General features: G+C 43.9%; 1 protein-coding gene across 5 annotated transcripts; it reads right to left on the bottom strand.

The window, feature by feature from the left end:
- Positions 1–5,958: 5,958 nt before the first annotated feature.
- On the bottom strand, positions 5,959–68,937 carry LSM14A (LSM14A mRNA processing body assembly factor). 5 transcript variants are annotated; one of them, XM_055145760.1, is made up of 11 exons: positions 68,633–68,937; positions 41,319–41,482; positions 39,714–39,810; positions 29,465–29,590; positions 25,448–25,489; positions 24,204–24,380; positions 23,797–23,862; positions 19,920–20,102; positions 19,654–19,825; positions 16,945–17,176; positions 5,959–7,865 (listed from the first exon to the last, which is right to left on the bottom strand). In XM_055145760.1, the coding sequence occupies exons 1-11, from the start codon at positions 68,751–68,753 to the stop codon at positions 7,842–7,844; spliced, it is 1,404 nt and encodes a 467-aa protein (XP_055001735.1). In that variant the 5' UTR covers positions 68,754–68,937; the 3' UTR covers positions 5,959–7,841. The 5 variants fall into 5 exon arrangements, with proteins under 5 accessions (XP_055001735.1, XP_055001734.1, XP_055001737.1 ...); XM_055145759.1 differs by having other exon boundaries at positions 39,714–39,843; positions 68,633–68,935; XM_055145762.1 differs by lacking the exon at positions 25,448–25,489 and having other exon boundaries at positions 68,633–68,934.
- Positions 68,938–121,896: the final 52,959 nt, after the last annotated feature.

The following is a 121,896-nucleotide window of genomic DNA, read 5'->3' as shown; positions in this document are numbered from 1 at the left end:
CTGAAGTTGGCACTCCTACCTACAAACTTTTTTCCTTTGGCTTTTTTTTTTTTTTTGCCAGCACCCAGGATGCTCAGGAGTTACTCCTAGCTCTGCATTCAGATATTAGTCCTGGTGGGCTCAGGGGCCCAAATGGGATGCCCAGAATCGAATCTCAGTTGGGTGTATGCAAGGCAAATGCCGTACTTCACCCCATTGCCTGCAAACTCTGTGCTCCAGATCTTTTGAGTATCAATTTTATGTGTGGTCAAACTCAGATCCTCCACATGCTGCGTTTATTATTTGTTCCTCTACATACATCCCTGTCTACATCTACAGTATGTAGTACATAGAGCAGGAGGCAAATGGCCTTAAGTAGCACTTGAGTGGCCTTAAGAAGTAATACTTCTTTATTTTTGATTTTATTTTTGCTTTTTGGGTCACACCTGGCGATGCACAGGGGTTACTTCTGGCTCATGCACTCAGGAATTACTCCTGGAGGTGCTCAGGGGACCATATGGGATGCTGGGACTCGAACCCGGGTCAGCTGCGTGCAAGGCAAACGCTCTACCCGCTGTGCTATTGCTCCAGCCCCACAACACTTAAAAAAAAAAAAACAAACACTAAACTCCAGAAGCTGGAGTGATAGCACAGCGGGTAGGGTGTTTGTCATGCACACGGCCGACCTGGGTTCGATTCCCAGCATCCCATATGGTCCCTTGAGCACCGCCAGAAGTAATTCCTGAGTGCATGAGCCAGGAGTAACTCCTATGCTTCGCCAGGTGTGACCTGAAAAGCAAAAAAAATAAACAAACACCCCCCCCCCCCAACAAAACTCTAAACCTTCAAGAGGTAGACCACCCTGCTCCTTCTACCCACCCTAGCTCTGGTTTATCTTGCAGAAGGAATGCCAACATTCTTTTAACTGCCCAAATGGGGCCCTGGTCAGGGATCTAATTCAGTGGCAGGGCACTTGCCTTTAACTGTGTGAGATGCTATCTTCGTGTGAAATCTCTGCCACTGCAAAACACAAAACAAAAACAACCAAATTTGGCAACGTTAGACTGGATAATTTGTGGCACACAAGTGGGAGACCATGCTACAGTGAAAACACAGAGCCCACAGTCAAATGCAGTATGGACAAATGCCACAAACACAATGCTGACTGAAGGGCATATAGGTTGCCATTCCACTCAACAATGGAGCTTCTACTGGTACTATGACATTTCGACTGCCAATCTGGATGCTGGTTGCATTGGCAGTTATGAGATGCATACTTTTCTGTGTAGCGCTGTACCTCAAAACAGTGCTACTCAGCATGTTAACTGAACAAAGCAAGTTTCACAATACTGTATCTACTAGGAGAAGCACATACAGAGTATCGGGCCGAATAGATACTGAGGAAGTGTTAACAAAAGCTGTGTGGCTGGACTGTAGATACTCAGGCCTTACTCATGGCTCTGTGCTCAGGGATCCCATTTTGGTGGTCCCGGGGACACGTGTGGTGCGTGGGAGGTGGTCTGTGTGAGGCAAGTGCTTCACCCACTGTGCTCTCTCTGACCCCATCTCTGTGTGTGTGCCGATAATCAAGGGTCCTCAGGCATCACACATGGAAGGCAGATGTTCTAGCTATACTCCTGGGCTCTCCTATATTGAATTTTTGCTTTCGGCGACACTGAACCCAGAGAACCAGGCCTGGGGCTCAAACCTGGGCTCCTAGCATGCAAACCACATGCCCAGTCCACTGAGCTCTTTCCCAGCCCTCTCTAGTTTTCAAAACCATTTTCCGTATCACTCATATTCTTTTCATAATTACTTTGTTTTTGGCCACACCCAGTGATGCTCAGGAACTTCCCCCAGATTGGTGCTGTTGGGTACTGGCGCTGCTGGGGACTGAAGGGCAAATCCTTCTGCTCACTAAGCGTCCATGCCAGCCTGCAAAGCAAGTTTGAGGTCCCCCAGTTTCATTTTTTTTTTCCCTTTTTGGGCCATACCTGGCTCTGCACTCAGGAATTACTCCTGGCGGTGCTCAGGAGACCATATGGGATGCTGGGAACCGAACCTGGATCAGCCGCGTGCAAGGCAAACGCCCTACCCGCTGTGCTATTTCTCCAGCCCCTAGTTTCATTACTTTTAAAAAAGCAAAAATACCACCCCCCCAACTAATTTTATTTTGGTATCATTTTCTTTTTTGACGTGCTGGAGACTAAACCTGGGGCCCTAAACAAGTGAGATTCATACCCCTAGTCCTCCAAGTATCTTAAAAAAATTTTAAAACTATAATCTGAAAGACTTCTTTCTAGCCATACTTGCCAGTGCTCTGGGCTTACTCCTGGCTCTGCATTTAGGGATCACTCCCTGAGGGGCTGGAGGCACTGTATGGGATACTGGATTCATGCATCCCACTGCATGCAAGGCAAGCACCCTACTGGCTATACTATCCCTCCCCCCTGCCCCTCTAGTTGTTTTCTTAAAGGCACCCTGTTGGGATGTCTGGGGTCTTGGTGGCCTAAGCGCTGTGTGTACCCATGAGTGAGTCTCTGGAGCCCGTGCAGAGGTTCCACAGGTAACGAGGCTACTCGTATGATTCTCATCAACTGAATAGTTCTGTGCTGTTCAGGGAAGGACGTTCTTCTGACCAACGGACACCCGTGGCCCAGTTGAATCCCCCGTGGCTGACGGATGTCACAGTCAGACTGCTCTCCCAGCCCCCTTTCCCCTTTGTAAAGGGCAAAGCGGCAAGGCTCCATTTTGGAACAAAGAAAATGCTATTAACACCAGGGTCACGTGAAACAAAGGACTATCACCAGCGAGTAACTCATCAGGAAAAAACAAACGAGTCCCGCACAAAGCCACAGTTTGCCACGATGGCATCTGTGCTCTCGGCAACAGCCCCTTTGGAGGGTGGGCCTGGAGGATTCGGGGGATTAGGAGAGGGCAGGATTCCAGGGCCCCCAGGATCTGGGGCACTTGCCCTGGAATTTCCTCCCAGCTTCACCTGGGCCCAGCCTCCTCACCTCCCCCAGCCTGGCAGACCTGCGTGCTCCTCTCCCTCCCCCAGTGCTCAAGTCTAGAGGCAAAGGCAATATTTTCTGGCCATGAGCTCCTGCTGGCTGCTCAGCAGTTTCTCTGCACCCAAGCGATGAGTCACACTCGCAGGCCTTATTACAGCACTGAAATATTCTCTCGTCTCACAGAGCTGCTTTGTCTCTTTATAATCCACAACACGGACTCCAGCGCATTTCAAGGCATTTCCTGAAACTCAACATTCAGTGCGAGCTGGAAACAGATTCAGATCTATTTTGATACATTTATGAGCTAAACCTGGAAACACTTGAATCAGTCAAGTTTGGCTCCTCTCTCTGCCCCATCACCGGGGAGGAGAAACCGAATTAAGATTCAGTCTCGCCATGTGCTCCTGGAACCAGGCTGCAAATGTCTCAAGACCGCAAAATTGCTTTTCCTAACAGACTCTGAAAAACAGGATATGAACCTTAGCATTCTAAGGGCGTTGGGAATACCTCACAAGCGTGGTGCTGGAGCCTGCGGGCCTAGCTTCAGAGCATACCCTCTCACGCTCTCCTCTACCCACCTCGCCCCAACATTCTTTGGGCACAGGAGAGTTCCCCCAAGTTATTCCTGTAAGGCTCCATGCAGCAGCCTGTTTCAGAGGTTAAGGGTGTGACCGCACCTCTCTCTTGATGGATACCCATTGTACCCAAACTTGCCCACGACAAAAAAAAACAAAAAACAGTCGAACAACTAAGCAAACTGGTGATCTCAGTCTCTCTGAGAAACATCACCCTTGGCTACTTTTACTTGAAGATTGTCAGTGTAAACCAGTGTAGAATCTCTCAACAAAGGCTGTCACACAATCTGGGCAAGAATGACCGAGGAGCTTCTTCGAGCAGATAACCCACAGAAGTAGGGGTGACAGTCTTGTAAAAACAGAATGGAAAAAACACATCCATTTCCTGTGTGTGAGGATTGAGAATCCAAGTCTCAGTACCCAGAGCTCAACAGCTAGTACAGGGTAGGGCATCTGCCTTGCATTAAGTCGACCTGGGTTCTATCCCCTGTACCACATACGGTTCCCCAAGCCTGCCAGGAGTAAGCCCTGAGCACGACTGGGTGTGGCCCTCAAAACAAAAGCAAAACAAAAGAATACTACTGCTGTGGTACCCAGGCCCTCAGGACTTCATTGCAAGAACAATCAAGTTCTTCATCTGATTCTGACACAAGACTAAAGTACCGGATGGCATGTGATATTGGATTTCCAAACTGTGGACATGCTACTGTCCCTTTGTAACTTTGTCCTTTTGTTTTGTTTTGTTTTGGAAACACACCTGGTACTGTTCAGGGCTTACTCTCGGCTCTGCACTCAGGAATCGCTTGGAGGACCACATGGGGTGCCAGGGATGGAACCCAGGCTGGCGGTGTGCAAGGCAAGTGCCCTACTCACTGTTTGATTGCTCAGCCTTTATATATTATCCTTTTATATCCTTTTAAAAATCATTATTCAGTAAATATTTTAAAGACCAACTCCCCACTCAGTCTCTTCTCATGAAGGGACTTTAGCCAGCGTTTCTTCAAGGCGCCATTGCTGCGCTGTGGGCAGAACCAGGTGGTACTGTCCAGCGAGCACAGGAAAGCAACCATTCCTGGACCTTGCTCACATGCCAGTAGTGGCCTCAGACACTGACACCTCCTCTAGGGGCTTAAGAGATAGTCCAGCCAGCAGGGAGCTTGCAGTGCACATGGCAAACGCAGGTTGGATCCCTGACACCACATATGGTCCCCGGAACCCTCCAGGAGTGATCCCTGAGCACAAAGACAGGAGTCTCTGAGCACCACTGGGTGTGGTCCCCAAACCAAACCAAACCAAACCAAAGAAACACAGAAACACACCACACACTCTTTGACTCCTAAATGCTTCTGGGAGGCCAGTTCAAGTCCTGATTAAATTGTTGAGGTGGATTCACATTCCTGACCTTTTCTCCTTTCCACTCATACTGTCTTTTTTTAGAGAGAAAAATGGTCTATCCTAAAATGATTAAAAAACAAACAAAAAAACCCACAAAAAAGCTTTTGGGCCATACTAGTATCACCAATCCTTGGTGATACTCAGGGATTACTCATGGCTCTGCACTCACTAATCACTCCTGATGGGCTCAGTTGACCCTAAGTGGAGCCAGGGACCGGATCTGGGTTGGTAGCATGCATGGCAAGAGCTCTTCTGGCTGTCCCACATCACCCTGGTCCCTCATACTGATTTTTCTGGTCACAGCCTGTCGTGCTCAGATCATGTGATGCCAAGGATTAAACCTGGGTCTCCTGGTTGAGCTACCTCTCCAGCTCCCTTGAAGATGATTTTACAAGCCAGCTTTCCCTTTTTCTTCTTTTGCACATACTTGCTCATGCACAGAATAATGCTAGCCTCAGATTTCCAGCTTGGCTTGATGTCTTATGTCACAAACTCAGAGGTACTATAAATCTAGAAGGGAATGAAGAGCTTTATCTAAACAACTACAACAGCATGAGGACATGGAGAGATGGGGGGATGGGGTGGGGAAGAAGCAGGAGGGGGGAGAGAGAGAGAAAGAGAGAGAGGAGAGAGAGAGAGGAGAGAAAGAGGAGAGGAGAGGGAAAGTGAGAGGAGAGAGAGAGAGAGAGAGAGAGAGAGAGAGAGAGAGAGAGAGAGAGAGAGAGAGAGAGATCTAACCCAGGATATCACATAAGAGGAATGGGCTTAATCTCTGAGCTATATCCCTAGGGTAAATAATAAATCTTTGATAAAAGTTAATTTTTAAAAATTAAATAAGTTTTTTAATAAAAAAAGCAACTGATTTAGGTATTTTAGGTAATATAAACATGACCATAATTCCACACTTACATTTTAAAGATGACTTTCATTATGTTTCTTTCTGTTAAGAAAACAATGCTATTTAAGGAGAAAGAAAAAATATGTTTGACAAACACTTTTTACTGAATAGTTTTATTCTGCCTTAGAACAGAAACCTTGCTTTAGTATTGTAAGGTGCACTGCAGCGTGCCATGCTGCCAGTTACTGGGGCACCAAATGCCCTAGTCAGAGACCAGAAGGCTGGGAAAACGGATGAATTCATACTGTTAGAGCATGTAGAACTGGTATTTACAGTTTTTCTTCTTGAAATAGGCCCGGGACATCCAATGTTCACCACAGCACTTGCTCTGATGTTCAGAATGTCTCAGAAATGTATTTAATATCATGATTTGTGGGTCCTCCAAAAGGTTCTGTTGTTAACATGCAAGCAAACAGTATTAAACAATATTATCTAAACTATGGCTGCCAAGTACTGGACCTTAATAATGAAACCAAATTACAAAACAGTTCCTTGTAGAGCTATACAAAAGATATAAAATTAAAATATCAATCATCTTTAAATATTCCAATTGTCCTACAGTGCAGCTTTCCACATATTTATCACTACTGAATGTTTTAAAGAGAAAGTTAACAAAAATCAAAGTAGATAAAAATATTTAAATCTTTGGATCCCTTTATTCCATGGCCTTCATAAAAACACAAAGTGGCCAGATTTTTTTTTCACTATAGCTCAAAATATCAAAAAGATTTATTAGCAATGAACTTGACACTGAGTTGTTGGTGGGTCACCGGCCCAGGACCAGTGTCATTACAGGTTGTCAAAATATTTCCTAGATTTTGAAGTCTCTTGAAAGATAATGGAATCAGATAGGTGTCACAAACAAAACAAAACTCCAGGCATATCAGGAAGAACAAGTTAGTTAGTTGAAGCCAAGTTTCAATGTCTTAAAATTAAAAAAAAAAAAAAGAGGAAAGAGGGAGGTTACTCATTTGAAAATACAGTGAAGTACATTTTTATCTATAATTATTTACATTTATATACTGAAAGTATCCATTATTTGGACAAATCCTGTGATATGCCATTTGCTATAAAGTGAGGTTCTTACAAGCATGCATAATTTATCCGTTTTAGATAATGGAAGAATTTATCAAATTTTCATGTATGTTCTGAACATTAAAAATGAAATAAAATAAAAATCTTAAGCCTGGAGAGTTATGAAAAAAAAAAAAAAAAGGCCCACCCCCATCTCTGCTTCTCAACACATCAAGTTCTGCAAGGACACAGTATGTTTGCTGACTTTAAAATGTTTATTCTTTAAAAAATTAGTTGCTTTTTATACAGCTATACAAAGTTCTTAATGTTTCTTTGGCAATGGAATATAATGGAATTTTACAACTATATAAAAAAGTTACCTTTGCCTAAGAAACAGTATTTACTGTGTGTACATAGTGGACCGACAAAATTCTCTACCATCCAGCACCCTAATTGACGAAACAAGCTACCTCAAAAGGGATATTACAGGATTTCCAAAAAGAAGGACAGTCACCCGCACACGCCCGCACACAGACACGCACACAACCCTTCTGTGGCTCAAAACACAGTATCACGGCCCGAGCTGCAGGCAAGTTGCAGTAATTGCCAAATACAATTTAGTGATAAGAAAAATCCTTTCAGTAATGAAAAAATACTCAAAAGTCCCACTGAAGTACGGCTTTAGTTTAACTATACATAAGAAATTACTTAACCTTCTGCTATTCCAAATATATTTAATGCTCACTTTTTTTTTTTAAGATGAGCTCCCCCCGCCCCACCCCCAAAAGTAACTGCTTTGTATCTTTGAAATTAAGCAGAAAAACAAACAAACAAAAAACCCAGTGCTGGTGACAAATAGACAGCAATTCACTTCTTCAATTCACTTCTTCCTTCTTCACAAAGACTGAAACCAATTCTCAGGACCATGAAGAGCTATTCACCTATTTTCAAAGACTTGTTTGCAGACTATGCAGCAACTTTGTTGTCTTTCTGAAAAGGGGAAAAAGAAAAGCTTATGTTTAAAACTTTGGCTTATCACTGATTTCTAAGTTGCTTTATTATTCATTAATTACTTCTACATATTTACTTTTACTTTCACATGCAAATCGATTATACCTACTTCCAGGAAACAAATTTGATAAGTTCATTGTCTATCCCTGCCACACCTCCCAGTTACTGTGTAACTACATATATAACTGTCATCCTGTTGCTCATCGATTCGTTCGAGTGGGCACCAGTAACGTCTCTCATTGAGAGATTTATTGTTACTGTTTTTGGCATATCCAATACGCATGGGTAGCTTGCCAGGCTCTGCCGTGCGGGCTCCATACTCTCAGTAGCTTGCCAGGCTCTCCGAGAGGGGCGGAGAAATCGAACAGCCCAACTACTGTGCTCCAGCCCACCTCCCAGTTAGTAGAGACTAAAGTAGTGGTGTCAGGGATCATTCTGGGCAGACTTGGAGACCATAAGGGGTACTGGGAATTGAACCTAGGTCCTTACCAGCCGTACACTCTCTCTGGCTCCACTTTGTTTTGTTTCTGGCCACACCTGGAATTGTTCAGGGCTTAGTTCTGGCTCTGTGCTTGGGGATCACTCCTGGTGATACCAGGGAAACCATATATGATGCCAGGGACTGAGCTAGCGTCAGCCACATGCAAGGCAGTGCGTGAACCCCTGTACCATCTCTCTGGACTATAATGATCTTTTTAAAATATAGGCCACTCCTTGCAATGCTCAGCCTGGCCTTGATATCTTTGTTAAAGATAACATTAAAATACATAGTAAAAATTTCTCCAAAATTTATGCCAGGACAATGCTCTGATTTAGAGATTCAAAACACCAGCTGATCTTCTGCTTGCTGCTCCACCATGTAGGTGAAGCTCGCCTCTGGCTTTTATGAACAGAATGCTGAGCCTCTCCCGACTGGATGGGTTCCAGCAGCCTCCACACCTGAACTGTGCCACAGTAAAGGCCCATACCACAGCTCCTGCCTACTCAACAAATTACATGTGGTTCATGGTTATTCTTCCTGTCATTCTCTGAGGACAGGCATAAGACAGAGAGCAATCTCCAGTAATTGAGAGAGAGAGAGAGAGAGAGAGAGAGAGAGAGAGAGAGAGAGAGAGAGAGAGAGAGAGAGAGAGTGTGTGTTAACTAACTACAAAGACTCAACACCCCCCGCCCCAGTATAGCAAGAACACTAGAAAACCAATGGGGAAAACATGTAGATACCCACCAACTCAACGAGTGAAAAAAGTCGTACCAAAGACATACACACCCACCAGTAAATCCTCAGTATCTCAACCGATACTATGATGAGGATGGTCAATGAGTCAAGGAAACGATGGCAAGGCAGCCAACAAAGCACAAAAAAATATGAGTCAAAAAAATCTACTACAGGGGCTGGAGTGATAGCACAGTGGGTAGGGCGTTTGCCTTGCACGCGGCTGACCCAGATTCGATTCCCAGTATCCCATATGGTTCCCTGAGCACCACCAGGGATGGTTCCTCAGTACAGAGCCAGGAGTGACTCAAAAAGAAAAAAAAATCTACTACAGTTGGAAATGAGAGAAATTAACATGGTAGGTGATATTTTAAAAAAAGTCATTAGAAGGGGCTGGAGCAATAGCACAGTAGGTAGGGCATTTGCCTTGCACACGGCCGACCTGGGTTCAAATCCCAGCATCCCATATGGTCCCCTGAGCACCGCCAGGAATAATTCCTGAGTGCAGAGCCAGGAGTAACCCCTGTGCATCGCCAGGTGTGACCCAAAAAGCAAAAAAACAAAACAAAACAAAAAAACAAAAAAAAAACCCCAAAAACCAAAACCCAAAACAAAACAAAAAGTCAATAGAAGCTCTGAACTACAGAATAACAGAAGCTGAGCAAAAGATCAAAGAGGTCCAAGATGAGAAGGAGGCAACTGCTAGGAAACAGAAGGTAGAAAATGGTCTGAACAGAAATGAACAGCACAACAGAGAACTATAGAATGATTTCAAGAAGATCAGTATTAGAATCATCGAGTCCCTAAATAGCAGGAAGGCAAATGTAATGAAGAAACATTAATTAACCAAATCACTGATAAGAAACTCCCAGAGTTGAGGATTACAGGCACCAAGATCCAAGAGAGCCTGCAGGATCCCAGTGGAAACAGACCCAATTAGGAAAACTCCAATATATGTCACTCAAAATGACAAAATCCAAAGATAGAATACTGAAGGCAGCAAGATCAGAAAAGGAAGATATATACCAAGGAAAGCCTGTAACGTACAGCAGATCAAATGAGACTTTATGAGCCAGAAGAATATGGAAGGATATAGTACAAAAACTCAATGAAATGAACACCTCACCAAGAATACTCTATCCAAGTGGCTATGCATCATCATGTGCAATTCATGATCAGCAATAGAAAACAAATTGTCTAATGTTGCCTTTTCAGCAGATCTGAGTATTGGGGTAAAATTCCCAAATAATAATGGTGGGTTTGGTGTCAAAATATTGAATGTAATCAAAGTAGAGAGAGTATTACGTGAAACTGTCTGCCACACAGGTAGAGGGAGGGTGAGGGATGGAGGTGGGGAGTACTGGGGTTTTTGGTGGTGGAAAATGTGCACTGGTGAAGGGTCGGGTGTTTCATCATTGTATGACCAAGACTTAAACCAAAAACTCTGTAACTGCTCTGATGGTACTTCAATAAAAATTTTAAAAAGAAAAAGAAAAAGAAAAAAAAAAAAGAATACTCTATCCAGCTAGATTATCATTTAGATTTGAAGAACTATAGTTTCACGGACAGCCAACAGCTTAGGGAATTAGTATCTTTGAAACCAGTTTTCCAAGAAGCATTAAATGAGCTCCTTTAAAGAGCAGGAGAAACTTCCCATCATGTGGCATTGAGCATAGCACTCACTAATGGTGCATATGATTGTCCTCTATCAGATGAAGAAAGGTTAAAAGCATATAGAAATTAATCATCATGGATTCCTATTTATTTTCTGGCAATTCTATTTGCCATCCATTCATTTAAGTTTTATTGGACCAAGAAATAGGAAATAAACTTGTTATATGCTGGGCCAAAGAGAAAGTACAGTAGGTGGGGCACTTGCCTTGCACTTGGCTGGCCTGACCCAGGTGTGATCCCTGACACCCCATATGGTCCCAGAGCTTGCCAGGAGTGATTCCTGAGGGCAGAGTCTGGAGTAACCCCCAGCAATGCCGAGTAAGGCTCCCTCCCAACAAACAAGTATTCCTGCAAAATGGGAGCAGGCTGTAGGGAGGGGCGGAGGGAACCTGGGGATAATGGTGGTGGGATTGGTGTTGGAATGTTGCATGCCTGAAACAATCATTATGAATAACTTTATAAATTTTGATGTCTCAATAAACATAGGGGTTGGGGGGGGTGTCGGAGTAAGTTCCTAACAGGTTTTTTTTTTTAAAGAAAAAGTTAACTTAAAAAGCCAAACCCAATGAACCACAGAGGCCACTCCTGGCACCAATGCAGGCGTGTCAGCTCCCGCCCAGCTCTACAGTTTGGTGTCTGGGGCCCTGGGGCACACCCAGAGGGGTTTGTGAGACCTTGTGTGCTGCAGAGAGAACTCGGGGCCTCTCACGTACAAAACATGTGATTTACCATTTGAGCTATTTTCCCGAATTTAAGAGGATATATTTTTTTTTTTTTGGAGGGGGCACACTGTGGCTAAGGGTCATCCTCGAGAGGTGCCGGGGGATAGGTGGCACTGGGAACTGCACCCAGGTCTCCCACAACACAAACCACATGTTCTTCACTTCTGAAGTCCCAGTTCCAAGGATAACCTTCAGGCTGGAAATGCTCTGAACATCAGAGAGCTGGCTAGGAAGTTTGAAACAAGTAAACAGGGAGGCTTGGCTTGAAGCACTCAGACGTAACAGTGTAGCCAAAACAAAAAACCACAAAGGAAGCCGAGAGAAAGCAGGGGTAAGGGATGGCTTCCCAGCCCAAGCCCTGCCCCAGGCAAAGATCAGCCAGGTGCTTTGATTTCCCTCAGGAAATCACTCTCTTGCACACTTCCTCACTGACATTCACCCAAATTGTCAGAAGCACAAGCATTTCCTCTGTTGTAAATAGTTGTGTACACAAAAACCAAACAATTGATACAATGCTATTAAATCATATAAATAAAATATGGCTGTACATACCATAAAATATGTACAGCCATATACATATTTTGTAATGCATAATGTAAGCTGGTGCAGAAAGGATCTGAAGATGATCCTGGCCTCCACTGAAGTCAATCTTCATATATCCCCAATGTACTTTATAACCGCTCATGTAAGAGCAGTTCAAATCTTTGTGTATGTGTGTGTGTGTGTGTGCGCGCGTGCCAGGCACAAAGATTATGAGACAAATATTCTAACTCTGATAGAGATAGAGACAATCTATCTCTCTCCTGGTGGCTCTACCTCATCAGATGCAGCAGATGTAAAAAAAAAAAAAAAATCAGCCACCCAGTCCATCTACACTTGCCAAGAAAGTGGTCAAGGACAAACTCAACAAAAGTGTAAGAAAACCTCTCACTCACATCCTTAGTGACCGGGAGGAAAGGGTTTAATGAGTGCATTCTTTTTTTCTTTTTGGCTTTTGGATAACACCTGGCTGCACTCAGGGTAACTTCTAGCGGGGCTTGGGGGACCAGGCATGTTCTACAGAAACACCAGGTTGAATGCATATTGTCTTAAAAGGCACAAGCTCATCTTCTCTCATAGTTGAGCAGTAGCCCATGAAGTGCTCACATGTGTGTATACACAACTTTATTTTTAGGTTATGTCTATAAAACCATGTGATACAGGCATGTAGCTTTACCACACTGAGCCCACTGCCTCGATATTCACCCATAAACCATCTCTGAGTCATTCCTTCTGTATGCCTGGATACATGCTGTGAGTGCAAATTGGTTTTAACTATGTTGCACTGTTGGGTCCTTCTGAGCCCTTCAAGCAACACTCCCATCACATGGACTATGAAATAAAGACCTCCTGCAATGGGGCTGGAGCTGATAGCACAGCGGGTAGGGCGTCTGCCTCACACATGGCTGACCTGGGTATGCATCACCAGGTGTGACTTAAAAAGGAAAAAAAAAAAAAAAAAAGAAAAGACCACCTGCGAGCCTTTATCTGTCCCTGCAACACTGCCTGCTACCTCTCCCTAACACCACTAGATGTAGTCCTGGTGGTCCCAGCACTGCACTGCTAGGGATGCACACTACTGGGTGCGGTCCCTATTACAAAACAAAACATACTTTCTTTCTTTTTCAAACTAAGCTGACCCCCATGCTAGGCTGCATCACCGGGGCTCCCTTGGAGAAGGGCGGGTTGAGTTTCCCTCCCCACCCCAAGCAGAGCCCCAGCAATGCTCAAGGCCACTCTCCACAAGCTCATAGGAACCTCACCCATGAAGGAACCGACAGAGGAACCCTGGTATGCGGGACCCGTGGCTGAGATCTCCAAGCCTGTTCGGATTGGGACTGGGCCTCCTCCACCAGGATTCCCAGTTTACCAGTAGCTTGGCAGTCACACACACAAACCGCCCCCAGCGCCATGTAATCTCATCAAGGGTCAAGATCCAGAGACTATAAAACAAAGCTCCTTGAACCTGGAAGAGAGCAATGCAATTTTTCCTGGAGCCCGTAAGGACCTGTAAGGACAATCAGAGGCCACCCTAAAAGCCTCCGTCTCTCTCAGAGAGCCTGGCAAGCTACCTGTGACATATTTGACATGCCAAGAAACAGTAACAGTAACAACAACGTGCTCTTCATGTTCCTGGAGCAAGCAGACACCATTGGGCTACACTAGCATGCGGGCACCCACTCGAGCAATCGATGAACAACGGGAAAGTGACAGTGATACAGTAATACAGTGAAGCTGACCCAATGTAGTCTTCAACAAGGTACTATCAGAGGTTCTTGGACACAGGCTGTACTGCTGACAACATCTCAAGAGAGGCAGAGATTGAGGGTGTGTGGAGACAAATCAGTGGGTCATCAAAAAGGCTGGCAGGGCCATCTCAAGGAAATGCATGTGATGTGGAAATGGGCCACTGTCTGGGCAATGTTTTAGAAAGAGTAAAAATAGCCTATTTGAATGCTGGGAAGATGCCAGAGACAAGCAAGATGATGATAATGAGGTCACTGTGAGGAAGGTAAATGTAAATAGAACACAGGACACAGAGCAAGTGGAAACAAAAGAATGAAGCTGAAAGCATACATGTTCTAAGCAGAAAAACTGAGTAGAAGCTATATACTGAGGGACTTACTAGCTTGCAAAGGGTCTGGGGGAGAGAAAAAGGATATGGATGAGGAGGGGTAGAGCCAGCCAGCAACTCTAGAGAGAAACCTGAGCACAAATGTCTGCAAGAAGTTACAAACTTCACATGCCAAGCAGAAGGATCAGTAGAAATGTCCTGAGACAGGGCTAGGTCTGGAGCTAAACAAGGGCAAAAAGACCCATAAATCAGCAGAGTAAACACAGAAAAGGGCAGTCCCACTGGGAAAAGAGCCAGAGCCAGGATTAGACTTTTGACCTGGGGAAGCAGACAGACCATAAAGTGCTGTATGGAGAAAAATGTGTTGTCTTAAACAAATGAGGGAAGAGAAGAGGGGAGAAGAGGGGAGGTGAGGGGAGGTAAGGGGAGAGGAGAGGAGGGGGGAGAGAGAGAGGGAGGGAGGGAGAGAGGAGGGCACTCAACCAGCAAAGCGTACACTTTGCATGTAGGTCTGGTTCAATCCCCTGTATGAGATGGTCCCTGAATACTGCCAGGAGTGAGCCCCCTCCATGTACCCTCCCACCCCCCAAAACAAACTCAAGGGGGCCAGAGAGTTAGTACAGTGTATAGTGAGTTTGCCTTGCACAGGGCTGACCTGTGCTGGATTCCTGAGCACTGTTGGGTGTGGCCCTCCAAAACACAAAGACACACACACATACACACAAATTAACAACTAATCAAGAAAAAGATCCTGGGGCTGGAGCGATAGCACAGCGGGTAAGGCTTGCGTGCGGCTGACCCAGGTTTGATTCCCAGCATCCCATATGGTCCCCCCAGCACCGCCAGGAGTGACTCCTGAGTGCAGAGTCAGGAATAACCTGAGCATCGCCGTGTGACCCAAAAAGCAAACAAACAAACAAGCAGAAAAAAAAAAAAGGAAAAAAGATCCTAAGTTGAGTCATTAGTGTTAAATAATGCAGGAGTTAAGGGTGAATATTTTGTAAAAGGTTTACAATTACTGTAAGCAAAAAAATATGGGGGAAACTCAAGAGCAGTAACAGTGAAAAGCAATGAAGTATTCTGAAGTTTCTCGCACACCTTTTTCCACCAGAACGCATTCTCGCAAGTCAGAAGTCCTGAAGCTGCCTGAGAGTCGGCTATGGCTGAAGGGCCTGGGCTGATAACAGGAGGCTAATATTTTCCTTTTCTGGCCTGTTTCTGGGTTACTAGGCATTTCCTCAGAAACAGTGCAGGTGCTTCCACATGTAAAGCATGCACTGCAGACCTACCTCCTAGCCCACTCAAGGCTAAACTGTTGGGGGGTCGGGGGAGATAAGGGGAGGGGAAGAACAGGGCCATGTCCAGTGGTGCTCAAGGACAACGTGTGATGGGAGGAGACTGAGGCAGGAATCAAAGCTGGATCAGAGTGTGTGATGCTGAACTATCGCTTACCGAGGCTAAATTATGTTTTAGTGATCTTGACGGTGACAACACAATACCAAAGGTATGAAAATGAATGGGCCCCTGACCCAAAAGCCTCTAATTTTGACTCTTTAGAGGGATCTCAAGCCAACTTTACACATTAATTTATAAGGTGGAGGTACTATTAGTTCACAACACGGTACAGATTTAAGATGTATGGATGATCTCTCACCCCAGCAGAGGTAACAATGGGAAACTTTAAATACTGGGCAATGCTGTTTCTGCCAGCAGGTGTTTCTGGCACTGCTGGATGTGGTCCAAAAGCCAAAATAAAACAAAAACCCAGAAACAAACCAGACTGAACAATTGTACAACTCTAAAATTTCCTAGTAGCTTCCAAATTTCAAGATGATGTAAAATTAAGAACACAAGGGAAAAGCACTAACTTAGGAACAAACTAAGTTCAAGACTGCGCATTATTGCTAACTAGCTGTGCGACTCTGGACAAGTTATTCGATGTTTTTATACTTATTTCCTAACTTAAAAAATGAGAATAAGAATCTGTTTAGAGTTACTGTGAGGTTTAAGTGAGTAAGCATGTGAAAAATATATAGAAAATGTTGACTGTACCAAAATATATATAAATATTAGTTGCTACTTAAAGCATAAGCTTATGTTCCATTCTGGATTTTGGCCTTTCTAGAATCTCTTGGTACTAAAGCGTACCTTGTAATATGAAAATAAAAATGCTAACAACCCTTTAATTTTTAAATTAAAAAAAATTTGGAGGGGCCACACCTGGCAGTATTCAGGGCTTACTCCTGGATCTGTGCTAAGGGAACTTTATAGGGTGCCTAGGATCTAACCCAGGTTGGCCACATTCAAGTGCCATACCTGCTGTACTATAGCTCCAGCCCCATATATAGTCATTTAAGACATAAACTGTCTTTAGGGGATGGAGTGATAAAGTGCTTGCCTTACTATACACAGCTGACCCTGGTTCAGTCCCTGGAACCAGGAGTTAGCCCTGAGCAACAGTCAAGTGTGGTACCCTTCTACTCCACCTTTACAAAGAAGCAGTGTTTAGTGATGCCCTATGCCTCCAACAAAAAAAATCAAGTGATTTTTTTTTTTAAAGAATAGACAATCCCAGAATAATTCTCAGTGAGTCTCTTAAGTTCATAAAATCTAAAACCATATCACTGGGTCTGAAAGATATAAGCCTTGAGCACAGCTGGGTGTGGCCCAACTCTCCAAAAGGGGTAAATATTGGGAGGAATAGGCAGGATATGGCTCTGTAGTAAAGCACACGATTTTCTTGCATGAGATCTGGGCCTGACTCTGACACCAAGCCTCCTGCCCCAATGTCTTAAAACTAACTGTATGCCAAGACCAAAGCACTATCATACTTACCCGATATTCAAAATCTGCAAACTCCCTGCCGCCACGACCTCCTCTGAATCCCCCACGATACCCCCGAGGGGTGGTGAAGGTACCGCCTCTGCCACCACCACGTCCTCGACCACCACGGAAACCAAGACCTCCTCTGCCTCTGTAACCTCCACGGCCACGGTTCGGACGAAGTGGGATTCCGAATGTTTCTGCATTCAATCTTCTTTCTTCAGCCCAGGTTGGTCTTCTTTCTCTATTTTAAGGACAAATAGTATTTTGCAGATGAAGCTTTAAGGAACACAAGGACTAATTCTCCTGGCTAAGAAATTCTTCTTTTTCTCATATTTTTTATTTTATTTTATAAAGTAGTTCACAGTATTTCATTACATTTATTATTCAAACACCAATTCCACCACCATTACACCTTCCCACCACCATATTTTGGATGTTTCCATCCCAAACCCCAATCTCTGCCCCAAAGCAGAACCAAAATAATGTATTTTTTGTATTGTTTGTTATGAAAAACCGCTGAAAATGCTACAAAAGAGTATCCTTAGAGGAAAAAGGGTGAGGATTGTTGTATTCCACCCAGGGGCCATTAAGCCCTTCTATAAGAGATCACTAACATGTTGTTAAAAGTTGAGCCTTGTGTATATATATATATATGGACACACACACACACACACACACACACACACACACACACACACACACACACATCCAGGCTAAGCAATTCTTAAGACTCAACCAAGCATCTTTTCTAAGTGATCACAATCTGTTCACAACAATGTATTGTAAAAGAGGCCTGGAGAGATACCGCCAAGGGCTGGAGCACACACTCTGTATGCTGGAGCCCACCTGGGCTCATTCCTGCCACTGCATCATTCCCACGACCACCAGGCTGGGAAAAGCCCCAGCGCTGCTGGGTACAGCAACTCCCACATTAAAACTGTTAGAAGTTCAATGTGACTGGGGCTGACGCGAGTGGGGAGTTTGCTTTGCACTCGGCCGACCCGGGTTCGATTCCCAGCATCCCACAGGGTCCCCTAACCACTGCCAGGAGTTAATTCCTGAGTGCATGAGCCAGGAGTAACCCCAGTGCATAGCCAGGTGTGACCCCCCCAATCCCCGCAAGTTTAATGTGACAATATGACTGGTATTAGTTTCTTATAAACATTGTTGATAAATAAAGGAAACGTGATCACAGCCTCAATACTGTGGGGAGTTCAGATGTAACAGAACTGGCGTTTTACTACTCTCTCCACTCAGCTTCCATGGAAGAGAAGGCTTCCACTGAAGTGGAAAGGAAACTGCTCCAGGAAGCCAGAAATGGAGAGTGTGTCTCTGATTTCTCACTAGACCAGATGCCTGAAGCTAGTGTTTGAACTGCTGTCCTAAAACAGAGATGCCCGCAGGGCTCACATCCACTCTCAGTCCTGTTTGTTCGCGTCTTTATTTTGAGCCTCCCAAGCACTGCTGAGGAGTGAGGCTGGGGCCTCTGCCTGTGAAACATCTGCTCCTGCCCTCCGAGCTATCTCCTGTGCCCCTCATTCATGTCTTTGCAGGAGGGCTGGGTCTGATCCCATAGCAGGATGTGCCTTAAACCTGACAGTGCCCCCAAACCAAACCAACCCACAGTAGTAATAATGTATCAGTGCCACCAGGTGGCACCAAACTAAGGTCAGGCAATTGGTCAGCAAAAACTGAAGGTTGCCTTCAAGTACTTTTTTCCACCACCAGATGACCCCAGTATCTCTCCCACCCCCCAATCCCACTCCCCCCTACCCCACCCCATCTCTGTGGCAGGGCATTCCCTTTTGCTCTCTCCTTTTGGGTGTTGTGGTTAGCAATAGAAGTATCGAGTGGCCATCGTGTTCAATCTATAGTCTACTTTCAGCATGCATCTCCCATACCAAGCGGGTCCTCCAACCACACTTTACTTGGTGAGTAACCTTAGTACTTTTGATCTATGGTTCACGTGAACTTGATTGTTCAGGGATAAATGGTCTTATTTAAATGTTAGTGCTTTTAAGCAGTTTATTGAAAAAAAAAAAATACTGTCCTCTTGGGGGCTGAAGAGATATAGTAGTATACGGTGCTTGTCTTGCACCCTGAGTACTCTTAAGTCTGACCTCCCAAACAAAGTCCAAAACCCCCCACCAAAAGAACTTCTGATTGTTTTATATCTGTGTTGTTCTCCCCCTACCCGATTCTTCCTTAGAACTAACTTCCTCTTGAACTCTCCAATTTTCTAAGCTACTTTAGGCCATTTTCCTTGGCTCTTTATTTCTCTACAGTTTTTGATTTTTCCAAGTGCCTTAAACTCCATTATTATCTCACTGGCCCAGAAATACTTGTTTTAGTCTCTCCCCACCCCTTCCTTTCTTTTTGGTAACACCTGGCTCTATACTCAGGAATTACTCCTGGCAGTGCTTGGGGGACCATATGGGATGCCAGGAAACTCGGGTCGGCCACATGCAAGGCAAACGCTCTACCCGCTGTACTATTGCTCTGGCCCCGAGTCACTTTCAAATGAGACTGGATCCTTAAAAGTATACACCTATTTTATTTTCAAGAAGTTAATAGGGTAAAAATAATTTTTTAAAAAAACAAACAAAAAAACAACACACCAAAAATTGTAGTAAACTTGTTTGTTAGTATTCATTAATCTTCGTAAATGTATACAGTATTTTCATGCTTCAATATCCCAAGCAGCTTCAATGACTGTACCTGTTGTCATCACAGGAAATATTATCGAAGAAGGATTTAGTTTTGTCGTAATAGCAGTTGGGTCCAAGCGGATCCTCTTCGTCAGCATTGCCTTCACTGTTCTGGGTATCAACTCCTGAATCTCCTTTATCCTCACCATTTACAGGCTTCTCTTGCTTCTCAAGTTTATCTTCTAATAAAAATAAGCCATACAAGTCAAGACTTGGACTGAACAGTGGCATTTCCCAAGTCAAGGTTATTTCTTGAGTAGGAAAATGAAAACTCACCTTTCAATTTCAGCTTATTATGAAACTCTCTGTCGATTTCTTCCTTGTTAAACTGCGCATTAGCACTTTCAAAGTCAAAGTCTTTCTCAAATTTCATTGGACCATCTCGTCGAATACCAAACCTTCCCCTGCCACCTCGATGACCCCCACGTCCTCTTCTTGGTGCTGAAGGAGCACCCGGAACTACATTTATTAAAAAAAAAAAAAAGAACTGGTTTAAGACATAAGTTATTACTTTTCTCCTTTTAAATAGCCAACAAGAAGAATTTAGTACTATATTTATTTATTCACTAATTCAGTGCCAGATACTAAACCCAGAATCTTATATATGCAAACCATAGACTCCACCCTGAGCGACATCCTCTGCCCCTGTATTTTGTTGGCCATACCCATTTCTGAGCTTGGGGTGTCCCCCAGCAGTGCAGGGGGGACCATGCTGTGGCAGGGATTGAACCTGGAACCTCTACATTCGAAGCATGCCAACACCCCCCATCCGCCCGCCCCCAGTCCTGCTACCATGGCTTTGCCTCTACATTTTTATTTTTTGATTTCCTTATCCCTGTCCCTATATTTAATTTCTGATATAAGAAAAATGAAAACCAAAAGTTCCAGGGGGCTGGGGTGTGGGCTTTGCCTGAGGAGGCCTAAATGTGGCCCCAAAACTGAAAAGCAAAACCTACGGCAAAAACAAATTTTTACTAACATCTATGAAACAGACGAAGACACACAGGAAATTTACAAAATGGGAATCACTGTATCACTGTCATCCTGTTTGTCATGGACAAAATGGGAATACATACAACTTTCTGGGCCAAAATTTAGGAAAACTTTTATGGAAAAGATTACAGAAACCAAGATACATAGGAAGTAAAACTAATAAATGCAAATGACAATGGAGGTATTATTTCCACATCACAGACAATGAAAAAAGACAGTCACCAGATTAACTATTCCAGTCAGTCTCTACTTCCCCTTTATGTCCTAAAAGGCTCATTATCCAAGTTTTGTTTTTATCTATCTCCAATAGATAATCTTCTTATACCTATCTCTAGTAGACATAATAAAACAGATACAACAACAGGATTTATGAGATATGACAAAGTAAAAATACCAAAGGAGCAAAATTGCAAGTGTGAGAACCTAAAGTTCAAGAAGGAAAAAAGGAAAAAAATAAGAATACAAAATAGCATTTAATGTGTGTTAAAAAAAAAAAGGAGAGAATATATATATATATTTTTTGCTTTTTGGGTCACACCCAGCGATGCTCAGGGTTTACTCCTAGCTTTGCACTCAGGAATTACTCCTGGCGGTGCTTGGGGGACCATATGGGATGCCGGGGATCGAACCCGGGTCGGCCACGTGCAAGGCAAACGCTCTACCTGCTGTGCTATCACTCCGGCCCAAAAAGAGAGAATATTAATTTCAACTACTATATGAAAAATTTAATACATAATTGCAATACCCGGGATATTGGTGGTGGGGAATGTGCACTGGTGGAGGGACGGGTGTTTGATCACTGTGAGATTGTAACCCAAACATGAAAGCTTGTAACTATCTCATGGTGATTCAATAAAACTAAAAAAAAAAAAAAAAAAAAAAGTAACTATAGTCAAAGACGGATTTACATTCAATGTTTGGTGAAGTTTGGCAAAACGCAAACTTTGAGAAAATAATCTATGAAATTCAATAGCAGCATATCTTAACATTTAATTTTAGTATAAAAAACATCTTTAGGGGGCTGGGTATAGGATATGCCTGCCAGATGAGACACCCAGAGTTCAATCTCTGGCATTGCAGGCCACCCCAATACCTGGTCTTTACCCTGGTGGTCCCAGTGTACCACCATGTGTGGCCCTTATTAAAGAAAGTTTAAGTGGGGCCGAGCGATAGTACAGTGGGTAAAGTGCTAGCCTTGCACGTGACTGGGGTTTGATCTTCAGCATGCCGTATTGCTGGGTGTGACCCCAGAACAACAACAAACAAGTTTTAAGTATCAAAATTGTATGAAAAACAGTATAAAAGAATACCCACTATTTGTTAACTGCTGGGAGATGAATTTTTTTTTTTGGGGGGGAGATGAATTTTTAAGCACAGCAACAGAATTATTATTGTATGTTTCATTAAAAGATAGTAGTATGTTATTTTTAAAGAGGGGTTCTCTTTTACCAATTTTTTTTGCTTTTTGGGCCACACCCAGCATTGCACAGGGGCTACTCCTGGCTTTGCACTCAGGAATTACTCCTGGCGATGCTCAGGGGACCATCTGAGATGCTGGGAATTGAACCCGGGTCGGCCGAGTGCAAGGCAAACGCCCTACCCACTGTGCTGTCACTCCAGCCCCTCTTTTACCAAATTTTTAAAAAGTTGAACAGTAAATCAAAATAAAATCTTTGTAATCTACGGCATACAGTACATATGTAGAAAGAAAACTCTTATCAAGATTTCTAAAGGAAAAGAATACTTTGCAACCATTATTAAGTGATTAAACACTGTCTTTGCTTTTTTTTTAAATTACTAACTTTTTGGTTTTGGAGCCACACCTGGCGGTGCTTAGGGTTAACCCTGATTTCACTTAACCCTCACCTCAGGGTGGTGCTCCGGGCTCTGCATTCAGGGATCACACCTGGCGGGCTCGGGGGACCATATGGGGTGCAGGAGATTGAACTTGGGTCAGCCGTCTGCAAAGTAAATGCCCTACTCACTGTATAATCACTCCAGCCCCTGTCTCTGTTTTTAAATCTGGAAGACTTCTGAATTATAATTTGTATTTTATAAGTAAATAGAACATTTTAGGGTATATTTTATAGCTGTAAATATATAAAAAACAAAATACGAAATAGGAAATACACAGTATTATTAAGTCAAAATTAAAGTCATCTTAAAATATCTTTTGTTTTTGGGCTGTGGTCAGGGTTTACTCCCGGCTCTGCACTCAGGATCCCTCCTGGCATTGATCTGGGGATCAGAGCCGGGATGGCCGAGCTGTACCCTTTCTCTGGCCCAGAACATCCCGACAATTACTTCAAACTGGGCTGGGGTAAAGAAAAGACTTCGACCCTTGCCTTGCATCCAGGGGCTGTGAGTCTAATCCTGGCACCACGTATGTGGCGCTGGAGTTCTGCACTGGGGGTGATCTGATGTGCCCACCGCCCAGCTTCCCTTCCAGTGCAACACTTTATGTAAGACAGTGCATGGTACCAAAACCTAGAAAGTAACATCGACACAATATTCCAATATAAGGCTATTTGTATTTCATAGTTTATTTTTGGGAATATTTTTGATGTGCGGTTCTTCTGACATTATGCCAATGAAATAGATCTAAATAACCACTATCATCATTAAGCTTGCTGTTTTTAACCACAGTAAAATTCCCCTAGTGCTTAATACTTATTTATTTTTTGAACTTAAGTTTATGTGTATCCTACCACTTGAGTTATCTCTCTAGTTATCTTCAGCCCTGCTTTTTTTTTTTTTCCCTTTGGTCATACCCAGTGATGTTCATACTCCTGCTCTGCACTCAGGAATTACTACTAGCAGTGCTCAGAGGACCCTATGGAATGCCAGGGATTGCACCCGGGTCAGTCATGTGCAAGGCAACACGCTATCTGCTGTACTATTGCTTCAGCTTCTGCCATTTTTGGGGGTGGGGAGGAAGGAAACCGGACCTAGCTGTGTTCAAGGGCTTACTCTTGGGAGGACGTGGGGTGTTGGGTATCAAACCTGGGTTGGACGAGTGCAAGCCAAGCATCTTATCACTGTACTATTTCTCTGACCACCCCCCACCATGCATTAAAAAAAAAAAACTAATTGTGAATCACACATTTACAAAGCTCTACTGAGAAGAACAGGGTATGGCTTTTAGATCCAGAAAACTTACCTATTTGTCTCTTATTATCATTTCTCAGTTGCTCACTTTCTGGTCTTGAAATTTTGTGTACTTCAGCTGTAAAAGATATATAAAGTAACAAATTAACTCAAGACACAGAACCAAAAATTTCTGTAGTTAAAAATGGGGTGAAGAGGAGAGAAACTGACCCCAACAAAATGTAAAACAAAACAAAACAAAACAAAACAAAACAAAACAAAACTATGCCCCCACCACCATCATGGCTTCATCAAACCATCACTATTTTGTCAAATCTGAAAGACTGAACAGTCATTCTCTCAAGAGTTCAGTTTAAACCTTCTAGGATCATTAACATAAGTAAATCTTTTTAATGAAAAAAAGGTGAATGGAAAATGCTGGTAAGTCAATTAAGGAATAGTAAATAGCTAAAGTGCTACCTCGCCTGTGCTCTTGGTTCTCTATTGCTTTCTGGCTGGTAGCTGGTAAAGGCCTGGTTGATACAGGGCTCCTTCTGCCAACAGGTGCTGGAGCAGGTAAGTGGGCCGAGGCGGTCTGCACTGCTTGTTCCATGGTTGGGCTTTTTCTCAAAGGGTCTAACTGAGGGCTTGAACGACCTAAAATGTAACCAGAAGATAAGAAACTACCCTACCCTCGGGGATTTCAAAATAATCAAACCCTAAAAATAGCCTAGAATTTTATTTCTACCAATTCGAATCCTAAGGACAAATCTGAAATTAACCTACATAAAAGAACAGAGTTTATACCTGATCATCTTCAGTGGGCTGTCACTAGATTAGTCAAGATTAAAAAAGAAAAAAATAACAACTAAACAAAAAAGACACAAAACCCTAACAAAACTTTACCTGTATTTTGCTCTGGTCAAATCAGGTTTAAATAGGTTTTCCAAAAATAGGTGCCTGATTAAGATTTCCCAGATAACTCTCAAGACTATACTGTAGGTAGTTACAGACTTTACCCAATACAACCACAGATTATATGAACACTCTAGCTGTTATTTCCAGAGGTTTTAACATTAAAAAAGCTTTTTCCCCCTGAAAAGTTATGCCTGAAGCAATACCTTTGTATTAAATTTATATATAAATTATACATTTATACTATGAAACCATAAATTTATTATAATTAAAGAGATACTTATATAATTTATTTATATATATTTACAGGTATTTTCTCAATTAAATTTCAACTATAAGAAGCCACAGAACCCGATAGATGGAGTTCTTCAGTACCTTAGGGGCTTGGGTGAACATCAGTACTAAAAGGTCAGCAACAAAGAAAACAATTAATTATCTTCAGATAATTACATAGTTGACATAGTCGTTTCTTGCCACTTGAAAGCTCTTTTGACAAGTTTTTGCTTAGCATCTAATTTGTACTTTTCCAAGTATCCCAAACAGACAGCACACGCTAGCTCTGTAAGCATCTGTGCCAAGTGGTGAGCGGCTGAGTGCCGACAATACGGCTGCACACCAGATGCCCTAGGGGGTCACTTACGAGTTTTAAAAGTTCCCCCACTTATTTTTTTTTGGGGGGGGCGCCACACCAGCAGTGCTCAGGGCTTACTCCTGACTCTGCGTTCAGGGATCACTCCCGGTGGGCTTGGGGCTACATGGGGCGCCAGGGACCGAATCTGGGTTGGCCGTGGGCAAGGAAAGTGCCCTACCTGGTGTACTGTCTCTCCAGCCCCGCATCAGACTTAAGGTTCCTGAAAACAGATAACCAGCTATTACACAGACAGCGCTGGTGTAAAAGAATTAAAAACTACTAATCTAAAGGAGGCAAGTATAAATGTGGATCACCCCACCTCCAGCCAAAGTCTACTTGGTCATTAATAGCAACTTGAATCTTCCCACTGATTATATCGGATAATCAAGGTTGGTTATACAAGTTTCGGCTTATTAAAAAAAAAAAAAAGGTTCTGGGGGCTGGAGCAATAGCATAGTGGGTAGGGCGTTTGCCTTACACGCAGCCGACCCAGGTTCGATTCCCAGCATCCCATATGGTCCCCTGAGCACCACCAGGTGTGATTCCTGAGTGTAGAGCCAGGAGTGACCCCTGAGCATCACCAGGTGTGACCCAAAAAGCAAAAAAATAAAAATAAAAAAAAGGTTCTGTAATTAGATATCACTTTGGAAAGTGATTTGTTTATAAGTACTAAGTGGTTTGTTTTCATGGGGGGTGGGGGCGCAGCACAGCCAGTGGTGCTGGGGCTCAGGGGAACACATATGGTGTTGGGGATTGACTTGATGTCTGCTGCCATCAAGCTGCTACAGCAGCTCTCTGGCTGCTAAGTTTTTAGAAAGGTTTAGTGCCTAATTTTATAATACTCATGAACGGATCTTGTAAAACTTACTTCAATTAGTTTATGTTTGTATAAAAAGATCCTGTATCACAAGTATCACAGAACCACAACAGAGCCATCAGAGCAAGTAAGAAGTCATTTGCTTGTGCACTCCAAAGACAGTTTTTAATAAAATTTCTAGTTATGACCATTTTTTCTAGACACACGAAATATAGGAGACATTAGAACAACCCCCAAATTATTGCAGCACAATAAAAACATCTTGAAATAGCTCACATATTTACTACAGCTTAAAGAAAATTCTAGTAGTCTTAGTTTTTTACAATTTAGAAATTAGTAAAACTAATTCAGGGCTTTGTTCATGGAAGGTTCAACAGCTCGGCCAAATCCCCTGCCTTAGTTGATGAAATTCATATTTTAGTTTAGCTTTTTTAAAGTTTGGGGTTACTCCAGACTGTGTGCTTAAAGGTTGCTCCTGGAGGTGCACAGGGAACTGTGCTGTGCCAGGGGTTAAATCATGCACTCCACGTTTTGGTGAAGTTGGTGAAACGTAAATACAGGTTCCTACTCTTCTTTATTGACGGTGGTATTCAAAGGCAATTATATGCCTTAGTTGTGGGGATTGCCACGAGTCACACTTTATTTTTATCTTTAGTTTTCTTTTCTTTTTGACATACCAGGCGCTGATCAGGAGATAAAACCCAGTCAAGTTCAAGGCAAGCACCCTATCTAGGACTATGATAGAAAACAAGGTTTTGCTGTCTCAGGGCTTACCTCCTGGTGGGACACGGCGGACCATATGTGATGCTGTGGACTGGCTGTGTGCAGGGTAAGTGCCCTCGCATGCCTTAACTGCGGTCTTCACCAGAGACTGCACTCTACTGTGGTGCCAGGGATCCCGAACGGCAGAGCTGCCTGGATGCAAGGCAGTGCCAGGGACTGAGCCTGAGGCCTCATGCTCACAAGGCACGTGTGCTCTACCCAGGGTCATCCCCACGGTCCCTTACAAATGTCAAACAGTATTTATTGAAACTTTACATTAGTCCTCTGTAATAAGGAAAGGAATCCTAGCTATTTTTCCAAAATAATTAAGAAATATGTCTATCACAATAGTACTTACTTATCGCAGTCAGGCTTCCTGTGCTAACTTAAAAATAATCTTTATTGGCCAGAGATAGTATAGGGGTAAAAGTACTTGTCTTGCACACAACTGACCTGGGTTCAATCCCCAGAACTGCAGATTTAAGCCCCTAGAGCACTACCAGGAATGAACTGAGCACAGAGCCAGGTTTAAGCCCTGTGAACCCTTGCAAGTGCCCGAAAAACCAAAACCAATACCAAAAACAAATAACAACAACAGCAAACCCAACAAAATACAGTCCCCTTTTATCATACACCACTTATTTATACTTGGACTTTTATTCCATTTACTTCTAAATTTACTTCTGTAGTGTTTTATGTAGACTATTATCAATTAGGCAAACCATATGTCATTACTTTTTCAAATGTCTAGAAGTACATTCATGTTTATATACTATAGTCTTATTTTAGGATTCTCTTAATGATTGTATTTCCACTTAAAAAGATTAATTTTGTTATAATTTAGGTTGTAATCTTACAACAGTGTTAACACTACCAATATACTGTCACTATACCCTACCACGACCTCCGTTTAGATTTATTTAAATAAGATTAACGAGAGGTAGTTTCTCCAATATTCATCTTCGTGTCTAGGAGTATGATAGAGTTCTCCTATCGTAAAAATAAGACTTAAAAATTAGTCATATGGGGGCTGGAGCGATATTACAGCGGGTAGGGCGTTTACTCTGCACGTGGCCGACCCAGGTTAGATTCCCAGCATCCCATATGTCACCTGAGCATCGCCAGAAGTAATTCCTGAATGCAAAGCCATGAGCAACCCCTGAGCATTGCTGGGTGTGACCCAAAAAGCAAAAAAAAAAAAAAAAAAAGTCTTATATGTGACTCATTTCCCCCAACCTCCTTTGCCTATGTGGCTGCTCTTGTGTAAGTGCCTAGGCCCGCACACCTGTCTATGGTGCTTTGCCAAGACTAGCACAGGTGCAGTTTGATTCTCAGCTAAATAAAACTCCAAGGCTCAGGTGCTCTGAGACTAACATGGGCCATATAGATGATTTCTTTTATTTTATTATTTTCTTCAAACACAGAAATTGGTCATCTTCCCTTTTTGTTTCTTGTTTTGGGTCATACCCAGTGGTGCTGGTGGAACCTGAGGTGTTAGGGATTTAACCTGAAGCTCCAGAATTCAATGTATACTGTAGTCCTCTGAGCCACAGCCTCCTGGCCTTAATGCATAATAAGAAATGCACTTATGCTGACTTTCTGATTCTCATTGCTGTCATAACATTGTCTTTTAGCCTCAGTACATAATCCTGGGTTAAGTTTTCTTTTCTTGGGGGTGGGCTGGTGTTTAGGCCACACCTGGATATGCTCAGGGATCATTCCTGGGCAGTGTGTGGGGAACCATACGCTGGTGTGGAATGGAACCTGGTCAGCCATGCGCAAAGCAAGTACCTTACCTCATGTACTCTCTGGATGACTGTAGTGTGTGCGCGCGTGTGCATGTGCGTGTTCGGGGGCGAGAGGGGGTGGTGGGGGACGAGGACGGGACGACACACCACATCAGCCAGGCTTACTCCTGTTCTAAGCTCAGGTACCACTCCTGGTGGTGCTCAGGGGACGATATGTAGTGCCCAGGAAGGAACTGGGGTCTGCCACATGCAACGGGAATCTTCATTATTTCAAGTTTTTTTTTTGGTTTCGGAGCCACACCTGAGCTCAGGGATCACTCCTGGTGGAGCTTGGGGACCATATGTGGTGCAAGATATTGAACCCAGGTTGACTACGTTGACAACTTTGCCCAACCATGTTACTATTGCTTCGTACCCCAGAATCTACATTTGTAAAGCAGCTCTGCAGATCATGTGGTTGTGGTCTAGAACCACTGCTCTACATCCTGTGAAGAGGCTAGGGAAAACTTAATAGTATCATGCAGTTTGTCTTTTCCAGTTGGGATAGAAAACTCATCAAGAATAATTCATTTTCAGTGTTGTGTTGGTTTATGTTAAATACTCTATACAAATCACAGTAATTAAAGTGCTTGCAAAAAATTATAGTGACATATTTAAAATATGTCTAAGAATTGCAAAAAAGTCTAATAAATCAACAGTCATTTAATAATATACTTACTGCATGGTAAATGAGTAATAAAACATCGAAAGAACCAAATAAAAATTACACACATGGTTTACAAGCTGCAAAAGCTTATATACATTTAGAGAAAGAGAATTGACTACAGAAATTCAGAATGAAACAATTTGAAAGTAAAAAGCAACTTACCTTGAGATAACTGTGTTTTTAGTGATCTTGTGTCCTGTGTAAAAGCAGAGGAACCAACTGCACTACTTTGGGAGAGCGTACCGCTGTTGGACGTGTCCGTTCCAAAGGATGTCAGGGAGCTTCCCGCTTTAAGAGATTTTTTAATGACGAAAAGTTAAAACAAGAAACCACTATATAAAGTAATATACTACGTTAATGATATAATAATTATTCCCCTGATACTTGTGTAATTATAATATGCAAATTAGTGAAAATAGTAAAATTGTTTTAGATTTTATCATTAGGAAAAAAAATAACCCAAGCCAATGTATAATCCACCCAGCATCCTTGGGTAGGTGCCAATAATTTGGGTGACACATGTGATACAGTTGGGAAGTTAGCAAAGGTCATGCCAGGGTTCTTGTCTGATAAATAAGAAAAATGGTATGTTCTAGCGCAGGGAATGTGATTCAGTGGTAGAGACATACCTCACATGTGTCTGGTTTCTACCCCCCAGCTCCAAAAAATGATGCATTCGTCACCAATATTAAGGTCAATTTCTTGGGGTTTTTTTTTTTGGTATTTTATTTTAGGGCCACACTCAGTAGTGCTAAGGGCTTACTCCTGACTCTGGCAGTGCTTGGTATGGCATGAACTACCTCTCTGGCTCAAGTCATTGCTTTCATAAACAAGTATCTTTACAAATAGCCAATCAGTAGAGAAATGTATGAGGAAGGTTTTATTCCTGCATTTCAAATGCTTCCCCTCAGAATTATAACTTGGGTTGCTTTCTGCTTAAAGGAACTATAAAATGTTCTGGTAAAACTGAGATAACAAAATCCCTAGGAAAGGCCTGTTCTTTGCTATACAAGGTCATCTCAATCTGCTCTAAATTTCTACAGTATTTATGCACCATTCACTTTTTATACTGTGCTGTTTAACATTTAATTTACATAGGTTTTTTTGTAGGAGGAACAATTTCAGTATTTAGCTCCCTATTCCCAAGCAGCTTTTCACTGTCTGAGAGTCAAAATCTGTTAGACAACTCAAGGATCTAAAACCTCCCATCTCTTGGGGGCTGGAGTGTAGGGCTTTCGCCTTGCATGCAGCTGACCCGGGTTCAATCCCCAGCATCCCATATGGTCCCCCAAGCACCAGGAGTAATTTCTTACTGCAGAGCCAGGAGTAACCCCTGAGTATCCCTGGATGTGACCCAAAAAGCAAACAAACAAACCCCCCCAAAAAACCCAAAAATATACAACCCAAAACCTCCCATATCCCTCATCAGTTTCCTTATTTCCACCTGTCCACTCAGCTCATAGCAGGTGTCTGCTTGTCTTGAAATATGCGAAGATTATGATCATGATTACAAAGGTGTGAGCTTCTCATTTCTAGGCTAATAACTCCACTTTCTCCACCCACTTCTTCCTTCCAAGTGGTCTTTAACCTCACTCCCCTTTTGGCAATGACTTTGACATTAATGCAGTCTAGTTGCTCACAGTCCCGTTAAAACAGGGTCATCAGAATGTAGCACAGTGCCTCAGACATCTCGAATCACTGGGAATTCGGAGGGGGGGGGAAGGGGGACCTCCCGGTGGCGGCAACAGATTCAGTACACAGCTCCAGCCACTTTGGAGAGGCCTAACGATCTCCTACCATCTTCTCCAAAATGTGGGAACCAGCACTCTCTAATTTTGAGGGTCTGATAACATCCCATTACTTGTTTCTGGACAAAGGCCAAAGAGGAAACTACTCTGCTGGACTGTATTCATACAACCCCGCTGCTCTTACCTCACCCGACCCAGGGGCCTGCTCTACCTTCCACCTCGAGTTCCTGGTCATCTCACACTAACCTCCCCCATCCCAATTCTGCTATTTAATAAAAAATAAAGTAAAAAAAAATTGGGGGGTGGGGTGGGGGGCATGGTGTGAAGCAAGGGTCAAGGTTCAATTTTTTGGAGGGAGGGATGGTCCTCTGCAGTGCTAGGACCCACTCCTGCAATATGCAATCGAGGGCTCTGTGGGACGACTTCGAGGGCTGGAAAGCAGTACAGCTTGGGCCCAGCAGAGCGGAGGCTGCCAGAGCTACCTGTGGTGAGCGTGTGTGTGGTGCGGAGGAGGGTTGGCGGTGGGGATTAGGGGCTGGGAATTTAATTTGGGGCCTTGCTCTTATGCAAGGCATGGACACAAAACTGGTCTCAGGGTTAATGTTCTTCTAATAAACATCCAGTTGGTACATTACTCAGATTTTCCTTTCTTCAGTGAACTATGCTTCCATCTTCACTTAAACCCTGTATTTAAGTAGTTCTATTTCTATACTCTACTCCTGATTGGTCTATCAATAATTCACTGTCCTGTGCTACAACTTTATAGTACATCTTGAAAATGGGTAAAAACCTCACATTTGGGGGCTGGAACATTAATAGCACAGCAGGTAGGGCATTTGCCTTGCACGCGGCTAACCCAGGTTCGAATCCCAGCATCCCATATGGTCCCCTGAGCACTGCCAGGAGTAATTCCTAAGTGCAGAGTCAGGAGTAACCCGAGCTTGCTGGGTGTGACCCAAAAAGCAAAAACAAACAAAAATACCCTCAAATTTTACTCAAATCTTTCTTGGCTTTTACTCGGTTTTGTTTACAGAAACAACAGAATCAGCATGTCAATTTCTATTTTTAAAACATTTTGACATTTGCGGCTGGAGTGATAGCACAGTGGGTAGGGTGTTTGCCTTGCACGCAGATGACCCGGGTTCGATTCCCAGCATCCCATATGGTCCCCTGAGCACCGCCAGGGGTGATTCCTGAGTGCAGAGCCAGGAATATCCCCTGTGCATCGCCAGGTGTGACCCAAAAAGTAAAAAACAAAACAAAACGAAACAAAAAAAAAACCATTTTGACATTTAATGTCCACCAGCTGTGACAACCAAGGTCTTCATTATGATGACCTTGGGGGGAAAGAGATAAACTACCCACCCTCTGTTAAGAATGACTATTATAGGAGTTCTAAAATAAAATCTCACTAATTCTACTACATCTGATCTGTATCTGTATGTTTTGGAGGGTATCAAGGACTGAACCCAAGGCGCCGCATATTGGGGGGGCAAATACTGCTGAGTCAAATCACCTTCCCCCATATAGGGATTTTTTTGGTCACACCTAGCTGTGCTCAAGAGACCATAAAAGACAGTGCGGATCAAACCTAGGTCAGCTGGGAGCAAGGCAAGCGCCTTAAAATAAATACTGTTAGGAACTGTTCTTTCTCAGGTCCTAACGGTATCTTCAAGTCTTTCCAGTCTCCTGGCTCTGCTCAGGGATCACTCCTGGAAGGGCTCGAAGGTCCATACGGGTGCTGAGGATAGAACCCAAGCTGGGCCACGTGCATCCAGCCTTCTTTCCAATTTTAAAATTTGAAAATTCCCCACTCCCTCCACCCCAACCCCGGCCTTAGTGAATTGACTAGCACCTCTAGAAAAATAATAAATAAAACAGAAGATAATTTGGCCTTTATTCTTTACCTCAAAAGAAAGCATTACTTCATGATTATGTAAATACACTTTTCCTCTTTTCTCTTACAGTCACACCAGTGCTCAGGGATCATTCTTTGTGTGCAGGGGACCATACAGTGCTGGGGATTAAACTGGGGCTGGCATAAGCAAGGGTGATGCTTGCCCCACCCATTGTACTGTTTCTCCACCCCTATAAAGCCTTTCATTTCAGTGATCAAACTCAGGAAATTCCCTTTTATTCCTTAGTTAATAGGTGTTAATTTTTAAATCAAATGTCTGTTTAGTATCTCCTGGAACTGCAGTTTTCCTCCTTTGTTACTGTGGTAACTTAGCAACACATTTCAAATGTTTAAAAACCATCTTGGCATTCCTGAGATAAATCTTACTCTTTTATTATAAACTACTCCTTTATGAACTGCTGGTTCTCACTATTAATACTATGCTAAGGAATTTGTCATTCATGTTCATAGGAGACAGTAAGCTGTATTTTCCTTGTAATGACCAGGATGCTTAGATTTTGGCACATCATCACCTGGCTATGATGACCACGTTAGTAGAGCTCTTCCTCTATTCTTTCTTTCTTTGGGGACTGTACCTGGTGGTGTTCAGGGCCTACTCCTACCTCAATGCTGGGGGGGCTGGGGGAAGGCTCAGGAGACCTGTGGCTGCCAGGGATTGAATTTAGGCTCCATCATGCAAAGATGTGCTCCAGTCTGCTGAAATCTCTCTCAGGCCCCTTTCCTCTGTTCTTCAAAACTTTGTGTAGGTTGGGGAATTTTTTTTTTCTTCCCTAAATGAAGTAGATTTTATGACTAAAGTTTTTTTGTTGTTGTTGTGGGAAGCGTATATACACTTGTTTTGATTTTTGGCCATTCCTGGCACTGCTCAGGGCTAACTCCTGGTCTTGCACTCAAGGCTCACTTCTGGCAGTGCCTGAAGGGCCTGGCCTATCTGGCGTATAGGGGTAAAAAATGGTTGGCCACACGCAAGGCAAGCACCCTACCCTCGTACTGTATCTGTATTTTCTATTGTGGCAGAGCCACTGAGGCTGCACCCAGCTAGAAACTGGGGCCAGGGACTGGACCGCTTGAGCCTGGCCCCCAGAGATTTAAGAGAATTTTATTTTATTGAACACATTTTAAAATTTGACATATTTTTCTGGTTTGGGGGCCACACCTGGCATTGCTGAGGGTTTACTCCTGGCTCTGTGCTTAGGGATCACTCATGGCAGGACTGGAGGACCATATGGTGTGCCGGGGGACTCTGTGTTGGCCACATGCAAGAGAAGTGCCCCTCTGTGCCTCTGTGGCCATTTATTGACTTAGCACTGGCACACCTCTATAAACGACTAAGTGTCATCATACCCACCACCATGTAGATTTTAATTATGGTTTCAACTTCCATTTTTCACTGGGTGGTGGGTTCCCAAGTAGTGCTCAGGGGATCCAGGGACTATCCCAGCAATATAGGCCAACGAGGCAGTTTGCTTGGACCCAGCAAAGCTGGGCATCACCAGGGCAATCTCAGGGGCACTTCAGATCACACACCGTATGTTATGTTGTGGACAAACCCATGTCACTTGCTGCAAGGCAAGCACCCTGCCGCCTGCTGTACCATTTCATCTGGCCCAGTTTCAACTTATACAGGAAGACTAAAATTTTATTTCCTCTTATGTTGGCTTAGTTAACATAATTCTACGTTGCAAAGAATTTGTCTATTTAAGTGAAGTTGTTGGCATAGAGTTTTTCATGTCTTCAGATGATCTAAGTCTTGATTTCTGTATTTTTGGGCCACAAACTCTCAGTCAGGGCTCATTCCTCTTGGGGTTTGGGGTTCGCTGGGAGGTCACTGCAGTCCTCCCACACCTCTCACTGGGGGCTGAATTTCATGGGAATACCTGCACTTAAAAAGAAAAAGTAGTGGTATTTGTGGGAAGGGTGTGGGGGATGTCACGCGCCTGTTAAGCTGCTTACACATGTGTGGCCACAGCTGTGGAGGGGATATGCCTACAGGAGAGCTGCTAAGACTGTGCTTGGTGCTTGTGGTAGTGCCAGGGATTGAACACGTCACCACATGCTTGCTCGGCAGGCATTCCAAGCTGCTGAGTTGTTTCTCCAGGCCCTTCAACTCTATGTATTTAAAATGATGAATTTTTTGAAGTGCAATCTCATAAGCTCCACTCACAGGTTTTTTATTTGCTACATTTAAAAATAGAGGCCACACCTAGCAGAGTTGGGAGCCCAGAATCTGGCAATACTATTCCCCATGGCTCACGGCTCATGGCTCAGGGGTGGGGGATTCCCACCTCACACAATTCCCTGGGAGACATGTGGTTCCAGGGTCTTTTCTATGCAAGACTCCAACTGTTTCCCTGGCCTGGACATGTTGCATTTTATGATCACCAATTAAACAGTATTTTTACAATTTCCTGCCATTCATTATAACTATATAAATAAATGTGTGCAATTTCAGGTGATTTGGAGATATTTCAGGTTCTCTTCAGTATTCACTCCAATTTATTTTTACTAGGTATCAGACCCAGGGTCTCACATACACAAGGCATGCAGAGTACTGATGATTTACTTCTCTGGTCCTTAATATTTCTGAATTTTATATAACTTATTTTAAGGGACAAATTTGTCTGTTTTACTGAGTGGTTCATGTGTGCTTAAAAAACCAAAACCAGGGGCTGGAGCAATAGCTCAGTGAGTAGAGCATTTGCCTTGCACGCAGCCGACCCGGATTCGATCCCCAGCATCCAATATGGTCCCCCAAGCACTGCCAGGAGCAATTCCTGAGTGCAAAGCCAGGAGTAACCCCTGAGCATCGCTGGGTGTGACCCAAAAAGGAAAAAAAAACCCCAAAAACCTTAACCCTACATAATATTGCTGCTACCACTTATGAGCTGTCTCCTGTGTTATAGGAACAACCCATCTACCTTGATCAATACTGCTCATCTTCAAACTTCTTTGATAAAATAGGTCAACTTAAAATGCACTCATCATCTGACTGCTGAGGTAATGTACTGAAGGTACTCAGACAGCATGGTATGGCTGTCACGCCACTTTATCGGATAACAATTTTCTGTTCATAAATTAAGGACAAGAAAGAGCCTCATCTTTGTATTTCAAAATAATTTGAGGGCCACTGTTACTGTTCAAGGGGCACAGCATACACAATGCATGTATCAGGTCCCGAGTTCAATTCTCAGCACCTCACAGCCTGCCCTGAATGCCCCCAGCACTTACTGGTGGGATCTCTACAATAATGAAATAATAGTAACACAAATAATAGTTTTATTAAATGCTCCAGGATTGAATAAAACGCTCAAAATTTACCTGATGCGTCACTTTTTCAACGAAGAGTATCTCCCCCCGTCCCAACTCCAAGTCTTGCCAAAGCATATACTCAGACTTTTGTTTGCTATACCTTGCAATGCTCACGGACCATGTGATGTCAAGGCCCGCAAAGCATTACACTGCAGCCCTGGGAGAATCTCAAAACTCTCCTGGTCAACACCCTAACTCTCCCCCACCCCAAACTGACAGGGAGAAACACTGTCGTGGTGAATATTTAAATTGCCTATCTGTTGTTCTCTTTTCATTTGGTGCTAGGAATTGAACCCAGGGCCTCAGACATAGAGATGAGGCGGATGCTTTATTTCTATTATCAGCAAGATTTAAACATTTTTCTTTCTTTCTTTTTACTTTTTGGGTCACACCCGGTGATGCACAGGGTTACTCCTGGCTCTGCGTTCAGGAATCATTCCTGGCGGTGCTCGGGGGACCATATGGGATGCTGGGAATTGAACCCAGGTCAGCCGCACGCAAGGCAAACACCCTAGCCACTGTACTATCGCTCCAGTCCCAATTTAGACATTTTTCCACTGGACTGGTAATTTGTAACTTTTTTTCTGAAAGAGCCAAGTCAGTTCCTAATTCACACCTATTTTTCTGTCAGGCTGCAGCTGTTTATTTTTAGAAGCAATATAACTATTAAAACTTTACGATATAAACGTCAAGTAAAATTGCAAAAGTTAGAAAAGGAAGTTTTTCCAATTAACACAGTATAATCCCAATTTACCTAAACTGTCTACAAAGTTTATTTAACTTAAACTTCTGATTGCACTAAACCTGCGTACTACTTTCGGTGGGATATTTTAATAATATTAATTCTTCCAATCCATGACAGGTATTTTTGTTTTAGGGCCATGGCAGTGGTACTCAGGGCTTGCTACTGAAGGGTCCAGGGGACCAAATGGGATGCTGGGATCAAACCTAGGGTTAGCTGTGTCCAAGGACAGCATGTTACCATGGCACTCTCTACTAATGTTTTTTTTTTTTTTCATTTATTATGTCTTCTTCAGTTTCTTTCATGAGTGTATCTAATAATTTTCAATCTACTTCACATTTTGAAGTCTTCACCATTTTAGTTCAATTTATTACTCAGTAACGTATCAGACTTGTTTTGGTGGGGGTGGTTAGGGCCACACCCAGCAGTATTCAGGGCTCACTGCTGGCTCTGTGCTCAGTGGTCATTCCTTGATGGTGCTTGAGGTACCATTATGCATTGCTGGGGATAACCCCTGTATTATCTCTCTGGCCCATCTCTTGTTTTTAACCCAAATGTAAATACATTAATCTCTTATGATAATTATTGTAATATTAAGATGCAACATACTGACTTTGTATACTGCAACTTGACTGAATTCATCAGTTCTGTTTCCTAAAGGAGTTTTAGGGTTTTTCTATACACAATGTCATTTCCAAGTAGTTCCTTTCCAACTCGGAAACCTTTTATTTATTTTTTTTGCTTAAGGGCTCTGACTAGAATTTCCAATACCACTTATGTCTATTCTGTAAGACATACTGAACAGTTTCAAAACTAACAACATGAACATCACTATTAATTATAAACCCAAGTCACGTTTTTCTTACAATTCTATTTATTCTTAGAATACCTCTCACCAGACTAACACCCAAGGATAGTAGAGATAAGGGCCAGGAGGATTGCTTCATGGCGTGGAAGTTGGCCTCACATGCTGGGGAAAAGGAAGTTGGAATAGAAAAGGGACCACAAGCAAATGATGCTTGGAGGGCTCGCTCGGGATGAGAGATGCGTGCTGAAAGTAGACTACAGACAAACATACAGCCACTTAGTAACTGTAATGCAAACCCTAACACCCAAAAGGAGAGAGAGAGAGTGAAAGGGAATGTGCCTGCCACAGAGGCAGGGGGAGGGATACTGGGAACACTGGTGATGGAGAAAGGGAGGAGGGATGAGTACTCGATCAATATATGACTGAAATGTAAGTTTGTAAGTCTGTTAAAAATTAAAAAACAAAAAACAAAACAAAAAACCCCAAAACCAAAAACACCTCCCACCCAAAGTGTTACCCAAAGTGTTTCTGTATGGTTATCAATTTCATATATATACTTAGTACCAGTAGTTTCTTTAATGGGGGGAAAGGGGAACTTTTCTTTTCTTTTTTTTGCTTTTTGGGTCACACCTGGCGATGTTCAGGAGTTACTTCTGGCTTTGCACTCGGGAATCACTCCTGGTGGTGCTCAGGGGACTATATGGGATGCTGAGAGTCGAACCCGGGCCAGCCGCATGCAAGGCAAATGCCCTACTGCTGTGCTATCGTTCTGCTCCAGCCCCTGAAAGGGAACTTTTCTTCTTCTGGTGATCCTCAGGCTACTGGGCTGGCAAGCCCAAGGTTGTGGTGCTGCTTGGGCCCCACAGTTAGCACCAGTAGTTCCAGCTTACAGTCATTCACTTTAAGATCTGCTTTTATTTTTTGCAATTTAAAAAGACTGCATTTTCATAATGCCACAGGTCAGTGCCTTAATTGCAAGTCCTCTCTAGAGTAATCAATACAATCGAGCATAGTACTCAAAACTCTCAGTATTGAGAAAAGACAGTTTTGCACAAATCTGCAAATATTAAGAATCTGCTTTTCCCCCATTTTTTTGTTTTGGGGTCACACCCTGAGGTGCTCAGAACTTTTTTTCTTGGAGGTGGTTGGGGGACCGAATGCAGTGTTGGGGATTAAACCTGGGCCTCCCTGAATGCAAAGCCTGTACGCAAACCATTGTATCTCCAGACTCTTTTTATTTTATACATAAGCAAAATATTTATATTCTTGAGAAGTCATATCCAACAGTAACATACTTAGGAATTTTAATTAAATTTATTAACAAACAAATGAATTTCAAGATATACTTTAAAAGCTAGATTTCCCCCCCCCCTTTCTGGATCACACCTAATGATGCACAGGGGTTACTCCTAGCTCTGTGCTCAGGAACTATTCCTGGTTATGCTCAAGGGACCATATGGAAAGCTGGGGATGGAAGCTGGGTCAGCTGCGTGCAAGGCCTAAGTGCTTTACTCACTGTACTATTGCTTTGGCCCCCTCATTAATATTTTGGAATAATATTTAATAGCATTATCCCTAACCACCTTTCATAAAGGTACTGTGGGGGAAAAGAGATGCTAAAATGGGTATACTTCCTATAATATAAATTTAAAATAACATTCAATGATACATCTAGGTATTTTTTTCTTACAATTGACTTTTAAAGAAATAACCTTTACAAAACCAATAGTGAGTAGGAACATTAAATAAGGCCCTTAAAAATTTAAGTTACAAAAAGAAACACTAAACAATATGTTTGAACGCTTGCCATAATTTGATACATCTTTGAGGAGTAAGTGAAAAGAGGGGGAAAAAGTGGGGAAAAAAAAGAAGAAAGTACAACATACCAACACCAACAGCACCAAACTGCTGACCAACTAATGAACTGGGACTGAATTGACTGTATGTCGGCATCCTGCCAAAAGGTCCGTAGGAACCCACTGTCTGGAATGAAGAAGTAGATGAGCCTAGTGAAGACTAAAGAAAGACCATAGGTTACTTTCCCAGGCTCTGAACAACATAAATATAATTAAAAAAAAATTGGATATTTAAATTTCCAATTAATTATAGCATTCAATGACTAAACACAAAAGGCAATTATCACAAGCTGGTTTAATATGAATCAGTTAAATAACTAAGTTTAATATCTGTATGCATGTACCAATTAGTCAATGTAGTTAATGTTATGGTCCATAATGAACCCCTGTGAATGAAGATTGTTACAGATTTAGAAAAGAACTAGAGAAAAATTACTGAGTAATACTGCTGGAAAAAAACAGTATATAGGTACACTCCTTTTTTTTTTTTTGCTTTTTGGGTCACACCCGGCAATGCACAGGGGTCATTCCTGGCTCATGCACTCAGGGGGACCATATGGGATGCTGGGATTCGAACCCGGGTCGGCCGCGTGCAAGGCAAACGCCCTACCCGCTGTGCTATCTCTCCAGCCCCAGGTACACTCCATTTTGGGCAAAGCTGACATCCCAACTTGGGTTCTCTTACTCCTTTCTTCAACTTTATGGGGTACTCTCTCTCTTCTCTCTTTTGTATTTCCCCAATAAAACTATTATTCACGAGGAAAGAGGAAAGAGGGGGAAGTATGAAAAGTCACAATTGTTTATACTAAGCCTGATACATAAGTAAAAATTACGATGCTGGAAAAAACACCAGTCTGACTTGTTAAAAGCACCTTTTACTCATCTCCATTTAAATTTTACCTACCACTTAACATGTCTTCAGAGGACTAAAAATAACCAATATCACCATGGCTTGTAGCATACAACACATACAAATACAGTGGCATGGTTCCTAGATTCTGGAGCCAGACTGACTAGGTCTGCTCGAGCTGAGGTTCTAACTCAATTTTCTGATAATTTAAAAAATGGTATTAGAATTTTTTTTGTTTCAATATTGAATGTAATCAAAGTAAAGTGGAAGTAAAGTGAAATTTACCAGTTACACATGCGGGGTGGGGGGCTGGGGAGGTGGGGGGAAGGGGAGAGGTATATCGTGATTCTTGGTGGTGGAATATGTACACTGGTGAAGGGATGGGTGTTTGAGCATTGTATAACAGACTTTAACCTGAACGCTTTGTAACTTTCCACATGGTGAATAAAAGAATTAAAAAAGGTATTAAATTTGGAGTACTGTGAGGATTAAATGTACACGTATAAATGCTTTGGTTCAAATAGTGCTTCTATACCATTAGATCTTAGTCCTACCTTTTGATAAAAAAAGACAGTAAACAAATTTGGGAAACACATTATCCAGTTGTTTTTAGATATGGAGACAACTAAGAAATGCTAAACAATTACATAAACTTTAAATTGAGAAAACTGAAATAACAACAACAACAAACCCCAAACCCTAAATTTTTAATATTGGTAAAAAGCAAAGGCAAGACATATAATGGAATTTATCTGCATTCTAAGACAAATTTACTCATCAGTTACCTGAACGATAGCTGGGTCCTGAGGCAAAGAACATTGTGGTTTTGGTGGTTCACAAACGGTGAGGTCTTTAATATCACTTCCACGGAAAATAATGTATTCAAAGACTTCATCCCGAGGTGGTATTGGACGATCTGTTGGTCTGTCTTCTGTACCAAAGGACCGAACTGGTGAGAGAACAGGGAACATGTGAGAGTTGTGTATTATCACCATTTATTATTGCTGCTCAAGTCTGAGGGGCACACAGGGCAATACCCCAAAATGTTTAGGAGACTGTGTGATATACCATGCATAGAGACTGAGGTTGACTGCATGTATGACATGTGCCTTAAACCTAGCACCATCTCTATGGCACCTGCGTTGTACCTCCTACAAGTGTTCCAAGCTCTAAGAAGTCTATCACTCACAGAACTGTAAATCACAGAGGCCGGGCTGGTGAGTGGGAGAGAACTTGGGAAGTGTGGACACTAGTGGGCACTGGTGAAGGGATTAAGTGTTGGAACACTAATGCCTAAAACTCAATCATGAGTAACTGAGTAAGTCATGGACACACACACACAAACACACAGACACATGAGCAGTCTCAATCAGATGTCAGTCTGAGGTATATCTAAACTCACATAATTAAGTGGTATTATTTAACATTTAAGATAACATTATTCAAAGTTAAACTGTAGAATACCAGCATCACAAATAACAAACTGGCTACAAAGATTTCTGGAATTCCACTCAACTCCACTGGATTAAGATTTTCTGGAAAAAAAGTCTGGAAATCTGAATGTAAACCAATTCCCCCAGTTTTTTAATAAATTTACTAACATGTCAGATTCACTGTCTTAGAAAACTTCTAAAAATGCCTTATTTACATAAGAATTCCAAAAAACCAGAGGCTGCAGTGATAGTACAGGGGTAGGGTGCATGTGCGTGTACTGACAGGGCTGATCAGGGTTCAGTCCCGGCATGAGCCCACCAGGACTGATTCCTGAGCACAGTCCAGTATGCCAAACCCCTCAGGAGGGAAAAAAGACAAAGAATGTTACATTGGTTCAACATCAACTTTTTTTAACCTTTTTTTTTTCTTTGCTTGTTTGCTCTGGGCTGAACCAGGCAGTGTTCAGAGCTTACTCCTGGCTCTGCAATCACCCTAGTGAGCTCAGGAGACCATGAGGTGCTAGGGATCAAACCCCACTCAGTTTCATGTAAGACAAATGCCCAACCTGCTACACTATTGTTCCAGACCCCTGTTATTTACTTTTAAACATGTCTAGGTAACAAATAAACATTAAATAGTCTATTATATCCACGTACTTCAGGTTCCTTGTGGCTCCACTTGGCTATGTACTTAGTCTTACAAGTGCCTACTGCAGGTCATAATTTTTTGTTGTTGTTTTGAGGCCACATCCAGTGTCAGGGATCAAACCAGTCAGTCATGTGCAGGGCAGTATATTCACCCCTGTACTAACTCTCTGGTTCCTTATTTTAAAAAAAAAAATTTCCTTTTTTTTTGGGGGGAGGGGCAGTTAGGACGTATCTGGCTGTACCCAGGGATTATATGTGGTGCTGGGGAAGGAACCTGGATCAGCTGAGTGCAAGGCAAGCACCTTACCCACTCTTCCATCTCTCGGGCCACAACCTCATTTTAATTCTTAATAACTGAAGACTGACTGGGGATGTGGCTCCATGGCAGGCCATTTGCTTTGTATATCGGAGGCATGAGGCCCTAGGTTCATTTGCTGGAACCACCTTCGCACTTCCTGCTCCCTGTCCCCCAAGGTGAGCATATGAGAGCTATCCTCTTGACAAAATTTTAAGTATAGAGCATTTTGCTTGTTAACTATAAGCAAAATGTTGTATAGCAGAGCTCTAGAACTTTACTGAAACTCAGTATCTATTGAATGCTCATTTTCTCTCCACCATCTTAGTATTTACCCTTTGGTGACCAGGAAAAATAAAATGAAAATGAATGTCAAAGATCAATTGGGAAATAAATGGGTACTGATGGTCAAGTGGTAAAGAACAGGGTAAGTTTTAAAGGGCTTGCACTCACAGAAACAACATATTCTGGAGCCGTAAGAGAGTGCACGGTGCAGAAGGCCTGTGCTTTGCTCCAGCACACATACACCCCCCACCTTTTTTTTTTTTTTGCTTTTTGGGTCACACCTGGCAATGCTCAGGGGGCCATATGGGAAGCTGGGAATCGAACCCGGGTTGGTTGTGTGCAAGGCAAACGCCATGCCCGCTGTGCTATCGCTCCACCCCCACCAGCACACCCCTTTGAGCAAGACCAGGAGTGATCTCTGAGCACAAACCCAGGTGTGCCCCCAATAATCTCCCAGGTCCTCCCCCAACCCATATTTTATCTAACACAATTTCTCAGAATTCTACAACTCTGGTCACCTTCCTCCCAAAATAGACCACAGTGTCTATAACAAATAAATATCACCACCACCACCACCACCACCATCATCATCATCATCCCGTCGATTGTCGAATTTCTTGAGCTGTCTCAGTTATGTCTCCATTCGTCCAAGCCCCAAGCCCTGAGATTTTAGAAGCCTCTCTCTACTCGTCCTTCCCAAGGATGCCGCATTGGGGACTCTTTCAGGGTCAGGGGAATGAGACCCAGCTTGTTAACTGGTTTTGGAATATTAATACACCATGGGGACTTTGCCAGGCTCTCCCATGTGGGCAGGAAACTCCCGGTAGTTTGCCAGGTTCTCCCAGAAGGAGAAGTAGGCTATAAGATAAATATAGATTAAATAATATTAAACATGTATGAGTGACTGTGTAAGTGTTATATTCTAAGGATGACAATAATCTAAACGGAAAACACAGATTAGAGCTGAAGTGACAGTAGAAGAGGTAGGGGACTTTCCTTGCAAACAGCAGACCAGGGTTCAATCCCTGTATTGTACCCCGAGCCTGTCCAGGAGTGATCCTTGACTACAGGGCCTGGAGTAAGCCCTAAGCAATGCTGGATGTGATCTCAAAGGAAAAACAAACACCCCCCCCCAAGATCCCTGCAGATTAAAGTGACATGAAATATAGTAGAGTAGGAAGATCCATAAAATCAGTTCTTCCAGTGAAACAAGTAGATGACACGCACTGTCTGAATGTACCGTTTGGAACTATGGGATCTGTTTTAACACTTGCAGTATCCTTGGGAATACTTGATGAGAGCATTTGGTATTCCACAGAGTGACTCGTTATTCCCGTTCTTAATTTTCCATCTCATAAATGATAGCCAAGGAGAAGCAGAGCAGTGTTCCTGGTACAGCTTGTGGGTACCCAGTTGACAATAAGCACCTCATCCTTCAAAAAATTGGGCTCTATGATTTGATCTGTTGGCACTTCACAGAGGAGCCCGCACATCGATTCCAGTCCTCCTGCTGTCCTCAGCAGTGTAGTAGGCAAAGGCACGTCAGGGAAAGACCATCCTCACCTCAGCCCAACAGCAGTTACTTTAAAAAACTAGAAAATATGTAAATCAATGTCACCTTAATTAAAAAGGAAAAAGAGCAAACTAAACTTAAACCCAGCAGAAGAAAATGATGATTAGAATAGAGATAGAATAGAGAGGCAAAAAAAAAAAAAAAATCTATGGGGGCGGGGGAAATCAACAGAAGTTGAGGATCCCCTTAAGGAACAGGGTAAAAGAAACAAAAGAACTATTAGCAGAAATAAAAGCAAGAGTATTACCAAACTGACTTAAAAAGAAACAGTATCTCCATTGGTCCGTAACAGATTCTATCAAAATTCAAAACTTCCAAAATCTATTACTATTAAATTCTATTGAATGCTTGAAGAATCCGCAACAGTTACAATTAAAGTTCCCCAAATAATAGAAGCAAACATTTTATAACACATTTTAAGAGTTTTATCACCCAAACTTAAGAAAACTTGAGACCCAGGGATGCTCAATGGCAACCCCTTACAAGCACAATAGAAAGATCGCTCCCGGGATGGAGTGATAGCACAGTGGGTACGGCATTTGCCTTGCATGCGGCAGACCCGGGTTCAATTCCCAGCATCCCATATGGTCCTCTGAGCACGGCCAGGGGTAAATTCTGAGTGCAGAGCCAGGAGTGACCCCTGAGCATCGCTGGGTGTGATCCAAAAAGAAAAAGAAAAAGGAAAAAAAAAGAAAGATCACTCCCTAGCACCGCAGTTGGTTCTCCAGTGCCAGAGTGTAGACTCTGCAATCAATGTGCCACTCTGATCCTCACAGCATCAGCATTACCACCACACAGCAGGAAGGGGTGAAACAACTGTTATGAATCCAGACACAAGAATTCTCAGTAAAGTATAAGCCAACCGAATCCAAAAGTACATCAAAACATTGTACAGTTAATAAGCAGGGCAATATTCTAGAAATACCAGGGTAAAAAAATCCAGAAACTCAAAATATTTTTTTCAACAAAATCTACTATGTAACTGAAATTAGGGAAACAATACAACAGAAAAACATTTTCTAAAATTTAACACCCTTTTATAATAAACTAGAAAAAAAGTAAACATCCTGAGCATGGTAAAGGGAATATATGAAAAACACATACTCAATGGTGAAAAAGACTGAAAGCTGTACTGCAAGATCAGAATGACTTGCTTTTGGCCAGCTATTCAGTGTACCATAACAGTGTATCAGAAGTTCTAGTTGCGATGACTAAACAAGCTGCAGTCATCCAAATGGGAGAGGAAGTAGAACTGCAGACTACATGATTCCCTCTACAGAAAATCCCACAGATCCATTAAAAGGAAAAGAGCTAATAACTGAATTCAGCAAATCAACTAACAAAAACCAGTTATGTTTTTCCACATAGGATTTGATGAATCCAAAAATAAAATCAAGAAAATGATTCTGAAGTTGGAGAATTAGCTCAATACACTGAGCTCATACTTTGTGTACAAGAGGCTTTGGTTTGATAGAAGGCAAGTTCCTGGGAGCAACACCTGAGCTGCCAACAGTTCCTCAGTAATTGGGAGTGGCCCAAAAACCAAAACCAAACAAGAATTCGATCACATTAGCATACACCAGAATAAGACACCTAAGAAATCCTGTAAGAAATCCTATAGGAATAAGTTATGTAGAAAAGATAGATTATACAGTATATAGTAACTATATAGGGGTGTGGCCGGCTGGGAGGGGGCAGGGCAGTGCTCAAGAACCACGGAGTACTCCAAGGTACTATTAACTACATGACACTGCATGCAGTGTCAGGGACTGAACTCGGTGTCTCTTATACACTAGGCTCCTGCTCTATCACTTGAACTATCCAGCCCCTCCAAGAATAAATGTTAGTAAGTAAAAAGGCTTATAAACTGACATTTATAAAACATAGCTAACATTAAAAACAACCCCCAAAATGGAAAGTCACTCCACGTCCATGGATTGGGAGAATTTATTATGATCACAATACTCCTCCCAGGGACTTACGAAACTCCTACTAAAATTACAAACACCCCTTTTCTGAAATAGAAAAGACAAACTTCAGATTCACACGGAACTTTAAACGAACCCAAATAATCAAAATAATCTTGAAAAGTTGAAAGACTTATCTATTCTAATCACAAACTTATATATAGCATGAGGATAGAGTGATTAGTACAGCAGATAGGATGCTTGCCTTGCACACAGCCGACCCAGGTTCAATCCCTGACACCCCACACAGTCCCCAAGCCCTGCCAGGCCCAGGAGTAAGCCCTTAGCACTGCTGGGTATGTTCCCTACCCCCAAAACACTGAACTATAGCATGTCAAAATATGTCCTGACAGGACACACAAATTATTGAACAAAGTGTAGAGTCCAGAAATAAACTCAAACATCTATAGTAAGTTAATACTTAGCAACGGGATGACAGTGTCACAGTGTCATCTATAGTAAATTTATTTTGCAAACTTTTCTTTTGGGAGGCAGTGATGGGAACTGGACCCCTCTCACATACAAAAGGCAAGTGCTTTTCCACTGACCTACATATTCTAGCAGCCAACTAATTTAGGACAAGAGTCCCAAACCATTTGATTTGGGTGTGTGAGGAACAGCTTCTTTGAAATATGGTTCTGGGGCCATAGAATATGGTGGTAGAGTGCAATATTTGATGCAGCAACTTGGCTTCTACCACCCCAGCACCACACATAGTGTTCTGAGAATCACCAGGTATAATCCTTGAGTACAGAGCTAGGCGTAACCTCTACATTAGCTGTGACCTCCCCCCAAAATCAAGTTTTGAGACAAATGGATAATCACACCTAAAAAAGATGGACTGGGCTGGAGATAAAGTACAGCAGGTAAGGTGGTTTACCTTACACGTACCTGAACCCAGGTTCCATTCCTGGCACCCCTTCCAATCCCCGAAGCCCACCAGGCCTGATCTGAATGAAGAGCCAAGGAGTAAGCTGTGAGCACAGCTGAGTGTGGACCAAAAATAATTATGTATGTAAAATATTTAAAAAAAAAAGATGGATGAGAACCCTACCTAATTCCATATATAAGAATTAACTCAAAGTGGTTATAATACTGTGATATAACAAATGCATCTATTTTGGTCTTCATCTCAGCACTTATCCAAAGCTCCTTAACCCTTTGTAATTTTCTCAGAGAATGGTACTAAGAGTGTCTTTTAATTCTGGTTCCTGTCTTTTGACTGGGTTCCCAAATTTTTTGGGTAGTAAACAATTTTGTTCAACTGAGAAAAGTCTTGGTTGGCTCCTGGAAAAGCTTTGGGAAAGCGACTGGTCACCCGAAATTAAGCTATAATTAATTGCAAAGTTGAGCCTCACCCCATCCCGAGGAGAGGCTGAAACTCATTAATCATGATCAAGCCTGTGATGAAGCCTCCACTCAGGGTTTGAAGAACTTCCAGGTTATGAAGGAACATGTGGAGCCACTGGAAGGATGAACTGCCTCCAGGGGGCAGGGAAGCACTGCACATGGTGCCACAGACCAGGTTCCCCTCAGCTGTTCCTGAGCTTCTGAGAACAAGCCAGTGACCTAATATTTCACGTAAGTTGCTTTCCTTAGTTTTGTGAGCTGTTCTAGGAAATGACAAAAAGCAAGAAGGTTGTGGGAAGTCTCAGTTTATAGTCGTATAGTTCGTAATCTGGGATTGGAGGTTGCTGTCCAGTGGGCGCAGGGATACAGTTCTGTCATACTGAGACTCTCAAGACCCTCCAGAGCACCTGAATTAAACCTCAGATAATCCCGTTGGTAGCTGGAGAACTGGAGAACTGGGTGAGGTGGGCGGCAGTTTCCTCTCCCTCAGCCACTGCCCCCACCGTAATTTTGGAGACTAAAAATACTGAGGGCAGATCGGAAGCCTCAATAGAAATAGTTTTTCTTCTGGTAGGCAATGAGCTAAGACTGCTATTAGACCCCAAACTTGAAATCTATTAAAGTTAGCATAAGAGTCGATCTTTCGAACTTTGAATTTGACAACGGTTTCTTAGATTTCATCACCAGAAAGAGTGAACCTCATAAAAATCCAAACTTGGGTATCAAAGAACATTACAAGAATAATAAAGATGAATTATAGATGGGACAGATATTTGCAAGCCGTAAGAGTCTCAAATCTAGAACACGTAGATTTTTTGGGAGGTGGGGTGAGCCATACCCGGAAATGCTCAGGGCTGACTTCTGGCTCTGCACTCAGTAATTATTCTTGGCAGTGCTCGGAAGACCATATGGGATGCCAGGAATCCAACCCAGGTCAGACAAGGCAAGCATGCAAGGCAAGCGCCCTACTTGCTATACTATTTCTCCACCCCTAGAACATATAGAATTATGAACAGTACAAAAATACAAGAATGCCATCTTTGAAAGAATACTTTTAAAAGAAACTGAAACAAACTCTGAAAAAGTGTTTAATATCACTGATCATTATGGAAATAAAAATCATCGCAAGACACTACTTGGCAACTACTACAGGTCTTAATAAAAAAATAAAACTAACCCAAGCACTATCAGCCAGTCATGGCCCCACACCAAAAAATTTTTTTAAAAAAGAAAAAGTATGGGCAAGACTGTGGAGAAAATGAATTTTTTGCACATTGCTAGTAAAAAAATCAGCTGCTGTGGAAAACAGCTTGGATGTTCCTTAAAAAATTAAACAAAATTCCCATTTGACTCAGCAATTTCCCTTGAATGTATGTGTCCACAAGCAGTATTCATAATAGCCAAAAAGTAGAAGAAATTCAAATGCCTATCAACAGATGAATGTATAAACAATTGTTTTTTTGTATTCATACAGTAGCACACACCCACCAAAACGCCAATGACGTAAATAAAATTAAATGTTGAAGCGTTACAAGCTCTAAAACAAAATACTAATGGAAAGGAGTCAGACATAAAACATCACACACTATACGCTCTCTTCTGTATGATACATTTAGTACAGTCAGCCAGAGAAACAGAAAGTGGTGGTGGTGGTAAATGGGTAGGGGCCGAGAGAAGTAGGAAGAATTACTTAATGGTAAGGGAATTCTAAAGTGATGGAAATGTTTTTTCAAATTAAGGAGAGGTGGTGGTTACAACATTGTGACTACACTAAATGCCTCTGACTCATACAGTTATAATGGCTAATTGTATGTTACAGAAATTTCACTTCGATAAAGCACATACCTCCAAATATAGTCTGGAAGAAAATACACAAAATAATAATGGGGTTAGAATGTTGAAACTAGTGGTGATTGTTCTCTATATTATAAACGTCACCATGTTGCCACATTGTGTTAATAAGTATTCTAGTTTTTCTCATTCCCTAAGTTAGGAAAAAATGTTCTTTTAAGTGTTTAAAATCATTCTCTTTTAAAAATGTTTAAAAGAAAGTGGAAAATAGGAAAATATATTTGTGGTGAAGAGTATGACTTCATACTTCTGACTAAATAGTAAAGATTAACTAGCATGCCTTCCATGATTATCTTCTAAAAAGATTAGTAAAGAATCTGGCAAAATCATTTACCTGAAAAATCTCGAACAGATCTGGGGATGTGGTTCAACTGAATGTATGAAGCCCTGAGTTCAATCCCTGGCACTGCTACAGCAACCCTGTCTGTCTGTCTGTCTGTCTGCATCTCCCTCCCTCCCCCTCCTTCTCTCTCTGCAGATCCAATGATAGTTGGAAATGATCACTCTGGACAAGAGCTGAGTACTGAAAGGAGGTAAAGTGATATCCATGATAACTTTTCAGTAACAGTACTGCCTAAAAGGGGTAGGGAGAGGGGAGGGAGGGAGGGGGGAGAGAGGGGAAGAGAGGAAGAGGGAGAGAGGGAGATAGAGAGGTGTCTGCCATAGAGCAGAGACAGGCTGGGGGAGGGGATGACAGTAGGGAAACTGAAGACACTGATGGTGGGAAATGTACACCGGTGAAGGGACTGGTGCTGGAACATTGTGTGACTGAAACCCAATCCTGTACAACCTTGTAACTCTATCTCACAGTGATTCAATAAAAGAAAATAATAAAAAATAAAAGTGAACCCCCCACCCCAAATCCGTAGATCAAGGCATGTTCAAACATCACACATGGTTAACTCCCCAAATACGTCTCCATTATAAAATACCAAAGTTTTCCAAGTAAAACATGACCAACACAACATAATTTAAAGCTCTCCAAGGCCTTCGGTGGTAGAATTGGTCACACATGGTGCAAGAGGCTACACCATGCAATGCTCAGAGGACTCTAGAGGTGCCAGGATCAAACCAGTCGATTCCTCTGATCCAAACTCTTGAAATTAGGCTCTCCTATCTATTGATAAGGAAGAGAAAGCAAGTTTGCTGAATACGAAAATGTGATTTCATAAATGAAAGGCTGAATTAATCAAGAAAAGCCCAAAAGTCTGGGGCCAGCAGGTAATACAACACGAGCCCAACCTGGCTTCAATCCTGGGCACCCAATACCATCTCCCCAGCCAGCCAGGAAGTGATCCTCAAACCCTGAACACACAGCCACCAGGAGTAAGCCCTGAACACTGCTGGGTGTGGCCCCAAAACAAAAACAAAAATGAAATGCTCAAAAGTCAATTAAGTCAATTAAGAGATTAAGACTACGTAAATTAAAGTGGAAATCTACAATAAGATTATATGGTAACCCTAGTTACCAGAAAGTCCAGAAAGTCAGCCTTTAGTCTTCTACACACAGATCCTCCTGCACCAACCCACCCTCAATTTCAGGCTAGTTTTCCTCAGTGTTTTCCAAAGAGCTCCATTGTGGCTGCCTGCCGGAATTCTACACTTTCTCCCCAGAGTTATGAAAGGAACTGGCTTGTGAAAATTTACAGAGGCTAGATATCTAGGGAAGAGTTGCACTTTCTTCCTGGAAGAATATTTTTCCAGATGTCAGTCTGTCCTTCCCCCGCCTCCACCTGCAAATGCCTCAGAAACATTCAGAATGTTCACCAAATATTTGGGTATTGTGACCCAGCTGACACAAATTAAGCATCACCAACTGCACCTATTCCCATCTGTGAGGAGTTAAGCCCTGAAGACCACTACTGGTTGTGACCCAACTCCCCCACAACCCCCAAAATATCTAAAAATACCATTGTTTATAACCACCCCCTTCTAGAATCAAAAGACCTTAAGGATAAGATCTGTATCTGTATCATCTTCACAATGCCCATAGTTATCTAACCCAGTAGCCTACATATTGCTGAATATGAATATTTCCTAAATTATACTGTGAAAAAATAGCTAGTATTTCCAAATTACTTAATATTGTTTAATACCATGGAAATTGAGTTAAATTATATAAACCTATTTAGGATAAAATGGACTATAGCAAATATCAGTAACTGGTTATCAATAGGAGAAAGAGAAAAACAAAAACATAAAACCCAGCCCAGCATATATAGAAAAACCAGAAAACAAACAACAAAACTCAACAGTGATGAAATGTTCTAGGTACTTTTTTTCCTCTGATATTTATCCGTGGGTACAATTCTGATTTTCACTTGGGGCCACACTCAGAAGTGCTCGAAGGGTTGCTTCCAAGGAGGCCTGGGGGGGCAGTGGCATGATCAAACTAGCAACTGTAGCATGCAAAGCATATACTTCAGGCCTTCCAGCCATCTCTCCTGCTCCCAGAGTACAATTCTTATTACACATCCAAGGGCATACTGACTCTTGCTGAAATCATGAGATATACAACTATCTAGAATAAACTGCTTCATAAAGGTTTCATACATATTTAAACTGCTAAATAGGAAAGGAGCACCATTTATGAACTATCTTTCTATAATGTCTCTTGCACAGACCTTGACAGCAGGATTACAATAACAGGATTTGGTTTTTACTTGGAGTTAATTAGCCTCACAAAAACTACAGCCGAAAACTTATTTCGGTATACCTGCGGCCTCTCACTGCCTTCCTTCAGGTAGGCTGCATTACTGTACTAGAGCATCTCTCTGGTCTCTATTATCTCTTCCTGTAGCCACTAACAGACCTGTCACTCAGACATCACTGAATGACCTCCCTGCCCTCTCGTCAGTTTATATATACAAGGATAGAAACCCCCTCTATCTTGTGGGTCATCAACTCAGATGACTTTCCTTTTATCTCTTTAAATAAGCTATTTAAGTGAATTCTTGGTGCTGAGAAGGAAATATAAGGGTAAGGCAATTGCCCTGCATGTGGTCAACCTAGGTTCCATCACTGGGTGTGGCCCCAAACACTCCCCAGTCCCCCAACCTAAACTCCTTAGCAATTTAAAATTCCTTACTACTTATCTCTAAAGATAAAAGAACTACCCATTTTACTAAAAAGAACCAAAGAGTCTTGTATCCTGTTCATTTATACACTTCATCATCCTCACTCTTTCCTCTTCCTTGTGTTCTTAGAGGAAGAAGATCCTTATATTCTTTTTTAATCCAAAGTTATTTTTTCCACAGTACAGACTGGAAATCTTGCCTAGTTAATGAAATGACGCTCTCTTTTACATTTTCACTTGTTTCCTCCATATAAGAGTCTTCCCATTGGGTTATTAATATATGCAGATTTACCCATATTTTTCCTCAGTGATGAGAACTTCAGTGTAAAGAAATAATGAATAGTGAGCCATTATTTAGAATTTAGAAATGGTGAGTTGTGGGTGTCATTCAAGGGGTAGAGTATAAAGTTTGAGTGTGCAATTCCATGGTTTCAATTCCCTGCAGCCCCCCTACAGTTGAAAGTTAAAAATTAAACAAAACACACACATACACAAAGAGAAAGAATATGTTGAGAACTATAAAGCTAAAGGAACAATCTGGAAAGTAATATGTTGATACAGTAATAATAAAATAATAGTAATAATATAAAAATTTAAAAATATTTTTAAAAGGACACTTTGAAAATGTGAAAGTGTAGATAAGGAAGACTGATACATTTCTGTAAAACTCAGGACGGCAAGAACTGCTCTACATTTCTTATCAGAGAATAATATATCCCTAGTAGTATCTTCATTGACCACACATTTTCTTAGTAAACATGAAATTGCTCAAATGGTAGAGCATATCCCTTGCATAACAAGGGCCTCTGTTCATTCCTGGCACAGCGCATTCCCTAAGCACCATCAAGTGTGTCCCCAATAAAACAAAACTCATACATTTTCCCAAAACAATTCTTTATGTAAACAACAAATAATTTGATTATAAACAACAAGGAACACGGATGAGGGGGGGATGCTGATGGCCAGTGGTTAAATATAGCAAGATAATGCAATTCCTGTTTCTTTACAATTAAATTTTTTTTTTTCTTTTTGGGTCACACCCAGAGATGCACAGGGGTTACTCCTGGCTCTGCACTCAGGAATTACCCCTGGCTGTGCTCAGGGGACCATATGGGATGCTAGGAATCAAACCTGGGACGGCCGCGTGCAAGGCAAACGCCCTACCCGCTGTGCTATCACTCCAGCCCCTACAATTAATTTTTAAAAGAAAAATTTTAAGGTGAAAACAAATGTGTAATGTAGATTTAGCTAGCTTCGAGGACAACAGCCATGATATCCTGGTGAGAAGCCAGCTGAATCCATGTCTTCCACTCTCCCAAAGCTCTGACTCGGGGACTGACCCAGGCCACATCAGGGTCACAGAGCTTTTCCCCAGCCTGTTTCATTTGGTGTTTGCTGGACTTCACAGTCACAATGAAACTGTGTTGTCTTCCGTGTTTCATTCACAGCTGACTCGGGTTGGAGAGAACCTGAGGCTGGCATAGAGGTCTCTTTCTTCTAGGGGTGTCTTCTGGGGATATGTGGGCCCAAGTCTCGGGTGTGGGCAGCTGGGTGTGGATGTGATCTTTTTGTGCAAGGCTGTGAACTCGTTGTAGCACTGCTTTCTTGACTTTCAATGCTTTTGTGTGGTTTCAGCTCTAAGGAGATGCCCTTCTGTCAGCAGCATCTTTATGGAAAGGGATGGAAATTAGCTTTGATTTTATTCTATATTCCTTCCCTACCTTCCCTGTCACTGCTGCCACAATCACCAGGGGTCGCATACAAGCCGGCTGTGGTGCCTGCTAAGGGTTATACCAAAGTGACTGCTGCAGTGCTTGCAGATCTTAGCTGTGGTGCTCACTGGGGCTTGCATCCTTCTGTGGTGCTTGCACATACCTGGAATGTGGTGCAACTGGAAAATATCTGTAGCACCAGGGAGGGAGTGCAGAGAGCAGAGCTGCCCCAAACTGTGCTCAGCACAAATGGTGACACCAGGAATTTGGACTCATGACCATATATGCTTACAAGGCAGGAATTCAAAGTCACTGCAATATTCCTCTGGGCCCTCTGAAGCAAACTTTTAGAAAGCCAGCTCATTTTCCTAACTTCTCAGAACTGTTCTTTTCTGTTTTAACTAGTTAAAGCATGCCTTTCCTCTTCCTCAAACTCCTTTAATTTTTTTGTTGTTTTGATTAGGGGTCACACCTGGTGATGCTCAGCAGCCTGCATGTGGTGCTAGAGGTGGAAATCGGGTTGGCTGCATGAAAGGCCCTGTACTATCACTCCCCTTCCCAAACTCTTTAAAATGTTCCAACTGACTTCACTATCGTCAGCTTCTCCCTTCCACTTAATCAATTTTCATACAATACCATCAGCACAGATTTTCTTTTTTTGTTTTTGGGCTACACCCATCAATACTCAGGGACTACTCCTGGCAGTGCTTGGGGGATGCCAGAAATCAAACCAGGATCCTTGGTGTGAAAGGCAAGCTGTATTATTCTGGTCCTTTTCTAAAGCTAGATTTGCAAGTCACTTTATAGCCTAAAAATGTTTCTAAAATAGACCGTGCAGGAAAAATGAAATAATAAATGTAGAGCAAAAATCAAAGAGCTGGAATCAAAACAACAACAACAACAATAACAACACAAAAGATCAGCAAAACCAAGAGCTGGTTCTTTGAGACAAGATTGATAAACTACTAGCAAGACTCACGAAGAAAAACACACACACACACACACACACAGAGCTCTAATAAGCTAAATCGGAAATGCAAAAGAGGATATCACAACACAAACTACATAGGATCATCAGAGATTACTCTGAGAATCTTTACAACAGGGGGACCTTGAAAAAAACGGATAAATTACTAGATTCCTATAACCTCCCAAGGATGAACCAAGAAAATTTGGTATGCCTAAATAGACCTGTCACCAGTGAGGAAATTGAAAAGGTAATCAAACCTCTCCCCCAAAACAAAAGCCCAGACCCAGATGGATTCACTAGTGAATTCTTTCAAACCTTTAAAGAGGAAGTACTGCTAATCCTTTAAGCTTTTCCAGGAAATTGAAGAGACAGAAACACTCTCAAACAGTTTCACTGAGGCACATATCACCCTGATGCCCAAAGCAGACAGAGACACCACAAAAAAAAAAGAAAATTAACGATCAATATATATCCCCAATGAATACAGATGCAAAAATCCTCAACAAAATACTGGCATATAGAACAACTCATCAAAAAGATGACCAAGTAGGATTTATCCCAGGGATGCAAGGATGGTAAATATTCACAAGTCAACATAATACACCAAATCAATAAAAGGAAAAATAAAAACCATGTGCTCATATCAATATATGCAGAGAAAGCATTTGACAAGATCCAGCACCCATTTATGATTAAAACTCAACAAAATGGGAGCTGAGGGAACTTTTGGCAATACATTCAAAGCCATCTACCATAAGCACACAGCAAGCATAATTCTCAATGTGGAAAAACTAAAGGCTTTCCCCTTAAGATCAGGCTCAAGACAAGATTGCCCACTCTCACCACTCCTACTCAATATAGTACTGGAAGTACCTGCCATAGCAGTTAGGCAAGAAAAAGATATTAAGGGCATCCAGATAGGAAGGAAGTTATGCTTTCACTATTTGCAGACAAGATAAGAAAATCCTAAAGAATCTACAAGGGATGTGTGTTGGGACACTATGATTGAAGTGTCTCAAACATGAACAGCTTTGTAGGCGCCTGAGCAATAAATAGCACAGTGGAGAGGGCGTTTGCCTTGCACACAACCAACCTGGGTTCGATCCCCAGCATCCCATATGGTCCCCTGAGCAACACCAGGTGTAATTCCTGAGTGCAGAGCTAGGAGTAACCCTAGTATTGCCAGGTGTGACCCAAAAAGCCAACCCTCCCCAAAAAAACCCAAAACAACAACAAAATAAAAACAAAACAAAAAAACCTTTGTAACTATATTTCATGTTTGAGTCAATTGAAAAAAAATTTGACCATGAAAACTAAAGACTTGTTAGCCATTTAGTCAAATGACAAACTAGACTTTTAAAAAGGGGCTGAATTTTTTAAAAGGAGTCATCTTTGGGACAAACTTTCATTGTCCTTGAGCCTTTTAAAACTGTTACTTCTTCCCCTTTGGGGAGTTACTTCTTTCTCAAGCTGCAGCATTTCCTCAAAAACTAGTGAAAAGACCATGTTTCTGTATTTGAAACCTGACTGTCCTTAACACAGCTGATATGGTTTCCAGCTTAAATTAACTGCTATTTTGGGCCAGAATGAAGCTCAGAATTTGAACTTGTCTGTGTGTTTGGTCTCCCAATAGACAGCAAACGCTCTGAGGCTGCAAGGGTAAACTTCTTCCAAAATACTCTCCTCATGTTGTGACTTGTCTTTAGGGCCCAAAGCATAACATGCTGCTGGGTCCTCAAGAACCTTTCCATACTGCTTTCCTGTTTCCTGAAACCTAACATAGCACCAGGAAGATGCACATTTCCCCTAGCTCTATTTGCACTTCTTCGGCTGTGCCTAGATGTCCGTGGAACCCTAGGGTTAAAGTCGATTAGTGATCCAACTGTGTATGAGAAGCACAAGGATTTGGAGACTGACCTCTGTTGAAAAAACTCTCAGTTCTAATTTTTGTTTTTAGCTCCAGCTTTACTACTAATTCATTCATAGTTTTCAATTTTCACCATACCTAGTTAGGTCAATTTCTGAGCCTTTTAGAAATTTGGGTTCAAATTAGATTATCTACTATTTAGGTTCTAGCTTTACTAATTTTGCTAATCATTTGCTTTTTCAGCCTAGAAAATTTTGTTGTCTGTTGCCTCCTTTCCCAAATCTACTTTATCCTTTATGATTTGTGCCTAAACTTGGAAGAAAAAAAAAAAAGGCTCAGCATTTTAGAAGGATTTAGCAACAGGAAGGAAAAGTAAAAGCATGTCTAATCGACACAAGCTCAATTTAATCTAGGCTCTTGAAGCTGCTTTCAGTTGGGCATTCTTTCTTGTGGTTTTATATTTTAATCTCCCAAACTATAAAACTAAAAGACAGAAACTTTAAAAATTATGTAAGAACAAAAAAATAAGAGGGCATGTGTCCAAGAGAAGATGGAAAAACAAAAAATGGGAGTGGGGACAGGAGGTAAAGACAGGAGGCAGAAAGACAAGGAATGAACACATTTATTTGGTTAAAGAGTTTTAAGTCTCGGGAACAAGGTTCACAGCAAACCCCTAAAGAAGGGCCACCCAGCCTATAATCCTGTCCATGCAGTAAAATTTCAACTCCAAGAACAAAAACTTTCAGAGAGAAGTGACAGATTCAGAAGGACAACAGCAACATCAGAATGTTAGAAGACAAAACCAGCAACTTATAAAATCCATTAAACAATTTAGAATTTCCAATCACTCAGCAACCAATCAAGGTATCAATGAAAACATATTTACTTCAAAAACCGCTCCCTACAAACTCCATTTAGAAAGAAAAATGACGAAGATGCATTCAAGCACTGTTGGGGCAGGGGAAGGAGAATCAAGAAGTCAATAATGTAAGCACAAAAGAGGAACCCCGAGTGTTTTGACACAGACTAGTAGGAGACAGTGAACCAGTGGACAGTCAGAGCCAGTGCTCTTCTACAGCAGGTAAGGCCTCTGCCATGCACGTGGCTGACCACAGTTGGATCCCTGGCGCTCCCGAAGGCCCCCTGAGCACCGCCAAGAGTAATTCCTCAATCCAGGGCTAGGTCTGTCTAACTCTGAGTATCACTGGGTGTGGCCCCCAAACCAGAATCAAAACAAGAAAAAGAAGGGGTAACAGGTCAAATTCTGAATATATTTTGAAAATAAAGCTGATAGCACCAGAAACACTTGTGAGCGAAACATGAAAATGAAGACTGGAGGTTTAGGGGTTGAAGAAACAAAAAGGTGGAAAAAAAAATAGTCTTTCAAGGAGAACATATCAATCCTGCCATATACTACTTAGTAGTCAAGAAGATTATGGTAAAAACTCTTGATAAGTTCATCAGTGGGAACAAAAACTTAAAAGTGGGTTCAAAAGATACTACCAAGTAATTAGTATAAATGACAACTTCAAACAGTTTTGTTGTGAAGAATAGAAAAGTGGCAGGAGACAGAAATGAAGTAATGCAGTTGAGAGTAGTGCTTCATTTTATGGGAAAGAAATCAGAGTACCTTAAAAGATTTGGGAGGGAAGGAAAAATACTATGAGGGGAAAGAATTATTTAAGTCTGTAAGTTAAAAGGGGATGAAATGATATATATATATGTGTATGTGTGTGTAAAAAAAATATATATATATAAACATTTTGGGGGGCCACATCCAGCAGTGCTCAGGGTTTTTTCCCTAGCTCTGAGGTCAGGGATCACTTCTGATAGGACTCTGGGGACATGTGGTGTCCAGGTTGAAAATAGGTGGGCCGCTACCGGCAAGGAAAATGCCCTACCTGCTGTAACTATTGCTCTGGCCTTGTGAATATAATATTTTACAGACTTACCCATTATTTATTAACAGGGTACTTCTACAATATTCTCTTTACAAAAGCTAATTAAGGTATCACTTCAAAGCATCAGGTAAAACAATTTTCTATAGCATTTTTTTCTGGGGGGGGGGGCATAAGGGGACTTACCCAGCAATACCCAGAATTATTCTTGGCAGTGCTTGGGGGTCCATATGGGATCAAACCCAGGTCGGCCAAGTGCAAAGCAAATACGCTCTACCTGCTGTACTAACTCTCGGCCCCCTCTGTAATTTTTTTCTATAGAGATTACTTTTTCTGGATTTCGGGACCACCTGCAGAATCTGGGATCCAACTAGGGTGAGCTACAGTAAGACAAGCACTTATAAACACCTGTGCTATCTTCTGGCCCCACACTACAGTTTTCTATTCTGAATTAATTAAATTCAAGTGAAACCATACTCAATGACGGCTATTTTCGTTACTTTGGCACTTGGTTAAAAACAAAACAAAACTCTCATTATGTGTCTTGCACAGAAAAGATTTAACTATTTCTTTCCCTCTGTTACTTTCTTCAGGTGTTATGCCATTTTCTTCACTTCTGACTCAGAAAGCCTGGTTAACCTTAGTCCAGTGGAAAATAAACTTACTTTTTTTGCACCTGACTGTATGTAAACCTCCCAGAATCATCAATTTCTGTGCTCTGCAGCAGCAGCAGCTGTTTCCAATGCTTCACATTTTGGTGAATTCACTGAACAGGGAAACCAGAAGAAAACTGCTTCTTGACCTTTCACTAGATCTTTTATGTTCCTCGTAGTGATTTTACAAATTGCTGGGTTTAGGCTTCAAAATCATCAGTGAATGCAGAAAATCAATACGGCACATCACAGTTACTTTATCCATGACAAAAAGCTCTCCCACTTCTCTGGAATTATAGTCTTTTGATCATAGTTAATGATCAAGAAGCGGGTAATCTATGCCAATGGAGAAGGAAGACTCAGTAGATGAGTAAGGAAATAGTGTGTCACCGCTTACTGCTTTCACATTCCTCCACCAATCGCTTAGGGAAGCAAACAGACAAAACCAGCTGGAGATTAAGGTTCTTGCATGCAGCTCCTGGTTCAATCCTGGGCACCATATATAGTTCTCTGAGCACTGCCAAGAGGTCCTGAGCACCATGGGGGTGTGGGCCAAACTACCCCAGCCCAAATAAACAAATCTCAAAAGTTGGATTATAAGATTTGTCTTTACACAGTATCTTCCTACTTACAGTGTCAACCCTGCTTTCTATTTGAGTGATGGCTATACAAGGATTAGCTATACAAGGATAGCTAATTATATGGTAAGGATTTCACTCATCTTATACAAAATTTATAAGGAAATATGTGCACTTTGGTTTTGAAATTTCCATACCTAGAAACCTCCAACAGCTACATTTATCCTTTCATTTGTCCAACTATTTATGGAGGGCCTGCTTTGTATCAAGCACTGTGCTAGTCACTAAGGACAGAGTGACATATAACATAAAAACCCGTGACTTTAGAGCTCCCACTCAGAAGGATGAAATCTTCGGTATATGCTTAGGCATCACACTGAGACAGAGAACAGGAAACATTACAAATAGTTCAGGCAGGGGGCTGGAGAGATAGCACAGCGGGTAGGGCGTTTGCCTTGCACGCGGCCGACCCGGGTTCAAATCCCAGCATCCCATATGGTCCCCTGAGCACGGCCAGGGGTAATTCCTGAGTGCAGAGCCAGGAGTAACCCCTGTGCATCGCCGGGTGTGACCCAAAAAGCAAAAAAAAAAAAAAAAAAAAAAAAAAAAAAAAAAAAAAAAAATAGTTCAGGCATGCCACACTTGGTAAGTCTTAACATCCAAAATGGATTGTTCCTTTGAACTGTATTCTTTTATGTTTTATTGCTACAAGGCCTCACCTGGCAGTGCTTGGCCCATCCAACTTCTCTTATAGTTTAAACAAAAATTACAATTAAGCTGGAGTAAAACTCTGTATTCCCAATCATACCATTATCTTTTTCCTTTTTAGTTTCAGTGCCAGGACTCAAGCCTAGGGCTTCACACATCCAACACTCGGTATTTCCCCTTTATACCCCCACTATCCAAAATAACGTATCATGAAAACTTTAGTTGGAACTACCTCTAAGAGGTTTCTTTAAAATTAGTAAATTAAGAGGCTGGAGTTCTAGTTCACTCACGAGGGCACTTGTCTTGCATGTGGCCAAGCCAGGTTCAAACACGGGCACACCATACGGTCCCCGCCAGGAGTGATCCCTGAGCATCGCAAGGAGTGGCTCTCAAAACCAATGATTTAATAAGTTAAAATGCCAAATCATTTCCATTTACTCATTCATTAAGTAAATACTCATTTACTCCAGAAGCACGGGTGGGTGAAAAAGAAAATAATTATGTGTAAATAAGCAAAAATATCTAGGTCATGATCAATGGTAGAAAGCAGCTCAAACTACAAGAAATAAACCACAACTTAACCGATTGCATTGGGGTCTTTGTAGGCTGCCTTGAAGACTTCTTTAGCATACAGTTTTTAAAAACTTTCCCGCTGGAGCAATAGCACAGCGGGTAGGGTGTTTGCCTTCACGCGGCAGACCGGGGTTCGATTCCCAGCATCCCATATGGCCCCCGAGCACCGCCAGGAGTAATCCTTGAGTGCACGAGCCAGGAGTAACCCCTATGCGTCGCCGGGTGTGACCCAAAAACCAAAACCAAAACCAAAAACAACTTTTCCCACTTGTGCATAACCCCTATATCAAAGATATTTTACACAACCCTGGATATATGATATAGGTATGTAGATAAAACACTAATCATCATCATCATCATCATCATCATCATCATCATCATCATCCCGTTGATCGTCGAATTTCTTGAGCGGTCTCAGTAACGTCTCCATTCGTCCTAGCCCTGAGATTTTAGAAGCCTCTCTTTACTCGTCCTTCCCAACGATGCCACATTGGAGGCTCTTTCAGGGTGGGGAATGAGACCCAGCATTGTTACTGGTAACAATAACCAGTAAAAATAATAAGTCATAAGTAAACTTTTTATAAATAAGATTTGTTCAAGCCCCTCTCCCCTACAGGTTGGGTTACAACCCAGAGTTTAAAAAGCTAAACTGCAGGAGACTTGAGAAGCTTGTCACATTTACCTCAATTTCACTTTTATATGACTATAGTAAGTCTGTGAAATCTAACAAAAAATAAAGGACATCACCCACTTGGTGGTACTCTGGAACTGGATTTCATATATGCACAGTGAGACCATACAATTTATTACCCAAACTGGACGTCAATATTTTTACTTTTTTTGGGCTTCAGAACCACACCTAGCCAGGCCTAGGGCTTCAACACACAAGGCTCCAGAACTTTGAATCATCTCCCCATTCCTAAAATGAATCTTTTCAAGAGAGAAAAGGGACATTTTAATAATTATGCCAGAACAACAGGCACAAATAAGGACTTTCCACCAGAACAAACCAGGTCACATGGTCAGCCTAATTACATGCCACATCAAATATAACTACTTCAAAATTTCAAGAGTATTTTATAGTTCCAGACGGATTTAAATTATAAGTTATAGACAAGTCAAGAATGTAAATTATAGTCTGGACCATATAAACCAAGTGAATCCCACACTAAATTTAAGAAATTAAGTATCTCACACCATACACAAATCAGTATCAGGTGAATACACACCTAAATGTGAAAAGGCAAAGCAGTATGTTCTGGAAAGATCTCCATAACCTTGGGATAATGAAAAAAATCCTAAAACAAAATAAAAGAAGCCATAAAGGAAAAGACCTATACACATTTATGTCTACATTAAAATAAAGAACTTCTGTTTATTGGAAGAAAACAGGGTTGGGAAGATAGTATAGGAGTTAAGGCGCTTTCCTTACAGGTGAGGCTACACCTCCCTCTACCCCCACCCCCCCAAATAGCAAAAGGCACTTTGCGGTATCCGATTCAACAAAGGATTCATGTTCAGAATTCCAAAACTCTAGGTAGAAAGACAAGCAAGTACTTCAACAGAAAAATAGGCGTAAGATTTCAAAGGCGAGGCCAGAGAGATAATATAGCTGGTAGGGTGGGTTGGCCTCACAGGAGGCCAGCCAGCCAGTGTTCAATCCCAGACATCCCACAGGGTCCCCCAGCACTGCCAGGAGCCATTTCTGAGTGCTGAGCCAGGAGTAGTCCCTTAGCAGAGCGATGTGCGCTTCCCCCCACCCGCACCCAAAGGGGAAAGGTGTTCACCTCTTTAGTAATCAGGAAGAGTACAAATGCATACAACTACAAACCCCGCAGACTGACCAGAATTCAAATATCTGATACTAAATATTTATGTTGGTGAGAACAGGAAACAACCAAAACCCTCAAATGTTAATAACTTAAAGACTGTGAAAAAACACTTCAGAAAACGTAGTTTTACTCTAATAAAGAAGTATTTCCTATGATCTTGTAATTCAAATTCTAGTTGAATTCTTAGAAAATTTCATAAACATGCCTTTCAGTGCTCTTAAATACAAATGCTTATAGAGACTACAGCCATAAAGTTCATGATAGCCAGAAACTGTAAACAATTTAGTTTTAACTGCATGTTAAAACTAAAATGCTATACTCATACAGGGATACTGCAACATAATGCAACAACAAAAGCTAAAAGTAAAATGGATACAAGTATCACTTAAGTTAGAAAATATAAGTGACTGAAAGGAAATGTCAGGGTGTCACACAGATGGCTCAATGGGCAGGAGCATATGCTTTGCATGCTGGAGACATGGATTGGTCCTAGGAACATGGTCCCTGGAGCACTAGGAGTGCTCCCTAAACAAAGTGCTGGCATAGCCCAAGTACCTGAGCACAGCTAGATGTGGTCCAAAACCTGAAACAAACACACACAAGGGGCTTAGACAGTACACAGGAGTTAAGAAGCAGAGCCAATCCTAGTTTGATGCTCTGCACCACATATAAAGCGCCCCCCCCCCCCATCAGCACCACCAGAAATGATGAGTACCAAGGCAGGAGTAATCTGAGCACTGTCAGGCATGAGCCCCAAAACAAAAACCAACCAAACAAAATCAAGAACTTCTATTTACCGAGAGAAACCAGTAAACAAACAAAAAAGGCAACACCAAAACACACGATACTACAAATGTCAAAACTATATATAACACACTTTTTTTTTTTGGTTTTTTTTTTTGTTGTTGTTGTTTGGGGGCCATACCCAGCAGTGCTCAGGATCATTCCTGGTGGTGTTTAGGGAAACATGTGGTACTAGGTTATCAAACCTGGGCTGGCTGTATGTTAAGCTAAATGCTCTATCCACTGTATTCTCTCTCCATCTCCTTAAAATAATATTTATACAGAGCCTAAGAGGGTACTTAGTCATGATAGAAAGATGCAGGTGTGGGAGGCCACTAGGAACATAGCTACAGGTTCTTTGTTGAAAAATATCATGTAGGGAGAAGGGAAAGCTCAATGTTAGAAGGCTTACTTGTAGGCATGAGGCCTGGAATTGATACCTGGATCATATGTAGTACTCAGTGCAATTACTTTGTACCATCTCCCTGGCCCTTTTAACATTATTTTTTTGGTCTGGGAAAGAAGTTTTTAAAAATTCATTTTATTTAAAAATCTTTCCCACATGTATAATAGTTTTACCATACAGGGAAATTTGCCTCCAGCATAAATTATCATCCAAAAATGAATTCTAAGAATGTTTCTTAGTCAGAAATGAACTTATACTTTAGGAAGGATGGCATGAATTTCTAAATCCAAATGTATACAATATTCTAAGTTCCACAAATAAGTTTTAGTTTTAACGTGCTAGATTGTTAATTCTTTGCCCACATTTCAAAATAGGTAGAATTTCAGGTATCAAATTATATCATGTATATTTTAAAACTTAAAGACACCCCATTTTTATTTCTGAAATTTGAATTAGGTACTGTTGATTGCTATAAAGCAGACTGAGTTTAGATACTGCTATGTAAAATATCAATTTGATAATTAGTTTTTGCAAGGAGAAATTCTGGAAACTGTTGCACATTAAACACTATGACTTAAGAAACAGCATGTATTATTATGTAGTACTGTCATCCTCTTATTAATCTAGCAGGCAAAAGTAACATCTCCATTGTGAGACTTGTTACTGTTTCTGGCGTATATGGAATATGCCAGGTGTAGCTTGCCAGACTCTGCCCTGCGGGTGGGATTCTCTCGGTAGCTTGCCCGGCTCTCAGAGAGGAACAGAGGAATCAAACCTGGGTCAGCCGAGTGCAAGGTAAACGCCCTACCCACTGTGCTATGGTGCTATCCCTCTAGTCCCTGTTATTATGTAACAATTCAAAAATGTATTGTTATTGGGATTAAATACCAAAGGGCACACAAAATATCAATGACTAAAAAATTCAAAGATTATAAACCTTTTTATTGCTATACTTTAGAGCAATTGCCGAAGGATGGTAAAGAGATCAAATTATGTTTGGTATATGATTTAAACTAGAGACTAAATGTTTACCATCTTTAGACAAGTCAAAAAGACTGATTTTTGTAGAGCATTAAAACATAGATGTTTCTAGATTCCTGTATAAAAGGGTATAATCATAGTTTCATTTGTTTTAAATATATTTTATTCCTCCAATTCCAATTCTCTTCCCCTGTTACCACTGGGGATGGGGGGAAGGGTAGAGGTTTGCACATAAATCCAGCTGTGGCGTTCACCTGTCTTTTTATTTTTAATTTTTAAAAACCACTTAATACTTTAGAAATCCTTGACATGTATGGATTTGTGGCAGGACAGATAAGAGAGCAGGGGCACATAGTTCTGGGTGGCCCCCTCAGCTCCTCAGCCCCCGCAACCCACTGGAAGCACAGTGTGACCTGTCCACCGCTCTAAAGAGTCAAAGCACACAGCCAACAGGAAGGCATCTATGCTGGCACTGAAATTCAGGTTAGGCAAAATTCACTGAAACTCAGATTAGGATTAAAAAAAAAAAGGGAATAAAAAAGCTGCTTAAAGTTATCAAAACACTTGACTAAGCAATACTATTTCCAGCCTGGATGTACGGAAGTAGTTCTCATCAAGAGCTGTTGAGACCCGTAAGTCATAACCCTTAAGTCATAAAAGCTAAAATATTACAATGAATATCCATGTAAATATATGTGTGTGTGTGTGTGTGTGTGAGAGAGAGAGAGAGAGAGAGAGAGAGAAAGAGAGAGAGAGAGAGAGAGAGAGAGAGAGAGAGAGAGAGAGAGAGAGAGAGAGGGGCAGGGGGTGCAGAGAGAGATTACGACTGCTTTCCATGAATGCAGCTGACTGGGAGTTCGTTACTGGAACCTGGGCCCGACCGGGAGTGAGTCCTGAGCACTGCCTGGTGAGCCACCCGTCCCCAGAAGGTAAGGGGCGTGCCCACAGGGCGTCAAGAAAAAGCAAAATAAAATAACATTAAAACTCCCTAGACAGGAATAAGAATTACTATTCAAAATGATACAGTAGGTACATCAAAAACAAACAAAAAAAACACTGATAATGTGAAACGATTCTCCTATCAGTCCAAGATCTGTCTTTTTTTTTTTTTTTTTGGCTACAAACCCACAGACCTGCCACTACCTTAATCCTCATCTCAGAGCTCTACCTTCCTCACCATCCTCCCCGCTCCAGAGCATCACGAACTTTAGGTGGCAGCTTCCTCTGCATACTGGGGACTGAGTATGTTGAATCCCTCGGTGGACCTACGGGGAAAATGCACGCGCAGGTCCCTGTAATCTACGAGAAGGTGGGCGCCCACCAGCCCCCCCTCCCCCGCCCCGATTTCTTTGGAAACTGAATCACCATGAAATAGTTACAATCTTGTTCATGATTGGGTTACAGTAATACAAAGTTCTATCACCCATCCCTCCTTCACCTGTGTACATTTCCCACCACCACTGTATCTAGTCGCCCTCCCGCCCACCCGCCCAGACACTTTCCTTCCCCCTCCCTCTCGCATCTCCCTACCCCAAAAGGGCATCAAGGTCCCCAAGGCTGGTACATTACAGGTTATCATGTATGCCCCTTAATCCCTTTCAGCACTCAGCTCTTGTCCAGAGCGCCATTCCTATCATGCGGCAGATTTCCTTTTAAGATCTAGAAGAAACTCAAGTTTATGGCCTTGCACACCCCCCTGGCTTCCCCACCCCGGGCGGGCGCGGCGTTGGGGCGGGGGAGGGGGCGCCAGCACGTGTGCGAGGAAACAAAATGTTTGGGTATTAGCTGGGGGTCAGGCAACCTTCCACCTCCCCGGGGTGGGGGCGCGCATGTGGGGGGGTCCAGCCGGCGCCCACTGCCCACCACACCGGGGGCCGCGTGGCTACAGAGCCCCTCCTGACCGCAGGTGGCCGCGAGCGTCGCAACACGCACGCCCTCGCGGCTTGCACGAGCGGCCGTGGAGGCTGCGGGTCCCGCACGCAGGTCAACAGCCCGGACTGACGGGCCAAGTGCGGGCGAGGGGGGGAAGGTGGGGGGGGTGCGCGCGCCGCCGGGAGGAGCGAAGCCCAAAGTTGGGGCGCAGGCAGGACTTCACGGTGCACCTGAGGAATCGAAGAGATGCACAGCCGGGAGGAAAAATAGAAGAGGGGGGGCGGGGGAAAAAAAACAGGTGTGTATGTGTATGGATGTGTGTGTGCGTGTGCGTTTTTGTGTGTGTGTGTGAGCGATGGGTGGTCTGCAAGAAGCACCACCTCGGCGCTCCAACTCCCAACAGGGCGGAAAGCAAAGAAACAAAAAAACAAGCCAATAAACAAACAAACAAAAAAAACCCCCCAATTCCGAGGCCCCTCCGGCTTCGTTTTGCAGTTAGGGGCGGCAGAACCACGGAATTTCCTCGTTGGAAGACAACAGACGTCCGTGTTCTCCGGGCCCGTTCTCGGACTTCAAGGCCGCCCCGCCCGCCCCGCCGCCCGGGTCCCGGAGGGCCCGGATGGAGGCGCCGAGCCCGGGGGAGGCCGCGGCCGGGCCGGGCCGCGACGCCCGGGGCCCGGGGGCGGGCAGGGGCGCCGGCGGCGAGCGGCGGCCCGGCGGGGGAGCGCGGCGCGGCCGGGGCCCGGGGCCGCCCCCCGCGGCACGAGGCGAGGCCCGGCCCGGCGTACCTTTGGCGAGGGCGACGGTGGAGTTCTCGGTGTCGATGGTGTAGAGGATGCCCTCGTAGCGGATCTCCGCCTTGGAGATAAGGCTGATCTTGCTGCCGATGTAAGGGGTGCCCCCGCTCATGGCGCCGCCGCCGCCGCCGCTCCGGGCCGCTCGCAGACAGGCAGATCCCACGCCGCCGCCGCTCCGCGCAGCCGCTCGCTCCGCCGGCGCCTACAGCAGCCGCCTCACAGCCAACATGGCGGCGGCGCCGGCTCCGCTACCCTCCCCCCAGCCTCCCGCCCTCTAGCCGCGGCGCGGCGGCGGCGGCGGCGGCAGCAGCGGAGGCGGCGCGGGGCATGCTGGGCCGGCGAGCCTGGCTCTCGCGAGACTCGGCGGCCGGCCGGGCGGAGGGGGGCGCGGCGCGGCGCGGCGCGGAGCGAGGCTGTCCGTCCGGTCGGCTCGGGCCGGGCCCTGCTGGTGCGCGCAGCTGGAGAGACAAGTGTCGGAGGAAGGCCGCTGGCTTCCCGGCCTCCGGGACCCTCTGCGGGCAGTCTTCGTGCCCTCCGAGGATGCCTCCGTCTGCCCCAGACTTGGATCTAGATCTCGGCCGCGGCTGCTTCGGCAAACGCGGATTCCCTCTTTCCGGGTAGTTGCCCACCCGCCTCCTAGTTCCTGTAGAGCTCCTTTTCGGACCCGATCCCCGGGGCCGAGAGATAGCTTGGCAGGCTGCAGTGCAGGCTTTGCAGACAGGAGGCCCAGCTTGCATCCCAGCATCGCATGATCTCCTGAACGCCCCAGCTTGTGTCTCCACCCCACCCCCAAATAAAGCAGATTTGCGGCACCCCTTCCCCAATTAAGCATCATTCGCTGAGCTGTCACTGACCAATAACGCCGTCCGAGCCCCAACACCAACTCTCTCTTCTCCCCTTCTCTGCCTGGGACTCTGTCCAGCATTCCAGGTGGTCTCACCCGAGGTAGGGCGGCTTTCAGTGCGCACAGACCAAAAAACAATCGCTAGGATCTGCAGCTCTGATCAGTTTTATGATCCATGGATTCGGCAATTACTCCAGTCCGATGTCTTCATGGGCCAATTAGTGTGGTTAAAGCCATATCCCTGCTTTCCCCCTCTTAACTGAATCTTCACTGAAGTCTTTGGTGCCATTTATTTGACTATTCTTCTTTGGGGCCCTCCTGGGCTAATCGCTCAACCCTTCCTCCGAGGCAAAGCCCAGGGTCCGGAGTGATAGCACAGCAAGTAGGGCACTTGCCTTGCACACGCCACTTGGGTTCGATCCTCAGCATCCCGTATGGTCCCCTGAGTACTGCCAGAAGTTAAATAATTCATAAGTGCAGAGTCAGGAGTAACTCCTGAACATACCAGGTGTAAGACAAGAAAACAAACAAAAAAACCCACCAAAAATCCACTGCAAAGCCTGTGTGTGTGTCCATTCTGCTTACTTCTCTGCTCCCTACTCCTTTCCAGCAAACACCATTCCTCTACGCCATCACTCTTCAGCCTTTACATGCTGGACTAAGCTGTGTCCTGCATACAGATCCACACATGGAGGTTGTAACCAAGGCGACAGATCAGTGGAGTCCAACCTTTCTATCCCTGCCCACCAGTTGAAGACCACTGCTCTATTACTCTATTGTTGCAATAATCTTTTAAAATGTCATCCTACTCTACCTTTACCACTTTCCTGAGTATTCCACTAGACAGTGTAGGCCTAACTGGTGCTGGGTCCTGGCAGCGCTGGGGCTCACCAGGGCCACACCCAATGGCACTTCGGGGCAGGGAGGGTGCCAGGATCAAACTCCAGACAGGCTTAAACGCAGGGCCTGCCACATGGGCTTCTGCTCTTTGAGCTATAACCCCCATCCCAACTCTACCCTAGAGCTTTGATCTATATTTATTAGTTTGGTTTGGGGGCCACACTCAGCTGTACTCAGGGTTTATTTCTGACTTTGCTCAGAGATCACGCCTGCGGGTTCCATATGCTGAGTCAGGGATCAAACCTGGGTTAGCCCAGTAACTAGTTTATTTTTAACACAGGTGCCAGAAGGATTTTGTTAAAGTCTTAACTCATAGCCTCCCTGTACGCATGCCTTTCCTGGGGGGGGGGGGACTCCTTACTTATAGCCACACATTTAGTGCCTTGCAGCCTCACTTCCGCATTCTTTCTCATTCATCCTGAACTTTGACCCTTCACTCTGATATCCACTCAAGTGCTCAAGGGCCACCTCCAGGGATCACTTTCCTTCCTGTCCTGTTTACATCTGCCTTACTGCTTCTTGTTTTCCTTCATAGCATTTACTTCCCCTTGACTGCTCTTCCTTCAAGGGACGTCCCTGGACATCCTTCATTGTGTGGGTGGGTCTCACTTCTTCACTAGCCCCTCCACACTTTGAGGCAGAAATGATTTGGTCACTGCTCTGTAATCAAGACCTAGTGGAACAGCTGGCACGAGGCAGCTGCTCAGTAAATTGCTGCTGAGTGAACAGTGAGATGTTTGGGAAATGGAATGAGCAAATGCTGAGAAGGCAGGTGACCCTGAAAGGCGAAGCAAGAGAGCAGAATGTGCCAGGGCTCCTGCTTGCCGGCTTCTGACGAGGCTTAAACTTCGGTCAAGACAAGTTTCCTGGCGGGAAGTTGAGCTCTTCTTCATACCAGGGGTGAGCGGATTCCATCTCCAGCTACAAACTGAACATTTCAAGTTTACAACTTCATTCCAGAACCTTATTCTCAGGGTCACACCCTATGTTTACTAGAGGCCATTTACTTGAGTGTTCAAAGGTGCTTCCTAATCAACATGTTCAAAATTGTCTGCATTTACTTCCTGCTTTCCCCAAGATAGAACCTGTCCTTTATCCGTGTTCCCTCTCCTTCAGCATCACTAGCCTCAGGGTTCACCCAGGTACCAAATCTGAAACCAAGAGTCCAATCACCAGTCTTGTTGATGTCACACACACACACACACACACACACACACGTGCACTTTTCCTTTTCCTTTTTGGGTTTTTGTGTCACATCAAGTGTTACTGGTTTAGAGCTCAGGGATCATTTGCTCCTGGTGGTGCTTGGGAGATCCCACAATTCGAGAAATCAAACCTAGATTCCTGCATGCAAAGCTTGCAATCCAGCCTGCTGAACTATCTCCCTGGACATACATTTCATTTTATGTTTGTTTCTTTTTTTTTCTTTTTTCTTTTTGGGTCACACCTGGCGATGCACAGGGGTCACTCCTGGCTCTGCACTCAGGAATTACCCCTGGCGGTGCTCAGGGGACCATATGGGATGCTGGGAATCCAACCTGGGTCAGCAGCGTGCAAGGCAAATGCCCTACCTGCTGTGCTATCACTCCAGCCCCATTATGTTTGTTTCTTGATTTTTTTTTTTTTTATGGGCCACACCTGGCATTGCTCAGAGCCTGTTCCTGGTCTGTTGTTGAGGGTTCACTCCTAGCAATAAGATCAAACTTGGGTCTCTTTGGGGACTGGAGAGAGAGAGAGAGGGTATGCTGGATAAGGCACTTGCCTTGTGAGCGGACCACCTGGGTTCCATCCCCAGCACTCCATATGTTTCCTGAGCACCTTTGGAGTGATCTGAGTACAGAGGAGTAAGTCCTGAGCCTAAGTTGTGGCCTCAAACCCCCAAACAAAACAAAAGAAGTTGGGCATCTCACATGCAAAGTTTGTGCCTCAACCCTTTGAAATATCTCGCTGGCACTCTATGTTTTACAGTTCGTGATTTTCTGCACCAGGAACTAGGCACAAATGCAGCTTGGTAGCCACAAATGTGTCAGGCATGCAAATCCCCTATGTATATGCTGGAACGAGATTGATAACTGAGGTTTTTTTTGTTTGTTTGTTTTTTTACTACCAGAGCCTCTGCCAAATACAGATCCCATGCTGTTTCCCTGTTTATGAGTCATTGATGAATCCCATGGTCACCAACAGGGAAAAAAGTCCTTTCCAGTGAATGTTTTCAGCATTAAATTGATGCTCAGGAATTTCTACATTAAAATGAAGGTGACAAACTGATAGGGGGACAGGAGGCACTGGAATCTTGTCTAAAATTATGCTTTAAGATAACACACAGTATTTTGCTAACTTCTATATTTGCTTGATGAGGCTGGGAGAATATGGAATTAACAAGGCACCTATCCTTCATTGCCGTAATTCCTAGCCACTATTATTCAACATAACTCCCAGCATACCCTCTATATGCCACACTCTGACACACTAGGTTACTTTCTCTCTAGAACATATGCATCATTCTCCTCTGATCATTTCTAATTCTCCTGTTTGATAGGAAAGTCTCTTTATCCTATCATATTTGATAGATAAAATTCAGCCACTGTAGGGAAAAATGAGCTCAGAGTAGATCAAATCCATATTTAAAAAGATGTCAGAGGTAAAATGATAAAAGTCTTAAAAGAAAATATTAGAGTGACCCAGAAATTCTGGTGATCCAGGTTAGGTAAAAGTATCTTAAATTTGACATCAAAAGTTCAAGCTAATAAACAGATAAATTAAACTTCACAAAAATGTAAAACTTTGGGGCTGGAGAGATAGCACAGCGGGTAGGGCATTTGCCTTGCACGTGGCCGACCCGGGTTCAAATCCCAGCATCCCATATGGTCCCCTGAGCACCGCCAGGGGTAATTCCTGAGTGCATCGCCAGGTGTGACCCAAGAAGCAAAAAAAAAAAAAAAAAGTAAAACTTTAATATTTCAAGGAAACCCATAAAAAGTGAAGATAACAAAATGAGAGAAGCAAATCTTATGAGACTGTGTCCAGAATATATAGCACAGTCACACTGTAGCTCTTTCGTTCTGTTATTCATTGATTTGCTCGAGTGGGCACAGTAATGTCTTCATTGTGAGTCTTGTTGTTACGGTTTTTGGCATATCGAAGACACCACAGGTAGCTTGCCAGGCTCTGCCGTGTGGGTGGGATGCTCTCAGTAGCTTGCTGGGCTCTCTGAGAGGGACGGAGGAATCGAACCCGTATTGGCCATGTGCAAGGCAAACACCCTACTGTGCTATCGCTCCAGCCCGTCCAGGATATATAGAGTTCATAATAAATTATTTAAAAATACACCTTAAATTACCAAGTTTAAAAAATGGGAAAGGTGTTTTGATAGATATTTCTTCCAAAAATGTATACAAATGGTTAAACAAGCACAGAAAAAGATGCTGAACATCCTTATTATTAGAATTTGGTTATAAGTGTAAATTCAAGCTGCTTTGTCGCTTTGTGTTGACTAGAATGATTGTAGTAAAAGAGACTGACAATAACAAGTGTTGAGGAAGTGGAGTGCTGAGCTTGTGTGTGTCTATTTTGGAAAACATGTTGACAGTTCCTCAAAAAAGTTGAACACAAAGTTGCCATATAATGCAACTGTTTCATTCCTGAATGTATGCCTAAAACCATTGAAACCGTATGTCTCCGTGCTGTATAGAAACATTTATAGCAGCATTTTTTTAAAATAATTGCCAAAGTATAAAGTATCAACTGAAGATAACCACCAAAGTGTCCACGCACTGCGGACTGGCCAAACAAAATTCCTATACTGGGGTGGAAAAAGAGCATGGTGGGCAGGGCGCACAGATTCAGTAGTAAGTCTGAGTAAAAATGGGTGTGGCCTAAAAGCAAAACAAAAAACAAAAGCCAAAGGAAAACAAAACAAAATACCTATACAATGGGAACAGTATTTAGCCTTTAAAAAATGAAACCAGGGGCTTGAAGGATAGCACAGCAAGTAGAGCGTTTGCCTTGCACATGGCAATCAAACCTGGGTTCGATTCCCAGCATCCCATATGGTCCCCTGAGCACTGCCAGGAGTTATTCCTGAGTGCATGAGCCAGGAGTAACTCCTGTGTATCACCGGGTGTGACCCAAAAAGCCAAAATAAATAAATAAAAATAAAAAACAAAAATATAGTACTGTCCTGCACTGTCCTCCCGTTGTTCATCGATTTGCTCGAGCGGGCACCAGTGAAGTCTCCATTGTGAGTCTTGTTGTTACGGTTTTTGGCATATCAAAGACGCCACGGGGAGCTTGCCAGGCTCTGCCCTGAGGGCGGGATACTCTCGGTAGCTTGCAAGGCTCTCTGAGAAGGAACGGAGGAACTGAACCCGGGTCGGCCAGGTGCAAGGCAAATGCCCTGCCCGCTGTGCTATTGCTACAAAAAAAAAAAAAAAAAAAAGAAAAGAAAGTAAAGCTGAAAATAATTACTTCCAATTGCTATTGTATCAAGTTATCACATATCAGGTTTTGTCTCAGAGACTGACTATTCCTGGTGGGGCTCAGCAGATCATAATGTGGGGTCTGATTTGCATTAGCATCAGCACCTGTGAGACAAACACCTTACTCCTTACATGGGAGATTTTAAAAAAATAAATTCTCCCTTCCCTTTACTTTGTTGTTATTGTGAAGCTAAGGGGTCACATAATTGTTATGGCACCAAGCAACCCAGCATGTAATTGGGAATCAGGAATTAATCCCATTTGGTGGTGGTTTTGGAGGGGGGCTGGGAGGGGCGGTTCTGGGGTGAATGGAGGCCTCATGTCCACCAGACAAATGCCTTATCCTGAGCTACTTCCCTGGGCTGGAGATACAGGATTTCATGGAAGTGTTTCTCTTCGTTAACTAGAAATGTGGTAGTGTTGTACATGTTCAATAATGTACAATTATTATTTATATCTTTATAGTCTACATGCATAATTATATATAACTTGGCTGTACCAGGAATTGAACCTCTCACATGAGTCAGACCAGTTCTCTACCAGTGAGTCACATTCCTTGCCCATTGTTTAATTTCACTATTTCATCTCACAATTTCATGAATCAGGAGCTGAGTAAGGCTTGACTGATGAAGCCATTGTGTTCCTGGGATTATTTGGCGGTGACATACCTCTTGGGCTCATCCACATGGGCTCCATCCACAGAAAACTGGGATTCTGAGATCGATATGACTATCTATATGACTCCATGGAACCCCTCAACTTCCTTACATCATAGCAGCGTGCCTTGGGGGAGCCAATATCCTCAGTTTTCACTGACACACCAAACACATCTTTAAATTTTTTTAAATTATATTTTTAATTGAATCACTGTGGATAAAATTATAAATTTTCATGATTTTCAGTGACACAATGATCGAGCACCCATCCCTCCACCAGTGCACATTCTCCACCACCAATGTTCCCAATATCCCTCCCGCCACCCCCACCCCATCCCACCTCTGCCTCTGTGGCAGGTACATTCCTTCTTACACTCTCCCTACTTTTTTGGCATTATGGTTTGCAATACAGATACTGAGAGGCCATCATGTTTGGTCCTTAGACTACTAACTCCCATCTCGAGTGAGCCCTCCAACCATCATTTACTTAGTGGTCCCCCTTCTCCATCCCAACTGCATTTCCCCCAGCATGTGAGGCTGGCTTCCAAACCATGGAACGATCCTCCTGGCCCTTATCTCTACTGTCCCTAGTTGTTAGTCTCATATTATGTTACTTTATATTCCACAAATGAGTGCAGTCCTTCCATGTCTGTCCCTCTCTTTCTGACTCTTTTCACTTAGCATGATACTCTCCGTGTCCATCCACTTAAACGCAAATTTTATGATTTCATCTTTTCTAACAGCTCCATAGTATTCCATTGTGTAGATATATCAAAGTTTCTTTAACCAGTCATATGTTCTCAGGCACTTGGGATTATTCCAGATTCTGGCTATTGTGAACAGATAGCTGCAATAAACATACAAGTGCAGATGTCATTTCTACTGCCAAATACATCTTAAATAAAGGCATTGTAAGCTTTTTTCCACTTGTAACCTTTTTTTTTTCTATTCGGGTCACACCCAGCAATGCACAGGGGTTACTCCTGGCTCTACACTCAAGAATTACTCCTGGTGGTGCTGGGGGACCATATGGGATGCTGGGAATTGAACTCGGGTCGGCTGCGTGCAAGGCAAATGCCCTACCCGCTGTGCTATCACTCTAGCCCCCGTAACCATTTTTTAATGGAGAATTTATTTTTGGCTTTTTGGGTCACACCTGGTGATGCACAGGGGTTACTCCTGGATCATGCACTCAGGAATTAATTCCTGGCGGTACTCAGGGGACCATATGGGATGCTGGGAATTGAACCTGGGTCAGCTGTGTACAAGGCAAACAATTTACCCACTGTGCTATAGCTCCAGCTCTTTATGGATACCTCTTGGGCTACCATTTGGTGGTGGTAGACCGCAGCTTCCTCATTTCTAAATAAGTCATAGTATAACTCCATAGTTATACTACTATGGAGTAGTATAACTATGGAGTTATAGTTCCGTATAACTATAGCTGAATATATAACTATAGCTGAAGCTTACAGTTTCCATAGCTCCAGCTCTTTATGGATACCTCTTGGGCTACCATTTCCTGCAGGTCTTTATGGAGAATTGTTTTGGAAGGCTTACACCAATCTGTGCTCGGGTTCCTCGCTCAGGAATCACTCCTGGTTGGCTCAGGGGACCATATAGGGTGCCAGGGATTAAACCAAGATTGACTATGTTTGAAGATAAGCACCCTACCCACTGCACTATCTATGGCCTTCTCTGGAGAAATGTGACCCTGGGTATATAAAACATTTACATACCAATAATAAACCATACATTTATTTTAAAACATTTTTATTGACCCCCCCTACCTTCAGTGATGTCACCCATATGGAACTGTGATCCACAGGGGGAGAAGTTAGGGTCCAGATGAAGCAAAACAAAGGCAAAATCTACTGAAACTGGTTTTGTACCTGGTATTCTGGTCAGAGGTGCTGGAGGAGACCTGGCAGGGTTTCATTCTAGGCTCCATGTGCATATTGGCTGGTTCTTTTCATAAGCATCTGCTGAGATAGGTAGGAGTGAAGGAGGTAATCCCTGTGATGGGCAAGAGCATCAGGAGTCAGGGGCTGGAGTGATAGCACATCGGGTGGGGCATTTGCCTTGCACGCAGCGACCCGGGTTCAAATCCCAGCATTCCATATGGTCCCCTGAGCACCGCCAGGGGTGATTCCTGAGTGCATGAGCCAGGAGTGACCCCTGTGCATTGCTGGATGTGACCCAAAAAGAAAAAAAAAAAAGAGCAGCAGGACCATCCCAAACCACATCCTAGATCTCACAGTCTCACCCCGACAGAGGAACAAAGAGTCTTTGCTGAACAGACCCTCTGGGCAGACTTCTCTGAACATGGGCTAGCTTCTTGCTTTTTGCATTCAGGGATCACTCCTGGCAGTGCGCGGGGAACCATATGGGGTGCTGTGGATTGAACCTGGGGGATCGAACTCAGGTCAGTCACGTGCAAGGCAAGCACCTTACCTGCTGTATTATCACTTCAGACCCCCTCCCCTTCCTTTCTTTATTTACTGCATCTGAATGAGCTTGTTGGAAGCTGTCTCTTCTTCTGACTTTTTTCACTTAACACCTTCTAGTTCCATCTGTGTTGTAGCAAAACACAAGCTTTCATTTTAATTTTTTAATAGCGAGCACTCTTTCATCGTGCACATATAACCACGGTTTCACGTTATTCTGGGGAGTCTTCCAAGTTGTGCTCAGGGAGCTTGGAGGCCGTTCCTTGCACTGCTTGACCAATGGGGCCCGTAGTTGGATGCAAAAGCCTGGGATGCAGCGCTGTGCTCATTTCCTGCAGGTTTGATGAGAACCAGGCCCCCCCCAACCCCCCACCTCCAAGGTGACACCCTGTGGTGCTCAGGAGTCTGCAGGGCTGTAGCTGCCAGTGTTCAGGGGGGCATGTGGTATGGTTTATTATTGGTAAGCATGCTGAGACTTAGAGAAAAAATTTAGATTCAGGATTAAACTGGGAAATCACGGGTGTTAATTAGATCGTATCAGTGTTCAGGGGGTCTGGGGTCAGGGTATGCTAAGAATACAGACTAACCACCATTCTTTCTCTGGGTCCCTGGTTTGTTTGTTTGTTTTACCTCTTGGGTGACACCTGGTGATGCTCAGGTGTTATTCCTGGCTCTGCACTTAGGAATCACTCTTGGCTGTGCTTAGGGGACCATATAGGGTGCACAGGTTCAAACCTAGGTTGGTGACATGCAAGAGAACTGTACTATTCTCTGGCCCCTCTCTGCTCATTCTATCAGAAATGGACTGAAACTGAGGCTGATCAGTGGTGTCATGAGGGTGTGTTGCATCCAGTACTTTCTGTTGTGTATCCACAGGGAGTGGAATTGTCACTGATTTCTGTCTGTCTCTCTCCTCAGAGGGTAATTGTTGAATTTGTAAATGGAAACACGTAGTTAAGACAACTGCATTGTATAACAATATAATCTTCTGAGTTATACTATGACTTATTTAGAAATGAGGAAGCTGGGGTCTAGGAGATAGTGCAAAGTGATGGAACACAGCCTGCAAGACCTTGAGTTTGATCTCCAACACAGGACTCCTCTAGCACCACCAACAGAGAACTGTCAGGCTTGAACCAACAGGCTGAGCATTGCTTGGAATGGCCTTTGGCCTCTACTCCCCAATACACACACACACACACACACACACACACACACACACACACACAATCCAGCAGCAGTATGCTGAGACTTAGAGAAAAAAACTTAGATTCAGGATTAAACTGGGAAATCATGGATGTTAATTAGATCGTATCAGTACACAATGTATTTTGCCTTCTATCATTTCAGGATAGTAAAGAGATGTTTTCACCAAATAACAAATCAGCTAGATGACGGTGCCTCCGGGTAGTTTAACGGAATTTGTTCGATCACACTGAAAACATCTTTAACCTAGGAAGCAAGGAGACTTCATAATGATGATGTTAGGTTGAGCCCTAACTAGGCAATCACCTAAAATTGTGGTGCAGAGCAAGGGTACAGAGCATTTTTTTTGGTTTAATTTTGTTTTGTTTTTTTTGGGGGGGTCATACCCAGCGATGCACAGGGATTACTCCTGGCTCTGCACTCAGGAATTATTCCTGGTGGTGCTCAGGGGACCATATGAAATGCTGGGAATTGAACCTGGATCGGCCACGTGCAAGGCAAGTGCCCTATCTGCTGTGCTATTGCTCCAGTCCCCAGAGCATTTTTAATAGGAATTTTTTTCTGGCAATCAGCAATGGGAAAACAAAGAAAAGAAGGGCACAAATTGCTTCCTTCACCACAATACACTGAGGTATATTGGGGTGTGTTTACAACACAGGACTTACAGGTAGACCCTTATTCCCGAGATTCTTTGTGGTGGATACATTCTGTTTTAGGTCCTGTAGAGACATTTATTCACTGATTGTTTTGGTGGCCCTGTTCCCCTTCCCGCCTACGTAACAGGTGGGTTTGGGTCCTTCTGTTCTGTTCTGGCCAGCAACCGGATTTATGACCTATTCATCTCTGCCCAGTTCCCAGAACGGGCCACTCAAAGTGCCCGCCTCTGGCTGCCTCCCTGGTTTCCTGTGCTTAGCTGCTAGGTTTCTAACTTTTCCATCACGATAGCAATACATAGAGGTAAAATTCAAAGGAGTACGTGGAGCACAGAATGAAACTGCAATTCACCCTTACATATCACAGAGGGAATTTCGGAGGTTGTGTAAGAGACCATTAGACCTTGTGCGGTAATCAGTTTTCAGCATTTTCCATGGGCACAGGGTGGAAAACGAATAAAACCAGACCTGAGTTTCTACCTGTGCCACCTCCCCCCAAGTCTATGAGGAGATGGAACCACAGTAGAGTGCTTTGTAAATTTAGTGGCACTCTCTACTAGCTCTGTTATTCCTACTTCTACTCAACTATTTGTCCAATGAACCAAACAACAAACAATAGAAATGGAAAGAGTAAGAAATTTATGTGAATGGAAAGTAAATTCATGGAAATTAATCCATATTGGGCTTAGTTGAGGAACAATATACCTAAAATGCTAATGTGATAATGTCACACACCTCAAACATGCCTAACCTCCCGCCCCCCTCAAAAGCCAACAAAACAACAAACCAACATCCTCCCTTGGACTTCTTTCTTTGTTCTATATTCTCAGACTAATCCAGGCTCTGTGGTTTACAAAACTCCAGGTGAATGGATCCTGATGAACTCTTTGCTCTCATCTTTTGCCACTTCTCCTCTCCCTCCTTCCCTCATTGTCAGTCCTTCCCTGGCTTTTATCTCTCATTCCAGAAGCCGCATTAAACTCAGACTGGACAGATAGTATAGTAGGGAGGGTACTAACCTTGCTATAACCTAGGTTCAATCCTTACCACTCCATATAGTCCCTGGAGCACCGCCAGGAGTAATTCTCGAGTCAAGATCCAGGAATAACCCCTGAACATCGCTGGGGTGAACAACAAAAACTTAAAAACAAACACAAACACCCTATTAAGCTGCTTCCAGATTCCTTGCCTTGAGCCTTCACACAGCCATCCTCTGGCCAGACCCTGCTCTAGTCAGGACCCTTCTTCCTGCTGCGTGAGCAACTATCTGAGATTTTTTCTTTTTTTCTTTTTGGGTCACACCCAGCGATGCTCAGGGGTTACTCCTGGCTTTGCATTCAGGAATTATTACTGGCAGTGCTTGGGGGACCATATGGGATGCCGGGGATCGAACCCGGGTCGGCCGAGTGCAAGGCAAACGCCCTACCCACTGTGCTATCGCTCCCGCCCCCTTTTTTTGGTTTTTAACTTTTTTTTTCAATTGAATCACTGTGAGATAGACCCTTACAAAGTTGTTCATGATTGGATTTCAGTCATACAATGTTCGAACACCCATCCCTCCACCAGTGTACATTTCCCAGCACCAGTGTCCCCAGGTTCCCTCCTGTCACCCCCCAGCCTGCACCCCCCTCTATGGTAAGTGCTTTTCTTCTCTCTCTGAGAGTTTTTTACCCCCCTCCTTGGTTCCCATAGAACCTGCCCAAACTCTGCTGATGTGCTAATTACCTCAGGTGGAATGCTTCCTGGCTCACCCAGGGTCTCTAGGAGCCTGCAATTGTACTGCAGGTGGGGTTCTAAGTGCCTCCCCCTCTGTTCTTAGCAATGACTCCAGGCCACTCACAGAGAACATCAGCAAAGCATCTTTGTTAGATGAATGAAGAGATGAATGAATTTTCTTGTGTGTGTGTGTGTGTGTGTGTATGTGTGTGTGTGAATTTGTAACAAAGACACGGTAAAAGTTTACCTTTGTCAAGCTAAAAGACAGAGGAGGAAGTCCTAGCTTTAAAGGTTCCATTTTTAATCCATCAAGGTTTAAATTGTATAATTATTGTACCTCCATTCTATGTTTGATTTTTAAAATGAAGTGTTTCCCCCAAACTCAGGCATTTTTATTCCTTTCTTGTTGTGGATTAAGTTAACATGTAAATTTCAATTGCCAGTTGAGTGAGTCTCTGTGATGTTTTTTTGTTACTATATGGCAGACACCCATGGCTTTCTCATTCACCCCATCTGGGCCTCCAGTGTGGTCTAATTATCCTGAAAAGCCAAGATGTGTTAGCGCTGAGCTTGATTACTCTAATGGCACACAATGTTTTTACAAACCTCCCAATTCCTGAATAATAATCATTATCATATGTGTGTGTTTAGCCAAAAGCTTAATTGGAAAATTCCAGAATGAAAGTGCTACATGAGAAAAAAAAAAAACACCAAAAACCTTCCAGTCATTTTCTGTGGGGGAGAAAAAAGTTAAAAAAAAAAAATCAAAGTGCTTCTAATCCACGTAGAAGGTTAAACCATCAAATTTTATAGAAGGGCTTATGAAGCACAGTCCCCTTCTCTCCAGCGATGGTCCTAGGAGGCCACTACTTTTTTATATATTTTTTCAGATACTCTCTAGTTTTGGGCATTATATTTTGCTTGGATATTCCCACCATCATTCAAGCCTGCCTTCTAGGCGCAGATGCTAGATCACCTATTTTCTATTGCTCACTTTGTGTATCAGGAAAGGTCGAGCGGGAGGTCACTACTTTTAACTCATTGAGCTATTATTTTCTTGGTGGTTTTTTCTTTCTTTTTGTTTTGGGTTCATTGGCGGTGCTCAGGGCTCAGTGCTTGGTGCTCAGTGCTTGGTGCTCAGTGCTCTTTGCTCAGTGTTGAGGGTTCTGCACTCAGGTTCTTGGGGGACCATATGGGATGCTGAAATTCAAACCCAGACCTTAGAGGAAAATACTCTACCTGCTGTACTATCTCTCCGGTCCCTTAAAATTCTTTAATTTGAATAACTAAACACCAGAAAATTCAAATTAGGGCATTTAAGCTATTTTCATAGGGACCACTCTTGGCAGTGCTGGGGCAGGAATGTGGTCTCAGAATACTCACATCCAAGGCCTGTGCTCACCATGCAAGTCAAACCCTGGATCCACCATTTTTTTTGCTTTCTTTTTTTTTTTTTGCTTTTTTTTTGGGGGGGGGTCACACCCAGCGATGCACAGGGGTTACTCCTGGCTCTGCACTCAGGAATCACCCCTGGCGATGCTCAGGGGACCATATGGGATGCTGGGAATCGAACCTGGGTCGGCTGCGTGCAAGGCAAACGCCCTACCCGCTGTGCTATTCCTCCAGCCCCTCCACCATTTTTAATATACAATTCAGTGTATTAATTCTTGTATGTTCATCACCACCATCCACCTCCAGAATGTTATCAGCTTCCCCAACTGTAACTCCTTACCTATGAAATACTAAAACTCCTTATTCCTCATGGCCCCAGCTCCTGGCAAGCACCATTACACTTTTTGTCTATGAATGAATGCTATGCACTAGGCACTTCCTCTAGGTAGAAACATGTAGTTTTTGTCCTTCTATCGGGATAGTCCATTTCCAAAATGAGTGAACTCCTGTGAAAGGTTTTCTTAGAGCCCCCCCTTCCAATACCCACTAAAGGGGATGCAGAGTCACTACACAGTAACCGGTATTGGACTATGAAACCCTAGATTTGATCCCCAGCACAGAAAATAAACAAATAAATAATTTTTTTTTGTTCACTCTTGGCAATGCACAAGGGTTACTCCTGGCTCATGCACTCAGGAATTACTCCTGGCGGTGCTCAGGGGACCATATGGGATGCTGGGAATTGAGCCCAAGTTGGCCGTGTGCAAGGCAAACGCCCTACCCGCTGTGTTATCGCTCCAGCCCAAACAAATAAATAATGAAAGGCTGGGAGATCACAAGTAGTAGAGCCCATGCTAGACTGGGCTGGGCCCTGAGTTTGATGCTGACCCTGCACTTCACACCCCCACACTACAATTAAAAGTTTAAGGAGAAATTAGTCTTTTCGGCCGGTAGAGGATTTAATTTTGGAAGTGAAAATTTCTTTTTTTTATTCTTTTTTTTATTAGTGAATCACTGTGAGGGTACAGTTACAGATTTATACATTTTTGTGCTCATGTTTCCCCCATACAAAGTTCGAGAACCCATCCCTTCGCCAGTGCCCATTCTCCACCACCAGTAAAACCAGCATCCCTCCCACCCTCCCCAGTCCTGTCTCCCCCCAACCCACACTGCCACTATGGCAGGGCATTCCTTTTTGTTCTTTCTCTCTGATTAGGTGTTGTGGTTTGCAATAAAGGTGTTGAGTGGCCATTGTGTTCAGTCTCTAGTCTACATTCGGCACACGTGGAAGTGACAATTTCTTGTAATTAAAACTGTTCGCCTGTTGATAACAATGATTAACCCTGGACCAAGTAGGGTGCCAGAGACCGAAACTGGATGTGATTTGGCATCTCAAAAGAATGGGAATAAAAAAATATCTCCAAGACTACTGGTCTCAGCTGCCCTAAATTAGGTGAGAGGAATCAAGCCTCACATTCAAGATTTAAAATAGAATCATCCACACAGCTTCTGAGTCACTCTGGCACATTTCATCTGAAGTTTTGCGCAAACATAAAGTTTTTGCAGAGAGGGGAGACTTGGTTTCTCTGGACAAACGCCAGAGGGGACACTAAGTTAAAATCCAATGACTCCCAGGCCCTCTACCATGGAGGAATGTGGAAATTTAGTCAGCAGAGTCCACTGGCCCATGGAGCAATTATAATGGCTTGTTCCTGATTCTGCAGGCAATGGAAGCGTTTCTCTCTCCAAGTTACCAGGTTGGGACAGGATGAGGCAAGGTGAGTGCCTAAAACTAGAGCAGACCATTTATTTGTTCATTTATTATTTGGAGTGGTAGCGATAGCAGCGTTGGAGAAAGAACCCAGGTCTCATACACGCTAGGCATGCAGTTTGCCACTGAGAGAGCACATTTATGGAGCCACCCATTCTCCATTTCCAGTGGAGAAGACCCCCTTAGCACACTGCCACCTGCATGGAGAGGACCAGACAGCATCTGCCAAAAGACGCAGAATCGTGCAGCGTGAGTGATCCTAACCCAGTGAGAACCTGCAAGCTGTGAGCTAATAAATAACACATTAATGTCACTGCTAACAAGGCGTTTTTACCATTTGATCTTCTTAGGGCTTCCTGAGGACAGAGAGGAGAACCAGTGCTACCACATTTCTCTCTTACTGTCGGGAAGCTCGGGAGCAGGGAAGGTGAAATACGCTCCATGATTCAGCTCCTCCGCTTTGCCCGGGGATTCCTGTCTGTGGTCTAGTTCACTTCACAGCCTGACAGAGGATGTGCTTGGATGGTGACCTGAGTCAGTGGAGATGGACACACACATCACACTTTGGGAGGTAACTGTGGCAACTATGGGTGAATCAGAATTATCATTAGTATGATAAGGCAAAAATACTCTCAATGAAATTGCCTTTGACCTGAGACCCACAGCATTTGAAAAAAAAAAAAAACAACGGAATTCCTATGGGATCGCTTTTAGACTTCCATAATCTGGGGACGAAAGTTAGCAGGCTATGGGGCTGGAGTGATAGCACAGCAGGTAGGGCATTTGCCTTGCACGGGGCCAACCCGCGCTCGATTCCCAGCATCCCATATGGTACCCCGAGCACCGCCAGGAGTAATTGCTGAGTGCAGAGCCAGGAGTAACCCCTGTGCATCGCCGGGTGTGACCCCCCAAAAAAATAAAAAGAAAAAAAGAAAGTTAGCAGGCTAGTGAAAAGTAAATTATATAACAGAAGATTATATGTTACCATATTATAGCAATTGCTTAAATGACATAGTAGTGGTCCTGAAATTTGACTGTTTTGGATGCTTTACGCTGTTGGAAACGAGGTCTGGAGCAATACCTCCCATTTACTTCTAAAAATACTATTATCTGATGTATTTCATGGAATTATATTTTAAAGAACTATTTATCTTTCCAGACACTCTTCCCAGCAACAAGACCTGGACTTTCTGGCCTATAGTTCTTTTTTTTTTTTGCTTTTTGGGTCATGCCCGGTGATGCACCGGGGTCACTCCTGGCTCTGCACTCAGGAATTATCCCTGTTATCCCTGGCGGTGCTCAGGGGACCATATGGGATGCTGGGAATCGAACCCGGGTTCACCGTGTGCAAGGCAAACACCCTACCCGCTGTGCTATAACTCCAGCCCCTGGCCTATAGTTCTTTGAATTCCAAAGTGTCAATGAATCTCAGAACTGAGCGGCTCACTGCAGAGATGTCTCCAGACTTGAAGCCAGGCCAATTTCACTAGGGTGCCTCAGACAAGAGCAGGACTTGTCCCTCCACCTGTCCCCTAAAAATCTCGCTGGCCGCCAACTTCCAGGATCCAGTGAGAAGTGCAGATACGAAGGTTCAGTGATGGTAAACTCCAGGTTTCAAGGGATAGGGGCTAGGCCGGTCCTTCTCATCCCTTTCCTATGGGACCCTGGAGGTCACGCCCACAAACTGCTTCCAGCTGCTATTCAAGCTCCTTAATGGCCTTGATCCAGAGACATACAAAAAAATCTAGGAACTGGGCAGCTTGATGCAGAGATTTCTCCAGACCCTAATTATCTAAAATGTTAGAATTCCAGGAGTGCTGACCGTGCGACATCTTATGCTATTCATAACAAGCAATACAAAATAAATTATTTAGCATCTGCTTTTTTGGGCAGGTTTGAGTGATGGCAAGAAAATTCAAAATAAAGGTGGTGGGAAGGTGTAATGATGGTGGGACTGGTGTCAAAATATTGAATGTAATCCAATATTGTGAGCAACTTTAGGAAAATAAATATAAACAAACAAACAAGAACCCCCAAAGTGTCTTGGGCATAAGCATGCACAGTGCCAGTAAGATGGAATGTTCTGGGCATGAAAAACACACTCTCAGGACCAGGGTGACACTGGCTCGTGGTGGCAGCAGAGGTTGGTGATGATGCTGTGTTGCATGAATGAGATGAGGAGACAAAAACACCTCCAGGTGTCTTAACTTGTTAAGAATTTTCTTTTTTTTGTTTATTTGGGTCACACTTGGTGATGCTCAGAGGCTACTGCTGGCTCTGCACTCAGGAATTACTCCTGGTGGTGCTCAGGTGACAGTATGGGATGCTGGGGGTTGAACCTGGGTTGCACACATGCAAGGCAAATAAATACCCTCCCCACTGTACTATAGTCTGGCCCCTGTTAAGAATTTTTTGTTGTTGTTGTTCAAGTGTGAGGAGGTTTCTGGGCCTGGAGGAATGGTGTAACTGCTTACAAAACTTGCTTTGCCAGTGTATGGTCAGTGTATGGTCATGAGTTCAAATGCTTGGTGTCAAGTAGGTGCCACGCACAAGTCTGACTGCTCTGCTGCTTGAGCCTGGCTGAGTTCTATCATTTGTGACCACAAGTCGCACGGCAGCCAAGCATGTAGGAGCTTCCCCTGAAGTGGTGTGACGCCTCGGAAGCATGATGACTGGAAATACACGCGAGGGGCTGGAGAGACTGTCTGGAGATGGGGCACTTGCCTTGCATGTGGCTGATGTCAATTTGAGTCAAACAGAGCCGGAATGAGTCCTGAGCACTGTGGAGTGAGGCCCCACCCCCCAATATATTTGTGCACCTTGGCCAGGAAGTGCAACTCAGGCGAGCCTGTGTGTAAGCGCCACAGCGTCTCCCGGCAGCCTGTGTGTCTCAATCAAGGGTGTGAACCCTGGCAGTCACCAGCCAGATGTGAGCGCAACCCCATCATGACAACAATAGGCATGAGAGGTCCAGGCGGGTCATAAAAACAGAAAACGCTGACAATGAAAAAGAAACAAACAAACAAAAGTGATCAAGAGGTTCAAAGCAATTAGGTCAAGTAGGAAGAAAAGAAAAGAGACATTTCAGAGGTGGCAGGCAGAAAGAAAGAGGAACAGGACAGTCTGCGGTGTGCCTGGTTGTGTGGTTGAGAAGCTGAGCACTGAGCGTGGGGCCTTTAGCCACGCTGAGGAGTCGTGGGCAGGGGGGTGACAGGCCAGGCGTGGTGCAGAGGCAGGACACTCCCTGGACAGGTGAACGCCTCTGGGGGATCCGCTCGACTTGATGTGATTTGTTCTCAGAAGCGTTGGTGCTGTGAGGAAGGCTGCCAGCACATCCTGGGGCAGGCACACATTGTAAACGGTGGCCACGGACCATACAGCTGAGTGTTTGAAAGGGGCCAGGATAGACAGCGCAGTCATTAGGGCATTAGGGCATTAGGGCCCAGATGCACCTGACCCAGGTTCTATTCCCAGCACCGTGTGGTCCCTGGAGCACTGCTGGGTGCAGCACCACTGAGGTACTCAGTATCCCTGGCTCTGCAGGGACCATGCAGCACTGCATTCTCAGACCCTGGCTTTGAACTGTAGGCCAAGAATGGCAGTGAGGAACCTGGGCTTCTACACACCATTTGGAAACCCTTCCCTCTCCATGTTTTAAAAGTTATAATCCATGCTACCAACAGATCAGGAAAATGTGTTATTTCCTTTTTCTCTGCATGAACTGCATATTTTTCCCAGGATTTTAGGTCACACTCGGCAGTGCTCAGGGGTTACTCCTGGCTCAATGCTCAGGAATCACTCCTGGCGAGCTCGGGGGACCGTATGGGAAGCTGGGGATCGAACCTGGGTTGGTCAAGACAAATGTCCTATCCACTGTACTATGGCTCTGGCCCCCAAACTGTATCTTTAAGTTACCTGGGAAGGTTCCAATGGGACCTCAGGAGAGCCAGTCCCCACTATGGCCAGGGCCCACTCTTTCCACTCAGTTCTGTCAGACTTTATTAGGTTCCCATCTGTGTATTCACATACACTTATGTTTCTTAGAACAGCTGCTTCTTGGTCAACTGCGCTCCAGGGAAGTGTCAGGGTTCAAACCCTGGTGACCAGGTCCCTGGGCAGGGAAAGGAAGCAGCGTCATCGACAGAAGACTGTCTGAAAGTGGGCTTGAGGAGGTGTGGATTGGGTCCATCACTTTTTTTTTTGCTTTTTGGGTCACACCCGATGATACACAGGGGTCACTCCTGGCTCTGCACTCAGAAATTACCCCTGGCGGTACTCAGGGGACCATATGGTATGCTGGGAATCGAACCCGGGTCGGCCACGTGCAAAGCAAACGCCCTACTCGCTGTGCTATTGCTCCAACTCCATGGGTCCATCACTTTTTTGACCACAGGACTCTGGGTTAGAACAGGGCCAGAACATTCTAGTTCCCTTCCACTAGCTTAGGGCCCTCTACCTGATTTCTTTTCTTTTTTTTTTTTACCTGCTTTCATAAAGACAATTTTGTTTGCATGAAGTGTTGCTCTTTCCATTCCATGTGGTCTGGTTCTATTTTCTTGCTCAAATGGCAGAGCCAGGAGTTGAGACAGAGATTATATGCTGGCCACATCTACAGTTTTTACCTTTGGATCTTTTTCTTGGGGGGGGGGGCGTCACACCTGGCGATGCATGGAGTTACTCCTGGCTCATGCACTCAGGAATTACTCCTGGCGGTGCTCGGGGACCATATGGGATGCTGGGAATCGAACCCAGGTCAGCCACATGGAAGGCAAATGCCCTACCCGCTGTGCTAGCTCCAGGCCCCCTTTTGGGTCTTTATAGAAAACTTGTCCATCTCTGGTCCTGGGGTGTACCGGGGGCACAGCTGTGTGCCTGCCTTACCATGGAATGTGGGGTGCAGGTCGAGGATGGCAAGAGGGAAACCTGCCTTAAGTCTGGGACCCCAACCTGAGCTTCATTAGGAAGAAATATCGACAAATTGAAAAGGAAAGATGAGCCATGAAAAGAAAAACCCATGTTCAATTAAAGCAGATGAAAGGGACATAACTAAAAGCAATGAGATTATGAAAATATGGGACTTAGGACCAGAGCAAAACACTGGAGAGAACCGTATTAGGGAAAATGGATAAAATTTTTGTAGATTTGTTAATCAACAGTGTTGTTAGGGTGAATTCCCAATTTGAGAATTATGCTGGCATCTTCTTTTTTAAGAAACACACAATAAAGTGTTTAAGGATAAAGCAATATTATGGCTTCAGTTTGCTTTCAAGTAATAATAATAATAGCAAAATAATAAAAATTTGCATATAGAGAGACAAAATAAAGTAAATGTGTCAAAATGTTAGCAACCTGGTGAATCTCTGGAATGCCTTTCTAGGACTTAAAGAAGTATACACATATACTCATGGCAACTTTCTTTTAGTTAGAAATAATTTTTTGTTTGTTTTGGGGCCATATCGGCAATGCTCATGGGTAAGTCCTAGGTCTACACTCAGGAATCGCTCTTGGAGGTGTCTGAGGAGGTGGGGGGGGGAACCATATGGGATGCCAGGGATGAAACCCAGGTCAGTGGCATGCAAGGCAAATACCCTACCTGCTGTACTGTTGCTCTGGCCACTTTAGAAATAATTTCATTTAAAAAAACACATGCGGGGCTGGAGCGATAGCACAGAGGGTAGGGCGTTTGCCTTGCATGCGGCCGACCCGGGTTCGAATCCCAGCATCCCATATGGTCCCCTGAGCACCGCCAGGAGTAATTCCTGAGTGTAGAACCAGGAGTAACCCCTGTGCATCGCCGGGTGTGACCCAAAAAGAAAAAAAAAACACATGCTGGAGACATAGTGCAGCTGGTAGGCATCCAATCTGGGTTTGATCCCATGTATAATCCCTTGGGCACTGCTGGAAGTTATGTCTAAGCAAAGATCCAGGAGTCAGTCCTGAGCATAGCTGGGTGTGGCCCCCAAACCAAAAGAAAAGAAAACCTCTCTCCCTCTTTACCCACTATAGTCTTTTCCACGCCATGACGGTCAAAATAACTCAACACATGGTAACAGCTGGGAAATAAGTACAGTGATGGGAAGAAACCAGAGAAAAGAAGCAAATGCTATGACCTACTCATATGCAATCATGTTTATGTACACTAGATGGCAGCAGAGGACACAGATCGGGCTCCAGGCTCCCTTTAAATCCATGGAAAACCCTGGGTACATGGATTTTGTCAGCCCTCACACGGAAAACTTTCTTTAACTTTTTAAAACTGGTGACCCCACCCCTATAAAACTATTGTGCATGGACATGATTAGACCTGCTGGCCAAATGGTCACAGCCATTTTTCTGTTTCTGCCCTTGATTGTTCTTGGTTGCGTCTGTCCTTGTCAGTTCAAGTTTGAATGGATTGGAAGCCAAGCTGACAATCTCCGTTGCTTATTGGGTGACAATCTCCACTTCACTCTTCCACCCTCTGTCACAGCCTGCGGTCTTTGGCTCCTTTGCTGTCCCAGCCACCCAGACATGAACCTATTCCTGTAGCCTTGCTACTTCTGGGGCTTGGGAGGGGTTTCTCCTGTCAGTATGAATTTGGTTGTTTCCACCGACCCTCTGTCCACAAGGAATTGATTTGTCTTTGGTCCTCTGCTGCAAAGCTTTTCAATTTGGAGAGTGGGAAGATCAGCCCTCCTGCCCAGCCAGTCAGAGCCTTGTCACCATTTCCTTCCTTCTCCACCTCAAAATCTGTTGGACAGGGGCTGGAGCGATAGTACAGCAGGTAGGGCATTTGCCTTGCATGCGGCAGACCTGGGTTTGATTCCCAGCATCCCATATGATCCCCCGAGCACCGCCAGGAGTAACTCCTGAGTGCATGAGCCAGGAGTAACCCCTGAGCATCGCTGGGTGTGACCCAAAAAGTGAAAAAAAAAAAGTCTGTTAGGCAGAAAGAATCAAAACAATCACAGGTCTGACGTGTGGGCCCACTGCTGCCTACCATCCTGCAAAGCCCACCAGGGGTTTTCTACATTCAACTGAGCACCTGGACTCAGAGACTGCCAAGTGTTACACATAATGTCAGGTTGTTCCAGCTGTGGGAACTTCACAGCATTTGCTCTAGAGACAGCAAAGTTTCAAAGTCAAGCTGGGGGGTGGGGTGGGTGGGGGGAGAGTAGTACAGGGATAAGGCATGTCATGTGACTCACTCTAATTTGATCCCCAGCACCACATATGGTCCCCTGGAGCATACGGGGGTATGCTAGGTTTGGTCCCCAAACAAAATAAAAAGAAAACTATAAAAAACAAATAACTGAATCCAACAAGGTTGCCATGTATTTTTTAAAAAGACTCTTCATATGCCAGCCCTGATTATAGGCTGTTATGAAACATAAATTTCTCTCATAATAGCAACAGAAGCTATAATTATATAACAGACCACATATACATGACAGATCAAATACAAGTCCTACAAGAAGAATACCTTAGAAGTTGGTGCACATGGCTTGGAAACTGGCCTCACATGCTGGGGGAAAGGGCAGCTGGAATAGAGAAGGGACCACTACGTAAATGATGGTTGGAGGGCTCTCTCAGGATGGGAGATGTGTGCTGAAAGTAGATATGGACCAAACATGATGGCCTCTTAGTACCTGCATTGCAAACCATAACACTCAAAGGTAGAGAGAGTAAGAGGGAATGTGCCCGCCACAGAGGCAGGGGTGGGAAGGGGGTGGTGGCGGGAAGGATACTGGGAACATTGGTGGTGGAGAATGGGTACGAGTGGAGGCATGGGTGCTCCATCACTGTATGACTGAAATGTAATCATGAAAGTTTATAAGTCTGTAACTGTATGTCATGGTGATTCAATAATAAAAAAAAAGAAGTTGGTGCAGGGGCTGGCAAGATCACACAGTGGGTAGGGCACTTGTCTTGCATGCAATGAATATAAGTGTCCTCCAAACAAACTACAAATAGTAGTTTTGATGAGTGTCATGTGAGTAGGGTCAGACAGACCTGTTCCTTTGGCTTATTTGGGCCACCTTCTTCTGTGACACTATGCCAGGTGCTTGCTAGCAGCAGTGGCTGGCTTTGCTTGGTTGGAGCATTCCACCCAGTATAGAAATATAATAGCATCGACTCAGGTTGTTGCCAGAATTTGGTCATTATGAGCGATCCTCATTGAACATTCTCATGCATGTTCTTTGCTGGACACAGGAACTCATTTATGTTGGGTCTGTGTCCTGACATGGAGCAGGGCATGCGCTCAGAGCATAGCACAGGAGTGTGCGGTTAGCTTTAGCAGTTACTGTCTGTTTTCCAGGGTGGTTGGTTGCGCTGTGGCTGTGGGCTGGGAGTCCTGGCTTGTGATAATTCAACTGTGTTTCTTGTTTGTTTCTCTGGTTTTCTAGCTGCGGGGCCACACCCAGCAGTGCTTACTCCTAGCTCTGAGCTCAGCAATTACTCCAAGTGGGCTCCGGGGACTACACTGGGTGCCTAGGCTTGAACCCGGGTCAGCCACATGCAAGGCTGCTCCCTAACTGTGGTGTTAGGGTGCGTTCCCTCAATGACTAATGACAGTTAAGGTCTCTTTTTTTGCTGCTGATTGACCCCCAGGATGTTTCTTCTGTGAAGGTCAGTGCAAATCTTTTGCTCTTCCTGTCACTAAGACATGTCTTTTTTTAGGGGCTGGAGCGAAAGTACACATGCAGCTGACCTGGGTTTGATCTCTGGTATCCCATATGGTCTCCTGAGCCCCATCGAGAGTAATTATTGGATGCAGAGCCAGGAATAACCACTGAGCACCACTGGCTGTGGTCCCCAAACAAAAACAAAATAAATTGTCTTTTAAAAATTGATCTTGCCATAATCAGCAGTGAAGAATCTGGGCCATTCTGGCAGCACCGCAGGTCGGAGAATGTTCCGGACCCCAGACTGGGCCAACAACACTGGGGTGCCAGACGGGGAAGGTACAGCCAGCACGCCTTCTCCAGATGGAGCCCTGGTGACACTGAGCTTCTACTAACATGCTCCGGTATTCGGGACTGGACATCTCCAAACTGGCCATGCGACCTTTCCTGATATACAAAATATATGCTCTGGAATGGCTCTGCCACCCCTGAGCATCCATTATCCCAGAGGCACAGAAACCAATCTCAGAATGCAGCGGCTGCTGGCAGATATACTTCTGGACTCTGAACTAAGCTACGGACCCGTGCAGCCCTGGGAGGGGAAGGGTTTCTGTCCCTTGGCCTTTTCTCCCTCTGCGACAGCATGGCGACTGCCACCGTTCAGAATCAGTTGGACAGAGAGATAGGAGTTTGCAGTGATGGGACGGGATGCATAGGGAATCTTTTGATGGGGGAGGTAGAACCGGCCCTGCCTCCTGCCCAAATGAGACCCCTCGCCCATGGACAGCTCCTCCACTCCTGAACAGCCATGATCCCAGCGCCACAGAAACCAATCTCGGAATGCAGTGGCTGCTGGCAGAAATACCTCTGGACTTAATACCAGAACTCCAAATCTGGGCAGCTGCTTCACGACCGTGCAATATCATATGCTCTTTGTTACCAACAATAGAAAACATACAATCTAATGATGCCATTCTGACAGGTCTGACTGTTGGGGGTAAAACACCAAATAATGATAGTGAGTTTCCTGTCGAAAATTGAATGTAATCAAAGTAAGGAAAGAGTAAAGTGCTAATCATCTGCCACACAGGCAGAGGGGGAGTGGGAGGGGGGTATGCTGGGGTTATTGGTGGTGGAACATGTGCACTGGTAAAGGGATGGGTGTTTGAGCGTAGTATGACTGAGACTCGATCCTAAAAAGCCCTGTAACTGTTCTCACTGTAACTCAATTAAAAAAATAAAATAAATAATAAAAAAATAAAAATTAAGTTATAATGGACACATAGTATCATCTTAGTTTCAGGTGTATAACACACTAATTGGAGATGTGCAAAAGGATCACCACGCTAAGTCTAGGTACATCGTGACAATTCATTTTTCAGCGTACATCGTGACAATTCATTTTTCATCTAGTGAGGAGAACTCTTAAAATCTACTCTCCAGGGTCTAGGGAACACTCAGCTGCAAAGACTCAGCTGCAGACTCAGCTGTTGGGCAGGCCAGGCTGAGAATTTTCTCCTTAGGCTGCCCCAATGCACCAAATGAGGCTCAGGAACCCTGACCCTGCCCCAGCGTGGCCAGGAGTGCGCCCCCTGGTGCGCAGGTGCAAGCACTGCCACCAAAGTGCTTAAGAGCTTGACGAAGTCTGTTAGTTATCTTTAGTGACCATGAGTGCAAGCCTGGTCACTGAAGGGGGCGACCCTGGTGAGCACCACGATGAGGCAGGAGCCACGTCGCCGGGCTCATCAGGATTCTTTTTTTTTTTTGTGGATGGCTTTCATTTCTTTTTTTCTTTTTTTATTGAATCACCATGTGGAAAGTTACAAAGCTTTCAGGCTTAAGTCTCAGTTACATAATGCTCGAACACCCATCCCTTCACCAGTGCATATATTCCACCACCAAGAACCGAGGTAAATCTCCCCACCCCCGTGCCCCCCCTTAAGCCCCCCACCCTGCCTGTGTAGCTGATAAATTTCACTTTACTTTCTCTTTACTTTGATTACATACAAACAAAAAAACTCACTGTTATTGTTTGGAGTTCCCCCCCCCCCAGAGTCTGACCTGCTGGTGGAAAGGAAGCATTTGATAATTTGTTTTCCATTGCTGAGAATGAAGAGATATGAGGTCGTGTGGCCACAGTAGCGGCCTCGAGGTTCTAGAGAAGGAAAACAGTGAATAACAAAGATGTTCATACTCGGAGTCGGAAATCGAAAGGTTTATTGGAAAGTAGAAAGGGAAGAGAAAAAAAAAAGAAATTCCTCAGACAGGGAGAAATTAGTTCAACAGATTTATAGAACTAAGTTAAATATGACTTTCTTGTGTATGTTTGTGTCTGTGTGTGTGTGCGTGCATGTGTCTGTGTGTGTGTTTAATAAAAAACTGGGTCTTTGTGTTACTTATCAAGTGCCGGGAATGTTTACAGAAAATGCAAAGATTATACAGGGTGATTTGGTTATCGTAGGGCCTTTTGGGTTAATCTATTTGGTCGTGGGCCTCCATTGTTTCTTAATCTCCCTGAGTCTAAACCTTGGGGCAGAATCTATGATCTCAGGGAATTGTTAACTTCCCATTCATCAGAAAGAGCCCAGGAATTTGCAGGAGTGTTAAAAGTGTAGGATGGGGACAGTCAAAAATGGGTCACAGCTCACAGCAGCTGGCAAGGGGGAAACTGAGGCTTCCTCTTTCAATAACCAAGCGTGTGTCATCATGGCTGCAGCCAAGGAAAGGGAAGCAGGGGGAGGAGTATTTCACTCTTTCATTTATTTATTATCTACTTTAAAATTCATGTTTAGTTTTTGGGCCACAACTGGTTAAGTTTAGGGGTCACTTGTGGCTCTGCACCCAGGAGTCACTCCTGACAGTGCTCAGGGGACCATAAAGGGTGCTGGGGAGTGAATCTGAGTCAGCCACACGCAAGGCAAATAAATGCCTTATCTGCTGTACTGTTGCTCCAGCCCGAATCCACACTCAGCAACTCTGATATATACAACATGGCCTTATTAACTCTAGTCACCATGCTGTGTACTATATTCTCAGGATTTGTTTATTGTATCTTTTGATCCCCTTCACCCATTTCATTCATCATCCCCTTCCCTTACCCCCTGCCTCTGGCAGCAACTGATCTGTTCTCTGTATCTACGAACTCAGTTTTTAAATTTTGGCCTTAAAGGCCTACAAATAACTGAAGAACAATATGTTTATCAAGTTGCTTAAAGAATTGGTTAGCTATCTGAAAAAAAAAATAATAACCCATATCTTGAATTATATAAAAAACTCAATATAGCATAGTTCATGGCATTTTGTTTTATTTTTTTATTTTTTTTTGCTTTTTGGGTCACACCTGGCGATGCACAGGGGTCACTCCTGGCTCATGCACTCAGGAATCACCCCTGACGGTGCTCAGGGGACCATATGGGATGCTGGGATTCGAACCCGGGTTGGCTGCGTGCAAGGCAAACACCCTACCTGCTGTGCTATCGCTCCAGCCCCGGCATTTTAAAACTTAAAACTCTAAGGGCTGCAGTGATAGGACAGTGAGGAAGGCATTCGCCTTACACATGGCCAACCTGGATTCGATCCCTGGCATCCCATATGGTCCTCTTTGAGTACCGTCAGGAGTGATCTGTCAGGAGTGACCTCTGAGTGCAAACCAGGAGTAACTCCTGAGCATCACTGGGTATGACCCAAAAAGCAAAACGAATAAATAAACAAATCATTAAAAAAAAAACCTTAGAGCTATAAACATTCTAGAGAAAAAAAAATAGATAAAAATCTGTGAGGCCTTGAGTTAGACAAAGATTTTTTAATATACGAAATCCAAAGCACAGTTTGCAGGTGAAAAATTGACTAAGCTTTTCCAGAGTAAAAATGTCTGCTATGGAAACACATTGTTAAAAGAATAAAGGAGAAGCCACAGAGCCGAATATTCCCAAGTCGTACATTTAAAAAGACATCTATGTTATGTGAAGAGCTTCCAAAGGCTGAATAGTTGCGCAGAAGTCCAGGACACAATACTTATATCATAAGAGTTTGATCCCCGGCACCACTGGGTGTATCCTGGGACCCCCAGAACTTTGGGGCCTGACTATCCAATAGTGAGGCTTGCACAGCTGGCCTGAGTATTACCAGGAGTGTCCTGCAGCCCCCCAATAAAACAAACAATAGAAAACTGAAACAAACCTGAAAAATTCAGTAAAACCGACTCTGAAGAATGAAGAATGTATTTTTGAAAGATGGGAACAAGACCAAGGCAGACACACATGATTCACCTACATGAAAGTCTTGGGTCCAATCCTCAGCACTGAAAAAAAAAAAGGAACAAAAAATGGTGGGAAAATATTTGAATTACCACTTTACCATAGAAAGATATATAAATGGTAAATTAGCTTATGAAAGGCTATTCAACATAATTAGCCTTTAGATAAAGGCAAAATGAGCCCACAGTGATATAAGTGTTTGAGAATATGGATCTAGGGCCAGAGTGATAGTATAATGGCTAGGATGTTTGCCTTGCACGTAGATGACCGAGGTTCGATCCCTGATCCTCAGCACCACATAGGGTCCTCTGAGCCTCACCAGGAGTGATGAACCTGAGTGCAGAGATGGGAGCAACTGCTGAGCACAGCTGGGTGTGGCCCCAAAACCAACCAGCAAAAAAGAGATATGGAGATCTAGAGCTCTCATTGCTGGTAGCACTGTAGCACTGTCATCCCATTGTTCATCGATTTGCTCGAGTGGGCACCAGTAACGTCTCCATTGTGAGACTTGTTGTTACTGTTTTTGGCATATAGAATACTCCACGGGTAGCTTGCCAGGCTCTGCTGTGTGGGCGAGATACTTTCGGTAGCTTGCCGGGCTCTCCGAGAGGGATGGAGGAATTGAACCTGGGTTGGCTGAGTGCAAGGCAAAAGCCCTACCCGCTGTGCTATTGCTCCAGTCCACTCTCATTGCTGGTGGGGGTATAAAATAAAAACTTTGAAAATAGTCAGATAATTTCTAGGTTTTTTGGGGGGTGTTGGACTCTCCAAGCGTTAGGGAAGAATACTGTGGTGCTACTCGGGCCCTGCATGTCAAAGGACATCAGGACCACCCTAGAGAGGTGCTCAGGGGCCTTCAGGACTATACCTGGCAGTGCTGAGGGTGGTATTGTGGTGCCAGAGTTGAAACTCTGATCCTGTAGTACGCAAAGCATGTGCCCTTGACTGCTGAGCTATGTCCCTGACTTCCCATCTAGCAATTTCTTGAAGTGTCAAACCTCCCATATGATCAACATTGAACTCCTAGTGATGATACAAAAATTTGTACATCCATGTTCATTGTAATAAGCAGAACGCAGGAAATGCAAAAGGCCAACAAGGGGTGAATGTGTAAACACATTGTGGTACAGGCGTCTAGTGATCTACTACTTAGAGATAAAAGGAATGAATTATTGATACACACTGCAATATGAATGAATCTCAAAATAGCTGAGTCTGAGTGCCTTCTGCACCCCAAAGCACAGAGCCCATTATTCCATTTATATGTGCTTCCAGGGTGCTGGAGAGACAGTACAGAGGTGCTTGCAAGGCAAATGCCTAGCCTGGGTTCAATCCTTGGCACCGCACACAGTCCCCTGAGCCCTGCCAGAGCCCTGAGTGTAGAGCCAGGAGGGAGCCCCAAACTTAATAGTTCTGTGTATTTTCGTAAAATGCAAAGCAATTGTGTTGTGCCCGAGCTTCAGATCTCCAATTGTGGAGAGATCAAGTCCACACATGATAATGCAAAAGCAAAGGGACTTTATTACTAGCCCGAGCCAGCACTAGCTGGAGTTAGGGTCCAAGTCTCATCCAACGCAGTGGAGTCTTGACAAGGGCTCCAACACCAAATCACATGCAGTTTATATATAGGGTTCAGAGTTAAGAAGCAATTTATATACTGATCTATTTTTAGCATTGGCCCAATTACAATGGTGGTCAGCAATTAAGCAATGGTTAATAACAGTTTCTAAGGAGGGTACAGTGACCCTTCATGATCGGTCAGTCCCAACTGCCCTATTCCTTATCTTGGCAAATGACTCAACTGGGAGTTTACCAGAAACTGCAAGTCCTGCTTTGGGGAAACAGAAACTGAGGCCTAGCAGAGACTTCATGTTGGCTGCAGTTTGTCATGGCATCAGTTTCGCCCTCACAATTGCTAGTGACCCAAAGTCATCATTATTTTGAATAGTTATAATAGGTTGTGACTGGAGGAATCAGACACAGGTGGAAGGAAACTTTGAGGGAGAGACAAGTTCATTGCTTTGACTGTGGTGCTTGTTGCAGAGGCATAGACATGTGTCTCCAGCAGGGAGGAGAACTCCAAGGGCTAGAGTGCAGGTCGGGTATGCCAAAGCCCCCAGGTTTGATCCCCAGCACCGCCTGGCTGCCGGAGCCCCAGCGGAGGGGTCCCTGGAGGCACCCAACATCCTGGGGACTCCCTGCACCCCCCCACAAAGAGCGAGAACTTAGGTAAAGCCCGGGGCACTTGCGTGGGCACCCAGTTTTGGTGTGGCAGGCCACCTGTGATGGACTCCAGGGTCTGGAAGCACTAATACTGGTGGAAGGAAATTTACAGAATCGCACGAAGATGTGTGAGACTCAGATCAAGCCAGAGTGTGGCCATGACGGGCGGCAGAGATCAGCAAAATCAGCAAGGCCGCAGGTTCAGGGACAGGAACTAAAACTGTTTCTGTTTCCCAGCAATGAAACACTGCATAACTAGCCAACCTGAACCTGCCTGGGAAAGTTTATGGGCTCAGTAAATGGGATCAAACAATCAATTCTCACAATGCCCTAGAAGATGATTTCTGTTAACCCTAAAAGAATGAGAAGCCTATGGAATCTGGAATCATAAAAATGGTACTATTACTGGAAATTCTCTCTCTCTCTTTTTTTTTTTTCTTTTTGGGTCACATCCAGCGATGCACAGGAGTCACTCCTAGCTCTGCACTCAGGAATTACGCCTGGCGGTGCTCAGGGGACCATATGGGATGTTGGGAATCGAACCTGGGTTGGCCGCATGCAAGGCAAACACCCTACCCGCTGTGCTATCGCTCCAGCCCTGGAAATTCTTTTTTAACTATTGCCTGTTACCCTTGTTACACTTGTCAAAATACCTTTGTTTAAAACTAAGTAAGATTCTTTCTTGAAACAACAAGGCTTGTACTGCTTATGTGATCAAACCCTATATCAACCGCTTGCACTTGAGGCTCGGGGTCGCTCTCAAGAGACCACTCTGTGGGTGAGATAGTTGACCCCAGTATACTGGAATAAAACTCCTATGCTTTTGCTTTATCGTGTTCGTGTCTCTGTCTGTCTCGCCACTTGGGAACCCATAGTCCTGGGCTTAGCAGATACAACTGCAGAGGTTCTGAGTGAGTCATCAGACTCAAACACAGAATCCACATAGTGGACTGCCCTGCACATCCTGTACGTCCTGCCCAGATCCAGCCCAGCCCTCTGCTCAGTCCCTGCTGGGACACCCTGTGGCCGGCCGCCTGTCGCTCAAGGTCTGTCAAAATGGAAACAACCCTTCCACCTAAAACAAAATCTTCCGAGTTTTGCCTTGCAGTTTGCATTTCCTGACCTCTAGCCTGCATCTGCTATAGGACCTGAATTAAAATAATCATATCCCCATTCCTGTTCAAATAAATGCCTTGTTTCTTTACATGAGGAGAAGGATTTTTTTTTTCTCTCCCTACTGAGAACAGCCTGTCTGTTCCAAACGGATACAGCCCGCCCTGATGGGGGCCGAGAAGTCTGGGAGGTTTAGAGGGATGGGATAGAAGCAGCAGCGCGATGCCAGGTAGAAACTTCTGCAAACGCTCAAGTAGTGAAACAGGTAACAGGCGCAACACCTGTGTGCCAGTATCGGCCCCCACCTCCTAGTCGGTCGGCACAGGCTCAGTGAGGTGGGCTGGAAAGGGGCGGGCAAGACCCTTCTCTAGCCCCATCCACCAAGCCACACCCAGCTGCCTTTTTTTTGAGTTAATTTATTTTTTAATTGAGTCACCGTGAGACAGTTACAAAGTTGTTCGTGATTGGGTTTCTTTCATACGGTGTTTCAACATCCATCCCTTCACCAGCGCACATATCCCACATCCTGCCAAGTCCCCAGTTACCTTCCTGCCACCTCCCTAACTCCCTACCCCCACCTCTGTCTCTATGGCAGGCACTTTTCTTCTCTCTCTCTCTCTCTTTCTCTCTCTCTCTCTCATTATGGCTTGCAATACAAAGACTGAAAGGTTATCATCCCTTTACCTACTTTCAGCACTCAGTTCTTGTCCCGAGGGACAATCATTATTCCAACTATTATCGTCACAGTGGTCCCTTCTCTATCCTAACTGCCCTCTGTCCCCTACATGCTTGAGGCAAGTTTCTGACCACGGGCTAGCCCTCCCGGCCCCTGTTTTTTCTTTCCATGTATATTAGTCTCATACTACTTATATATATATGCATATATATATATATATCTCCCACAAATGAGTGCAATCATTCTATCTGTCTCCTTCTGACTCATTTCACTGAGCATAATACTCTCCATATCCATCCATATATAAGCAAATTTCATGACTTTGTTTTTCCTGGTGCTTGCATAATATTCCATTATGTAGATGTACCATAGTTTCTTTATCCCATCATCTGTTCTTGAGCACTTGGGTTGCTTGCAGATTCTGGATGTTGTGAACAGTGCTGCAGTGAATATAGGAGTGCAGATGGTATTTCTGCAGTGTGATTTTGGGCTCCCATCATATATTCCCAGGAATGATATTGCTAGGTCAAATAGGAGCTCAGTTTCTAGTTTTTTGAGGAATATCCTCACACTATTACTTTCCAAAAAGGCATTTCCGCCAAAATTGATGAGAATTCCTTTCTCCCCATATCCACGCCAGCACTGGTTGCTCTTGTTCTTTTTTGCTGTATGCCAATCTCTAAGGTGTGAGATAATATCTCATTGTTGTTTTGATTTGCATCTCCCTGATGATTAGTGATGCAGAGCATTTTTTTTTCATGAGCCTTTTTTTTCTACTTGAATTTCTTTGATGAAGTTTCCATTCATTTCCTTTCCCCATTTTTGGCTAGGGTTGAATATCTTTTTCTTGTAAAGTTCTACCCCTGCCTTATATATCTTTGATATTAACCTTATAGAATCACTGTATCACTGTCACTGTCATCCTATTGATCGTCAATTTGCTTGAGCGGGCCCAGTAACGTCTCCATTCGTCCCAGCCCTGAGATTTTTAGCAGCCTCTCTTTATTCGTCCTTCCCAACCGTGCCGCAATAGAGACTCTTTCAGGGTCAGGGGAATGAGATACCTTATAGATAAATAATCTATATTGGATAAATATTGGATATTGGTTAAATAATCTTTTAATTGGACGAATAATCTTTCCCATCTGTGGACTGTAATAATCTTTTAATTGGATAAATAATCTTTTCCATCTGTGGACTATGTATCTTGCTCACGTTTCTCTTGAGGTGTAGAAGCTTCTTAGTTTAATGTAGTCCTGTTTATCTTTGCTTTGACTTGCTTGATCAGTGGTATTTCATTTTTGAAGATGCCTTTAGCGTTGACACCATGAAGAGTGAGGGCACCTGCCTTCTGCCTCAGGCCTTGCAGAGGCAGTTCGGCCCTGGGGCTCAGAGTTGCTGTCAACAGATAGGTGAGTGCATTTATTCGCCTTGGGTTATTTACTGACCAACTGGTTTTCAGAGAGGGAATGTGGGGAGCTTGCCTTACGTGACCTGCGATGCATTCCCGGTATCACCTGTAGTCTCCCAAATAGTGACTTCCTTTCATGCGTGATGGGACAGCTTCAGAAGGCCCCGATGGGCAAGTGGAGAGAGATGCAGGTAACCTGCATTTGTCTCCTCTCCCCTTCACCCCACTCCAGCAAGGAGTTTTCTGTGCAGTTGTGTCTACCCAGGCTAGTGAAAGACTACTTGTTAAAAACTTAGGACAACTCTCTGATTTCTATCTGGAAATGAAAGTTCCTTTTGTTTTTGGATTGGGGGCCACATCCAGCTGTGCTCAGATATTCCTTCTGACTGTGTGCTCAGGGATCACCCGTAGTGAGGGTCTGGGGAGCCCATCTATTAGACTATCACTCCAGTCCCTGGACTTGAAAGTTCTTAGGGCATCTCTTTCTATGGTCACCATAAAGGTATAGACTGCAATACAATGTATATATTATATTAATTTTTTTTTGTTCTTTAAGTAAAAACAAATAAGATATATAGATTTGGAGGTCACTCATAGAAGTACTCAGGACTTCCTCTTGGCTCTATGCTCAAGGGATCAATCCTGGTGGTGCTCAAGGAACCATATGAGGGCTGGGGACTGAATCAACCCTAACCTCTGTGCTGTCACTCTGGATTCTGATCCATACTTCCTTCCTTCCTTCCTTCCTTCCTTCCTTCCTTCCTTCCTTCCTTCCTTCCTTCCTTCCTTCCTTCCTTCCTTCCTTCCTTCCTTCCTTCCTTCCTCCCTCCTCCTTACCTCCTCCCTCCCTTCCTTCTTTTCTCCCTTCTTTTCTTCCTTCCTCCTCCTCCTCCTCCTCCTTTTTCTTCTTCTTCTTCTTCTTCTTTCTCTTCTTCTTCTTCTTTGTCCAGTGAGAGGAAGGAGGCTGGACCACACCCGGTAGTGATCAGGGTTTACTCCTGCCTCTCCACACAGGGATGACTCTTGGCCGACTTGGATCACTGTGGGGTGTTGGAAATTAAACCTGCTTCAGCTGAATGCAAGGCAAGTGCTTTACCTGCTGTACTATCTATCTGTCCAGCACAGCAGGATTATTTCCAAGAGTGAAAGTTTCCAAGAGCAGTTCCATCAGCTGCCTTCTCTTGGTAAGATACTCGAACTGTTGTTGCGTACCCGAGGAACCAGCATGGAAACTCAAAACGGAAGACAAAGCGGACCACAAACTTCCTGTGGTTATAAATCCATAGGATTTCTCCATGGAGGCAAAACACTTTAGCGGATCTTGAAGGTTGTGGATCTGTTCACTTGCGGGGACACACTGTGTGTGGTTTTAGGCATGAGTGTTCTCATTTCCTCCTGTGGGGGTGATTTTATGCTTTCATGTTTGTCATTACATGTGGCACCCTCTCTGCCCTCCTCCCAGCCCAGAACCACATTTTGTTTTTCTTTTTGGGTCACACCTGGTGATGCATAGGGATTACTCCTGGCTCTGCGCTCAGCAATTACTCTTGGCAGTGCTCAGGGGACCATATGGGATGCTGGGAATCGAACCCAGGTTGACTGCGTGCAAGACAAATGCCATACCCACTGTGCTATTGCTCCAGCCCCAGCCCAGAACCACATTGCATGATGTCTTGCTGCTCTTATTCTGTGATCCAATTTGGGAATCTTGGATTCCATTTCACTCTGATTCTCTGTTTCCCAGCTCTCCTGTGAAGTCAGGACACCTAGCCCTGCTTAGCGGCTGTCTTTTCCAGCCTTTTAAAAATTTTTTGTTGGTGGAGAGAGGAGCACATCCAGTAGTCTTTCGGGGCCACTTCTGATGGTGCTTGCAGAGTCATGTGGGTGCCAGAAATCAAATCCAGGGCTTTTGCAAAGTGTGTGATCTGGCCATCTCCCTGGCCCTCGTGTGTGTGTGTGTGTGTGTGTGTGCGCGCGCGCACATGCGCACTCCCAAACAATGCTCAGGAGGCCTGGGTCTACTCCAGTGATACTCAGTTAGCTGGGCCTGTGGTGCCAGGGGCCACCTGGGGAAGCTGGTGATGTTTAGAGAGCCATGCAGGGCCAGGAGTTGAGCTCAATTTCCTGTGTGTGTAAAGCACGGGCCACTGACTGCTGAGGAGTCTCCCTGGTGGCCCATTCAGCATTTTTCCTCAACAAGTTGAAACTGGTACGGCAATTTGTCACATCTCTGCGTGAGCCACTGGTGGTACAGACTGAATCAGTGTGTTTCAAGGAGAAGGTCCTCTAGCCTCAAGTTTCATGTAGGACTAGCGTTTTGCCAAGGGTGAAGACTACTCAGTCTCTGTTCCAGGCCCCCGTAGGCTGCCCTCCTGCTGAGTATTCCAGTACCCTACCCTGCCCCCTGAGATGATTTTTCTCATGGCTAGGGTTTTAAATGTATACCATTTTCTCTCTCTCTCTCTCTTCTCTGTCTCTCTCTCTGTCTCTCTCTCTGTCTCTCTCTCTCTGTCTCTCTCTCTCTCTCTCTCTCTCTTGTCTTTTTGGGTCACACCTGGCGATACACAAGAGTTACTCCTGGCTCTGCACTCAGGAATTACTCCTGGCAGTGCCCAGGAGACCATATGGGATGCTGGGAATTGAACCCGGGTTGGCCGCATGCAAGGCAAACAGTCTACCCGCTGTGCTATTGCTCTGGCCCCATATCATTATTTTCTGGGGTCAAGGGTCAAACCAGAGCCTGGCACACATGACAGGTGCATTCTGCCATGGAATTATTTCCTTGGACTTGGTGGTTTTAGTCTTGGGACTATTTGTAGCTTATTGTTTTTGCCTTTTTTTTTTTTGCAAGAGCCCAGAGGAGAAGAGCTAACAAATTTGTTTTGTTTTGTCTTTTTTTTTTTTTGGTGGGGGAGGTGTCACATCTGGCAGTGCTCAGGACTTAGTTCTGTCTCATGTGTAGGATTTGAGCGACCCTCTGGGGTGCTTGGTATTGAACCCAGGTCAGCTGCGTGCAAGGCCAAGTAAGTCCCCACACACTTATTTTTGTTTCAAATCTTCTGAATTTGGGCTGGAGCAATAGCACAGCGGGTAGGGTGTTTGCCTTGTATGCCTTGACCCAGGTTCAATTCCTCCGCCCCTCTCAGAGAGCCTGGCAAGCTACCAAGAGTATCTTGCCCACATGGTAGAGTCTGGCAAGCTACCCGTATTGTATTTGATATGCCAAAAACAGTAACAACAAGTCTCAGTGGAGATATTACTGGCGCCCGCTCGAGCAAATTGATGAACAATGGGACGACAGTGCTACAGTGCTTCTTAATTTGAAAATATCGTCTGAAAAGTCTAATCAGAGACAGGAAGAAAGCTCAATAGGCTGAAGCCTGTGCCTTGCATGCATGCAGGAGCCCTGAGTGTGACCCTGGGCACTGCTGGGTGTGACCAGAACACACAAACAGGTGTCACAGGTCAATTCCTGTAGACAAATCATCTACCTATGTCATTTACAGGCCTATCTCATATAGGGTACTTCCATCACTTCCAGAAAGTTCTCTCATGCCTCTTCTCTGTCAGTCCTCCTCCAAGCCACCACCATCTGATTTCTCTCCCTCCAATAGTGCTGTGTGCTCTGGGTTTTCTGAATGAAAATCAGCATGTGGCTGGTTCCCCTTCTTCTTTCCTCATCAGCCAAGTGCCGTCTAAAATAGCTGTTTCTTTCTTCCCAGAGGATTATGGGATTATGTTGGGTGCTTTTAGAAGATTTTTATAATACTGGTCCAGCCTTTTTGGAAAACAACATGGACATCCCCCCCCCCAAAAAAAAGAAATTGAACTTCCATATGATCCAGCAATAACACATCTGGGGATATACCCCAGGGTGCAAAAATACACTACAGAAATGTCATCTTCATTTGTATGTTCATTGCAGCACTGTTCACAATAGCCAGAATCTGGAAACGACCTGAATGCCTGAGAACAGACGTCTGGCTTAAGAAACTATGGTACATCTACACAATGGAATACTACACAGTTGTTAGGAAAAATAAAGTCATGAAATTCGCTTACAAATGCATGGATATGGAGAGTATCATGCTGAGTGAAATGAGTCAGAAGGAGAGGGACAGATGTAGAATGACTGCATTTATTTGTGGAGTATAAAAAAATGGTATAAGACTAATGGCCAAGGACACTAGATCAAGGGCCAGGAGGATTGGTCCATGGTTGGAAGTCTACCCCAAGGGATGGGGGAGAGGACAGTTGGGATAGAGAAGGGACCATTGTGGTAGTGATGGTTGGGAATCTCTCTGGATGGGAAATGTGCACTGAAAGTAGGTAAAGGACCAAACATGATGGTCTCTCAGTAGCTGTATTGCAAACCATAATGCCCCCAAATAGAAAATAGAGAGAGAGAGAGAAACAATGCCCGCCATAGAGGCAGGCTGGGGTGGGGAAGGAGTGGCAGGAGGTATAGTGGGGGAGGGGGGATACTGGTGTTGGGAAATGTAAGCTGGCGGAGGGATGGGTTTTGAAACACTGTATGACTGAAACAGGATCAAGAAAGCTTTGTAACTGTATCATCTCACAGCAATTCAACTTAAAAAAAGAAAATGTTGATAATATTTGAGCAGTTTTCTTTGCTACTGTTATAACCTTTAAAATATTTACTGAAATAAAAGTAACCCAGGGACACAAGTATTTAAGTTTCAATGTCTTGGTTTTCTTCTGGGGGCAGGTGGGTGGTGACTTGATGCCAAGCCCAGAATGGGTGGGGAGGGGGGGGGTGTAGTGAGGGCTGGAGGAGGTGTGTGCGTTGTGAGCTTCTTTTCCAAGATGCTGCTTTGCAGACTGTTTTGATGGGAGTAAAAGAGCCAGCACAGGCTCGCACTTGGTGATGCTAGAAAAACCAGAACAACTGCATCTCCTGTTCTTCCATCTGTGACATCTGTCCAGAGGGCTGGAGCCCTAGGAGGTAAAGAGTAGAGGCCAAGATGCAGAGAAAGGGTCTTTTTGTTTTGGTTGGTTTTGTTAGGGGGCCACACCTAGAGGTATTCCTCTCAGTTCTAATGTCAGAGAGACAAAGCCAAGGAAGCCAAAGTCTTCAATTCTCTGGAGCCCAGGGCAGAAACGCTGCATTCAGGCACTGTGAGAAGAAGGAACAGTGCCAGGAGTTGATATTATACACATGGGTCTCATAATAAAAATTCACAACTGAGGGCCAGGGAGCTGGCTCAAAAGGCTAGAATGCGTGCTCTGTATGTGGGCGCCCTGGGCCTGATCCCTGGCATCGCATGGTTCCTCTACACTGAACACTGAATGGGGAGTAATCCCGGAGCCCTGCAGTAACCCCTGAGGAGTAACGTGTCCCTGAGTGTGACCCGCAAACTAAAGCAAGAGCAGCAACAAAATCTTCATCACAGCATCTTTTTTTTTTTCCTGACCCTCTAGACTAACATCTTTGTTGACCTTGAATTTTTCCTTTGCTTCACTTATCAGGGTCTTGTAATGACTTGAGGGATTTTCAATTTATTGTCTGTGTCTCTCACTAGGCTGCAAGCTTAATCCCACGATATCTCTGGTGCTGAAACAGTGCCCGATAAATATTTATTGAAAGAATGGGAGCGAACGCCTTCCAGGATTATTGAAGGGTTTGAAATTGCTAAATGCTTTTAAACCATACCCTTTTCCTTTTGGGAAAATCCTTTTCTTTTGGAACACAAGAAACACCTGACCTTCTTTCCAGGACACCTTCATATTCTGACCGTTCTGGCGGAGGCTCAGATCATCAGATGCCTTTGTACAACAGCTGTGCTTCCTCCAGATCCTCCAAGTTGGACAGCTGCCGAGAATATCCACCGAGGGCCGAGCTCACCCAGTAATTGGTCTCATTACTCTGTTTTGGAATTTCAGAAAGGCAGCGTGATGCTTTTATTATTTAATGAATAACAACATCCATCTAAGTGGATCCAACGCACAGTGGCAAATGCCATTTTCAGGCCTTGCGACAACAATCTATTCGAACAGTTGGACTTTTTCTAGAAACCAGGGAAGTGTCTTCAGCTTTTCAAACAACAAATTATCTTCAGAGCATATACCCAGGGGAATCTCGAGGACAGGAAAGAGCCTTGGAACTAAAGTTAGTTTTAGAAATTCTGGTTTGGATTCCAAGCAGTGTTTGCCCAGGAAAGAAAGAGAGGTTGGAAGGTTCCAGTCGGGCAGTGTGCCTGGTTGGTGCTTTTGAATTTGTCATAAACACAGCAGCAAAACTTTGCACAGAATTTCCCAAGCAAGTGTGTGTATATATATCAAACTGGCATCAACCACATGCAAAGCAAGTGCCTTAACCCCTGTACTAAGCATTTATATATATATATGTATATATATCCAGCCATATATATATGTGTATATATATATATATATATATGTATGGCTGGAGCGATGGCACAGCGGGTAGGGCATTTGCCTTGCATGCGGCTGACCCAGGTTCAATTCCTCCATCCCTCTCAGAGAGCCCGGCAAGCTACCGAGAGCATCTCACCCATATGGCAGAGCCTGGCAAGCCACCCGTGGCATATTCGATATGCTAAAATACAGTAACCACAAGTCTCACAATGGAGATATTACTGGTGCCCACTTGAGCAAATCAATGAGCAACAGGATGATAGTGACAGTGATATATATTTCAAAACAACAGAGGAATTGAGACTACTGAAATTATGACTACTGAAATTGTCACTGAAATTGACAATACACCTGGCAATACACAGGGGTTACTCCTGGCTCATACACTCAGGAATTGATCCTGGACATGCTTGGGAGACCATATGGGATGCTGGGAATCGAACCCGGGTTGGCCATGTGCAAGGCAAATGCTGTACCCGCTGTGCTATCGCTCCAGACCCCAAAAATCACTCTTTAAATTAAAAATTTGGAACTAATTTGGGGCCAGAGAGATAGCTCAATGGGTTGAGCATATGGTTCGTATGCCTGAGGCCTGCATTCAATTCAGAACACAACAGGGTCTCTTGAGCACAGAGCTGGGAGTAGCCCTTAATCTGCTGGGTGCTTCCCCACTGCCCCCCACAAACCAAAGTTAAATAAAAATGAAAATTTGTATTAATTATAACCATAGAAAAAGATTGCAAATAGAATTTATGTTAGGTGGCAAAGGAGACTTTGTAAATATGTTTAAGGGGATGAAGACGTAACATCAAGAGGTTCTAGACAGAAATTTCTAGACCAGCCCAGTCCAGTCACACCACCCATTAAACGCAGAGTGCTTCCTCGGCTCAGGTGAGAGCAATTTAAAGCATGAGGACTAAAAGCGCTTTTGCTATCTGGGAGTTGGCGAAAGGCCATGTTCAAGGACCAGAGAGACATAGGAAGAAGTCGTGGGAAATGTAGCATCCTTCCCCCAATTGCCCGGAGCTGAATCCTGCACACAGCTGGAGTGAATTTGCAAGAAGACCTCAAGTTCCAGGTGAGTATCAACCTTGATTTTGACACAGTGACCCCCTGCACAGAGAATGTCGCCATGGGTGCTACACTTCTTATCTCTAAACGATGAGACAATAAATGCTTGTTATTTCCAGCCACTAAAATTGTGGTTATTTGGGGCTGGAGCAATAGTACAGTGGGTAGGGAGTTTGCCTTGCACGCGGCTGACCCGGGTTCGATTCCCAGCATCCCATGTGGTTTCCAGCACCCTCTAAGCACCGCCAGTGGTGATTCCTGAGTGCAGAGCCAGGAGTAACCCCTGTGCATTGCCAGGTGTGACTCATAAAGCCAAAAAAAAAATGTGGTTATTTGTTATGCAGCAATATAACCTGGACAGAACAGTGCAACAATATTTTTCTCTCCTTCAGTCAACTTCCTCTAATGTTAACATTTTACAGACTGATCAAGTTATGATGCAGATTTCCTTTGAATTTCACCAGTGTTTCCATTAGGGCCCTCCCTGTGTTCCAGGAAGGTGTCTGGACAACACAGCAGCACCTTTGATCATTAGCTCCCTTCAATCTCTTCCAATGACACTTCAGTTGAGTCCTGATTGGTTAGTTTGTAGAATGTAACTGGGTTTGAATTTGTGAGATGTGCCTAAATGATTGTGATGAAGGGATATAAGAATGAGTTGGAGATGTTGTGCTCTGCACATCTCATCCTGCTATCCATCATCTTGATGACGGATTTTTATTTCCGGGGGCGGGGGCATACCCAGCTGTGCTAAGGGCTTACTTTTGGCTCTGCACTCAGCAATCACTCCTGGCTGGTGGGGGCATATGTGTGGAGTTGGGGTTCAGATTTCAGTTGACAGTGTGCAAGGCAAGCACCTTACCCACTGTACTATCTCTATGACCCTCTCGAGGACTTAAAAAAATTTTTTTAAAAATCAGTTTTGACCATTTGGTGGTGGTTTCTACTGGGTTTCTGCACTGAAAACAAATGCTTAATTTCTCTTTGTATTAATAAATATCTTTGAGGTCATGAAAATTCTATCACTGTTCACTGTCACTTTTGCATCTGAAATTGGTGGATTTTGTCAGCAATAAGAAATGAGTATAGGGGCCAGATTCACAGTGGTAAGGCACATGCCTTGCAAGAAGCTGACCTGGATTCAATCTCTGGCATCCCATATCGTTCCTGGAGCCTGCCAGGAGTGATCCCTGAGCACAGAGCCAGGAGTAAACCCTGAGCACCACTGGGTGTACACTGCCACCCCAAATAAAAAGTAAAGAGTAGAAACCCATTTGTAATAGTTGAAACAATATCATTCCATCTTCCTCATTGCTTGTGTAGTGTGTTTGTTCAACATGCTGTAGACACAACGCTGAGAGTACTCTACTTGCTGTTTTGTAGTCAGTTGCTTGCTTAGAATGCCTTATCATGAACATTTTTCCTTATCAACAAATGCTTCTCAGAACATGAATTCTAAGGGTAGTTGGTACTAGTACTTAGCATTTATTTTATGGCTCCATTATTTTTGTAGCCAATCTCTGATTTCTGAAGTCGTTTGAATTATTTTCTATTGTATCCACCATCCATAGTGGCTATGTTTGTACACACATCCTTGCACACATCTGGATATTTCCCGAGGATAGTTCTCTTAATGTTGAATTACTGGCTCAAAAGATTTGCACATTTTCCAAACATTTGATACACATTGTAAACTTTCCATTCTCTGGTCAAAAATGCAGTTGCGGGCTGATGCTCCCACTTGTCAGGTTCATTGCAGAGTTTTGTCTTATGGTGTTGCGAGTTTTTGCTCATGGTGTAACCGTTTAAGAATAATTAGATTCTCACAGAGCCGTTTCTGGAACCCATGGCTTCCAGCGGGAGGCTGTGCTCCGTGGGAAACTAGGAACAGCAGTGTAACTCATTTTGCTGGGAACCCACACAAGCGGTGGGGGCGGCCCCTTATCACTGCTCTGGGGGTCTTTGAGACTTGGGGGTAGCAGAATTACTGGAAGGCTCATTAAAATGTTAATTTTCTGGGTTGCAATCTAGAGCTAACTGTCCGGTATTTTATTTATTTGGTTGACCCTTCCAAGCAGTGCTCAGGTTCCCTAGGATGGGAGAGGGCACTTCTGGCAATTCTCAGCCTGTCTGGACAATGGTCCAGCAACACTAAGGCCTGAGGACCAGGGGGGGTCTGCCATGCGGGGGTGAGAACTCTGGTCCCTAAGCTTGCAAGGCACAGTCACCTGTCCGTGGAACTATCTACCAGGCTCCTTAAATGACTTCTAACAACCATTTTTCTCTTCCTTTTTTTTTTCTTTCATTTCTGTGGTGTCTGGGTTTGGTGCACACTTGGTTGTGGAACTTGCCAGAGTTTCTGTGCTTCAAACTGTAGAGTCACTGGAACTGCACTAGGTTTTGGGGGTGTCAGGCCTGGAAGATGCAGCCCTACTGGCCTCCCTTTGGCAAGGCAGGTGCTCTGTCACCGAGCTGAGAGGCAAAAGCAACTCCATCTTGAAATAGTCCCCCCTTTCCACCCACAAACTAAGAGAGGAGGAAGAACAGGCCAGACCAAGGGCAGACTCAAGGCCACTGATGCATGTTTGACTAAATCAGGATGTTCTAACCACTTGATTTTTTTTTTTAAAGTTTCTTTTATTAGTGAATCACCGTGAGGGTACAGTTACAGATTTACACATTTTTTTTTTTTTTGCTTTTTGGGTCACACCCGGCAATGCACAGAGGTTACTCCTGGCTCTGCACTCAGGAATCACCCCTGGCGGTGCTCAGGAAGCCATATGGGATGCTGGGAATCGAACCTGGGTCGGCCACGTGCAAGGCAAAGGCCCTACCCGCTGTGCTATTGCTCCAGCCCCAGATTTACACATTTCTGTGCTTGTGTTTCCATCATACAATGTTCGAGAACCCATCCCTCCACCAGTGCCCATTCTCCACCACCGATGAACCCAGTATTCCTCCCACCCCCCCATCCCATCCCCTCACCACTTGATTTTGTACATTGGCTTCGCTCTAGATAGGATGAGAATGTAACTGCCATGTGAAAAGACTAGATGTATTCTGTTTTGTAACCTAAAAATGAGTATATAATTTCTGCTAGTCAGGTGCTTGGGGTTCCAAGTCTCTTAGGTTTGTGAACCCTCAGCGCAAATCCCCTGTATGAGTGTGCTTTGGTGTGTGAATAAAACCTTGAAAAACCTGTCCTGTCTCTGTGTGCCTCAGCTGGCGGCTGATCTCAGGCTTGTGGACACTTGATACGAGCCATTCTGGGTCCCAAGAGATTGGTCTCTAGATGCTCTAGCAGCAAGAGCCTGGCTGTGAACTTAAACAAAAAAATTTGGGTCATACCTGGTGATGCTCAGGGGTTGATTTACTCCTGTCTCAGCACTCAGAAATCACTCCTGGCAGGGCTCATGTGGCCATATGGGATGCCAGGGATTGAACTCAGTACAGCCGTGTGCAAGGCAAGGGCCTACCCGCTGTGTGTCTCCTGTTAGTTCTCCTTTGTTTCACGGCTTTGTTCATGCTCTTCTCGAAGTCATGTGCTTCCATATAAGGCTGTTTTTGTTTTGCTTGTGAGGTTCCTATTGTTTCACTTTTTCTCTCTTCCCGCTTCCTTCTTTCCTGCCCTCCCTCCCTTCCTTCCCATTCCCTTCTCTCACACTCCCTCTCCCTTCCCCTCCCTTCTCCCTCCCTTCTCCTTCCCCCTCCCTCTCCCTTCTCCCTTCCTCCTTCCCCTCCCTTCTCTCTTCCTCCTTCCCCTCCCTTCTCTCTTCCCCCTCCTCTCCCCCTCCCATCCCCCTTCCCCTCTCTCCTCCTTCCCTCCTTTCTTCCCCCTTCCCCTGCCTCCTCTCTTCCCCCTCCCCCTCCCTTCTCTTCTATTTTGTAGTTGTTAATGTGAGGACTGGGGCTTGCATGTGCTGGTGACAGTGCTCACTGGGGGGCACACACTTGATTGTGGCATGCAGGGAATGGCACACTTTGTATGGTGCTCGAGATCCCAAAGGCAGTGCCACCAGGATTTTGCACTCAGCAGGTGGTGCAATGCTGGGGACCAAGCTCCCAGCTTCCTGACTGCAAGAGAGGTTCTCCTCTCCTAAACTTGGGCCCTCAGTTCTGTCTTTGAAGGCCATTTTGACTGCATGTCCAATTTGAAGTTGTGTTTTTTTTTCTCCTTCTTCACCTTAGACATGCTATCCTGGGGGCGGGGGATAGCTCCTAGGGTGGGAGCAGCATGTCTTGCATGTTGCATGAAGAAGGTGAGTTGATCTCTGACACTGAATGGTCCCCTGAGCACTGCTGAGGCCCTCACCTCCTCTCACCTGGCAATTCTAGCATTTCTGATCTCTGTGGCTGAGCATGGTAAGGGAGAGAGATGGACTCAGAGCCATGTGATGTAAATGCCATGCTCAGGTGATGTCCTAGGTGGTATGATGGAGATGGAGTGGAGAGGCATCGTCTGAGAACATTAAAAGGCTAGCTTTAAGGTGCATTGCCTGGATAGTAATAACAAAACTCACTGACATACAAACACCCAGAATATAGCTTTGTTTGGAAGAAAGGTGAGTCTTTAGTCAAAATCAGGAGGGGCTGGAGTGATAATATAACGGGTAGGATCTTTGCCTTGTCCACAGCTGGTCCAGTTTGGTATCCCTGCCTGGCACTCCATCTGGTCCTCAAGACCTGCCAGAAGTGATACCTGAGCACAAAAGAAGACAATCCAGCTTTCCAGAAGTTTGCTTCTGCGTTTTCTGATCCCAAAACCAGCCCCCCCCCCAAAAAAAAATCCAGGAGTTCTCACTTCCCTCTGTCAGTTTTGAGTACCGGTGCCTCACATATGCTTGGTTGCGATGCTCATCAAGATCACATCCTTGGACACGGGGCTGCAGCATTGTGGGACATGGTGGCCCTGGCATCACAGGCAGCATGGCCACCGGGCACAGACTGAGCTGTGGGGACCAACTCATGGCTGAGTTTGTGGCCTTGCCCTTGTTGCTGAGCTCTCACCAGGACCCCAAATTGACTTGCGAGATCAGCAGGTAAAAAGTACTACTAATTGTTGTATGTTGCCTTTGGCCTTTGTATCCAACCATCTTACCAGTTTTGATTTTGTGTGTGTGGGGGTAGGGTTTGGGTGAACTCCTAGGGTTGCTCAGGGAACCAGATGGCCACTCCTGGAGATAGTTGACAACCAGAACGGAAGTCTCAGTGTGGGACAAGGCTTCGGGGGCACATCAAGGCTATAACCGTAGTACCTGTTGTAACCAGTGATGCTGAGCGGTCATGTGGTCCCGGGGGCCTGACTCAGGGCTTGTGCATGCAAAGGGTCCCTCGCTCTTTGTGCCATCTCCGTGGATCCTGCTGGTTCTTTTTCCAGTTGATTTTCATTAATCTTTTAAAGGCAAGTCCATCAAAATTATGCAATCCAACTTTTCATAAGTTTGCTTCTGAGTTTCATGAATGTTCTTGCCACCTTCATTTAATAAAACCTATTATTTGCACCACGTTTTCTACTAAAAGAAATCTGAACAGGGCTCTTGCTTTTATGGCAAAAGGCCGCAGCAATAATTGTACGCAGCCTGAGTCTTGCAGCAGCCTTCTCAGAGGCAGGAGGCACCCGGGAAGCAGGGTCAGTCCTGCCAAGTACCTTTCTCAGGAACAAATTTATGCAGGTGTGTCTTTATCACCTGCTTCTGATCTGTGATCGTATTAATTGAGGTGTTAGGTGTTATTTTCTACAATTTTGTAGTTTAGTTTTTTGGATCTGGAAACACCCAATGATTTTTTTCACTGAGTGCAGAGCCAGGAGTAACCCCCTAGTACTGCCAGATATGGCCCCCAAAGCTAAAAGAATAATCATCCTGAACCTTTGATCCTCTTTTGTTATTTATTTATTTTTGGTGTTTGGGCTACACCTAGGAGTTCTCAAGTGGGTTATTCCTGCTTTTGTGCTCAGGAGCGACCTCTAATGGTGCTGTAACCACGTAGGGTGCCAGGAATTGAATCAGGGTTGGCTGCATGCAGGGCAAATGGTACCCTTGTGCCGTTTCTCAGATCCAAATTGATCATTCATATATTATTTTGTTTTTGGTGCCCAGGAGGTCACGAATTTCTGGGCATCTATTATGTTATTCACCCCTGCCCCCCAAGTATTTTGATTTCTCTGTCCCTGCAATTTAAAAAATTCTCTGAGCTGGGCATTCAGGTCATTTCAGTGTACAGACTTGGTTCCTGAATTATCAATGAGTACTTCCCTCCGTTTGATTTTCTCTGACTTCATTTTCTGGAAATCCTTCTATTTAGTTAAATCTCATGAACTGATAAATGATAATATTTTTGATTTCCTTTCTTTTCTCCTTTTCCTTTTTCTCTTCCTCTTTTCTCCTTTTCTTTGATTTCCTCCTCTTCCTCGTCTTTTCCTCCTCCTCCTCCTCCTCCTCCTCTTCCTCCTCCTCCTCCTCCTCCTCCTCCTCTTTCTCCTCCTCCTCCTCCTCCTCTGCTTCCTTGGCTTATCTGTTACCCATTCTATTGACATTTTGAGCTCTCGATTTCTAGGACTTTGTCTCTCTAAAAAAATGTTTGAAACTGGGGCTGGAGTGATAGCACAGTGGGTAGGGTGTTTGCCTTGCATGTGGCCGACCCAAGTTCGATTCCCAGCATCCCATAGGGTCCCCTGAGCACCACCAGGAGTAATTCCTGAGTGCAGAGCCAGGAGTAACCCCTGTGCATCGCCAGGTGTGACCAAAAAAAGCAAAAAAAAATGATTGAAACTTTGTTTAAACATTGTGATTTACAAAGTTGTTCACAATGTACTGTGGTATTTCAGGTATTCAATATTTCAACAGTGATCCCACCACCAGTGTCCCCTACTCTCCACCAATGTCCCCAGTTACCCCTACCTAGCCAGATCCCCTTAGCAAGCACAAAAAAATATTATTATTATTATTTTGAAGTCATTGAATCACCATGAGACAGACCATTAGATCTGGCCTTCCTGGTTCTGCTCAGCTGCAGCCTTATCTCTGTTTTTGAACATTAAAATAAAATTTTTATTTTAGCTCATGGATGAACTATCTTTTCTGAGGGTATTATAGTGTCCTGCCCTCCCCCCTCCCCCCACCATCAGCTTTCTAAATTATCTCTTTTTATTTTCTGGGATCCTTTTTTCTTGTTGTTGCTGTAGGGGGTTTTTGGGCCATACCCAGCAGTGCTCAGGGGATGCTCCTGGCTCTATGCTTAGGGATTGCTTTGAGAGGTGCTTGGAAGACCGTGTGGTACTGGGAATCAAACCGAGGCTGCACGCAATGCATGCACTTAGCTAATTGAGCTATTTTTTTTCACCCTGTTTTTTTTTTCCTTTTTTGGGTCACACCCAGCAATGCTCAGGGGTTCTCCTGGCTCTGCACTCAGGAATCTCTCCTGGCGGTGCTTGGGGGACCGTATGGGATGGTGGGGGTCAAACCCGGGTCGGCTGTGTGCAAGGCAAATCCTCTCCCCTCTGTACTATCGCTCCAGCCCTGACCCTGGTTTCTTCCTTGGGTTTTATTTTTATAATTTTGTTTAAAGTTAAGATTCATAGTAGAAATTAGCATGTTCTACTATCTCTCCTGTAGTGTATTATCTCCTTTACCCATCCCTAGCCAATTTTATTTATTTTTATTTATTCTTCTTCTTCTTAATGCAATGTTGACAGTGTAGATGTTTTAAGAGTACAAGTTTAGGGGCTGGAGTGATAGCACAATAAGTAGGGCATTCGCCTTGCACGCGGCCAACCTGGGTTCGATTCCCAGCATCCCATATGGTTCCCTGAGCACCGCCAGAGGTAATTCCTGAGTGCATAAGCCAGGAGTAACCCCTGTGCATTGCTGGGTGTGACCCAAACAGCAAAAAAAAAAAAAGTACAGGTTTATGCCTCTTCAAATATAAGTTACCAACCCCACACCCAAAGAACATCCATCATCAGTCTGGTGAACCCCATGTACCATTTTCCCCTCTGGGAATCTCAGCTCTGCTACCAGAACCCAAGGGTTCTTTCAGTTTCTTTGCTTTATTTTCTTTATTTTACACTTAAGAGTGAAATCACCTGCAATTTGTTTCTCTTCTGATTTATTTTGCCTAATGTTTTTCCCTTTAGTTCAATTCATGTCTCAAATGTCAAGATTTCACAATTTTTATAGTTGAATAGTATTCCATTGTGCATATGAAGTACCACACACTTATATTATCATTATTAATCATTCTGTTTGGTTTTGGGCCACATCCTGTGGTACTCAATGTTTACTCCTGGCTCTATTCTCAGGGATCATTCCTGATGATGCTCAGGGGACCATTTTCTGTGCTTGGGATTGAAGCAGGTTGGCCTCATGCACTGTAAGAGCTTTCTCTGCTGTACTGTCTCTCTGGAACCTACATACTCTATCCAATCATCTGTTATTGGACATATAGGTAGTTTCCATAACCTGTCTATTGTAAATAGGACTGCAATGAGCTGCAAGGAAACTGCGTATGTCTTTTCAAATTAGCATTAATATATGACAGAGTTACCTAAGAGTGGGACTGCTGGATTATGTGGTAGATATTTTTAGAATGTTTTGGGTGAGCTTCCATATTGTTTTCACAGAGGCAGGACCAGTTTCTATTCTCCCTAGCAGTGAACGAGAGATTCTTTTTTCCTTTACTTCCTAGCATGGCCATTCTCATAGGTGTGAGGTGATATCTCATTGATGTTTTGATTTGCATAAATAAGTGATATTGAGCATGCCTGCTGGTCATTTGTATGTCTTTGGAGAATTGCCTAGTAGCTCTTTTGCCCATTTTTTGATGGGGCTGCTGTTGTTGAATTGTCATTTTTTTTTGGCTTTTTTGGTCACACCCCACGATGCATAGGGGTTACGCCTGGCTCTGCTCTCAGGAATTACTTCTGGCGGTGCTGGAGGACCAAATGGGATACTGGGGATCGAACCCAGGTTGACTGCGTGGAAGGCAAACACCCTACCTGCTATCCTATCACTCCGACCCTGCCCCAGGTTGTGAATTCTTTGTATAACTTGGATAGTAGCCATTTGCTGGATGTATACTATTCAGATATTTATTCCTATCCAGTAATGTGTTGTTTCTCTTTTTATTTTAGTGATAGTATCTTTTGCTGTGCAGAAACTTTTTAGTTTAATGTAGTCCCATTTGTTTCTATTTGTTTCTTGAACATTGGAGTTGCGTCCCCAAAGACATCATTGAGACCAAAGTCATAGTGTTTTTCCTAGGTTTCTTCTCTATATCTTGTGGCTCCAGGTATTACACTCAAGTCTCCTGGCTACTGTTATTTTGTTGTTGTTGTGCTATTATTGTTGCAGTGTACCTGGCTGGGGCTCAAGGACCATGTGGGCCTGGGGATCTAACCCAGAGCCTCCCACATGCAAGGACTGTATTTTACCACTTGAGTCACATCCTGGACCCTGAATAATTGACATTTTAATCAATTATTTATTTATTCTTGTTTTTTGGATATACCTGGAGATATACCTAAAATGCTGTTTTTGGCTGTTCAGTCAAGGGTCACTCCTAGTGGCACTCAGGGGAACTTATTTGGTGCTGGGGATTGAATTGAGGTCAGCTTCCACCAAATAATTGTTTTGTTACATCCATATTTCTTTCTTTTTTTTTTTTTTTGGAGAGGGGCACTCCTGGAAGTGTTCAGGGTTTACTCCTGGTACTGAACTCAGGGATTACTCTTGGTGGGCTCAGGGGAACCATATGTGGTGCCAGGAATTGAACCCAGGTCGGCTGTGTGCAAGGAAGTACCCTATCGGTACTATTGCTCCAACCCCAAGTTTCTCAATGCTTTTTATTGCTACTCCTTGATTTTTCAGTTGCAGGCATTATCTCTTTGATTGGACAAGGAGAATTCAGCATTCCTTTCTACCTCTCTGTGATTAACATGCTCTCTTCTCCTCTCCATGTTCCCAGTGTTATCGAGCCAGTATGGAGTGTGAACGCCATTATTCTTGGCCTACTGCAGTTTGGGTTCTTTATTTTTTCTTACTGATTTGTAGGAGCTCTTTCTGTAGTTGGTGATATTTTTCCTTGGCCTGTCATATGTATAGCAGAGAGCTCCTGTTTGGTGGTCTTTATTTCTGCTTTCTTTCTTTCTTTTTTTTTTTTTTAATTTCTGCTTTCTTAACCATCAATTCTAATGTCATTGCATGCAACCCCTTTTTCTTTATGGTTCGTAGCTTCCTTCCTCTTGATACAGATATTTACCCAGAGGTCATAAAACTATTCTCCTATATATCCTTATCCTTCTAAATGTTGAAAATCTATTTTTGTTTGTTGGTTTTTGTTTTGGGGTTATTCTGGTAGTGCTCAGGGACTACTTGTAGTTGGGTGGGAATCTGTGGTGACAGGGTTTGTATCTGCACCTCCTGCATGTAAAAGTTTGAAACCTTACATTTTAACCTTCAAAGCTCTTAATTTTAAAGTTCTAAGAACATTACCTGTAAAATTACTATGATGAATAATGTGAGGTAGGCACCTTTTATTGTTTTCCAACGTGGTTATCAGCCATGCCAACACAATTTATTAAATAGCACTTCTTTTTAATCCATCACTTTTTTTTTCTTTTTTATTTATTTTGGTGGTCACTCTCACTTGTTCTCATGGGCCACTCCTGCAATCTGTGTTCTTGGGATCATGGAGTGACAGGGATGCTCCTGTATGCATGCATGCCATGCACTTTAGCCTGTTGAGCTATCTTTCTGGCCCTTTCCATTGAGTTTTTAAATTCTCTGTCTTCCCCCCACCCTTCATTGAGGGGGGCACACACCTGGCAGTGCTCAGGGGTTACTTCTGTCTCTGTGTTCAGAGATCACTCTGGGCAGGGGTTGGGGGAAGACCATATTTGGTGGTGGGAATTGAACAAGAAAAGTGCCTTAACTCCTGCGCTATTTCTTAGGTCCAACAAAATTATTTTAGAGTTTCAAATTGGCACCTATGGAGCCATAATCGAATATTCTCCCAATGGTGCTAGTTCAGGCTCCGGTTCATTTAAGTTCTAACAGATGTTTAATCTTGTGCTCTTTCTACCATATTTCAGTGGTCTACTCACTTATCAGTGCTCCCAATAGCATACTTTCTTATTAGAGATGATTTATTTTTTATTTTATTTTGGGGGGCTCTGCAGTCATACCGGGGTGTGTGAGGGGACTACACCAGGCAATGCTTTGCAGACTGGGTCCGAGGATGCAGTGCTGCTGGCTCTGCAGTGCAAGGACCACTGGGCCACTCCAAAGAAGCTTGGGGCCCTGCAAGGTTTCAATACTGGGGGTGGAGTATTGAGTTACTGGGTTAGGCACATGTGAGGCACTACCTCCTCAGCCCCTTCTCTATTGTACTTCAAATGTAAGCTTTATAAAAATTAATATTTAAAAATAATGTTTTGCCAAGT

The sequence above is a fragment of the Sorex araneus genome, chromosome 8 (assembly GCF_027595985.1).
Source record: "Sorex araneus isolate mSorAra2 chromosome 8, mSorAra2.pri, whole genome shotgun sequence".
Taxonomy (NCBI): Eukaryota; Metazoa; Chordata; class Mammalia; order Eulipotyphla; family Soricidae; genus Sorex; species Sorex araneus.
Note: the sequence above shows the minus strand (reverse complement) of the source record. Positions and strands in the feature narration are given on the sequence as shown.

Bases quoted from the DNA above. Each gene is read 5' to 3' on its own strand.
- LSM14A (XM_055145759.1), bottom strand. From the start codon at position 68,753: ATGAGCGGGGGCACCCCTTACATCGGCAGCAAGATCAGCCTTATCTCC. The intron at 29,591-39,713 runs GTATGTTGTACT...AATCTCTTAAAG, and splicing joins GTTTGGTGCTGTTGGTGTTG to CGGGAAGCTCCCTGACATCC. The intron at 24,381-25,447 runs GTAGGGCACTTT...GTTACATTTTAG, and splicing joins CTGGAGAGACAGTACACCAG to GTCGTTCAAGCCCTCAGTTA.